The 144179-nt window shown below is 44.1% G+C and overlaps 2 protein-coding genes and 1 long non-coding RNA gene across 3 annotated transcripts in view; 1 reads left to right on the top strand and 2 right to left on the bottom strand.

The window, feature by feature from the left end:
• LOC122938516 overlaps positions 1-3007 on the top strand; it is a 10525-nt gene extending 7518 nt beyond the window's left edge. Inside the window, exon 3 of the long non-coding RNA XR_006390030.1 lies at positions 2881-3007. This is a non-coding gene — a long non-coding RNA (uncharacterized LOC122938516). The remainder of the gene's footprint in view (positions 1-2880) is intronic.
• A 58652-nt stretch (positions 3008-61659) lies between these two features.
• On the bottom strand, positions 61660-107757 carry LOC122932752 (cytochrome P450 1A1-like). Its single transcript, XM_044287348.1, has 7 exons — positions 107622-107757; positions 102235-103049; positions 97469-97592; positions 84638-84727; positions 82275-82398; positions 64260-64346; positions 61660-63482 (listed from the first exon to the last, which is right to left on the bottom strand). The coding sequence occupies exons 1-7, from the start codon at positions 107629-107631 to the stop codon at positions 63200-63202; spliced, it is 1533 nt and encodes a 510-aa protein (XP_044143283.1). The 5' UTR covers positions 107632-107757; the 3' UTR covers positions 61660-63199.
• Positions 107758-109856: 2099 nt separating this feature from the next.
• Positions 109857-130394, bottom strand: LOC122927852 (cytochrome P450 1A1-like). Its single transcript, XM_044280141.1, has 6 exons — positions 129597-130394; positions 120144-120267; positions 112713-112802; positions 111877-112000; positions 111651-111737; positions 109857-110139 (listed from the first exon to the last, which is right to left on the bottom strand). The coding sequence occupies exons 1-6, from the start codon at positions 130392-130394 to the stop codon at positions 109857-109859; spliced, it is 1506 nt and encodes a 501-aa protein (XP_044136076.1).
• Positions 130395-144179: the final 13785 nt, after the last annotated feature.

Raw genomic sequence — 144179 nt, 5'->3', positions numbered from 1 at the left:
GTGCTCAGACTTAGGGGTTACAGTAAATCAGGAAGAACCCATTAGAATAATACTACCTTACAATACATAGTATAAGAAGATAGAAGCCATAATAAGAAAACATTGGCACCAGAGACAAGATGGTAGGCCCTCTATTAACGAACGTTCCACAAATTACTTATACAAAGGCCCCTAACCTATCACTGAAGGTCGCACCAACAATAATAGAAAGAGAACATAAAGAACCAATTTTACATAAATGGCACAATCTAAAAGACTTTTGCAGATGTGGTCAATGCAGAAACTGCAAAATAACGAAATTCCCCCCAAAAACTACAAAAATTCTATCATCAAACAATACTTTCTCTTGAGGATATTAAAGATTTTCTAACATTTAATTCAAGTGTAATTTATATAATAGAATGTCCGTGCAAGAAACAGTATATAGGCAGGACAAAGAGAACAGTAAAAAAACGAATCTCTGAGCACATAGCGAACATTAAAAAAGGGTACGAAAAACATTCTTTGTCCCTCCACTTTAAACACAGACATAACAAAGACCATATGTGGATTAAATTTGCAGCTTTAGAGAAAGTTAAAACACACTGGAGGGGAGGTGACCAAATCCTTGAGATGTCCAGACAAGAGTCAAGACGTATTTATGAATTCAACACTCTACAACCGGGAGGCCTTACTTCAGATTTTGAAGTATATGGATTTCTATAGATAAGTGGGAGGGTCCCGCTCTATTGGAACATTGTGTGTCAGGCTGTTTTACCAGCACCACGATATTCCCTTGGGGTGGGACCCCTCCAGTCTCTCTCCTATCAATGTATTTTGTATTTTTTATATTTTATTTTTTATCAATGTATTCTTTATCAATATATTTCCTATCAACAATGAAGATATTAATCCCTTTTTTCCTAACAATAAGTCTTCACATAGCTTATATATATACGCCATCTATATATATTTTTATAAATTTTTTATATGGACAACCTTTTATATAAGTTTTGATTATTTGATGTGCATTTTAACCGTAAACCATATATAACAACTAAAATGAGGTAAAATATCAGAAAAGCTACAAAAAACGCACAATAAGAAGAAAAAACGCATGAAAACCGCAACAAAAACACAGATGCGCTTTTTATATTTTTATCAATATTTTTTGAAATCTTATTGATCGGAAGAGAATCAACATGTGGAGGCATTAATGAACTAAACAAAAGCAAGTAAATAAGGCAAAATCATGTTGGACTATAATGGAATGGCCTGTCCCTTTAAGAGATCCATGTTGGGTTTTGGTGGGTTCCCTAAAGAAAAGGGTAAAAAAGGTGGGTAGATGTGATTCATAATATGGCCACTGAGGAAGAGGTTAGAAGACCTCGAAACGCGTCTGGTGCAGTTAAAGACCGCAACTACCCTCCATTACCCGCTCATATCGCCTATCCAATTGCGATATTTAAAAAAAGATTGCAAGACTAACTAAGAAGATCTCTCCTTACGCTTCATTCAACACCCATCCAGAACTATCATGTGACAGAAAGAGAAATACAAGCTCTGATATACAAGTCACGTGACGGAGCATCACGTGAGGCGCCAGTGTCAGCGCGGGACCGAAAGAACACGGCCGCTACACAGAAAGCCGACACATACAGATCTCACTACAATACGAGAGTGGGTGAGTGTAATTACAACACGAGGGACGCCTCTGGTGTACACGCTGAAGCAATTATTAAGTAAGTAGAGACATATTTATTTATATGCACGTATATCTACAAGAAAAGCAAGGCACTTCTATGTTAGGCTACTTTCACTCCTGCGTTAGGTGCGGATCCGTCTGGTATCTGCACAGACGGATCCGCACCTATAAATGCAAACAATGGTATCCGTTCAGAACGAATCTGTCTGCATTCTATGTAAAAAAAAAGTCTAATTGTTAGTCAGATGGATCCGTCCTGACTTTACATTGAAAGTCAATGGGGGACGGATCCGTTTGCAATTGCACCATATTGTGTCAACGTCAAACGGATCTGTCCCCATTGACTTACATTGTAAGTCAGGACGGATCCGTTTGGCTCCGCACGGCCAGGCGGACACCAGCGTTTTGGTGTCCGCCTCCAGAGCAGGATGAAGGTTGAACGGAGGCTAACTGATGCACTCGGAACGGATCCGCATCCATTCAGAATGCATTGGAGCAAAACTGATCTGTTTGGGGCCGCTTGTGAGAGCCCTGAAACTGATCTCACAGGCGGACACCGAAACGCCGGTGTGAAAGTAGCCTTGTACGCCAAGTATATGAATGGACAGATCTCTTATTACAGCACTTCATAGCACAGCAAATTCTCTATTATAAATGATGAAAGAGTGACACTATTATTATTTTACACCAGTTTATATCCAGTGGATTCAACATATGAACTATCACACTGCATCAATTGGTTTTCATATTTTTATTTATTTGTGAATGACACTTCTTAAATATATCAATTATTGCATCTTCTTGATCACTTTTTTGGGATATTTTACCTATTTATGAAAGGCAAAGACAGAGGTGGACGTTCATTGGACATTAGTTGCACATTTTAATATTGCAAATGTCGAGTACGACAACTGTATATGAAAACATTTTTTATATATTTTGTATTTTTATTTTCTGGTTTTATGTGTGAAATAAGCAGTAATTTAATCTACTTTTTATATCAAATTGGTTTTAGATGTGATTTGGATGGTGAGTGCCAGTTTATTTGTGAATTTTGCACGATTTAAAAATAAATCAAAATTAATATTTGAATGCCTACCCACCTAATTATTAATTATTTCCTCCATTATAATATGTGAGCGTAATACTAAATATGTAACTGAATAATATGTAACATATTTTATTATATTCCATAGGCCCACTGTGCAATGGGGAATATCAGAGACAGATTTCAGATGCAAGAGCTGAAAAAGCAGATGAATTTGAACACATCTCATATATACACTAAAAATACTGAAGAAAACACATATTGAGAGCTCAGAGACAAGGGATTATTAGGGATCTTGGTTTTACACCTATGGATTGTTATCTGTGTGTGACTTTACACTGTTCTGTATAAGGCCATTAAAGCAATTGTGTATGTACAGTACTAGAAAGTAGGCCATCGAGTTAGGATGTAAACCCTAGAGAAAGGAGATGGATGTCAGGTGGTGTGTTGCATATTAACACCTCTTATCCCACTCAATTTTAAGTAACAAAGGGGATACTATTCTACTATTTTGCATGTTCATTACAGACTAGCTATTTCTTTTATGTAGTAATTTTTGAAGCTGAATGTAACATATATTTCAACAAAGAACACAATGTTTAACTGGTCCTTGTCTCGTTTCATTTTTTTTGTGCACCTTGTAAGGATATGTTTTTTGTTTTTTAGAAAACTTTTCAATGTTTAGTAGATAGGATAAATCTTTATATTCTTGCTTAGGCTAGTTTCACAGTAGCGCTAGGGATCCAGGAGCCCATAATGGGGACTGGCAGAGATCCGTCCACAAATAAGCAAAACCTCTGGATGGAGACTGGACTGAGACTTTCAAGCTCCTGGCAATGCCAAAATGCTGAGAGATCCAACAGGCTGTTCCAGCTAGTGCTAGTGTGAAACTAGCCCTAGTTTACCTAATGGTTTATCTTTTTATCTTAGGAGACCTGGCCAGCAACTTTAAACCCACAAATGGTTCCACATGGCTTCAGATTATAATTTGTTTATTTTATGTTATGTCACTTTCAGTACCCGGCTGTGTGCTAATGAAGCTGGGCAGACAAGTACTACAGCTGCAGAACCTTTTTAGAGTGACCAGGACCACACCATATAGGTGTGACCCACCCTGATGGCAGGGACATGGGAATAAAGAGTTACTTTAGGGGAGAGAGTAGACCCACAGGGGATTGGTTGGTGCAGGTCAGGTATCCCATTCCCCACCTTCTCCCTCCCAGCTGATAGTGCCCTTTGGTTGATTAAGTAGAGCATAGGCCCTGTGGCCTTTCACTGCCACAAAAAACTTGCTGCCCCAAGTTCCTCAATACCACTGTTCTAGCTTTGCCTAGAACATGAGCTTACTGTTCTAGCATTGATAATTGATCACTTCTATTCTCTTTGTCAACAGGATGTGTCCCTATAAACTGATAGGGTCCAATCATTACTGACAGAGCACACTGGGTAGAGAGTCATTCTATTGACAACAGAAGAGCAACACCCAGTTGTCATTTAGACCTGGGCTACACCAAGAGTTTTTGTGGAATACAAGTACTTACTAAAACAGACATATCCGGAGAGGTGACAGCTCCTCTGTATATCCAGATACTCATAGGTTATTCACACATGAAACACCAGAGCAAACCTAAGAATGAATATAGAGCCACTAATAAATATAGACTCCACTAATAAGCACAGACTCCAGTCCTCCCAAACAAACAGTCCCAAGACTAAACCCCTAAACTAATACAAGTCCCAGAACAGATCTGTGACTAAACCAACCTAAATACAGACTCAAAACAAACCCCCTAAAAGATTCAGACTCCTGATCGCCTAACTATAGACCACATACCAGACCACATACTAGCTCATGCTCTCCTTACCTAGGCAGGTCTTTCAACAATAACAGAACCTGCTCCCATATGGGACCTTATCTGTGCACTCCTTTCGCGTGGATGTGCGGCCGCGCAGCAATTATTGTGCCTCTGCTCACAAGTTTTATAAGTCCGCTCAGCACTCACCCTGCTTCCAAAATGCCCACACACTTGCCCACACTAGTGATGAGTTCTTCCAAACTTCCATTTTCTGTGTGCGTGATAAGCGGGGCGCCACCCACATATTCCCTCACTACTGCTGCCTCCTCCTTTTTTTTCTGACAGAAGAGAAGGACTGAGCAGCAGTGCACAGGGAGAGGTAAGGCGGAGGCGGCGTTCGTGGCGGCGGCGCCATCTTAGAAGCTAGACTTCTCCTCAGACTGAGAGCTGCCTGCTACATATGTATGCTGAGGACAGTCCTGGAGGGCATGCTGCTGCAGAACACAAGAGGTAAAACTGTGAAAGTACCACTGGCAGGAACACACCATCCCATCCCAGTGATAGTCTATTACTGGGATGGTGTGTTCCTGCCAGTGGTTTCACCCCTTGTGTTCTGCAGCAGCATGCCCTCCATCTACTGTATTTACAGCCTATACCTATCTACAGCCTATACTTATACAGTCTACACCTATGTACAGCCTATACCTACGTACAGTTTATATCTACATACAGCCTATATCTATATACAGTCTATATCTATAAACAGTCTATACAGCCTATATACAGCCTATAACTATATACTGCCTTTACCAATATACAGCCTAAACCTATATACAGTCTACACCTATGTACAGTGTACACCGTGTAGACTGTATATAGGTATAGGCTGTATATTGGTGTAGACAGTATATAGGTATACGCTGTATATAGGTATAGACAATATATAGGTATAGGCTGTATATATGTGTAGACTGTATATGTATAGATACTATATACACTCACCTAAAGAATTATTAGGAACACCATACTAATACGGTGTTGGACCCCCTTTTGCCTTCAGAACTGCCTTAATTCTATGTGGCATTGATTCAACAAGGTGCTGATAGCATTCTTTAGAAATGTTGGCCCATATTGATAGGATAGCATCTTGCAGTTGATGGAGATTTGAGGGATGCACATCCAGGGCATCAAGCTCCCGTTCCACCACATCCCAAAGATGCTCTATTGGGTTGAGATCTGGTGACTGTGGGGGCCATTTTAGTACAGTGAACTCATTGTCATGTTCAAGAAACCAATTTGAAATTATTGGAGCTTTGTGACATGGTGCATTATCCTGCTGGAAGTAGCCATCAGAGGATGGGTACATTGTGGTCATGAAGGGATGGACATGGTCAGAAACAATGCTCAGGTAGCCTGTGGCATTTAAACGATGGCCAATTGGCACTAAGGGGCCTAAAGTGTGTCCAGAAAACATCCCCCACACCATTACACCACCACCACCAGCCTGCACAGTGGTAACAAGGCATGATGGATACATGTTCTCATTCTGTTTACGCCAAATTCGGACTCTACCATTTGAATGTCTCAGCAGAAATCAAGACTCATCAGACCAGGCAACATTTTTCCAGTCTTCAACAGTCTAATTTTGGTGAGCTCGTGCAAATTGTAGCCTCTTTTTCCTATTTGTAGGGGAGATGAGTTGTACCCGGTGGGGTCTTCTGCTGTTGTAGCCCATCCGCCTCAAGGTTGTGCGTGTTGTGGCTTCACAAATGCTTTGCTGCATACCTCGGTTGTAACGAGTGGTTATTTCAGTCAACGTTGCTCTTCTATCAGCTTGAATCAGTCGGCCCATTCTCCTCTGACCTCTAGCATCAACAAGACATTTTCGCCCACAGGACTGCCGCTTACTGGATGTTTTTCCCTTTTCACACCATTCTTTGTAAACCCTAGAAATAGTTGTGCGTGAAAATCCCAGTAACTGAGCAGATTGTGAAATACTCAGACTGGCCCGTCTGGCACCAACAACCATGTCACGCTCAAAATTGCTTAAATCACCTTTCTTTCCCATTCTGACATTCAGTTTGGAGTTCAGGAGATTGCCTTGACCAGGACCACAACCCTACATGCATTGAAGCAACTCCCATTTGATTGGTTGACTAGATAATCGCATTAATGAGAAATAGAGCAGGTGTTCCTAATAATTCTTTAGGTGAATGTAGATGTAGGCTGTATATAGGTATAGAATGTATATAGGTATAGGCTGTATATATGTAGCTAGGTATAGGCTGTATATAGGTATAGACTGTGTATAGGTATAGGCTGTTTATAGGTATTCTGGGGTTTTGCTCTGGTAGACAGGCTAGCGGACACAGTATAGAGGCAATCATAAAGTCTTTAACTTAAACAGTTCGGTGTTTATTCACACATAAGGAAAAACAAAATGACTGTTCACAGTCTTGGTGTTTGTTCACACCATGCAATGTCCATAGAAAAAAATCTTCACCTGGTTAGCAGTTTTCCATCCACAGTCCACAGCAGGCTTTAGAGGCCTGTTTCCCGGCATGCAGCTCTCAGTCCTTTAGCACGGCACATCTTCACAGGTCCCAAAATACAGAGACTCCCCAGCTTCTCTGTCAGATGGAGGAAAAACCACACCCAACTGAGACTGCTGGCTGTTTTTTTTATAGGCCAAAAAAGACCCGGCCTGGGGCGTGGGGAGCAGTCACCCACCCAGCGCTTTGGTTACTCCTAGTAAGAGTCGTCCCGGATCAGATTTACAGCCATACTAACAACAAAACAGTGTCAGTCAGCACTAGCTGCCGCTGACACTTCAAACTACCGGCTCTTACCTCACCGAGGCTGTCACAGGGCGCCGGCGCCGCGATCTTCCTGCGCTGCACCACCGGCGTCCTGCCTCTCCCAGGTAACAGGGGGCAGAGCGGACCCGACCACGCTCCTGCTGTCTGTGCGGTCGGCATCCCCTGTTCCCCTGGCAACAGAATCAGGCTGAGCACTGAGCTGGCCACTCGGTGCTCTGCTTCTGTGTCTGAGCTGGTCATGTGACGCTGGCCACGTCACATGACCTTAGCCTTTCACTATTTATACAGGTAGCCTGCTGGCCACAGGTTGCCTGCAATTTTGGTCCTGTGCCTAACTGCTACTACTCAGTGCTTCTGCTACTCTGGATTTTGACCCTTGGCTTTTGGTCCTGACTTGACCTTGCCTGCCCTTGTGTACTGACGTGACCTCCAGGTTTGACCCGCGGCTTGTACTCTGACCCGTCCTTGCTATTTCTTGTGTACATACATACATAATTCCTCTGGGTAGCCATCTTATATGCTTCTGGCATATGTAAAAAAAAAAAAACTGTGAACTCTCATCTTCCCGAAGCCTGGGTCACCTATGATATAGATGGACACTTTTATTACCACTACTCTTTGAGGCCGGCTATAAAAGGTCATAAAAGCTATACCAGGCCCAGCTCATCCTGTTCTTTAAGATAAGATCAGCTCGCTGTCAAGCCTGGCTGGAGCATGACGTCATTAATTTCCAGGTCTGGTTTGAGGAGAGCTAATAGCCCTTAATTAGCTCTGGGCATAAAACCAGTCCACTTTCATATTTCATTTATGAATCAACTTATGCCCTTTCTGACACCAGATCCAGGCTCTATAGAGTATTGTGGTTAATTGGGTATCAAATATGACTAGAGGATGTGATTCCGTAGCTGACCTATGGGTGGTAGAAGAACTACAGGTCCCAGCATTACCGTGTGTGGTCTCATTCTGTAGGTAAATAAATAAGGATCGCAAATATGTATTCCGTATAAAAATATGCCGATGTATCAAGGAGATACGAGCTTAAGTATAATCCTCATTGTAGGAACTGAACTTTGATGGGGAAAAGGGGTTTGCAAGGATTCAAAAAGGACATATGAACGACCATCTGAAACCCTCCAGAGAAACTAAGTATTCTTTCATCTTTTTTAGGGATGAGCGAACTCGAACTGTATAGTTCGGGTTCGTACCGAATTTTGGGGTGTCCGTGACACGGACCCGAACCCGGACATTTTCGTAAAAGTCCGGGTTCGGGTTCGGTGTTCGTCGCTTTCTTCGCGCTTTTGTGACGCTTTCTTGGCGCTTTTTGAAAGGCTGCAAAGCAGCCAATCAACAAGCGTCATACTACTTGCCCCAAGAGGCCATCACAGCCATGCCTACTATTGGCATGGCTGTGATTGGCCAGAGCACCATGTGACCCAGCCTCTATTTAAGCTGGAGTCACATAGCGCCGCCCGTCACTCTGCTCTGATTAGCGTAGGGAGAGGTTGCGGCTGCGACAGTAGGGCGAGATTAGGCAGATTAACTCCTCCAAAGGACTTGATTAACTGATCGATCTGCAGCTGTGGATCATTGAGCTGCTGATCCTCAATTGCTCACTGTTTTTAGGCTGCACAGACCGTTTGTCAGTCTCATTTTTCTGGGGTGATCGGCGGCCATTTTGTGTCTTGTGGTGCGCCAGCACAAGCTGCGACCAAGTGCATTTAACCCTCAATGGTGTGGTTGTTTTTTGGCTAAAGCCTACATCAGGGTGAAGCTGTCACACCAAGTGCATTTAACCAGCAATAGTCTGTTCATTTTTTGGCCATATACAAAATCAGGGGCAAGCTGCGCCTGTCACCAAGTGCATTTAACCCTCAATGGTGTGGTTGTTTTTTGGCTAAAGCCTACATCAGGGTGAAGCTGTCACACCAAGTGCATTTAACCAGCAATAGTCTGTTCATTTTTTGGCCATATACAAAATCAGGGGCAAGCTGCGCCTGTCACCAAGTGCATTTAACCCTCAATGGTGTGGTTGTTTTTTGGCTAAAGCCTACATCAGGGTGAAGCTGTCACACCAAGTGCATTTAACCAGCAATAGTCTGTTCATTTTTTGGCCATATACAAAATCAGGGGCAAGCTGCGCCTGTCACCAAGTGCATTTAACCCTCAATGGTGTGGTTGTTTTTTGGCTAAAGCCTACATCAGGGTGAAGCTGTCACACCAAGTGCATTTAACCAGCAATAGTCTGTTCATTTTTTGGCCATATCCCAGTCTAATTCTGTCACTAAATCCATACCGGTCACCCAGCGCCTAAATACTAGGCCTCAAATTTATATCCAGCTAAATCTGTCCCTAGTGCTGTAGCTGGGCGAGTTATTTAGTGTCCGTTCAAGCACATTTCTTGTTCTGGGTTGAAATACAATTCCCAATTTAGCAATTTCATAATTTAGTGGTTCCTGCTATATCAGAGCTCTTTGAAATCTATCCCAAAAAGGGTATATAATATTGAAGGTGCACATAGGGTCATTCAGAGTAACTTCACACACACCCGCTACTGTGTATTTCCAAGTCTAATTCTGTCACTAAATCCATACCGGTGACCCAGCGCCTAAATACTAGGCCTCAAATTTAATTCCCTCTAAATCTCTCGTTACCCACCGCTGTACTGTTGTTGCTGGGCAAGATATTTAGTGTCCGTCAAAGCACATTTTTTGTTCTGGGTTGAAGTACAATTCCCAATTTAGCAATTTCATAATTTAGTGGTTTCTGCTATATCAGAGCTATTTGAAATCTATCCCAAAAAGGGTATATAATATTGAAGGTGCACATAGGGTCATTCAGAATAACTTCACACACACCCGCTACTGTGTATTTCCAAGTCTAATTCTGTCACTAAATCCATACCGGTGCACCCAGCGCCTAAATACTAGGCCTCAAATTTAAATCCCTCTAAATCTCTCGTTACCGTTGTCCTGTTGTAGCTGGGAAAGTTATTTAGTGCCCGTCAAAGCACATTTTTTGTTCTGGGTTGAAGTACAATTCCCAATTTAGCAATTTCATAATTTAGTGGTTCCTGCTATATCAGAGCTATTTGAAATCTATCCCAAAAAGGGTATATAATATTGAAGGTGCACATAGGGTCATTCAGAATAACTTCACACACACCCGCTACTGTGTATTTCCAAGTCTAATTCTGTCACTAAATCCATACCGGTGACCCAGCGCCTAAATACTAGGCCTCAAATTTAATTCCCTCTAAATCTCTCGTTACCCACCGCTGTACTGTTGTTGCTGGGCAAGATATTTAGTGTCCGTCAAAGCACATTTTTTGTTCTGGGTTGAAGTACAATTCCCAATTTAGCAATTTCATAATTTAGTGGTTTCTGCTATATCAGAGCTATTTGAAATCTATCCCTAAAAGGGTATATAATATTGAAGGTGCACATAGGGTCATTCAGAATAACTTCACACACACCCGCTACTGTGTATTTCCAAGTCTAATTCTGTCACTAAACCCATACCTGTCACCCAGCGCCTAAATACTAGGCCTCAAATTTATATCCAGCTAAATCTGTCCCTAGTGCTGTAGCTGGGCGAGTTATTTAGTGTCCGTTCAAGCACATTTCTTGTTCTGGGTTGAAATACAATTCCCAATTTAGCAATTTCATAATTTAGTGGTTCCTGCTATATCAGAGCTCTTTGAAATCTATCCCAAAAAGGGTATATAATATTGAAGGTGCACATAGGGTCATTCAGAGTAACTTCACACACACCCGCTACTGTGTATTTCCAAGTCTAATTCTGTCACTAAATCCATACCGGTGACCCAGCGCCTAAATACTAGGCCTCAAATTTAATTCCCTCTAAATCTCTCGTTACCCACCGCTGTACTGTTGTTGCTGGGCAAGATATTTAGTGTCCGTCAAAGCACATTTTTTGTTCTGGGTTGAAGTACAATTCCCAATTTAGCAATTTCATAATTTAGTGGTTTCTGCTATATCAGAGCTATTTGAAATCTATCCCAAAAAGGGTATATAATATTGAAGGTGCACATAGGGTCATTCAGAATAACTTCACACACACCCGCTACTGTGTATTTCCAAGTCTAATTCTGTCACTAAACCCATACCTGTCACCCAGCGCCTAAATACTAGGCCTCAAATTTAAATCCCTCTAAATCTCTCGTTACCGTTGTCCTGTTGTAGCTGGGAAAGTTATTTAGTGCCCGTCAAAGCACATTTTTTGTTCTGGGTTGAAGTACAATTCCCAATTTAGCAATTTCATAATTTAGTGGTTCCTGCTATATCAGAGCTATTTGAAATCTATCCCAAAAAGGGTATATAATATTGAAGGTGCACATAGGGTCATTCAGAATAACTTCACACACACCCGCTACTGTGTATTTCCAAGTCTAATTCTGTCACTAAATCCATACCGGTGACCCAGCGCCTAAATACTAGGCCTCAAATTTAATTCCCTCTAAATCTCTCGTTACCCACCGCTGTACTGTTGTTGCTGGGCAAGATATTTAGTGTCCGTCAAAGCACATTTTTTGTTCTGGGTTGAAGTACAATTCCCAATTTAGCAATTTCATAATTTAGTGGTTTCTGCTATATCAGAGCTATTTGAAATCTATCCCTAAAAGGGTATATAATATTGAAGGTGCACATAGGGTCATTCAGAATAACTTCACACACACCCGCTACTGTGTATTTCCAAGTCTAATTCTGTCACTAAACCCATACCTGTCACCCAGCGCCTAAATACTAGGCCTCAAATTTAAATCCCTCTAAATCTCTCGTTACCGTTGTCCTGTTGTAGCTGGGAAAGTTATTTAGTGCCCGTCAAAGCACATTTTTTGTTCTGGGTTGAAGTACAATTCCCAATTTAGCAATTTCATAATTTAGTGGTTCCTGCTATATCAGAGCTATTTGAAATCTATCCCAAAAAGGGTATATAATATTGAAGGTGCACATAGGGTCATTCAGAATAACTTCACACACACCCGCTACTGTGTATTTCCAAGTCTAATTCTGTCACTAAATCCATACCGGTGACCCAGCGCCTAAATACTAGGCCTCAAATTTAATTCCCTCTAAATCTCTCGTTACCCACCGGTGTACTGTTGTTGCTGGGCAAGATATTTAGTGTCCGTCAAAGCACATTTTTTGTTCTGGGTTGAAGTACAATTCCCAATTTAGCAATTTCATAATTTAGTGGTTTCTGCTATATCAGAGCTATTTGAAATCTATCCCTAAAAGGGTATATAATATTGAAGGTGCACATAGGGTCATTCAGAATAACTTCACACACACCCGCTACTGTGTATTTCCAAGTCTAATTCTGTCACTAAACCCATACCTGTCACCCAGCGCCTAAATACTAGGCCTCAAATTTAAATCCCTCTAAATCTCTCGTTACCGTTGTCCTGTTGTAGCTGGGAAAGTTATTTAGTGCCCGTCAAAGCACATTTTTTGTTCTGGGTTGAAGTACAATTCCCAATTTAGCAATTTCATAATTTAGTGGTTCCTGCTATATCAGAGCTATTTGAAATCTATCCCAAAAAGGGTATATAATATTGAAGGTGCACATAGGGTCATTCAGAATAACTTCACACACACGCTTCTGTGCATTTCCAAGTCTAATTCTGTCACTAAATCCATACCGGTGACCCAGCGCCTAAATACTAGGCCTCAAATTTAATTCCCTCTAAATCTCTCGTTACCCACCGCTGTACTGTTGTTGCTGGGCAAGATATTTAGTGTCCGTCAAAGCACATTTTTTGTTCTGGGTTGAAGTACAATTCCCAATTTAGCAATTTCATAATTTAGTGGTTTCTGCTATATCAGAGCTATTTGAAATCTATCCCTAAAAGGGTATATAATATTGAAGGTGCACATAGGGTCATTCAGAATAACTTCACACACACCCGCTACTGTGTATTTCCAAGTCTAATTCTGTCACTAAACCCATACCTGTCACCCAGCGCCTAAATACTAGGCCTCAAATTTAAATCCCTCTAAATCTCTCGTTACCGTTGTCCTGTTGTAGCTGGGAAAGTTATTTAGTGCCCGTCAAAGCACATTTTTTGTTCTGGGTTGAAGTACAATTCCCAATTTAGCAATTTCATAATTTAGTGGTTCCTGCTATATCAGAGCTATTTGAAATCTATCCCAAAAAGGGTATATAATATTGAAGGTGCACATTGGGTCATTCAGAATAACTTCACACACACGCTTCTGTGCATTTCCAAGTCTAATTCTGTCACTAAATCCATACCGGTGACCCAGCGCCTAAATACTAGGCCTCAAATTTAATTCCCTCTAAATCTCTCGTTACCCACCGCTGTACTGTTGTTGCTGGGCAAGATATTTAGTGTCCGTCAAAGCACATTTTTTGTTCTGGGTTGAAGTACAATTCCCAATTTAGCAATTTCATAATTTAGTGGTTTCTGCTATATCAGAGCTATTTGAAATCTATCCCTAAAAGGGTATATAATATTGAAGGTGCACATAGGGTCATTCAGAATAACTTCACACACACCCGCTACTGTGTATTTCCAAGTCTAATTCTGTCACTAAATCCATACCGGTGACCCAGCGCCTAAATACTAGGCCTCAAATTTAATTCCCTCTAAATCTCTCGTTACCCACCGCTGTACTGTTGTTGCTGGGCAAGATATTTAGTGTCCGTCAAAGCACATTTTTTGTTCTGGGTTGAAGTACAATTCCCAATTTAGCAATTTCATAATTTAGTGGTTTCTGCTATATCAGAGCTATTTGAAATCTATCCCTAAAAGGGTATATAATATTCAAGGTGCACATTGGGTCATTCAGAATAACTTCACACACACACGCTTCTGTGCATTTCCAAGTCTAATTCTGTCACTAAATCCATACCGGTCACCCAGCGCCTAAATACTAGGCCTCAAATTTATATCCCGCTGAATTTGAATACAATACATTGGGCCAAATAATATATTTGTTGTTGTGGTGAACCATAACAATGAGAAAAACATCTAGTAAGGGACGCGGACGTGGACATGGTCGTGGTGGTGTTAGTGGACCCTCTGGTGCTGGGAGAGGACGTGGCCGTTCTGCCACATCCACACGTCCTAGTGTACCAACTACCTCAGGTCCCAGTAGCCGCCAGAATTTACAGCGATATATGGTGGGGCCCAATGCCGTTCTAAGGATGGTAAGGCCTGAGCAGGTACAGGCATTAGTCAATTGGGTGGCCGACAGTGGATCCAGCACGTTCACATTATCTCCCACCCAGTCTTCTGCAGAAAGCGCACAGATGGCGCCTGAAAACCAACCCCATCAGTCTGTCACATCACCCCCATGCATACCAGGGAAACTGTCTCAGCCTCAAGTTATGCAGCAGTCTCTTATGCTGTTTGAAGACTCCGCTGGCAGGGTTTCCCAAGGGCATCCACCTAGCCCTTCCCCAGCGGTGAAAGACATAGAATGCACTGACGCACAACCACTTATGTTTCCTGATGATGAGGACATGGGAATACCACCTCAGCATGTCTCTGATGATGACGAAACACAGGTGCCAACTGCTGCGTCTTTCTGCAGTGTGCAGACTGAACAGGAGGTCAGGGATCAAGACTGGGTGGAAGACGATGCAGGGGACGATGAGGTCCTAGACCCCACATGGAATGAAGGTCGTGCCACTGACTTTCACAGTTCGGAGGAAGAGGCAGTGGTGAGACCGAGCCAACAGCGTAGCAAAAGAGGGAGCAGTGGGCAAAAGCAGAACACCCGCCGCCAAGAGACTCCGCCTGCTACTGACCGCCGCCATCTGGGACCGAGCACCCCAAAGGCAGCTTCAAGGAGTTCCCTGGCATGGCACTTCTTCAAACAATGTGCTGACGACAAGACCCGAGTGGTTTGCACGCTGTGCCATCAGAGCCTGAAGCGAGGCATTAACGTTCTGAACCTGAGCACAACCTGCATGACCAGGCACCTGCATGCAAAGCATGAACTGCAGTGGAGTAAACACCTTAAAACCAAGGAAGTCACTCAGGCTCCCCCTGCTACCTCTTCTGCTGCTGCCGCCTCGGCCTATTCTGCTGCTGCCGCCTCGGCCTCTTCCTCCGCCTCTGGAGGAACGTTGGCACCTGCCGCCCAGCAAACAGGGGATGTACCACCAACACCACCACCACCACCACCTCCGTCACCAAGCGTCTCAACCATGTCACACGCCAGCGTTCAGCTCTCCATCTCACAAACATTTGATAGAAAGCGTAAATTCCCACCTAGCCACCCTCGATCCCTGGCCCTGAATGCCAGCATTTCTAAACTACTGGCCTATGAAATGCTGTCATTTAGGCTGGTGGACACAGACAGCTTCAAACAGCTCATGTCGCTTGCTGTCCCACAGTATGTTGTTCCCAGCCGGCACTACTTCTCCAAGAGAGCCGTGCCTTCCCTGCACAACCAAGTATCCGATAAAATCAAGTGTGCACTGCGCAACGCCATCTGTAGCAAGGTCCACCTAACCACAGATACGTGGACCAGTAAGCACGGCCAGGGACGCTATATCTCCCTAACTGCACACTGGGTAAATGTAGTGGCAGCTGGGCCCCAGGCGGAGAGCTGTTTGGCGCACGTCCTTCCGCCGCCAAGGATCGCAGGGCAACATTCTTTGCCTCCTGTTGCCACCTCCTCCTTCTCGGCTTCCTCCTCCTCTTCTTCCACCTGCTCATCCAGTCAGCCACACACCTTCACCACCAACTTCAGCACAGCCCGGGGTAAACGTCAGCAGGCCATTCTGAAACTCATATGTTTGGGGGACAGGCCCCACACCGCACAGGAGTTGTGGCGGGGTATAGAACAACAGACCGACGAGTGGTTGCTGCCGGTGAGCCTCAAGCCCGGCCTGGTGGTGTGTGATAATGGGCGAAATCTCGTTGCAGCTCTGGGACTAGCCAATTTGACGCACATCCCTTGCTTGGCGCATGTGCTGAATTTGGTGGTGCAGAAGTTCATTCACAACTACCCCGACATGTCAGAGCTGCTGCATAAAGTGCGGGCCGTCTGTTCGCGCTTCCGGCGTTCACATCCTGCTGCTGCTCGCCTGTCTGCGCTACAGCGTAACTTCGGCCTTCCCGCTCACCGCCTCATATGCGACGTGCCCACCAGGTGGAACTCCACCTTGCACATGCTGGACAGACTGTGCGAGCAGCAGCAGGCCATAGTGGAGTTTCAGCTGCAGCACGCACGGGTCAGTCGCACTACAGAACAGCACCACTTCACCACCAATGACTGGGCCTCCATGCGAGACCTGTGTGCCCTGTTGCGCTGTTTCGAGTACTCCACCAACATGGCCAGTGGCGATGACACCGTTATCAGCGTTACAATACCACTTCTATGTCTCCTTGAGAAAACACTTAGGGCGATGATGGAAGAGGAGGTGGCCCAGGAGGAGGAGGAGGAGGAGGAGGAGGAAGAGGGGTCATTTTTAGCACTTTCAGGCCAGTCTCTTCGAAGTGACTCAGAGGGAGGTTTTTGGCAACAGCAGAGGCCAGGTACAAATGTGGCCAGCCAGGGCCCACTACTGGAGGACGAGGAGGACGAGGATGAGGAGGAGGTGGAGGAGGATGAGGATGAAGCATGGTCACAGCGGGGTGGCACCCAACGCAGCTCGGGTCCATCACTGGTGCGTGGCTGGGGGGAAAGGCAGGACGATGACGATACGCCTCCCACAGAGGACAGCTTGTCCTTATCCCTGGGCAGCCTGGCACACATGAGCGACTACATGCTGCAGTGCCTGCGCAACGACAGCAGAGTTGCCCACATTTTAACCTGTGCGGACTACTGGGTTGCCACCCTGCTGGATCCACGCTACAAAGACAATGTGCCCACCTTACTTCCTGCACTGGAGCGTGATAGGAAGATGCGCGAGTACAAGCGCACGTTGGTAGACACGCTACTGAGAGCATTCCCAAATGTCACAGGGGAACAAGTGGAAGCCCAAGGCCAAGGCAGAGGAGGAGCAAGAGGTCGCCAAGGCAGCTGTGTCACGGCCAGCTCCTCTGAGGGCAGGGTTAGCATGGCAGAGATGTGGAAAACTTTTGTCAACACGCCACAGCTAACTGCACCACCACCTGATACGCAACGTGTTAGCAGGAGGCAACATTTCACTAACATGGTGGAACAGTACGTGTGCACACCCCTCCACGTACTGACTGATGGTTCGGCCCCATTCAACTTCTGGGTCTCTAAATTGTCCACGTGGCCAGAGCTAGCCTTTTATGCCTTGGAGGTGCTGGCCTGCCCGGCAGCCAGCGTTTTGTCTGAACGTGTATTCAGCACGGCAGGGGGCGTCATTACAGACAAACGCAGCCGCCTGTCTACAGCCAATGTGGACAAGCTGACGTTCATAAAAATGAACCAGGCATGGATCCCACAGGACCTGTCCGTCCCTTGTCCAGATTAGACATTAACTACCTCCCCATAACCATATATTATTGGACTCCAGGGCACTTCCTCATTCAATCCTATTTTTATTTTCATTTTACCATTATATTGCGAGGCTACCCAAAGTTGAATGAACCTCTCCTCTGCCTGTGTGCTAGGCCTAAATATATGCCAATGGACTGTTGCAGTGGTGGGTGACGTGAAGCCTCATTCTCTGCTATGACATGCAGACTGATTCTCTGCTGACATGAAGCCAGATCCTCTGTTACGGGAGCTCTCTCCTCTGCCTGGGTGCTGGGCCTAAATTTATGACAATTGACTGTTGCAGTGGTGGGTGACGTGAAGCCTGATTCTCTGCTATGATATGAAGACTGATTCTCTGCTGACATGAAGCCAGATTGTCTGTTACGGGACCTTTCTCCTCTGCCTGGGTTCTGGGCCTAAATTTATGAAAATTGACTGTTGCAGTGGTGGGTGACGTGAAGCCTGATTCTCTGCTATGATATGAAGACTGATTCTCTGCTGACATGAAGCCAGATTGTCTGTTACGGGACCTTTCTCCTCTGCCTGGGTTCTGGGCCTAAATTTATGAAAATTGACTCTTACAGTGGTGGGTGACGTGAAGCCTGATTCTCTGCTATGATATGAAGACTGATTCTCTGCTGACATGAAGCCAGATTGTCTGTTACGGGACCTCTCTCCTCTGCCTGGGTGCTGGGCCTAAATTTATGACAATGGACTGTTGCAGTGGTGGCTGACGTGAAGCCTGATTCTCTGCTATGACATGCAGACTGATTCTCTGCTGTCATGAAGCCAGATTGTCTGTTACGGGACCTCTCTGCTCTGCCTGTGTGCTAGGCCTAAATATATGCCAATGGACTGTTGCAGTGGTGGCTGACGTGAAGCCTCATTCTCTGCTATGACATGCAGACTAATTCTCTGCTGACATGAAGCCAGATTGTCTGTTACGGGACCTCTCTCCTCTGCCTGGGTGCTGGGCCTAAATTTATGACAATGGACTGTTGCAGTGGTGGCTGACGTGAAGCCTGATTCTCTGCTATGACATGCAGACTAATTCTCTGCTGACATGAAGCCAGATTGTCTGTTACGGGACCTCTCTCCTCTGCCTGGGTGCTGGGCCTAAATATATGCCAATGGACTGTTGCAGTGGTGGCTGACGTGAAGCCTCATTCTCTGCTATGACATGCAGACTAATTCTCTGCTGTCATGAAGCCAGATTGTCTGTTACGGGACCTCTCTGCTCTGCCTGTGTGCTAGGCCTAAATATATGCCAATGGACTGTTGCAGTGGTGGGTGACGTGAAGCCTCATTCTCTGCTATGACATGCAGACTGATTCTCTGCTGACATGAAGCCAGATTGTCTGTTACGGGACCTCTCTGCTCTGCCTGTGTGCTAGGCCTAAATATATGCCAATGGACTGTTGCAGTGGTGGGTGACGTGAAGCCTCATTCTCTGCTATGACATGCAGACTGATTCTCTGCTGACATGAAGCCAGATTGTCTGTTACGGGACCTCTCTGCTCTGCCTGTGTGCTAGGCCTAAATATATGCCAATGGACTGTTGCAGTGGTGGGTGACGTGAAGCCTCATTCTCTGCTATGACATGCAGACTAATTCTCTGCTGACATGAAGCCAGATTGTCTGTTACGGGACCTCTCTCCTCTGCCTGGGTGCTGGGCCTAAATTTATGACAATGGACTGTTGCAGTGGTGGCTGACGTGAAGCCTGATTCTCTGCTATGACATGCAGACTAATTCTCTGCTGACATGAAGCCAGATTGTCTGTTACGGGACCTCTCTCCTCTGCCTGGGTGCTGGGCCTAAATATATGCCAATGGACTGTTGCAGTGGTGGCTGACGTGAAGCCTCATTCTCTGCTATGACATGCAGACTAATTCTCTGCTGTCATGAAGCCAGATTGTCTGTTACGGGACCTCTCTGCTCTGCCTGTGTGCTAGGCCTAAATATATGCCAATGGACTGTTGCAGTGGTGGGTGACGTGAAGCCTCATTCTCTGCTATGACATGCAGACTGATTCTCTGCTGACATGAAGCCAGATTGTCTGTTACGGGACCTCTCTGCTCTGCCTGTGTGCTAGGCCTAAATATATGCCAATGGACTGTTGCAGTGGTGGGTGACGTGAAGCCTCATTCTCTGCTATGACATGCAGACTGATTCTCTGCTGACATGAAGCCAGATCCTCTGTTACGGGAGCTCTCTCCTCTGCCTGGGTGCTGGGCCTAAATTTATGACAATTGACTGTTGCAGTGGTGGGTGACGTGAAGCCTGATTCTCTGCTATGATATGAAGACTGATTCTCTGCTGACATGAAGCCAGATTGTCTGTTACGGGACCTTTCTCCTCTGCCTGGGTTCTGGGCCTAAATTTATGAAAATTGACTCTTACAGTGGTGGGTGACGTGAAGCCTGATTCTCTGCTATGATATGAAGACTGATTCTCTGCTGACATGAAGCCAGATTCTCTGTTACAGGACCTCTCTCCTCTGCCTGGGTGCTGGGTAGTGTTGAGCGCGAATATTCGAAAAGCAAATTTTTTTCGCGAATATCGCAACTTCGCGATTTCGCGAATATTTCGAATATAGTGCTATATATTCGTAAAAACGAATATTCGTTTTTTGTTTCCCCCCCCCCCCCACAAAATTACAGTACACATATAATTGATTGTTTCCCAAAGGTCCAACAGCTCAGATCTTACTCACATTGCCTAGAAAGTGATTGAGGCGCGAATCTTCGTAAGGCGATTTTATTAGCGCACATGCGAATATCGGCACGTCCCAGAACAGAGGCAAAGGGCTTTGCATTCATACATTAGTGAATTGAGTTGCGAATCTTCGTAAGGCGATTTTATTAGCGCACATGCGAATATCTACACTTGTCCCAGAACAGAGGCAAAGGGCTTTGCATTCATACATTAGTGATTGAATTGAGCTGCGAATCTTCGTAAGGCGATTTTATTAACGCAAATGCAAATATCTACACTTGTCCCCAGAACAGAGAGGCAAAGGCCTGTGCATTCATATAGTATAGCACCATATTCGCGAATACGTAGAACTTCGTAAAATTCGATTTACGAATATTCGTATTTTTTATTTTACTTTCCACCTTACAGATTACATTGATCTGTACTCTGTCAACTACTGTCATCACCCCCCACTGTATCTCGATTGATTCCCAAAAGTCTCACATTCCCTAGAAAGTGATTGAGGTGCGAATCTTCGTAAGGCGATTTTATTAGCGCACATGCGAATATCTACACTTGTCCCAGAACAGAGGCAAAGGGCATTGCATTCATACATTAGTGATTGAATTGAGTTGCGAATCTTCGTAAGGCGATTTCATTAGCGCACATGTGAATTTTGCATAGCATATGTATTATGCGATAATTCGAATTATCGCATATGCGAAATAATAACGAATTTGAATAATCGCGAATATTTTACGAATATTCTTTCGAATATTCACAAAATTTCGCGAATTCGAATATGGGACATGCCGCTCAACACTAGTGCTGGGCCTAAATTTATGACAATGGACTGTTGCAGTGGTGGGTGACGTGAAGCCTGATTCTCTGCTATGACATGCAGACTGATTCTCTGCTGACATGAAGCCAGATTGTCTGTTACGGGACCTCTCTCCTCTGCCTGGGTGCTGGGCCTAAATATATGCCAATGGACTGTTGCAGTGGTGGCTGACGTGAAGCCTCATTCTCTGCTATGACATGCAGACTAATTCTCTGCTGACATGAAGACAGATTCTCTGTTACGGGACCTCTCTCCTCTGCCTGGGTGCCGGGGCCTAAATATCTGAGAATGGACTGTTCCAGTGGTGGCTGACGTGAAGCCTCATTCTCTGCTATGACATGCAGACTAATTCTCTGCTGACATGAAGACAGATTCTCTGTTACGGGACCTCCCTCCTCTGCCTGGGTGCTGGGCCTAAATATATGCCAATGGACTGTTGCAGTGGTGGCTGACGTGAAGCCTCATTCTCTGCTATGACATGCAGACTAATTCTCTGCTGACATGAAGACAGATTCTCTGTTACGGGACCTCCCTCCTCTGCCTGGGTGCTGGGCCTAAATATATGCCAATGGACTGTTGCAGTGGTGGCTGACGTGAAGCCTCATTCTCTGCTATGACATGCAGACTGATTCTCTGCTGACATGAAGCCAGATTCTCTGTTACGGGACCTCTCTCCTCTGCCTGTGTGTGTGCTGGGCCTAAATATATGCCAATGGACTGTTGCAGTGGTGGCTGACGTGAAGCCTCATTCTCTGCTATGACATGCAGACTGATTCTCTGCTGACATGAAGCCAGATTCTCTGTTACGGGACCTCTCTCCTCTGCCTGTGTGTGTGCTGGGCCTAAATATATGCCAATGGACTGTTGCAGTGGTGGCTGACGTGAAGCCTCATTCTCTGCTATGACATGCAGACTAATTCTCTGCTGACATGAAGACAGATTCTCTGTTACGGGACCTCCCTCCTCTGCCTGGGTGCTGGGCCTAAATATATGCCAATGGACTGTTGCAGTGGTGGCTGACGTGAAGCCTCATTCTCTGCTATGACATGCAGACTGATTCTCTGCTGACATGAAGCCAGATTCTCTGTTACGGGACCTCTCTCCTCTGCCTGTGTGTGTGCTGGGCCTAAATATATGCCAATGGACTGTTGCAGTGGTGGCTGACGTGAAGCCTCATTCTCTGCTATGACATGCAGACTAATTCTCTGCTGACATGAAGACAGATTCTCTGTTACGGGACCTCTCTCCTCTGCCTGGGTGCCGGGGCCTAAATATCTGAGAATGGACTGTTCCAGTGGTGGGTGACGGGAAGCCAGATTCTCTGCTATGGAACCTCTCTCCAATTGATTTTGGTTAATTTTTATTTATTTAATTTTTATTTTAATTAATTTCCCTATCCACATTTGTTTGCAGGGGATTTACCTACATGTTGCTGCCTTTTGCAGCCCTCTAGCCCTTTCCTGGGCTGTTTTACAGCCGTTTTAGTGCCGAAAAGTTCGGGTCCCCATTGACTTCAATGGGGTTCGGGTTCGGGACGAAGTTCGGATCGGGTTCGGATCCCGAACCCGAACATTTCCGGGATGTTCGGCCGAACTTCTCGAACCCGAACATCCAGGTGTTCGCTCAACTCTAATCCTCAGGATAGGTCACCAATATCAGATCGGCAGAGTTCAGAATCCTGGCACCCTCATAATCAGCTGTTCAAAGGGGTCACGGTGGTACGAGTGTTGCATCATCTTCAAAGTTTAACTGCACACCTTCTTATGCTGTGTGGTGTGGAGTATCCTTGTAGTTTTCAAATGAATTAAAGCGGGTATCCAATATCAATAACTCCCCCCCATGTGCCGGGCCCCCCACATTGAATATACTTACCTGGTTACCTGCGCCGCCCCTGGTCCCCGCACCACCGATGCTGCTTCTCCCCTTGTGAGTATGAAAACATCTGGTGTCGGGTGGGAGCAGTCAATGGCAGGTGGGGACTGGGACGATGTTTTCATCCGTGCACAGGAAGAAACAGCAGCGGCGGTGCGGGGACCCAGGTAAGTATATTCCTAGTAAGGGGCCCAGCACATGGGGGGGCAGTTATTGATATCGGATAACCCTTTTAAAATGAACAGTTGCAGTTAAACTACACTGCTGCTGCAAGGGAGAAGGTGGGCAGTTAAACTTTGAAGAGGACGCAGCACTGGCATGAGTACTGTGACCCCTTAAAACAGCTGATCGGCTGGCGTGCCAGGAGTTGGACCTCTGCCCATATAATATTTATGACCTATCCTGAGGATAGGTCATAAATATCATACCACTGCACAACCCCTTTAATGCTTCTACATACCAAGACATTTTGAATAATAGTATGCTTCCAACTTTGTCGGAACAGTTAGAGGGAGGCCCTTTTCTGTTCCAGTGTGACTTTTCCCCAGGGCACAAAGCAAGGTCCATAAAAGCATGGTTGGGTGAGTTTGGTGTGGAAGAACTTGACTGGTCTGCACAGAGTACTTGCGAGGATACCACTGTACAACTCCTTTAAGTGTTCTCTTCATTGGAACCAAATGTCCTAGGCCAGTGATGGCTAACCTCTGGCACTCCAGTTGTGGTGAAACTACGACTCTCAGCATGCTCCATTCATTTGTATGGAGGAGAACAGGAAAGCAAGTTACATCTTGGGAGTTGCACTTTTACCACAGCTGGAGTGCCAGAGGTTAGCCATCACAGTCCTAGGCTAACACCTGAAAAACAACCCTAGGATAGAGATCAGCAACCTCCTGTACTCCAGCTGTTCTGAAATTACAACTTGTAAGATTTGCGTGCAGTTGCTTGGCCATGGAAACCCATGCCATGAAACACCCGGTGTAGTTTTTGTGCTGATGTTAATGCTAGAGGAGGTTTGCAACTTTTATACACTACACGCCCCAGCACCCGGTGAACCACACTCGGTGAACCAGTTCTGCAACTGTTATGTGATCTTCAACTTATTGTCTGAGTTGCAGTGGCTCCTAAATGTTTCCACTTTACAACAATACCACTCACAGTTGATGGTGGAATATCTAGGAGGAAAGACAGTTCATAAACTGACTTGCTACAAGAGCTACATCCTATTACAGTACCATGCTAGAATTTGGTGAGCTCTTTAGATCGACCGAGTCTTTCACAAATGCTTGTAAAGGTAGACTGCATGGTTAGGTGCTGGATTTTTATACACCTGTGGCATGGGACTGAGAGAAATACTCGAATTCAATGATTAAGAGGTTTCTCTAAATACTTTTACTCATGTAGCGAGTACTGAAGAATGTAATTACCTAAATAAAGCATTAGGTGGCACTAGTGACACACTGCAAGCTTTCCACCAGGATCTCTGCCATGTGCAGTATACCATTGGCACAACTCTGGAGTCTTTCCCATTTTTTCTGAGACATTTGTATCTGTAGTGTATGAGAAAGCTAAATATACATCTGCTCCACTATTCTGAGAAGCACTGCCTTAGCCTGCATTCATTCATGCATGTATGGTATGGTATCTTGTTTTAGGCAAACCAAGAGTTGATAATAAAGTGAAGAAACTCCAGTTATTTCTCTGCTCTTTTTGTACCCACTCCTGGTTTTAGGTAAAAAAACATTCATAATGAAATGGTCTGCAATTTGCATCAGAAACTGCATGTGTGACTCCAGCCTGAGAGCTCATGCACACGAACGTATTTTCTTTCCGTGTCCGGTCCGTTTTGTTTGCGGACCGTATGCGGAACCATTCACTTCAATGGGTCCGCAAAAAAAACTGAAGTTACTCCATGAGCATTCCATTTCCGTATGTCCGTATATCAGCTCCGCAAAAAAAAAATAGAACATGTTCTATTATTGTCCGCATTACGGACGAGGATAGCACTGTTCTATTAAGGGCCAGAATGTCCACGGATGTCATCCATATTTTTTGCCAATCCGTTTTTTGCGGACCGCAAAATAGATACGGTTGTGTGCATGAGGGAGAAAAAAATCCCCAATAAAAAGGTTCACAGTTAAATGATATAACTAAAAGAACCAATGATAAATAGAAGTGGGGCACTCTCTTAAGTATAGGGATCTTTATTACAACAATACATGTAAAATACAATAAAATTGATATAGTAAGTGAAATGCAATAGAATTAATAATCAATGAAGTAGATAAACAATAAAATCGGCAGCAGATAAAACAGAATTTTGATTCTAAAAATGGTATTAAAATTATATTAAATGGCTAACATACACATTGATCCCAGAATAAATAAGTAAATTATTTCATTATTTCTCCACTCTGGTAAAAGTTCATTCATATAATAGTTCTGTTAATGTCTTTTATTTATTTAAATATCAGGATTTCCAAACTTGACCAGTCTTTATTTGTGAAGCTTCAGTATTTAACTGAATGGAGAATTCTCCTATTGAGGAATATTAGACTCCACTTCAGTGAGTCTGCAACATTGTGTGCATATGTTAAAGCGTTCAAAGCAATGTAGCTGTTTCGCTGATTGCAACAGTGTTAGAAGAGCTACTAGTAAGTACAGCGGCGTCCCGCTGTATATTCGGCAAGCGATCGCTGTGAAGGCAATGTTATCTTACCCGGCGGTCTTTTAGCTGGACGATACACCCTCGACTCGGCTTGTATAACTTCTGAAGTCCCGGTCTCAAGGGTAGCTGCTTTAGGTTTGAATCTTGGCGCCACTTGGATTTGTTTGGTCCACGTGTCTCTGGCGTCTCTGATGTCGTAGTGGATAAGTTTAAATAGATCCTTTTTGTGCTGCAGTGTCCAGATCGCCGGAATTGTATGCCTTGCCTTCCTTAAGGGGGGAATGTGTACCAGACGCGTTTCGGGGATTTATAATGTTGACCCCTTCATCAGTGGTTGACATCCCCTTTCTTTTCTCCTATTTTTATAGCGGTTAAAGCAAGTATGAAAGACTGGTCTGGAATATTGGTTTTCCAGGATTGGGATCCAAGGTGTATTGCTTTTCAGCTTGGAATCAAACATATCATTAAATAACATATTTACAGATAATGTAGCATAAAATACCTATATATAATTGGTCTCCATGTATCCTGGAATCGACCAATAGAAAAAACGCATCAATACCGCATGCGGTTTCGGTGCGTTTTTGATGCGTTTTTTCCAAAAATTCAATTTTCATAGGCATTTCATCAATACAATTCATTACATACCTTCTATAATCATTTAAAAAGGAAAATATTTAAAATATTAAAAAAATTTCAAATTTTTAAAAACTTCAGGTGGGCATTATTTCTAAAATCGTAATAATAGTAATGATGGGGACTCTACAGACATATTAAAAGCTGATTTGTTCATTCCTTCCTCTTTCTAAATCATAGTAGAGTAACAGTAAAAAGACCGCCGGGTAAGATAACATTGCCTTCACAGCGATCGCTTGCCGAATATACAGCGGGACGCCGCTGTACTTACTAGTAGCTCTTCTAACACTGTTGCAATCAGCGAAACAGCTACATTGCTTTGAACGCTTTAACATATGCACACAATGTTGCAGACTCACTGAAGTAGAGTCTAATATTCCTCAATAGGAGAATTCTCCATTCAGTTAAATACTGAAGCTTCACAAATAAAGACTGGTCAAGTTTGGAAATCCTGATATTTAAATAAATAAAAGACATTAACAGAACTATTATATGAATGAACTTTTACCAGAGTGGAGAAATAATGAAATAATTTACTTATTTATTCTGGGATCAATGTGTATGTTAGCCATTTAATATAATTTTAATACCATTTTTAGAATCAAAATTCTGTTTTATCTGCTGCCGATTTTATTGTTTATCTACTTCATTGATTATTAATTCTATTGCATTTCACTTACTATATCAATTTTATTGTATTTTACATGTATTGTTGTAATAAAGATCCCTATACTTAAAAGAGTGCCCCACTTCTATTTATCATTTATTCCACTTTTTCAGACTGGGTGTCGTCTGTTAGTGGGAGCACCTCTGGCAGTCCCCCCCTCTTTCTAGTGCGACATTACTTTATATTTTATTCTAGTAATTGTATTCACCCAAAATGTCTGCACAGAACGAGGAGGTGACCAAAAGTATTTGGGATCACGTTGAAAATAAGAAACAAATGGTAGAGAATTTCTCTTTTGTAACCTTTGAATCCAAAACTAATAATTCTAATGTATCTATGAGAGACACCTTTAGGGAGCTAGAAACACTCCTGGTTAGACAGCTGAAACAAAGGTGGGAAATTAAGACTCTAACCAGACACATAGAGTGCAATAGTATCCCTAAAGGTCTCACATTAACAAAAAATCCAGCACAGGACCTATGCAACCAATCCTTTACTAAGGAATGGGATGAAATATTACACCAACACTCCCTTTCTCTTGTTAAGTTAATTATTAAAAGACGATTGGAAATTCTGACAGATACAACTAATAAAATAAATGAACTACGTCCGGTGGTTGACAAACTGCCACAAAATACAGAGTTCTTGTCCTTTCAGTCCAGACTATGTCTCAATCTGGACAGAATAGAACAAGAAATCATAGAGAAAAAAACAAAAAAGATGAATTACGATAGTAGAAATAGTAAAAGAAAGGTGGACAGTGGAGAAATACAACGAGATACACCCATTAGACCCACTACATCGAACTCTACACAAAATAATGACACATACAATGGGGACAAATTTGATAATGGCTTCCCTATACCACTCCAAAATAGATTTGATATTTTGGAAGAGCGAGAGCATTTTTTAGACAGAACTCCACCACACCACAGGACACGGATGCGACACGAATCACAGGGAACACGAATACAGAATCAAGAATCATTAATAGATCACCAGTACAATTTAAGACACAAACCACAAATCACATACGAATCACACAGACCCTACCATTACAGGAAAGAAAGAATACAGACACAGGAACACTACAACAACCAGGAACATCGAATGAGAACAAGGAATCACGGAGAAAGGGAACGATACGAAGAGGAGGGAGAAAAAAGAGGGAAAAGACACAGATAATTGACACCAATATCACAAATGATACCATTATTAATTTAAGCACAAAAATTTTAACAAACGCACAAGCCACTTTATTAAATAAGGGTCTAAAATTCGCTCCAACCAATAAACTAAATAAATTTGAGACATTTATAGGTGTAGAAAAATTTATGAGACGTCTCTGTCTGAAAAAATATTTCATTAAGAACCCTATTAATCGGGAAATGTTGAATAATGAATTCAAACATACTGATCTTAAAAAACCATCAAAAAAATATCCCAGAAATGAGACTAGTGAAGAGATGTCCAGTTTCAAGAAATGTGTTGAATATGATATACGGAAATTAAAAGAGAAAACTAGGTTTAAGCGTAATAACCTAACCAATGCGGAAGTGAAAGCATTAAAAGAATTACAAAAAGAAGAGAATATCGTTATTCGCCCCGCTGATAAGGGGGGCGCAATAGTGATACAGGATTTAGAAAAATACAATTCTGAATGCCTACGTCAACTCTCAGACAGTAGCACATACAGAAAACTTCAGAATGATCCGACAGAACTTTTTTTAGCGGAATTGAAGGAATTTTGTAGTAGAGGTAAAGATATCGGCATTTTAAATGAAGATGAATTTAATTTTTTAACAAATATATCCCCACGTATTCCTGTTTTTATTGTTTGCCAAAGGTGCACAAAGATAAAACGAATCCACCTGGCCGCCCAATTATATCTGGGATTGGCTCTTTGACATCTAATCTATTTAAATATGTAGATATGATACTACAATCGAGAGTTAAACAAGTCCCCTCGTACGTCAAGGACACAACTCAAATTATAAGAACTATAGAGTTGTTGGATTTTAAAGACAATTGGATTATGGGTACCCTTGACGTACAATCATTATATACTGTAATTAGACATGAACAGGGCAAGAAATCTGTTACATCACAATTGACATTAGAAGGCACCTTGAACCAAAAACAAATACAGTACGTGGTGGATGCTATAGACTTCATTTTAACACATAATTATTTTAATTTTTTAGAAGATTTTTATATACAAATGCAGGGCACAGCCATGGGCACCAGATTCGCCCCCAGCTATGCAAATTTATTTATGGCACAGTGGGAATGTGAAAATATCCAACCCAAGCTGGGGACGAATCTGGTGCTCTGGCAACGATACATCGACAATGTATTTTTTATATGGCAAGAAGAAGGAGACTCTTTAAACCAATTTTTAAACGATATTAACAATAATGAGTGGAATTTGTCTTTTACAGGAAAAACTAGCAAAACATCATTAGAATTTTTAGATTTAAAAATCTCCAATAAAGATGGCAGACTACAATGTACAACTTTCGTTAAACCCACAGCCTGTAACAGTTATATTTTATTTAATAGTTGCCATCTACCCAATTGGTTAATCAATATCCCACAGGGACAATTGAGAAGAGCAAAACGTAATTGCACACAGGATGAGGATTTTAAAAAAGAAGCTAAGACCATGACTGATCAATTTTTGGACAAAAAATACCCCAAAAATATCTTAGATGTGGCCCTCAACAAAGTAATAGAGATGGACAGGCAAGAATTTTTTGGGGAAAGAAAAGTTGTGAAAATTGAAACTACAGATTCTAGTCTACGCCTGATTTTACCTTTTAATGGAGAGTTTGGGAAAGTACGATCTATTATCCACAAACATTGGCATTTGCTGAAAAGAGACAAAATTCTAAATACTATAATACCATCTAAACCGAAAATTGTATTTACGAAAGCCCCTAATTTAAATATCAAAATAGCCCCTACTATTCAGAAAAAGACTACATGTACTACTACGGTCCAATCTTGGGCAAATATCCAAGGATTTTTCCGTTGCGGAAGATGCAATAATTGTAAAATTACTTCGTTTCCTAAAAAAACAATTGCAGTGACATCAAAAACAAACAACTATAGCCATAAAATTGATGAATTTCTCACTTGTAGCACGGAAAACGTGATATATGTCATCGAATGCCCATGTGGACTCCAATACGTAGGGAGAACTAAAAGGACACTTAAAAAACGTATTGCAGAGCACATTAGCAATATAAAGAAGGGATTTGAAACTCACTCATTATCGTTTCATTTTAAAACAGCACACAACCAAGACCCTTCAGGATTGAGATTTACAGCCATCGATAGGGTACAGAGGGATTGGAGAGGTGGAAACCATTTAGAAAAAATGTCACGGTTAGAAACAAAACGAATTTACGAACTTAACACCTTACAACCGTTGGGACTGAATGCGGATTTCGAACTATTTGGTTTCCTATAGGGTGGACACCATCTGTCGATGATTAACTGGACTATATTATAAATTGGTCCAGTTTCTCCTCTACACTTGGTCTCCACCTTGTTATTCTACTGTTACTCTACTATGATTTAGAAAGAGGAAGGAATGAACAAATCAGCTTTTAATATGTCTGTAGAGTCCCCATCATTACTATTATTACGATTTTAGAAATAATGCCCACCTGAAGTTTTTAAAAATTTGAATTTTTTTTAATATTTAAAATATTTTCCTTTTTAAATGATTATAGAAGGTATGTAATGAATTGTATTGATGAAATGCCTATGAAAATTGAATTTTTGGAAAAAACGCATCAAAAACGCACCGAAACCGCATGCGGTATTGATGCGTTTTTTCTATTGGTCGATTCCAGGATACATGGAGACCAATTATATATAGGTATTTTATGCTACATTATCTGTAAATATGTTATTTAATGATATGTTTGATTCCAAGCTGAAAAGCAATACACCTTGGATCCCAATCCTGGAAAACCAATATTCCAGACCAGTCTTTCATACTTGCTTTAACCGCTATAAAAATAGGAGAAAAGAAAGGGGATGTCAACCACTGATGAAGGGGTCAACATTATAAATCCCCGAAACGCGTCTGGTACACATTCCCCCCTTAAGGAAGGCAAGGCATACAATTCCGGCGATCTGGACACTGCAGCACAAAAAGGATCTATTTAAACTTATCCACTACGACATCAGAGACGCCAGAGACACGTGGACCAAACAAATCCAAGTGGCGCCAAGATTCAAACCTAAAGCAGCTACCCTTGAGACCGGGACTTCAGAAGTTATACAAGCCGAGTCGAGGGTGTATCGTCCAGCTAAAAGACCGCCGGGTAAGATAACATTGCCTTCACAGCGATCGCTTGCCGAATATACAGCGGGACGCCGCTGTACTTACTAGTAGCTCTTCTAACACTGTTGCAATCAGCGAAACAGCTACATTGCTACATTGCTTTGAACGCTTTACCATATGCACACAATGTTGCAGACTCACTGAAGTGGAGTCTAATATTCCTCAATAGGAGAATTCTCCATTCAGTTAAATACTGAAGCTTCACAAATAAAGACTGGTCAAGTTTGGAAATCCTGATATTTAAATAAATAAAAGACATTAACAGAACTATTATATGAATGAACTTTTACCAGAGTGGAGAAATAATGAAATAATTTACTTATTTATTCTGGGATCAATGTGTATGTTAGCCATTTAATATAATTTTAATACCATTTTTAGAATCAAAATTCTGTTTTATCTGCTGCCGATTTTATTGTTTATCTACTTCATTGATTATTAATTCTATTGCATTTCACTTACTATATCAATTTTATTGTATTTTACATGTATTGTTGTAATAAAGATCCCTATACTTAAGAGAGTGCCCCACTTCTATTTATCATTTATTCCACTTTTTCAGACTGGGTGTCGTCTGTTAGTGGGAGCACCTCTGGCAGTCCCCCCCTCTTTCTAGTGCGACATTACTTTATATTTTAAACTAAAAGAACCTGTAGATGGAGACTTTCTATTAGGTGAAATGCATGGTGCCATAAGTTTTATTAAGAGGTCATGTCTCCTGTTTGTGTCATACAAACTGTCCACAATACCTTTGCAATATGCTCATGGTGCTCCAGTAGTGACTTTTGTTCCCTTTTTTGCAAATCTGCAGAAATTCGGTCAATTATATTGTGGTCACTATTACCTAGTATTTCTCAAACAGTAACATTACCAACAAGCTCTGCATCATTAGAAATTACCAGATCCAACAGAGCATCGCCCCTAGTGGGAGCTTCTACAAACTGGCCCATAAAGTGGTCCTGCAGCAAGTTTAGAAATGTTCTTCCCTTTGCAGTTGTGGCAGAATCATGACCCCAGTCAATGTCTGGAAAGTTAAAATCTCCCATTATGACCACTGTACCAGCCTGTGCAGCCCGCTCTATTTGGTTATACAGTTGCGTTTCTATCTCTTCTGTGATGTTAGGGGGTCTAGAGATTGCACCAAGTATTATTTTTTCAGTGTTTATATCCCTTTTAAAATTCCACCCATAAGATTTACACTAGAGATAGCCTTGCGGTTCGCCCGGCAGTCGTTTTGCAGCGAACTTTGCTCGTTTGCGATTCGCCGAACATGCAAACATATGGCAATTTTCGCACACGCCATTTTTTCTTTAATAGCGCCGAACTTTGACCCATGACACATCCATCAGGTGGGACAGGACAGCCAATTGAGACGTTTCAGCACATGGACATACCCCCTACCCTATAAATAAACCCGATCTGGCCACCATTTTACATTGAGTCTTTTGCCAGTGTATGAAAAGGTTGCTGTGTGGAGCAGGGACAGACTGTTAGAGTGTATAGAGACACCAAACAGAGGGACAAAGTCTATTGGAATAACTAATTGCAACTTTTGTGATACACCAGTTACCCCCCAAAAAATCTGATTAAGGCAGGGGTGTAATATGCCTATAATATAATTTCTATATAGTACATTTGTATTGTGCAGCATTTGTGTGTGGTTCTGCTGAGATACCGTAGCTATGCAGAGGGACAAACTTTATTGGAACAACTAATTGCAACTGGTGTGATGCACCAATTGCCCCCCAAAAAATCTGATTGCGGCAGGGGTGCGATATACCTATAATATAATTTCTATATAGTGCATTTGTATTGTGCAGCATTTGTGTGCGATTCTGCTGAGATAACGCAGCTATACAGAGGGACAAATGTCAAATAATTGCAACTGATGTGATATACCAGTTTCCCCCCCAAAAAACTGATTAAGGGGTTCTATATACCTGCATTCCACAAACACTGCTCTTCTATAGGGACTTTGTCACAGGGTATTTAGAAAATCACAGGCAGAGGAAGAGGCAGGCCATTCCACAGGGGTGGTATGGGTCGGGCAGGTGCACCAGGCCGGAGTCTAAGTGGGAAGATGGAGAAGGTGCGTGCGATTGCGTCAAACAATGCACCAGAGTTGGTTGAGTGGCTCACTCAGCGTTCCGCTTCTGCACCCTCCTCATCCTTTGTATGTGCACCCTCCTCACTCTCTGCTGCGTGCACCCCCAAAGACACCAGCGCCACCACCACCATAGCCCCTCCACTCGAGTCAGAGGAATTATTTTCCCATAAATTCCCAGATCTTACCGATGCGCAGCCATTCTTGGCATTAGATGAGGTAGCTAGTGAATTCTCGAAGTGCCGATATTTGCGATAAAAATTTGCTTTTCGAATATTCGCGTTTAGCACTACTCGGCACATGGCTCCGCAGTGTGGGCTTTTTTTTACTTGTCAGTTGCTGATAATAGTGTTGCCATCTGCAGCCTGTGCTGTCTATACGTAAGTCACGCTCAATATCCAGCAATTATGGATAAATTTATTAATAAATGGGTCAACGAAACAGTATAAAATCCAGCTAGAGAATTAACCCTTATATATAGTAGTTACTTAAATATATTATTTTATTTCATATCTCAATACACATACTGAATGTCCATAGTAGGTACCAATACACATATGGCTAGGTAAGTTTAGTTTTGAGTGGGGACGGTATCCCTATATTAAACCCTAATCTAGACCCTATGCCCAGGGACGGCCCCTGATGGTGGGGACTCCCTGTCCTCGAGCCTAATGCTAACAGCTCCTATATAACCCTCGTTGTTAGGGAGCGCCTATATAGTAAAGGACCTACCTGGACAGCTACACAAAACAAACATTAAATAAGTGCGCCATGTATACAGCCCTAGTGATAAATGACTATCAGAAGGTACATGCCGCACCGGACTAACTAGTTAAAAAAAAAAAAAAAAAACACCCTATTATAAGGATGTTTATGGTCACTCAGGTATATGGACCAAAACGATACACTTAGAACCCCATACGTAAGTCACGGTAAGCCCAACACTCACCTAGGGACGACTGCCTTAAGAAGGCACCTGGCCTTCCATCACCGAGCCCAGTGGGATTAACGCTGTCAGAACCCACAAAGCCACACTCCCAGCGCTCAACGTCCTGCCTCTTCTCCTTCTCCTCTCTCCTTCCATTTGTCCTCCACTCCACCTTCCACCGTGCCGTTGTCGGGTTCATCTGGCACAAGGCAGACTTTCATGGCCAAAATGTTTGAGCGTAAATAAATGATGACCCTGGATAATCCTCTTGCCCAACAGCTGACCGCTGGCTTTTAAGAACTACTAGGCCCCCAACTACTGCCAGATAAATTGGTGGACTCGGAGGCCTTTTGAAAATTTGTGGCCATTGGCACACCGCAATGGAAGGTCCCCGGAAGGAAATATTTTTCCCAGAAGGGCATCCCAGAGCTATATGGCCACGTTCAGCTGCAAGTGGATATATCCCTACACACAGTGTCGGTGTCAAGATTAGAGTTGAGCGAACACCTGGATGTTCGGGTTCGAGAAGTTCGGCCGAACATCCCGGAAATGTTCGGGTTCGGGATCCGAACCCGATCCGAACTTCGTCCCGAACCCGAACCCCATTGAAGTCAATGGGGACCCGAACTTTTCGGCACTAAAACGGCTGTAAAACAGCCCAGGAAAGGGCTAGAGGGCTGCAAAAGGCAGCAACATGTAGGTAAATCCCCTGCAAACAAATGTGGATAGGGAAATTAATTAAAATAAAAATTAAATAAATAAAAATTAACCAAAATCAATTGGAGAGAGGTTCCATAGCAGAGAATCTGGCTTCCCGTCACCCACCACTGGAACAGTCCATTCTCAGATATTTAGGCCCCGGCACCCAGGCAGAGGAGAGAGGTCCCGTAACAGACAATCTGGCTTCATGTCAGCAGAGAATCAGTCTTCATGTCATAGCAGAGAATCAGGCTTCACGTCACCCACCACTGTAAGAGTCCATTTTCATAAATTTAGGCCCAGCACCCAGGCAGAGGAGAGAGGTTCCGTAACAGACAATCTGGCTTCATGTCAGCAGAGAATCAGTCTTCATATCATAGCAGAGAATCAGGCTTCACGTCACCCACCACTGTAACAGTCCATTTTCATAAATTTAGGCCCAGCACCCAGGCAGAGGAGAGAGGTCCCGTAACAGAGGATCTGGCTTCATGTCAGCAGAGAATCAGTCTGCATGTCATAGCAGAGAATCAGGCTTCACGTCAGCCACCACTGCAACAGTCCATTGTCATAAATTTAGGCCCAGCACCCAGGCAGAGGAGAGAGGTCCCGTAACAGACAATCTGGCTTCATGTCAGCAGAGAATTAGTCTGCATGTCATAGCAGAGAATCAGGCTTCACGTCAGCCACCACTGCAACAATCCATTGGCATATATTTAGGCCTAGCACACAGGCAGAGGAGAGAGGTCCCGTAACAGACAATCTGGCTTCATGTCAGCAGAGAATCAGTCTTCATATCATAGCAGAGAATCAGGCTTCACGTCAGCCACCAATGCAACAGTCCATTGTCAGATATTTAGGCCCAGCACCCAGGCAGAGGAGAGAGGTCCCGTAACAGACAATCTGGCTTCATGTCAGCAGAGAATCAGTCTGCATGTCATAGCAGAGAATGAGGCTTCACGTCACCCACCACTGCAACAGTCCATTTTCATAAATTTAGGCCCAGCACCCAGGCAGAGGAGAGAGGTCCCGCAACAGAGGATCTGGCTTCATGTCAGCAGAGAATCAGTCTGCATGTCATAGCAGAGAATCAGGCTTCACGTCAGCCACCACTGCAACAGTCCATTGTCATAAATTCAGGCCCAGCACCCAGGCAGAGGAGAGAGGTCCCGTAACAGACAATCTGGCTTCATGTCACCAGAGAATCAGTCTGCATGTCATAGCAGAGAATGAGGCTTCACGTCAGCCACCACTGCAACAATCCATTGGCATATATTTAGGCCTAGCACACAGGCAGAGGAGAGGTTCATTCAACTTTGGGTAGCCTTGCAATATAATGGTAAAATGAAAATAAAAATAGGATTGAATGAGGAAGTGCCCTGGAGTCCAATAATATATGGTTATGGGGAGGTAGTTAATGTCTAATCTGGACAAGGGACGGACAGGTCCTGTGGGATCCATGCCTGGTTCATTTTTATGAACGTCAGCTTGTCCACATTGGCTGTAGACAGGCGGCTGCGTTTGTCTGTAATGACGCCCCCTGCCGTGCTGAATACACGTTCAGACAAAACGCTGGCTGCCGGGCAGGCCAGCACCTCCAAGGCATAAAAGGCTAGCTCTGGCCACGTGGACAATTTAGAGACCCAGAAGTTGAATGGGGCCGAACCATCAGTCAGTACGTGGAGGGGTGTGCACACGTACTGTTCCACCATGTTAGTGAAATGTTGCCTCCTGCTAACACGTTGCGTATCAGGTGGTGGTGCAGTTAGCTGTGGCGTGTTGACAAAAGTTTTCCACATCTCTGCCATGCTAACCCTGCCCTCAGAGGAGCTGGCCGTGACACAGCTGCCTTGGCGACCTCTTGCTCCTCCTCTGCCTTGGCCTTGGGCTTCCACTTGTTCCCCTGTGACATTTGGGAATGCTCTCAGTAGCGCGTCTACCAACGTGCGCTTGTACTCGCGCATCTTCCTATCACGCTCCAGTGCAGGAAGTAAGGTGGGCACATTGTCTTTGTAGCGTGGATCCAGCAGGGTGGCAACCCAGTAGTCCGCACAGGTTAAAATGTGGGCAACTCTGCTGTCGTTGCGCAGGCACTGCAGCATGTAGTCGCTCATGTGTGCCAGGCTGCCCAGGGGTAAGGACAAGCTGTCCTCTGTGGGAGGCGTATCGTCATCGTCCTGCCTTTCCCCCCAGCCACGCACCAGTGATGGACCCGAGCTGCGTTGGGTGCCACCCCGCTGTGACCATGCTTCATCCTCATCCTCCTCCACCTCCTCCTCGTCCTCCTCGTCCTCCAGTAGTGGGCCCTGGCTGGCCACATTTGTACCTGGCCTCTGCTGTTGCCAAAAACCTCCCTCTGAGTCACTTCGAAGAGACTGGCCTGAAAGTGCTAAAAATGACCCCTCTTCCTCCTCCTCCTCCTCCTCCTCCTCCTGGGCCACCTCCTCTTCCATCATCGCCCTAAGTGTTTTCTCAAGGAGACATAGAAGTGGTATTGTAACGCTGATAACGGTGTCATCGCCACTGGCCATGTTGGTGGAGTACTCGAAACAGCGCAACAGGGCACACAGGTCTCGCATGGAGGCCCAGTCATTGGTGGTGAAGTGGTGCTGTTCTGTAGTGCGACTGACCCGTGCGTGCTGCAGCTGAAACTCCACTATGGCCTGCTGCTGCTCGCACAGTCTGTCCAGCATGTGCAAGGTGGAGTTCCACCTGGTGGGCACGTCGCATATGAGGCGGTGAGCGGGAAGGCCGAAGTTACGCTGTAGCGCAGACAGGCGAGCAGCGGCAGGATGTGAACGCCGGAAGCGCGAACAGACGGCCCGCACTTTATGCAGCAGCTCTGACATGTCGGGGTAGTTGTGAATGAACTTCTGCACCACCAAATTCAGCACATGCGCCAAGCAAGGGATGTGCGTCAAATTGGCTAGTCCCAGAGCTGCAACGAGATTTCGCCCATTATCACACACCACCAGGCCGGGCTTGAGGCTCACCGGCAGCAACCACTCGTCGGTCTGTTGTTCAATACCCCGCCACAACTCCTGTGCGGTGTGGGGCCTGTCCCCCAAACATATGAGTTTCAGAATGGCCTGCTGACGTTTACCCCGGGCTGTGCTGAAGTTGGTGGTGAAGGTGTGTGGCTGACTGGATGAGCAGGTGGAAGAAGAGGAGGAGGAAGCCGAGAAGGAGGAGGTGGCAACAGGAGGCAAAGAATGTTGCCCTGCGATCCTTGGCGGCGGAAGGACGTGCGCCAAACAGCTCTCCGCCTGGGGCCCAGCTGCCACTACATTTACCCAGTGTGCAGTTAGGGAGATATAGCGTCCCTGGCCGTGCTTACTGGTCCACGTATCTGTGGTTAGGTGGACCTTGCTACAGATGGCGTTGCGCAGTGCACACTTGATTTTATCGGATACTTGGTTGTGCAGGGAAGGCACGGCTCTCTTGGAGAAGTAGTGCCGGCTGGGAACAACATACTGTGGGACAGCAAGCGACATGAGCTGTTTGAAGCTGTCTGTGTCCACCAGCCTAAATGACAGCATTTCATAGGCCAGTAGTTTAGAAATGCTGGCATTCAGGGCCAGGGATCGAGGGTGGCTAGGTGGGAATTTACGCTTTCTATCAAATGTTTGTGAGATGGAGAGCTGAACGCTGGCGTGTGACATGGTTGAGACGCTTGGTGACGGAGGTGGTGGTGGTGGTGTTGGTGGTACATCCCCTGTTTGCTGGGCGGCAGGTGCCAACGTTCCTCCAGAGGCGGAGGAAGAGGCCGAGGCGGCAGCAGCAGAATAGGCCGAGGCGGCAGCAGCAGAAGAGGTAGCAGGGGGAGCCTGAGTGACTTCCTTGGTTTTAAGGTGTTTACTCCACTGCAGTTCATGCTTTGCATGCAGGTGCCTGGTCATGCAGGTTGTGCTCAGGTTCAGAACGTTAATGCCTCGCTTCAGGCTCTGATGGCACAGCGTGCAAACCACTCGGGTCTTGTCGTCAGCACATTGTTTGAAGAAGTGCCATGCCAGGGAACTCCTTGAAGCTGCCTTTGGGGTGCTCGGTCCCAGATGGCGGCGGTCAGTAGCAGGCGGAGTCTCTTGGCGGCGGGTGTTCTGCTTTTGCCCACTGCTCCCTCTTTTGCTACGCTGTTGGCTCGGTCTCACCACTGCCTCTTCCTCCGAACTGTGAAAGTCAGTGGCACGACCTTCATTCCATGTGGGGTCTAGGACCTCATCGTCCCCTGCATCGTCTTCCACCCAGTCTTGATCCCTGACCTCCTGTTCAGTCTGCACACTGCAGAAAGACGCAGCAGTTGGCACCTGTGTTTCGTCATCATCAGAGACATGCTGAGGTGGTATTCCCATGTCCTCATCATCAGGAAACATAAGTGGTTGTGCGTCAGTGCATTCTATGTCTTTCACCGCTGGGGAAGGGCTAGGTGGATGCCCTTGGGAAACCCTGCCAGCGGAGTCTTCAAACAGCATAAGAGACTGCTGCATAACTTGAGGCTGAGACAGTTTCCCTGGTATGCATGGGGGTGATGTGACAGACTGATGGGGTTGGTTTTCAGGCGCCATCTGTGCGCTTTCTGCAGAAGACTGGGTGGGAGATAATGTGAACGTGCTGGATCCACTGTCGGCCACCCAATTGACTAATGCCTGTACCTGCTCAGGCCTTACCATCCTTAGAACGGCATTGGGCCCCACCATATATCGCTGTAAATTCTGGCGGCTACTGGGACCTGAGGTAGTTGGTACACTAGGACGTGTGGATGTGGCAGAACGGCCACGTCCTCTCCCAGCACCAGAGGGTCCACTAACACCACCACGACCATGTCCACGTCCGCGTCCCTTACTAGATGTTTTTCTCATTGTTATGGTTCACCACAACAACAAATATATTATTTGGCCCAATGTATTGTATTCAAATTCAGCGGGATATAAATTTGAGGCCTAGTATTTAGGCGCTGGGTGACCGGTATGGATTTAGTGACAGAATTAGACTTGGAAATGCACAGAAGCGTGTGTGTGAAGTTATTCTGAATGACCCTATGTGCACCTTGAATATTATATACCCTTTTTGGGATAGATTTCAAATAGCTCTGATATAGCAGGAACCACTAAATTATGAAATTGCTAAATTGGGAATTGTATTTCAACCCAGAACAAAAAATGTGCTTTGACGGACACTAAATATCTTGCCCAGCAACAACAGTACAGCGGTAACGAGAGATTTAGCAGGATATAAATTTGAGGCCTAGTATTTAGGCGCTGGGTGACAGGTATGGGTTTAGTGACAGAATTAGACTTGGAAATACACAGTAGCGGGTGTGTGTGAAGTTATTCTGAATGACCCAATGTGCACCTTGAATATTATATACCCTTTTAGGGATAGATTTCAAATAGCTCTGATATAGCAGAAACCACTAAATTATGAAATTGCTAAATTGGGAATTGTATTTCAACCCAGAACAAAAAATGTGCTTTGACGGACACTAAATATCTTGCCCAGCAACAACAGTACAGCGGTAACGAGAGATTTAGCAGGATATAAATTTGAGGCCTAGTATTTAGGCGCTGGGTGACAGGTATGGGTTTAGTGACAGAATTAGACTTGGAAATACACAGTAGCGGGTGTGTGTGAAGTTATTCTGAATGACCCAATGTGCACCTTGAATATTATATACCCTTTTAGGGATAGATTTCAAATAGCTCTGATATAGCAGAAACCACTAAATTATGAAATTGCTAAATTGGGAATTGTACTTCAACCCAGAACAAAAAATGTGCTTTGACGGACACTAAATAACTTTCCCAGCTACAACAGGACAGCGGTAACGAGAGATTTAGCGGGATATAAATTTGAGGCCTAGTATTTAGGCGCTGGGTGACAGGTATGGGTTTAGTGACAGAATTAGACTTGGAAATACACAGTAGCGGGTGTGTGTGAAGTTATTCTGAATGACCCTATGTGCACCTTCAATATGATCTACCCTTTTAGGGATAGATTTCAAATAGCTCTGATATAGCAGAAACCACTAAATTATGAAATTGCTAAATTGGGAATTGTATTTCAACCCAGAAGAAAAAATGTGCTTTGACGGACACTAAATAACTTTCCCAGCTACAACAGGACAGCGGTAACGAGAGATTTAGCAGGATATAAATTTGAGGCCTAGTATTTAGGCGCTGGGTGACAGGTATGGGTTTAGTGACAGAATTAGACTTGAAAATACACAGTAGCGGGTGTGTGTGAAGTTATTCTGAATGACCCAATGTGCACCTTGAATATTATATACCCTTTTAGGGATAGATTTCAAATAGCTCTGATATAGCAGAAACCACTAAATTATGAAATTGCTAAATTGGGAATTGTACTTCAACCCAGAACAAAAAATGTGCTTTGACGGACACTAAATATCTTTCCAAGCAACAACAGTACAGCGGTAACGAGAGATTTAGCAGGATATAAATTTGAGGCCTAGTATTTAGGCGCTGGGTGACAGGTATGGGTTTAGTGACAGAATTAGACTTGGAAATACACAGTAGCGGGTGTGTGTGAAGTTATTCTGAATGACCCAATGTGCACCTTGAATATTATATACCCTTTTAGGGATAGATTTCAAAAAGCTCTGATATAGCAGAAACCACTAAATTATGAAATTGCTAAATTGGGAATTGTACTTCAACCCAGAACAAAAAATGTGCTTTGACGGACACTAAATAACTTTCCCAGCTACAACAGGACAGCGGTAACGAGAGATTTAGCGGGATATAAATTTGAGGCCTAGTATTTAGGCGCTGGGTGACAGGTATGGGTTTAGTGACAGAATTAGACTTGGAAATACACAGTAGCGGGTGTGTGTGAAGTTATTCTGAATGACCCTATGTGCACCTTCAATATGATCTACCCTTTTAGGGATAGATTTCAAATAGCTCTGATATAGCAGAAACCACTAAATTATGAAATTGCTAAATTGGGAATTGTATTTCAACCCAGAACAAAAAATGTGCTTTGACGGACACTAAATAACTTTCCCAGCTACAACAGGACAGCGGTAACGAGAGATTTAGCAGGATATAAATTTGAGGCCTAGTATTTAGGCGCTGGGTGACAGGTATGGGTTTAGTGACAGAATTAGACTTGAAAATACACAGTAGCGGGTGTGTGTGAAGTTATTCTGAATGACCCAATGTGCACCTTGAATATTATATACCCTTTTAGGGATAGATTTCAAATAGCTCTGATATAGCAGAAACCACTAAATTATGAAATTGCTAAATTGGGAATTGTACTTCAACCCAGAACAAAAAATGTGCTTTGACGGACACTAAATAACTTTCCCAGCTACAACAGGACAGCGGTAACGAGAGATTTAGCAGGATATAAATTTGAGGCCTAGTATTTAGGCGCTGGGTGACAGGTATGGGTTTAGTGACAGAATTAGACTTGAAAATACACAGTAGCGGGTGTGTGTGAAGTTATTCTGAATGACCCAATGTGCACCTTGAATATTATATACCCTTTTAGGGATAGATTTCAAATAGCTCTGATATAGCAGAAACCACTAAATTATGAAATTGCTAAATTGGGAATTGTACTTCAACCCAGAACAAAAAATGTGCTTTGACGGACACTAAATAACTTTCCCAGCTACAACAGGACAGCGGTAACGAGAGATTTAGCGGGATATAAATTTGAGGCCTAGTATTTAGGCGCTGGGTGACCGGTATGGATTTAGTGACAGAATTAGACTGGGATATGGCCAAAAAATAACCACACTATTGCTGGTTAAATGCACTTGGTGACGGGCGCAGCTTGCCCCTGATGTAGTATATGGCCAAAAAATGAACAGACTATTGCTGGTTAAATGCACTTGGTGTCACAGCTTGACCAACCACACTACTGAGGGTTAAATGCACTTGGTGACGGGCGCAGCTTGCCCCTGATGTAGTATATGGCCAAAAAATAAACAGACTATTGCTGGTTAAATGCACTTGGTGTGACAGCTTCACCCTGATGTAGGCTTTAGCCAGAAAACAACCACACCATTGAGGGTTAAATGCACTTGGTGACAGGCGCAGCTTGCCCCTGATTTTGTATATGGCCAAAAAATGAACAGACTATTGCTGGTTAAATGCACTTGGTGTGACAGCTTCACCCTGATGTAGGCTTTAGCCAAAAAACAACCACACCATTGAGGGTTAAATGCACTTGGTGACAGGCGCAGCTTGCCCCTGATTTTGTATATGGCCAAAAAATGAACAGACTATTGCTGGTTAAATGCACTTGGTGTGACAGCTTCACCCTGATGTAGGCTTTAGCCAAAAAACAACCACACCATTGAGGGTTAAATGCACTTGGTGACAGGCGCAGCTTGCCCCTGATTTTGTATATGGCCAAAAAATGAACAGACTATTGCTGGTTAAATGCACTTGGTGTGACAGCTTCACCCTGATGTAGGCTTTAGCCAAAAAACAACCACACCATTGAGGGTTAAATGCACTTGGTGACAGGCGCAGCTTGCCCCTGATTTTGTATATGGCCAAAAAATGAACAGACTATTGCTGGTTAAATGCACTTGGTGTGACAGCTTCACCCTGATGTAGGCTTTAGCCAAAAAACAACCACACCATTGAGGGTTAAATGCACTTGGTCGCAGCTTGTGCTGGCGCACCACAAGACACAAAATGGCCGCCGATCACCCCAGAAAAATGTGACTGACAAACGGTCTGGGCAGCCTAAAAACAGTGAGCAATTGAGGATCAGCAGCTCAATGATCCACAGCTGCAGATCGATCAGTTAATCAAGTCCTTTGGAGGAGTTAATCTGCCTAATCTCGCCCTACTGTCGCAGCCGCAACCTCTCCCTACGCTAATCAGAGCAGAGTGACGGGCGGCGCTATGTGACTCCAGCTTAAATAGAGGCTGGGTCACATGGTGCTCTGGCCAATCACAGCCATGCCAATAGTAGGCATGGCTGTGATGGCCTCTTGGGGCAAGTAGTATGACGCTTGTTGATTGGCTGCTTTGCAGCCTTTCAAAAAGCGCCAAGAAAGCGTCACAAAAGCGCCAAGAAAGCGACGAACACCGAACCCGAACCCGGACTTTTACGAAAATGTCCGGGTTCGGGTCCGTGTCACGGACACCCCAAAATTCGGTACGAACCCGAACTATACAGTTCGAGTTCGCTCATCCCTAGTCAAGATACATCTGACCACAAACACGTGGTCTAGCAAACACGGGCAGGAAAGGTACAGATACATAACTTTTACTGCCCACTGAGTGAACCTTCTGATGGGCGTCAAGTATGTAACCCGTGGCACCTGTGTGGATTTAGTGTTACCGCCACGAATTGCATGCAGGCCTGCCTCTTCTTCTCCTCCTCCTACTCCATCCTCCGTCTCCTCCTCGGCTGACTCCTCCTTTTCCACTGCTACCGCCTCTTCCACTGCACCCCCCCAGCACCCCAGAACCTATTCAACGTGCCAGGTGAGACGTTGCCATGCTGTGCTGCGGCTGTTGTGCCTGGAAGCCAAGAGCCACACCGGTCCTGCACTGCTTTCAGCTCTGCGGTCACAGGCTGATCAGTGGCTAACCCCGCTCAATTTAACAGTTGCTAAAGTGGTGTGCGACAACGGTGCCAATCTGCTGAGTGCGCTGAAACAGGGCAAAATGACACATGTGCCATGCATGGCACACGTCTTGAACTTAGTCGTGCAACGATTCGTTGCCAAATACCCCGGGGTCTAGGATGTCTTGCGGCAGGCCAGGAAAATCTCTGGCCATTTTAGAAGATCTTACACAGCCATGGCTCGCCTTCCTGATGTTCAGCGGCGACACCACTTGCCTGTCAGACGTCTGATTTGTGACAGCCCGATGCGCTGGAACTCCACCTTGTATATGCTTAATAGGCTTCTGCAGCAGAAACATGCCGTTAACGACTACCTGTACAAACTCTGCGGAAGGACAGGTTCTGGGAGCTTGTTTTTTTTTCACCGTGCCACTGCTCATAACCAACGCATGCAGACTTCTGCGGCCATTTGATGAGATCACCAAACTGGTCAGTCGCAGCCAGGACACCATCAGTGAAATCGTACCTTACACCTTCTTTCTGGAGCGTGCATTGCGTCGTGTAATTGATTAAGCCGTCGAGGAGCAGGAGCAGGAAGATGAGAAAGTCACAATGCTGAATTAATTCTCAGGGGGGCTACTCCATCTAAGGCAAGTCAGCAGGAGTCTGAAGAGGAGTCAGAGGAGGATGGTGCTTTGGGGGGAGGAGGAGCAAGAAGGGCAGGCTTTAAATTTTTCTGCGATACCTGGTGTTGTCCGTGGATGGGAGAAGGAGACAGAGGACAACATTCTCCTGGGCGATGAGCAGGAGCCAGGCCGCTCCACCGTTTCCAATTTAGTGCAAATGGGGGCCTTCATGCTCCAGTGTTTGAAGAGGGACCCCTGTATAAAAAGCATAAAGAGAAAAGACCAGTACCGGGAAGCAACATACTTAAAAACACAAATATCGGACATGTTAGGCTCCTTTCACACCTGCGTTCAGGTGTCCGCTCGTGAGCTCCGTTTGAAGGGGCTCACGAGCGGCCCTGAACGCAGCCGTCTGGCCCTAATGCATTTTCAGTGGAGGCGGATCCACTGAGAATGCATCCGCCTGCCAGCGCTCAGCAGGCAAGCAGCGTTCGGGTGTCCGCCTGGCCGTGCGGAGGCGAGTGGATCCGTTCCGACTTACAATGTAAGTCAATGGGGACGGATCCGCTTGAAGATGACACCATATGGCTCAATCTTCAAGCGGATCCGTCCCCCATTGACTTTCAATGTAAAGTCGGAATGGATCCGCTCAGGCTACTTTCACACTTAGAAAAATTTTCTAAGTTCTAATGCAGACGGATCCGTTCTGAACGGAGCCACCGTCTGCATTAATATGAGCGGATCCGTTCAGAACGGATCAGATCGAACGCAGGTGTGAAAGTAGCCTTACCAGCATCACAGAGGGTTGTTAGAATGCAGCATTTTCAGGCCTTGCTGCGAGAGATGCTGCATTCTGCTGTTGCGGGCGCTGGCAGAGGAATTTCCACCCACAGAGAAACAATTGCGAGTACCAATCCTACAGCGCATGCAAGAAGAAGGCGGTTTGAAGATGCGTTGGTCACTTCGGATATGAGATCATTCTTGCAGCCGACCCATCGACAGCCGCCCTTTGGATCCAGCCTCAGGGAACGCCCAGACTGCATAACAGGTAGTATTTAGTGTTAGGACCCATCTTACAGAGATTGCCTTGACGTTTGGCAGACAGGCTCAGATGGTTTTGTACAAGATGCATAAGCATCTCACTTTAAAAATAAGCTTAGCATCAGCACTATAATATTTTTTGTTACTATGGCATTATTTTACTTTATCTGGTTTGCAGGGTGCTGCTGCATTGTCTTTTTTTTCTAGGGTTTTAGCCATGGCAGTGTACACCTGCGCATTGGGAAGTGCTGACTAACCCCTTTTCTTTGCAGATTTACAGTGCTGGAGAGATGTGGCAATCCAGCAAGTCGTGCACTCCTGATTAGCCTGTCTGTCCCATAGGCTGATTTTAATTAGTTTCAGTATAAAGCTGTGGCCTGCTCTCACCACATTCATTAGAAGCCGCCTGGCACAAGGAAAGGTATGGAGTGGGCTCGGCATGCATGTTGGTACTTGCATCCCTAGGAAGTAATGGAGGCCATTTTGGCACCAAAAATGGCAAAAGGCAGAGTGGACCCAGCATGCATGTGGATCCAACACTTCCTGAACTTTATGGCGGCCATTATGGTGCATAACAGGTAGTATTTAGTGTTAGGACCTGTCTTACAGAGATCGCCTTGACATTCGGCAGACGGGCTCAGATGATTTTGTACAAAATGCATTTGCCAAGCATCTCACGTTATAAATAAGCGTAGCATTAGCACTATAATATTTTTGGGGACTATGGCATTATTGTACTTTATCTGGTTTGCAGGGTGCTGTTGCATTGTCTTTTTTTCTAGGTTTTTAGCCATGGCAGCGTGCACCTGCGCATTGGGAAGTGCTGACTAACCCCCTTTTCTTTGCAGTCCTCTGGATCCAGCCTCAGGGAACGTCTAGACTGACAGGTGTCCGACTACATTGGGTTAACAGCCGATGTGGACATTCTGAGAAGCGAGGAACCCCTGGACTACTGGGTGTGCAGGCTTGACCTGTGGCCAGAGCTGGCACAATTTGCCATGGAACTCTTGGCTTGCCCCTCGTCAAGTGTCGGTCCGAAAGGACGTTCAGTACAACAGGGGGGATTGTGACTAGGGATGAGCGAACTCGAACTGTATAGTTCGGGTTCGTACCGAATTTTGGGGTGTCCGTGACACGGACCCGAACCCGGACATTTTCGTAAAAGTCCGGGTTCGGGTTCGGTGTTCGTCGCTTTCTTGGCGCTTTTGTGACGCTTTCTTGGCGCTTTTTGAAAGGCTGCAAAGCAGCCAATCAACAAGCGTCATACTACTTGCCCCAAGAGGCCATCACAGCCATGCCTACTATTGGCATGGCTGTGATTGGCCAGAGCACCATGTGACCCAGCCTCTATTTAAGCTGGAGTCACATAGCGCCGCCCGTCACTCTGCTCTGATTAGCGTAGGGAGAGGTTGCGGCTGCGACAGTAGGGCGAGATTAGGCAGATTAACTCCTCCAAAGGACTTGATTAACTGATCGATCTGCAGCTGTGGATCATTGAGCTGCTGATCCTCAATTGCTCACTGTTTTTAGGCTGCACAGACCGTTTGTCAGTCTCATTTTTCTGGGGTGATCGGCGGCCATTTTGTGTCTTGTGGTGCGCCAGCACAAGCTGCGACCAAGTGCATTTAACCCTCAATGGTGTGGTTGTTTTTTGGCTAAAGCCTACATCAGGGTGAAGCTGTCACACCAAGTGCATTTAACCAGCAATAGTCTGTTCATTTTTTGGCCATATACAAAATCAGGGGCAAGCTGCGCCTGTCACCAAGTGCATTTAACCCTCAATGGTGTGGTTGTTTTTTGGCTAAAGCCTACATCAGGGTGAAGCTGTGACACCAAGTGCATTTAACCAGCAATAGTCTGTTCATTTTTTGGCCATATACAAAATCAGGGGCAAGCTGCGCCTGTCACCAAGTGCATTTAACCCTCAATGGTGTGGTTGTTTTTTGGCTAAAGCCTACATCAGGGTGAAGCTGTCACACCAAGTGCATTTAACCAGCAATAGTCTGTTCATTTTTTGGCCATATACAAAATCAGGGGCAAGCTGCGCCTGTCACCAAGTGCATTTAACCCTCAATGGTGTGGTTGTTTTTTGGCTAAAGCCTACATCAGGGTGAAGCTGTCACACCAAGTGCATTTAACCAGCAATAGTCTGTTTATTTTTTGGCCATATCCCAGTCTAATTCTGTCACTAAATCCATACCGGTCACCCAGCGCCTAAATACTAGGCCTCAAATTTATATCCAGCTAAATCTGTCCCTAGTGCTGTAGCTGGGCGAGTTATTTAGTGTCCGTTCAAGCACATTTCTTGTTCTGGGTTGAAATACAATTCCCAATTTAGCAATTTCATAATTTAGTGGTTCCTGCTATATCAGAGCTATTTGAAATCTATCCCAAAAAGGGTATATAATATTGAAGGTGCACATTGGGTCATTCAGAATAACTTCACACACACCCGCTACTGTGTATTTCCAAGTCTAATTCTGTCACTAAACCCATACCTGTCACCCAGCGCCTAAATACTAGGCCTCAAATTTAAATCCCTCTAAATCTCTCGTTACCGCTGTACTGTTGTTGCTGGGCAAGATATTTAGTGTCCGTCAAAGCACATTTTTTGTTCTGGGTTGAAGTACAATTCCCAATTTAGCAATTTCATAATTTAGTGGTTCCTGCTATATCAGAGCTATTTGGAATCTATCCCTAAAAGGGTATATAATATTGAAGGTGCACATTGGGTCATTCAGAATAACTTCACACACACCCGCTACTGTGTATTTCCAAGTCTAATTCTGTCACTAAACCCATACCTGTCACCCAGCGCCTAAATACTAGGCCTCAAATTTAAATCCCTCTAAATCTCTCGTTACCGCTGTACTGTTGTTGCTGGGCAAGATATTTAGTGTCCGTCAAAGCACATTTTTTGTTCTGGGTTGAAGTACAATTCCCAATTTAGCAATTTCATAATTTAGTGGTTTCTGCTATATCAGAGCTATTTGAAATCTATCCCTAAAAGGGTATATAATATTGAAGGTGCACATAGGGTCATTCAGAATAACTTCACACACACGCTTCTGTGCATTTCCAAGTCTAATTCTGTCACTAAATCCATACCGGTGACCCAGCGCCTAAATACTAGGCCTCAAATTTAAATCCCTCTAAATCTCTCGTTACCCACCGCTGTACTGTTGTTGCTGGGCAAGATATTTAGTGTCCGTCAAAGCACATTTTTTGTTCTGGGTTGAAGTACAATTCCCAATTTAGCAATTTCATAATTTAGTGGTTTCTGCTATATCAGAGCTATTTGAAATCTATCCCTAAAAGGGTATATAATATTGAAGGTGCACATAGGGTCATTCAGAATAACTTCACACACACGCTTCTGTGCATTTCCAAGTCTAATTCTGTCACTAAATCCATACCGGTGACCCAGCGCCTAAATACTAGGCCTCAAATTTAAATCCCTCTAAATCTCTCGTTACCCACCGCTGTACTGTTGTTGCTGGGCAAGATATTTAGTGTCCGTCAAAGCACATTTTTTGTTCTGGGTTGAAGTACAATTCCCAATTTAGCAATTTCATAATTTAGTGGTTTCTGCTATATCAGAGCTATTTGAAATCTATCCCTAAAAGGGTATATAATATTGAAGGTGCACATAGGGTCATTCAGAATAACTTCACACACACGCTTCTGTGCATTTCCAAGTCTAATTCTGTCACTAAATCCATACCGGTGACCCAGCGCCTAAATACTAGGCCTCAAATTTAAATCCCTCTAAATCTCTCGTTACCCACCGCTGTACTGTTGTTGCTGGGCAAGATATTTAGTGTCCGTCAAAGCACATTTTTTGTTCTGGGTTGAAGTACAATTCCCAATTTAGCAATTTCATAATTTAGTGGTTTCTGCTATATCAGAGCTATTTGAAATCTATCCCTAAAAGGGTATATAATATTGAAGGTGCACATAGGGTCATTCAGAATAACTTCACACACACGCTTCTGTGCATTTCCAAGTCTAATTCTGTCACTAAATCCATACCGGTGACCCAGCGCCTAAATACTAGGCCTCAAATTTAAATCCCTCTAAATCTCTCGTTACCCACCGCTGTACTGTTGTTGCTGGGCAAGATATTTAGTGTCCGTCAAAGCACATTTTTTGTTCTGGGTTGAAGTACAATTCCCAATTTAGCAATTTCATAATTTAGTGGTTTCTGCTATATCAGAGCTATTTGAAATCTATCCCTAAAAGGGTATATAATATTGAAGGTGCACATAGGGTCATTCAGAATAACTTCACACACACGCTTCTGTGCATTTCCAAGTCTAATTCTGTCACTAAATCCATACCGGTGACCCAGCGCCTAAATACTAGGCCTCAAATTTAAATCCCTCTAAATCTCTCGTTACCCACCGCTGTACTGTTGTTGCTGGGCAAGATATTTAGTGTCCGTCAAAGCACATTTTTTGTTCTGGGTTGAAGTACAATTCCCAATTTAGCAATTTCATAATTTAGTGGTTTCTGCTATATCAGAGCTATTTGAAATCTATCCCTAAAAGGGTATATAATATTGAAGGTGCACATAGGGTCATTCAGAATAACTTCACACACACGCTTCTGTGCATTTCCAAGTCTAATTCTGTCACTAAATCCATACCGGTGACCCAGCGCCTAAATACTAGGCCTCAAATTTAAATCCCTCTAAATCTCTCGTTACCCACCGCTGTACTGTTGTTGCTGGGCAAGATATTTAGTGTCCGTCAAAGCACATTTTTTGTTCTGGGTTGAAGTACAATTCCCAATTTAGCAATTTCATAATTTAGTGGTTTCTGCTATATCAGAGCTATTTGAAATCTATCCCTAAAAGGGTATATAATATTGAAGGTGCACATAGGGTCATTCAGAATAACTTCACACACACGCTTCTGTGCATTTCCAAGTCTAATTCTGTCACTAAATCCATACCGGTGACCCAGCGCCTAAATACTAGGCCTCAAATTTAAATCCCTCTAAATCTCTCGTTACCCACCGCTGTACTGTTGTTGCTGGGCAAGATATTTAGTGTCCGTCAAAGCACATTTTTTGTTCTGGGTTGAAGTACAATTCCCAATTTAGCAATTTCATAATTTAGTGGTTTCTGCTATATCAGAGCTATTTGAAATCTATCCCTAAAAGGGTATATAATATTGAAGGTGCACATAGGGTCATTCAGAATAACTTCACACACACGCTTCTGTGCATTTCCAAGTCTAATTCTGTCACTAAACCCATACCTGTCACCCAGCGCCTAAATACTAGGCCTCAAATTTAAATCCCTCTAAATCTCTCGTTACCCACCGCTGTACTGTTGTTGCTGGGCAAGATATTTAGTGTCCGTCAAAGCACATTTTTTGTTCTGGGTTGAAGTACAATTCCCAATTTAGCAATTTCATAATTTAGTGGTTTCTGCTATATCAGAGCTATTTGAAATCTATCCCTAAAAGGGTATATAATATTGAAGGTGCACATAGGGTCATTCAGAATAACTTCACACACACGCTTCTGTGCATTTCCAAGTCTAATTCTGTCACTAAATCCATACCGGTGACCCAGCGCCTAAATACTAGGCCTCAAATTTAAATCCCTCTAAATCTCTCGTTACCGCTGTCCTGTTGTAGCTGGGAAAGTTATTTAGTGCCCGTCAAAGCACATTTTTTGTTCTGGGTTGAAGTACAATTCCCAATTTAGCAATTTCATAATTTAGTGGTTCCTGCTATATCAGAGCTATTTGAAATCTATCCCAAAAAGGGTATATAATATTCAAGGTGCACATTGGGTCATTCAGAATAACTTCACACACACGCTTCTGTGCATTTCCAAGTCTAATTCTGTCACTAAATCCATACCGGTCACCCAGCGCCTAAATACTAGGCCTCAAATTTATATCCCGCTGAATTTGAATACAATACATTGGGCCAAATAATATATTTGTTGTTGTGGTGAACCATAACAATGAGAAAAACATCTAGTAAGGGACGCGGACGTGGACATGGTCGTGGTGGTGTTAGTGGACCCTCTGGTGCTGGGAGAGGACGTGGCCGTTCTGCCACATCCACACGTCCTAGTGTACCAACTACCTCAGGTCCCAGTAGCCGCCAGAATTTACAGTGATATATGGTGGGGCCCAATGCCGTTCTAAGGATGGTAAGGCCTGAGCAGGTACAGGCATTAGTCAATTGGGTGGCCGACAGTGGATCCAGCACGTTCACATTATCTCCCACCCAGTCTTCTGCAGAAAGCGCACAGATGGCGCCTGAAAACCAACCCCATCAGTCTGTCACATCACCCCCATGCATACCAGGGAAACTGTCTCAGCCTCAAGTTATGCAGCAGTCTCTTATGCTGTTTGAAGACTCCGCTGGCAGGGTTTCCCAAGGGCATCCACCTAGCCCTTCCCCAGCGGTGAAAGACATAGAATGCACTGACGCACAACCACTTATGTTTCCTGATGATGAGGACATGGGAATACCACCTCAGCATGTCTCTGATGATGACGAAACACAGGTGCCAACTGCTGCGTCTTTCTGCAGTGTGCAGACTGAACAGGAGGTCAGGGATCAAGACTGGGTGGAAGACGATGCAGGGGACGATGAGGTCCTAGACCCCACATGGAATGAAGGTCGTGCCACTGACTTTCACAGTTCGGAGGAAGAGGCAGTGGTGAGACCGAGCCAACAGCGTAGCAAAAGAGGGAGCAGTGGGCAAAAGCAGAACACCCGCCGCCAAGAGACTCCGCCTGCTACTGACCGCCGCCATCTGGGACCGAGCACCCCAAAGGCAGCTTCAAGGAGTTCCCTGGCATGGCACTTCTTCAAACAATGTGCTGACGACAAGACCCGAGTGGTTTGCACGCTGTGCCATCAGAGCCTGAAGCGAGGCATTAACGTTCTGAACCTGAGCACAACCTGCATGACCAGGCACCTGCATGCAAAGCATGAACTGCAGTGGAGTAAACACCTTAAAACCAAGGAAGTCACTCAGGCTCCCCCTGCTACCTCTTCTGCTGCTGCCGCCTCGGCCTATTCTGCTGCTGCCGCCTCGGCCTCTTCCTCCGCCTCTGGAGGAACGTTGGCACCTGCCGCCCAGCAAACAGGGGATGTACCACCAACACCACCACCACCACCTCCGTCACCAAGCGTCTCAACCATGTCACACGCCAGCGTTCAGCTCTCCATCTCACAAACATTTGATAGAAAGCGTAAATTCCCACCTAGCCACCCTCGATCCCTGGCCCTGAATGCCAGCATTTCTAAACTACTGGCCTATGAAATGCTGTCATTTAGGCTGGTGGACACAGACAGCTTCAAACAGCTCATGTCGCTTGCTGTCCCACAGTATGTTGTTCCCAGCCGGCACTACTTCTCCAAGAGAGCCGTGCCTTCCCTGCACAACCAAGTATCCGATAAAATCAAGTGTGCACTGCGCAACGCCATCTGTAGCAAGGTCCACCTAACCACAGATACGTGGACCAGTAAGCACGGCCAGGGACGCTATATCTCCCTAACTGCACACTGGGTAAATGTAGTGGCAGCTGGGCCCCAGGCGGAGAGCTGTTTGGCGCACGTCCTGCCGCCGCCAAGGATCGCAGGGCAACATTCTTTGCCTCCTGTTGCCACCTCCTCCTTCTCGGCTTCCTCCTCCTCTTCTTCCACCTGCTCATCCAGTCAGCCACACACCTTCACCACCAACTTCAGCACAGCCCGGGGTAAACGTCAGCAGGCCATTCTGAAACTCATATGTTTGGGGGACAGGCCCCACACCGCACAGGAGTTGTGGCGGGGTATTGAACAACAGACCGACGAGTGGTTGCTGCCGGTGAGCCTCAAGCCCGGCCTGGTGGTGTGTGATAATGGGCGAAATCTCGTTGCAGCTCTGGGACTAGCCAATTTGACGCACATCCCTTGCTTGGCGCATGTGCTGAATTTGGTGGTGCAGAAGTTCATTCACAACTACCCCGACATGTCAGAGCTGCTGCATAAAGTGCGGGCCGTCTGTTCGCGCTTCCGGCGTTCACATCCTGCCGCTGCTCGCCTGTCTGCGCTACAGCGTAACTTCGGCCTTCCCGCTCACCGCCTCATATGCGACGTGCCCACCAGGTGGAACTCCACCTTGCACATGCTGGACAGACTGTGCGAGCAGCAGCAGGCCATAGTGGAGTTTCAGCTGCAGCACGCACGGGTCAGTCGCACTACAGAACAGCACCACTTCACCACCAATGACTGGGCCTCCATGCGAGACCTGTGTGCCCTGTTGCGCTGTTTCGAGTACTCCACCAACATGGCCAGTGGCGATGACACCGTTATCAGCGTTACAATACCACTTCTATGTCTCCTTGAGAAAACACTTAGGGCGATGATGGAACAGGAGGTGGCCCAGGAGGAGGAGGAGGAGGATGAGGAAGAGGGGTCATTTTTAGCACTTTCAGGCCAGTCTCTTCGAAGTGACTCAGAGGGAGGTTTTTTGCAACAGCAGAGGCCAGGTACAAATGTGGCCAGCCAGGGCCCACTACTGGAGGACGAGGAGGACGAGGATGAGGAGGAGGTGGAGGAGGATGAGGATGAAGCATGGTCACAGCGGGGTGGCACCCAACGCAGCTCGGGTCCATCACTGGTGCGTGGCTGGGGGGAAAGGCAGGACGATGACGATACGCCTCCCACAGAGGACAGCTTGTCCTTACCCCTGGGCAGCCTGGCACACATGAGCGACTACATGCTGCAGTGCCTGCGCAACGACAGCAGAGTTGCCCACATTTTAACCTGTGCGGACTACTGGGTTGCCACCCTGCTGGATCCACGCTACAAAGACAATGTGCCCACCTTACTTCCTGCACTGGAGCGTGATAGGAAGATGCGCGAGTACAAGCGCACGTTGGTAGACGCGCTACTGAGAGCATTCCCAAATGTCACAGGGGAACAAGTGGAAGCCCAAGGCCAAGGCAGAGGAGGAGCAAGAGGTCGCCAAGGCAGCTGTGTCACGGCCAGCTCCTCTGAGGGCAGGGTTAGCATGGCAGAGATGTGGAAAACTTTTGTCAACACGCCACAGCTAACTGCACCACCACCTGATACGCAACGTGTTAGCAGGAGGCAACATTTCACTAACATGGTGGAACAGTACGTGTGCACACCCCTCCACGTACTGACTGATGGTTCGGCCCCATTCAACTTCTGGGTCTCTAAATTGTCCACGTGGCCAGAGCTAGCCTTTTATGCCTTGGAGGTGCTGGCCTGCCCGGCAGCCAGCGTTTTGTCTGAACGTGTATTCAGCACGGCAGGGGGCGTCATTACAGACAAACGCAGCCGCCTGTCTACAGCCAATGTGGACAAGCTGACGTTCATAAAAATGAACCAGGCATGGATCCCACAGGACCTGTCCGTCCCTTGTCCAGATTAGACATTAACTACCTCCCCATAACCATATATTATTGGACTCCAGGGCACTTCCTCATTCAATCCTATTTTTATTTTCATTTTACCATTATATTGCGATGCTACCCAAAGTTGAATGAACCTCTCCTCTGCCTGTGTGCTAGGCCTAAATATATGCCAATGGACTGTTGCAGTGGTGGCTGACATGAAGCCTGATTCTCTGCTATGACATGCAGACTAATTCTCTGCTGACATGAAGCCAGATTGTCTGTTACGGGACCTCTCTCCTCTGCCTGGGTGCTGGGCCTAAATTTATGACAATGGACTGTTGCAGTGGTGGCTGACGTGAAGCCTGATTCTCTGCTATGACATGCAGACTGATTCTCTGCTGACATGAAGCCAGATCCTCTGTTACGGGACCTCTCTCCTCTGCCTGGGTGCTGGGCCTAAATTTATGACAATGGACTGTTGCAGTGGTGGCTGACGTGAAGCCTGATTCTCTGCTATGACATGCAGACTGATTCTCTGCTGACATGAAGCCAGATCCTCTGTTACGGGACCTCTCTCCTCTGCCTGGGTGCTGGGCCTGAATATATGCCAATGGACTGTTGCAGTGGTGGGTGACGTGAAGCCTCATTCTCTGCTATGACATGCAGACTAATTCTCTGCTGACATGAAGCCAGATTGTCTGTTACGGGACCTCTCTCCTCTGCCTGTGTGTGTGCTGGGCCTAAATATATGCCAATGGACTTTTGCAGTGGTGGCTGACGTGAAGCCTCATTCTCTGCTATGACATGCAGACTGATTCTCTGCTGACATGAAGCCAGATCCTCTGTTACGGGACCTCTCTCCTCTGCCTGGGTGCTGGGCCTAAATTTATGACAATGGACTGTTGCAGTGGTGGCTGACGTGAAGCCTGATTCTCTGCTATGACATGCAGACTGATTCTCTGCTGTCATGAAGCCAGATTGTCTGTTACGGGACCTTTCTCCTCTACCTGGGTTCTGGGCCTAAATTTATGAAAATTGACTCTTACAGTGGTGGGTGACGTGAAGCCTGATTCTCTGCTATGATATGAAGACTGATTCTCTGCTGACATGAAGCCAGATTGTCTGTTACGGGACCTTTCTCCTCTGCCTGGGTTCTGGGCCTAAATTTATGAAAATTGACTCTTACAGTGGTGGGTGACGTGAAGCCTGATTCTCTGCTATGATATGAAGACTGATTCTCTGCTGACATGAAGCCAGATTGTCTGTTACGGGACCTTTCTCCTCTGCCTGGGTTCTGGGCCTAAATTTATGAAAATTGACTCTTACAGTGGTGGGTGACGTGAAGCCTGATTCTCTGCTATGATATGAAGACTGATTCTCTGCTGACATGAAGCCAGATTGTCTGTTACGGGACCTTTCTCCTCTGCCTGGGTTCTGGGCCTAAATTTATGAAAATTGACTCTTACAGTGGTGGGTGACGTGAAGCCTGATTCTCTGCTATGATATGAAGACTGATTCTCTGCTGACATGAAGCCAGATTGTCTGTTACGGGACCTTTCTCCTCTGCCTGGGTTCTGGGCCTAAATTTATGAAAATTGACTCTTACAGTGGTGGGTGACGTGAAGCCTGATTCTCTGCTATGATATGAAGACTGATTCTCTGCTGACATGAAGCCAGATTCTCTGTTACGGGACCTCTCTCCTCTGCCTGGGTGCTGGGCCTAAATTTATGACAATGGACTGTTGCAGTGGTGGCTGACGTGAAGCCTGATTCTCTGCTATGACATGCAGACTGATTCTCTGCTGACATGAAGCCAGATTCTCTGTTACGGGACCTCTCTCCTCTGCCTGTGTGTGTGCTGGGCCTAAATATATGCCAATGGACTGTTGCAGTGGTGGCTGACGTGAAGCCTCATTCTCTGCTATGACATGCAGACTAATTCTCTGCTGACATGAAGACAGATTCTCTGTTACGGGACCTCTCTCCTCTGCCTGGGTGCCGGGGCCTAAATATCTGAGAATGGACTGTTCCAGTGGTGGGTGACGGGAAGCCAGATTCTCTGCTATGGAACCTCTCTCCAATTGATTTTGGTTAATTTTTATTTATTTAATTTTTATTTTAATTCATTTCCCTATCCACATTTGTTTGCAGGGGATTTACCTACATGTTGCTGCCTTTTGCAGCCCTCTAGCTCTTTCCTGGGCTGTTTTACAGCCTTTTTAGTGCCGAAAAGTTCGGGTCCCCATTGACTTCAATGGGGTTCGGGTTCGGGACGAAGTTCGGATCGGGTTCGGATGAGGCATGGATCTCAGAGGAATTCAACACCTGTGACGACCATGTTTAATTGAATTTCCTCATGACAGCCCACAAATATCCGCCACCACCCAGAACAAATAATGGTCCCTGTCTTAGGTAAATACAGCAGCATAAAAGGCCTTTTCTGTCCGGTGAATGCCTAATGTTTGGGACCTGGGACGAATTCAACACCTGTGATGACCACGTGTTATCGAATTTCAACTATTATCATTTGGGTTTTCTTCAAGAGGGGGTTTTCGTTAGCAATGTTTTTAAGTACAATTTTATATTTTTTGTTCTTTTAAACATATGTATTTAACATCTATTTGTACTGGCCTGCAGTAAAATTGATATCCAATGACCGTCTAGTATAGCTCCAGCCACATAATCACTTGATGTTTTCTGTCAGGTGAATGCCTAATTTTTGGGGCATGTACTCCCGTAGCCTAAAATAAAACTTTTCTAGGCTCCAGAAGGCCACATTTGTTTCCCTGTAAGACGCATAAAAATGGCCCCTGATTAAAATGCATATTTTTTGTGGGAATATTTGCCATTGATCCCCCTCTGATATGTCACTGTCCATGCTGTGGGTCGATTTGTGCACTTCTTGTAAGTATTTGGTGGTTGCAATAATGACCTGAAGGTTTTTCAGGTTCCCCTGCCACTAAAGTGAATGGGGCCGGCCGCAAACTTGCGGATCGCGAACATTTGATCGCATTCGCGAATCGTCCCGGCCGATGTTTGTCCATCACTAGTTTACACATCCTCACCATACTCACCCACAATTGCCTCTTTCACACTTGCCTTCAGATCACTCCTTACATACAGGCACACACCACCACCTTTTCTATTGACCCTGTCTTTCCTAAATACTGTAAAACCCTCAATATTTACAGCCCAGTCATGCGAAGAATTCAACCATGTCTCAGCCACACCAACTACATCTATGTTTTCTTCTAGTACCATAGCCTCCAGCTCCCCCATTTTGCTAGCTAGACTTCTGGCATTTGTGAAGATACATTTTAAATTACTATTACCTCTAAAGTGATTATCCGGGATTTTTGGGTTACCTTGGTTGATGTTTGTATGTAACAGGTTCTTGTTACCAGCAGTTCTATTTTTCATTGGTGTATTGCTCTGCCCAGTCTTCTCCCTACTTTCCTCACTAACCCCAGCCCCCACTAATTCCCCACTGTCCCCTCCTATATCCCACTCTCTACACTATCTACCCCCTTATTAGTATGATCCCTCCCCACAGATCCTAGTTTAAAAGCTACTCCAGCCATCTAACCATTTTTTCCACCAGAGCAGTTGCACCCTCCCCATTAAAGTGTAGCCCATCCCTACTATAGAGCTTGTAACCGACAGAGAAGTGATCCCAGTTCTCCATGAACCCAAACCCTTCCTTCCTGCACCAGCTTCTCAGCCACTTATTTAACTCCCTAAGCTCCCGTTGTCTCTGTGGTGACGCTCGTGGCACTGGTAGTATTTCTGAAAACACTACATTTGAGGTCCTGGACTTGAGCTTCTCACCTAGTTCCCTAAAATAATTTTTAAGGACCTTTCATCTCCCACTGACTTTGTCATTGGTGCCAATGTGTACCATGACTGCCGGGTCTTCCCCAGCCCCACCCAGCAATCTGTCAATCTGATCCGCAATATGCCAAACCCGAGCACCCCGAAGACAACACACTGTTCAGCATTCACGGTCTTGGCGACAGATGACCCTGTCTGTCCTACTAATAATAGAGTCCCCTACCACCAGCATCTGTCTGACCTTTGCGGCACTCCTTTTCCCATCCTTCCTGCAGCGGTCCTCCTCCTGGTTGCTAGGAGAAACGCCCTGCTACAGTGTTTTTCCTACATTAACCCAACTGCTGACCTGGTAGTCCTGATCTTGCCCTCCTCCTCCCACCTCCATTTCACTGACCCCAGTCGCTGCCTGCACAGTGAGGTCTAAGCCTCTCTCCAGGTCTGTAATGCCCCTAAGTATTTCAAGCTGCTTATTTAGATCCAAGATCGGGGCTTCCAAATATGCAACGTGATTGCATCTAGTGCAAATGTATTCACCCTCAAATGGCTCTTCAAGGCACGCATACATTGCACAGGACACACACTTAGTGGTATTGTTCATGGAGCACATGTTTAGATGGGGATGAACAGTAAAGAAGAAAAACTGTAAATAAGAGTTAGAATTAGATCCTGTCTGTTGGAGTTGGAGGACTGGTTCAAACCTTAGTTTCTTGCTCCTTGTCTTAAACTCCAGTTCTTTAAACTCCACTTATTCAGAAGCCCACTTAGCACAGCAAGTCCAGGTAGAGCCTGTGACGGACAGCTGCATTATCACTGTTCCCTGTCACTGCACCCACTACTTAGAAATATTTTTTTTTCCAATACTTTGCTCATCTTTAACAAGTACTTTATGATCTTCCATCACAATATTAGGTACAGTAAGCCTATGCAGTGCAGACTTAAGTTACATTTACTAAAAAATACTTACAGACCATGCATACTTCACTTGATCTTAGTCAAAAGGCCAAGAAGCGATCCAGCCATGCATACTTGATAACTTAGGTTTATTTCTAGTTTCCACTTTCTTCAGATAGCTGAATGGAAGGGAGTGGTTTGTGTCTCTAAAGCAGGGATGCTCAACCTGTGGCACACCAGCTGTTGTAAAACTACAACTCTTACCATGCCCTGCTGTAGGATAATAGCTGTAGGCTGTCCTAACATGCTGGGAGATGTAGTTTTGCAACAGCTGGAGGGCTTCAGGTTGGGCATCCCTGCTCTAAAGTTTTTTTTTATAGATACTAATTATTGGCTGAAAAAAACTGGTGCTGATCGTTGCTGACTCTAGTTTGTGGATCTTTTATGCTGGCATAAAACATATTGTTTGTCAGCAGCACATCACCCTGTCGTGTTCAGTGAGGAAAGGAGGTAAATTCCCTGGTGTCCAGGTGTCCTTAAGGGGCTTTCTAGGACTTTGATGGCCTATCTTTAGGAGCCAGAAGTTGGACACCCAACTATCAACTGCTTATAAGAACTACTGTGCTCCAGAACCAGGCACCTGGTTACTTCAGACCTTTTACCAAGTGAATGCTAGCAGTGCTGCAGTTACCAGGCATGGCCACTACACTGTAGATGAAACTGAGCTGTTCCGGTGCCTGGTTCTGACGCACAACATTTGCTGCAAATAGCCAATCTGTGGGAGTTGTTCCTTCGCTGGTCTGACATTAGTGACCTAAGCATAGATCCTCAGTATTGATCTCCCAAAAATACATTTTAAGTTGGCAATCAACTAAATTCCAAGTATAACTATGCTTGTATCGTGTTTTAGATGCCAACTTCTTGTATTCTACACCACCATAAAATACATCTGGAGTTCTTGCAATTATCTTTGCAATTACGCAAGCATTCATAATATCACAATAGATATGACATATGTTATTATTCATATTTTGTTTGTTTTATTCTGTGGAATGCATCTTAGACAAGATGATGCGGATACATTAACATCATTAAGAGTACTAAATGCCCTAGGTATTTCCTCTGGAGTCATTTACTCTGAAGCCCTCAATGTGCTTTTCTATTATGAATGGAAATTATACACTATATATATCAGTAAATGAAGCTTCCAACGTCATTTATTTTTATCTTTTAGATAACACAACTGTTCTCCTTAATGTTTGAAATTCCTGTAGAATTTTTTACAAAGAAGGAGAAAATTACAATCATGGACATAGAAAAGTAGGCAAAAATGGCATTCTGTGTAGAAGAAAATCCAAGCACTTCTCCATTTAAAGTGTAAGTCATAAAAATTAAAATTAAATAAAAACTTTGACATGTCAGAAGTAGGGATAGGCAAATTGACTTTGGATGAAATATCCAAAGTCGATTCGCATAAAACTTTATTTGAATACTTGCGTACAGTATTAGTATGTATTGGCTCCTATGAGACGACGTTATTACTTCATAAATCAATTTCCACTTGGAACTGAACCCAAGTTCGGGAAATGTTTTTTTACAGTAGAAATTGATTTATGAAGTTTTTTATGCGAAGTCTCGGGAGACTTCGAGAAATAATAACTTGGCCTCATAGGAGCCAATACATTGTAATACTGTACAGAGCGCTCGCTCCGTACAGTATTCAAGCAAAGTATTATGAGAATCGACTTTGGATGTTCCATCCAAAGTCGATTCTCTAATCCCTAGTCAGAAGTTTAGATTTTTGAGATCCGGGTGATGAGACCCCCACTGATCACTAAACAGAGACAGAAGATGCAATCAGCTGACTGCTCTCTCTCGTCTCCAGATAGTCCATCTAAAAGTGAATCTATCACCACATCTTGGACTATTATCTGCAGTAATACATGAATAGTCCAGATTACTATTTTATATTTCCCTTCTGCCTCCTTTTTCTCCTGCTGTAAGGGTTTAAAATTGCGCTAATATACATTGTTTGGCCTGGGGTGTATGTGTACATTTTGTTAGCACAGCAGTCCTGAGTGTGTATTTCAGGCAGTGTGAGTGCTGACAGTGAGGGAACCGGAGGCAGTAGGAAAAAACAAAATGGCTGCTACATTACTGCTCATGTATAACTGCAGATAACAGTCCAGAATTGTGATAGACTCCCTTAGGCTAGTAAAGCAAGACAGCATGATAATACATAAGACAGGCTGATGTCTATTTTTTTTTTACTTTGCGTATAAAGGTCAGTACAAAGATTATCAGTTGTATCATACCTTTTCAGAAATTAAGCATGTAATATACATTTTACCATCTCACATAAACTTGGGTCAATTTCATAGAAACTCAATTAACCTATCAGTATGTTTATGAAGTGTGGCGGAAAAAAATTGAGGAAGCCAATGAAGATACGGAGACTCACAGCGCAACATACTTCATTAATAAATCAAGGGCACCCCATTCTTTGAAACAACTACTCATTCCTTCCATAATACATTTCTGCACTGAAAAGCAGCAGCCATTTTACTGACTGGGAAAGAATACCAGGGATTCCTAGATAAACCACTATAGCCTGTTTTCAGTTCTGAGAGTATAAGGTTTTGGTTTCATAGTGAGCCCAAAAACTGGAGTCAGATCCACATGATGTTCAGGTTCCTTCACTAATGTAAGATGCTGCAATATGGACGCGAGAAAAATAAACATTTCATTTCGAGCGACGTCTTCTCCTAAACATTTTCTAACTCCCATGCCAAAGATGAACACCTTTTCAATCAAACTTTTATCAACACGTCCACTTTCATCAAGAAACCTTTCTGGGATGAACAGGTCGGCATCTCTCCACACAGTCCTATAGATGAAGCATCATAGAGAATGTCAAAATGGAAAAGATAATACACGGAGGATAACACGAATACGCATGCTGCTATGAAAACAGGAGCTCACTGTATTATGAATTCATACAGGTTCCATTGCTCAATAGCCATAATAAAGCTGCATGTAATAAGCTCCTGAGCTTTCCATAGTGGTGGCTGCAGGGAAGAGGAATTGCATCATATATGAAGGAAGTGTGTTGTTGGGACTTTAGAATCAGAAAACTTCAATAAAAATATATTATGAAATTTATAAGCGCAGAATTTTGGAGCAAATAAATGAAATGTTAATCAAGAGTAGACATTCCCTGTAAGCACATGGATATCAAAAGCATGTATCCCTTGCACTTGCATATATTACACTTCTATATATTACACATTGGTGAGTATTCCTGTGTAAGGCAGTGTAAAGTGTAGTGAGGTTTCGCCCCCTCACCACCCCTAGGAAGCTCTGCAAGTAGAGGCAACTTGACCTGCTCACATTTAAGGCTACATGCACAGGACCGTTGTCAGCAGCACATCACCCTGTCATGTTCAGTGAGGAAAGGAGGTAAATTTCCTGGTGTCCAGGTGTCCTTAAGGGGCTTTCTAGGACTTTGATGGCCTATCTTTAGGAGACAGAAGTTGGACCCTCAACTATCAACTGCTTATAACAACTACTGTGGTACAACTTACTTTGTCACATATAATCAGTTTACTAGAAACTTATCATGCATGGTTCACTCAAATAACTTTAGTAATCAGATTGCACTTACTGGTCATGATTTACTTGGTACATGTTTATAAAGACAGATGTGTCTTTTGGTATGAAGTATCCATTCAGATTGGTATCCGTAATAGTACTAAACAATGAGAGAATGTTAGTAAAGGCCTTAACGTGAAAGAATATATGAGTAGATTTTTACAATCATAACATGCAATAAACTATAATGATTACATGAATGTCAATGATGTAAATGTACAGAAACAGCTCAGACAATATTGATACCAAGTGGTACAGAGTCTGTCAGTATGGAAGACTAATGCCATAATGCTAGCTATAGTATGTACAGTACATAATACCTGAACGCACATAATACCAGCTTTATTTCCAACAATTATATTGCCCACAGAATATCAACCGCTGTGTTCATTACCTGTCACCGCCAGTTCTGTGAAAAGGTCTGGCAGACGTTCTTCTCTACGTCTTGTATGACGTTCTTTGTTTTGGTTTCACTTTGTCATCTCCTTTCCTTCTGCCCAGTGTCACTTATTTAGCCTAATCATCTTCCTTTATATTCCCTCCCACACTGCCTCACTTTGCGGTTTATACTACTTTTGGATGAAGTGTTCACTGCTGGAGGCTGCTGCTTCTGCTGTTTGCTCAAGATAAGTCTTTTCCTTTATTGTGTACCCTTGCTGGCTTGATTCTAGGTGACCCTGACTCCGTCCGTATTAAGTGCAGGGAGCCGGTGGTCATGTCCCCTCACTATTACAGGGTTTTCAGGTGTCACACAGTCTTAGGTATGTGGGCATGCAATAGTCTACCATTGAGAACCATGTGCATAGCAGTCAGGGAGAGCTCTTAGGGTTTTATAGGGCTTACCTATATGCTCCTTAGTTTGGGATCAAGCCAGTTGGTCGTTTATTTATAAGTTACAGCTATCTGCAACTTCATCCGTGACATTACCATAGTGCTGATATTATGCCACAGTGCTCACTATAGTGATATTATATTATTATATGATTTTATTATATTATTATAGTGATATATTATTATTATACCACAGTGCTCATTATAGTGCTCACAGATAACAGATGTGTTCACCTTTAAAGGAGTTGTCTGAGTTTTATAAAAACTAGGACAAACCCTGTAAATGGTCAAAAATTACTTCTGAATGGATACTGTTTTCTCTGCTGTTTCCTCGGGCACTCCTCCCGCTGCTGACGTCATCTCCTTGGCTGCAGCAGTGATGTTTCATGCACAAAGCACCACTGCAGCCAATCGCTGGACCCAGCTGTGTATAGGGCATCTGTGCTGAGGACAGCTATTAGCTTCAGCAGTGACCTGTGTCATAGTAACATAGTAACATAGTACATAAGGCCAAAAAAAGACATTTGTCCATCCAGTTCGGCCTGCCATCCTGCAAGTTGATCCAGAGGAAGGTAAAAAACCCCTGTGAGGTAGAAGCCAATTTTCCTCACTTTAGGGGAATAAAAATTCCTTCCCAACTCCAATCAGGCAATCAGAATAAATCCCTGGATCAACGATCTCTCTCTGTCCACAGAATGTCACCGCTGCAGCCAATAAAACACATAGCAGCGATAAGGACCAGAGCGCACTGCTGGAAAAAGCTGAGGATAAAACAGGTGAGAATCCATTAATTTGTTATTTTAGGCGATTTACAGGGGTTGCCTGAGATTTTATATAACTTACAATACCTTTTAACTTCTGTGAATTTTGTGAAGTCACTATATAAATTGACTAAATTATCACAACAGGCCAGCCAAACCCTCGACAAGCTGCACTTCACATCACAACCACCGGGTGGCCACACATAGACAAATACAGGAAGTGCAGAATTATTAGGCAAATGAGTATTTTGACCACATCATCCTCTTTATGCATGTTGTCTTACTCCAAGCTGTATAGGCTCGAAAGCCTACTACTAATTAAGCATATTAGGTGATGTGCATCTCTGTAATGAGAAGGAGTGTGGTCTAATGACATCAACACCCTATATAAGGTGTGCATAATTATTAGGCAACTTCCTTTCCTTTGGCAAAATGGGTCAAAAGAAGGACTTGACAGGCTCAGAAAAGTCAAAAATAGTGAGATATCTTGCAGAGGGATGCAGCACTCTTAAAATTGCAAAGCTTCTGAAGCGTGATCATTGAACAATCAAGCGTTTCATTCAAAATAGTCAACAGGGTCGCAAGAAGCGTGTGGAAAAACCAAGGCGCAAAATAACTGCCCATGAACTGAGAAAAGTCAAGCGTGCAGCTGCCAAGATGCTACTTGCCACCAGTTTGGCCATATTTCAGAGCTGCAACATCACTGGAGTGCCCAAAAGCACAAGGTGTGCAATACTCAGAGACATGGCCAAGGTAAGAAAGGCTGAAAGACGACCACCACTGAACAAGACACACAAGCTGAAACGTCAAGACTGGGCCAAGAAATATCTCAAGACTGATTTTTCTAAGGTTTTATGGACTGATGAAATGAGAGTGAGTCTTGATGGGCCAGATGGATGTGCCCGTGGCTGGATTGGTAAAGGGCAGAGAGCTCCAGTCCGACTCAGATGCCAGCAAGGTGGAGGTGGAGTACTGGTTTGGGCTGGTATCGTCAAAGATGATCTTGTGGGGCCTTTTCGGGTTTGAGGATGGAGTCAAGCTCAACTCCCAGTCTTACTGCCAGTTTCTGGAAGACACCTTCTTCAAGCAGTGGTACAGGAAGAAGTCTGCATCCTTCAAGAAAAACATGATTTTCATGCAGGACAATGCTCCATCACACGCGTCCAATTACTCCACAGCGTGGCTGGCAAGAAAGGGTATAAAAGAAGAAAAACTAATGACATGGCCTCCTTGTTCACCTGAATTGAACCCCATTGAGAACCTGTGGTCCATCATCAAATGTGAGATTTACAAGGAGGGAAAACAGTACACCTCTCTGAACAGTGTCTGGGAGGCTGTGGTTGCTGCTGCACGCAATGTTGATGGCACGCAAAACACTGACAGAATCCATGGATGGCAGGCTTTTGAGTGTCCTTGCAAAGAAAGGTGGCTATATTGGTCACTGATTTGTTTTTGTTTCATTTTTGAATGTCAGAAATGTATATTTGTGAATGTTGAGATGTTATATTGGTTTCACTGGTAAAAATAAATAATTGAAATGGGTATATATTTGTTTTTTGTTAAGTTGCCTAATAATTATGCACAGTAATAGTCACCTGCACACACAGATATCCCCCTAAAATAGCTAAAACTAAAAACAAACTAAAAACTACTTCCAAAAATATTCAGCTTTGATATTAATGAGTTTTTTGGGTTCATTGAGAACATGGTTGTTGTTCAATAATAAAATTAATCCTCAAAAATACAACTTGCCTAATAATTCTGCACTCCCTGTATAGCATATACATCTCCCAATATAGCAGAGTGAAATCACGTTCTTTTCAGAGCTGGTAGTCTTGCACTACACATCTGAAGATTTGTCTAGCCAAGACGAAAGGCAAGAAAGGACATATGTGCGCCAGCTTTTTTTAAACCACTTACCTGCTCCACGCTCCTCTTCTCCACTGATATCAACCACTTGTGAGGAGCCAATTAGCAGCTTCTCATGTGTGGTTGTCTATTTTTTTCCAAAACTGCTTTCAGGTTTGGATGGAGAATAATATACTTGACATTTTAGACTACTTTGACACTAGCGGCAGCCTTCTCCAGCAGGCTGTTCCGGTGGGTGAACAGCCTGCCGGATCTGTGCTGTCGCTCGTGCACACGTGCCGCAGGAGGTCCGCTCCGGCCCCATTGGCTATAATGGGGGCAGGCCGGAGTTCCGGCGGCAGCACGGCAAACATCCTGAGAGGCAGCCGGAATTAAACTACGACATGTCGTAGTTTTATACCAGCCGCCTCTCAGCCTGTTTGCCTTGCTGCCGCCGGAACTCCAGCCCGCCCCCATTATAGTCATTGGGGCTGAAGCAGACCTCCGGTGGCACGAGTGCATTAGCAGCGGCTCGGATCCAGCAGGCTGTTCACCCACCAGAACAGCTTGCCAGAGAAGGCTGCCGCTAGTGTGAAAGTAACCTTAAGAACTTTGTACTATAACCATTAGAAAGCTGCTTAAGAGCTCTTACGGTACGGCCACATGGTCAGGTTTCTGCATGAAGTTTTGGAAGCCAAAACCAGGAGGGAATTCAAAAAAGAGAAGCTGTATCTGTCCTTTATACTTTCCCTTTATACTGATGCTAAGATGGACCAGTGTTAAAAAAGAGTGCAGCCATCATTTGCAGAGAGGTCATTAGTGTTGAGCGAATCAAAGTTCACAAAGTGGACTTTGATTCAAATTTCAGGGAAAATTCAATTTCCTGCTAAGCCGAATTTTCTCGTGCTTCGTGGTAAGAAATAGATTTTCCCTGAAATAGCAAAAAAAAAGAATCATACTTATCTTACCCATTTGAGCGCAAAGAGGCCGCCGCAGCAATCCTGCCTGAAGATCCCACGCCGTCCAATGTGATGAGTGACGTCATCACGTGCCGCGCGAGATTTCACGCTGGAACTTCAAGCAAGATGGCTATGGCAGCCTGTTCACAATCATATGGATGAGGTAAGTACAATTTAATTTTTTTATTTGAAAACACTAAAATGCTTAAATATAGATTTTGGATGCCACGATTAGTGATGAATGCGACATCTGAGGGGTTCAAAGACAGGAGTGGCGCAATCGCCATTCCCTAACATTGCACCCGCTATTTACAAAGAAATGTACTTTGTGACAAAGTAATTCGTTATAAAGCAAATTTTTGGGTAAAATTTGGAAAAGCAGTCAATTTTAAAGTGTAACTGCTGTTTCATTTTTTATACCCTAATGGTATAGTACACCCTGCTGTGTAAATGCTTTTGTGCTTTTTCAGTTTTAACTGATAATAACTCCCAGAAATGTGTGTTACTTCCCTACCCTGCAGCCTCTTCTTACAGCATTGTCATGTGCAGCCATCTCCTCTCTGATATAAACAGGAGGGAAGTGCACTGGAAGAAGAAGCACAGCCCTGAGTGCCTGGGCAGAAAGTAGAGGGGGGAGATGATGCTTTCTCCTGAATGGTAGCAGCTAGAAACATGCAACTGGTCTTGTTTGAAAGCTGACATTCCATGAATGACAAGCTAAAGTCCATGCAACATAGGAGGAATCACTGTTAGAAATCCAGTCGGGAATAATCGCAAGTAAAATCTGCTTTTACTTTCACTTTAAGCTGCATTCACTGCATCCCGATTTCTATCAGTGCTATCTTCCCCTGTACTGAACATTCTGGTATTGTCTGAAAGCTTGGAATTTCATATTTTAGACAACACAAAGCCCATATTGCTGGTACCAAACCTGAGATATGAGCAGTTAATGCAGTGTGGAGGAGAATGAGGGAGCAGCTGCAGAGCTGACAGGTGACTATAAAGAGGCTAAAACGAATGCTTACTGATTTCATGCAATTGCAGGGCTTGTCTCTGGTTAGCTGTATGTGAGAGAATACACACTGCTCTGGAATAGTGTGTGTGTGTGTGTGTGGGGGGGGGGGTATCTGCATTCTGATTGGTCCTGCTGATAGGGTTGCTAAGGGCTGAATACAGACATCAGAAAGGCAAAATTAACTGAAAAATAAGCTTCATAAATATCTTTTAGCATCACATATGTTAGGAATTAATTTTTGGTAGTGAAATGGCAGTTGCACTTTAAAGAACCTAATAGATTTCAGTTTGTTTTTCAATTGAGTTGTACAGTTTATAGGTCACATTAAAGGTGGAAAAAGTTCTGAAATAATTTATCTTTGTTTAAATTTTTTACATCACAGAAACCTGATATTTTAACAGGGGTGGGTAGACTTTTTATATCCACTGTAAATAAATTGCTATATTGCATAGTAATCCTGAGAGCGCTGAACTGCTACCCCATGCTGCGTGAGGTTTCGGGGGTTACGCCCCCTTCTACATTTTTCTCTTTTTGTTATTTCTTCTTTATGTGGTGAAAAAGAAACAAAGCAATGTTGCTTTATTTCTCTGCTTCTGACTGTTGGCTGGTTTCTGATTCTGTCTGCGCCTTATAGTTTTTTCTTTGCTGATTATCCTTTTTCCCTGTTTGAGGTGTTTTTCTCCCAGAGCGCAGCTTCATATGTCCGCTATCAGACTGGCTTTCATCTTGTGCACTAAAATCACTTGAGGTGCAAATTTTTCCAGCTATAGTTTGTCGCATGCGTCTTTGCTGGCGTCTTTCATCGGCCCATGTATAGACTCTGTTATGTAGATAGTCTCGATTATCTCTTATATTTTTTCTTTTAAGATAGAGGATCGGAGCTTGTTTAGACTGTCATTTAGCTCAGTGTGGATTTTTCACATTCCTCCATTGTTTTATTAGTTTTTATTTCCTGTTCAAGATTAAAATTTAAAATTTAAAAATGTATGTTTGGGTGGCTTGGGGGGGGGGGGGGCGGAGCTAGCGCCTGAGCTGTATGGCTGTGCGTCTCTGAGCTCTGATCCATAAGCTCATCATAATCCCAGCTAACGCCAGCTTACCTGGCCAAAAATGGTTAAAATCGGGAATTCCAAACCGGTGATTCCTCCCACCAGCATAGATCGCTCCAAAGTAGTGGAGAAATGGATACATTTATCAAAAACGCTGCCAATGCAGGCATGGCCAAAGAATCAAAGATGGCGCCCGCGGCCACAAGTGATGCCGGAGAGGAAGGGACGGATACATGGGAGAGAGACAGCAAAGCAGAAGAGGCTGGTAACAAACAAAGCTTGCCAATCTCCAGAAAGTTTCTTAAGATGGCCCTAACAAAAGCGATAGAACCGGTTCTTAATGAACTCTCCTCCCTCCGCCAAGACATCAGGCAACTAGGGTCCAGAGTAGAGGCCCTGGAGTCGACTCAATTGGCCATAGTCAATTTCCAGCACGCTACCTCCTCCAAATTGCACAAGTGCCAAACATACCTGAATGAAATCCACACCGCCCTGGAAGACCAGGAGAACCGCGGGCGGAGAAACAACTTGAGGTTCCGGGGGATCCCGGGGTCAGTCCCCACCTCCGAAATATATGTGGTAATACAAAATATATGCGGGGACTTACTAGGCCCGGACTATCCCTTGCCGGTAACCTTAGAAAGAGCCCAACATGCTCTCCGTCCCAGGCCAAAACCGGCAGAACCACCCAGGGACATCATCTGTAGATTTCTCAATTTCCAGGAGAAAGAAGCAGTGCTCTCTAGAGCTTGAGAGATCTCTGAGGTGCTTTTTGCTAACAACAAGATTTTCATATACCAAGATCTTACTCCCGCGACCCTGAGAAAACGCAAGTTGGTCAAACCCCTAACAGAGTGGCTCAGGTCTCACAACGTACTTTACCACTGGACCTTTCCATTTAGGCTCTCTTTCTTCCACAATGGTCGTCTTTTCACCATCAGATCACACTCTGACCTACAGGTCCTTCTAAAAAAATTAGCATATTGTGATAAAGTTCATTATTTTCTGTAATGTACTGATAAACATTAGACCTTCATATATTTTAGATTCATTACACACAACTGAAGTAGTTCAAGCCTTTTCTTGTTTTAATATTGATGATTTTGGCATACAGCTCATGAAAACCCAAAATTCCTATCTAAAAAAATTAGCATATTTCATCCGACCAATAAAAGAAAAGTGTTTTTAATACAAAAAAAGTCAACCTTCAAATAATTATGTTCATTTATGCACTCAATACTTGGTCGGGAATCCTTTTGCAGAAATGACTGCTTCAATGCGGCGTGGCATTGAGGCAATCAGCCTGTGGCACTGCTGAGGTGTTATGGAGGCCCAGGATGCTTCGATGGCGGCCTTAAGCTCATCCAGAGTGTTGGGTCTTGCATCTCTCAACTTTCTCTTCCCAATATCCCACAGATTCTCTATGGGGTTCAGGTCAGGAGAGTTGGCAGGCCAATTGAGCACAGTAATACCATGGTCAGTAAACCATTTACCAGTGGCTTTGGCACTGTGAGCAGGTGCCAGGTCGTGCTGAAAAATGAAATCTTCATCTCCATAAAGCTTTTCAGCAGATGGAAGCATGAAGTGCTCCAAAATCTCCTGATAGCTAGCTGCATTGACCCTGCCCTTGATAAAACACAGTGGACCAACACCAGCAGCTGACATGGCACCCCAGACCATCACTGACTGTGAGTACTTGACACTGAACTTCAGGCATTTGGGCATTTCCCTCTCCCCAGTCTTCCTCCAGACTCTGGCACCTTGATTTCCGAATGACATGTAAAATTTGCTTTCATCCGAAAAAAGTACTTTGGACCACTGAGCAACAGTCCAGTGCTGCTTCTCTGTAGCCCAGGTCAGGCGCTTCTGCCGCAATTTCTGGTTCAAAAGTGTCTTGACCTGGGGAATGCGGCACCTGTAGCCCATTTCCTGCACACGCCTGTACACGGTGGCTCTGGTTGTTTCTACTCCAGACTCAGTCCACTGCTTCCGCAGGTCCCCCAAGGTCTGGAATCGGTCCTTCTCCACAATCTTCCTCAGGGTCCGGTCACCTCTTCTCGTTGTGCAGCGTTTTCTGCCACACTTTTTCCTTCCCACAGACTTCCCACTGAGGTGCCTTGACACAGCACTCTGGGAACAGCCTATTCGTTCAGAAATTTCTGTTTCTTACCCTCTTGCTTAAGGGTGTCAATGATGGCCTTCTGGACAGCAGCCAGGTTGGCAGTCTTACCCATGATTGCGGTTTTGAGTAATGAACCAGGCTGGGAGTTTTTAAAAGCCTCAGGAATCTTTTGCAGGTGTTTAGAGTTAATTAGTTGATTCAGATGATTAGGTTAATAGCTCGTTTAGAGAACCTTTTCATGATATGCTAATTTTTTTAGATAGGAATTTTGGGTTTTCATGAGCTGTATGCCAAAATCATCAATATTAAAACAATAAAAGGCTTGAACTACTTCAGTTGTGTGTAATGAATCTAAAATATATGAAGGTCTAATGTTTATCAGTACATTACAGAAAATAATGAACTTTATCACAATATGCAAAATTTTTTAGAAGGACCTGTAGATCAAGTTTATGACCATTTGGAGATCTCACCATTGGAAATCAAAAACTGGGCTCTCATCCAGGATCTGAACTCCCTTCCGGATATCCCGAGAATTACCCCCTTTGAGTCTTTCCTAACTCCAAATTCCCAGCGACAAAAGAAGAAAAACACTCCATTAGCCCTGAGACGTCTTGCCTCAGATACCTCAGAACTTTCCATGCTCCTTCCTAAACCAGAGGACTTCTCCTTTCAAGTCCCATGATGCACAGAATAAAAGTTCCTGAAGACACTCTCAACCATATATATATTATTGGGACAGACATCTTTTTGATGCAATACTGTTTTCTCTGTGCAAAATCCCTTTAATTTTACTCACTAGTCTCAATGTCTTAAAGACCCTTCAGGATATCACACTTGTGACCCTCAACAAATAGCCAAACACTTTAGAAGCTTCTATGAATCACTTTATAACATAGACTCAAAAAACCCAAACTCCACTATGGATAAACCCACAGTCTCCCTCTCAGAATATCTCAACAAACTAAATCTCCCTAGCGTATCAGAAATTGATAAACAAAACTTAGCTACTCCCTTCACGCCTAAAGAATGTTCAGAAGCTATCCAACAATCCCCTAAAGGAAAATGCTCAGGACCCGACGGTCTCCCGATCCTCTACTATTCCACATTTTTAGACACTCTAAGCCCCCACCTGGTCAAAGTCTTCAATTCCCCGTTAGAAGGCAATTCTCTCTCGGGAGACATGACCAAAGCCCATATCACTCTCATCCCTAAGGAGGGTAAGGACCACACCTTATGCCAAAATTATAGGCCTATCTCACTTCTAAATTTGGACCTCAAACTTCTAGTGAAATTAATGGCCAATAGACTAGCTAAGCTTCTACCCCTCTTGATACATAGGGATCAAGTAGGTTTTGTAAAAGGTAGAGAAGGGAAAGACAATACAACCAGAGTCCTAAACATCCTCTAGTATGCAAAGCGCAAAAAAACATCCCTCTAATCCTTCTCAGCGCTGATGCTGAGAAGGCCTTTGACAGAGTGAAATGGTCCTTCGTGAAACAGGTGTTATCCAACCAAAACTTTTCAACCGCCTTCCTATCCGCAATAAACGCAATGTATACCAATGCCTCAGCTTCCTTCATGGTAAATAACCAAATCTCAGACCCTTTTCTAATAAAAAACAGAACTAGACAGGGGTGCCCTCTTTCCCCTCTCTTGTTCGTCTTAACGCTAGAACCGCTCCTCCAGACAATAAGACTGGACAAAGAGATTAAAGGTTTATGTTTGGGAGATCAGGACCACAAAACTGCTGCTTTCGCAGACAATCTACTTGTCATAATAAGTAATCCAAATAGAGCCCTTCCTAGAATTTACCACCATCTAGAGATTTATAGTTCCCTCTCTAACTTTAGAGTTAACCATAGCAAATCTTTTATCATTAGCCTAGGTACTCACCCCCCCCCCCCCCAAGGAACAAAGCTCTCCGTTCAATTAGTCCTCGCCCTATTTAACATATTTAGGAGTGAAAATTAGCACCGACCCAAACCAACTCTTAACTACACACCCCTTTTAAAAAATATTAGGGAGGTTTTAAACAGACTTGTTCTCCCCATCCTATCATGGTTTGGTAGGAAAAATATCCTAACATCCCTAGTTCTTCCAAAATTAACATACCTTCAACAGGTCCTGCCCATCCCTGTCCCTAAATCCTTCTAAACGTCACTTAGATCCATCTTCAGATCCTTTATATGGAACAAGAAGAAAGCCCGACTCTCATACGACACCTTAAGCCGGCCCAAAAACCTAGGTGGAATCGCGCTACCAGACCCCGAACGTTACGGCAAAGCAATCCTCCTGGCTAGAGTAGTTGATTGGCTGAGAGCTCCACTAAACAAATCCTGGGTAAACATGGAACAACACATGTTAGGCACTTCATTCAGAGCTATACTCCTGGGTTTCAAGACTACCCACTTGGCCCTTACTCAAGCTACTCTATTAGTGAAAGCCACCTTCTCTGCTTGGGACTGGTTTCAAAAATCACAGTACTCAATCCCCCTCCCTTCCCCGCTTCTACAAAATAGAGATGTTCTAAATTTGGCACCTAAAGCTTTATACGATAGCCTCCCCCTTAAAACTAGACGTTCCCCCATAAAGATCCAGGAAATCCTCTTAGATTCACAAACTCTTACACTGGACTATCTAGGACAAAAAACAGGGATTCACTATCCCTACACTTCTTAAAAGCATACCTCTCCCAAAATGTAAATATCAATGATCTATACAGACCTCAGGTCTGGTTTGAGAGCCTAATTAGCTGCCCTCAGAGCCCTCTGAAGCTTATATCACAAATTTACAAAAAACTCAGAATCCCTCCCACCAAAGTTACTCCAGCTTTTATCAGACTTTGGGAAAAAGATCTTGACACCACTTTTACTTCTGACCCATCTGTTGGAGGTGCATGAAAGACAGGGGCACTTTCCTCCATATCTGGTGGACATGCCCAAGCATCAAAAAATGGTGGGAGTAGATCTTCCAAATAGGCCAGACCCCAAGTTTTTGGTTCCTAGGTATTGGCTCTCTGAGGAGCTTCCATCAATTGAGCAATGGCCTCTTAAAGTTGACCAGCTTTACAGAATGTGAGAGATATCTGCTTGGGAAAGAGCTCAATCCATAGGTTTAACAATATTTGGCGCAAATGGAAGGTCTTCAGAGAATATTCAGTCTCTTAGAACCTGGACTTTTAATAGACCTATATATCTATTTACTTAGCCACTCTTTGGCCCTGCGCAGTTCCTGCTCCAGATCATCACGCTTTAGATTATTCACTACTAGATCATCCTGCATCAGATCATTCTTCCCCAGTTCTTCCTCCATTAGCTTAACTCTCTAGAGATAACCTTTCATGACCCTTTAGCCCATGCTCAGGTAGTTGCTCTCGTTCACTATGGTGATTCTTCCTAGACTAAGCTACACTAAGAACCACAACAGAGATCCAAGATTACTTGTACCTTTCTGTTAATATGTTTATCACATGTTACTTTCAGGAGGAACTTGATCCTCCAAATTGTGTATTGACTTTTTACTCAATAAATATTTTAAAACATAAAAAAATAAAAAAAACCTTTTGAATAAGGCCTCTTGCACATGACCCGATGACTTTTTCAGTATTTTGCGATCTGTTGTTTGCGGATCGCAAACAGAAACATTACATTTTTAATCATTAATGTAATGTACAGTAATGTGTTTCAACAGTATACACATGGGCAAAGTGGGCATCGATCTGCAAAAAACGGATGACATACGGATGTGTTCCGTATGCATTTGTTTTTTTTGCGGACCCATTGACTTGAATAGAGCCACAGATCATTATTTGCGGGCAATAATAGGACAAGTTCTATCAGCGGAACGGAAATACGGAAACGGAATGCATACGGAGTATATTCCGTTTTTTTGGCGGAACCATTGAAATTAATGGTTCCACATACGGACCACAAACAGAATCCACAAAAACCTAACGGAAACGTAAAAAATAAATTTGTGTGCAAGAGGCCTAAGACTAATATGACTGAGTGGATTATGTGGATATAAAGAAATCTGTACCTTTAATTAATAATGCCACAAGTTAGCTTTACAGTCACCTAATGCTTGTCACAGCATAATGTGCCTTTATTTGCATTGCAACACAATGCAACTTCTTAGCTGCCAAATCAACCAAGTATTTTTTTTAGTTTGTGTTTAATGTTGAGCCAAATATAAATCCAGAAGAAAGAATATTCAGAATATTCAGCACTGCAGCATCCGTTAAAAAATTTAGTTTAATTTCATCCATTAAAATGCTATGATCTGAAATAAAACCATATTTATTTTGATTGATGCCATAGGGCTGGATATTACTTTTTTCTGCTTTGTGTCACCTGTCGTGCCACGTGGCTTCAGTCTTCTTTACTGTCAGAGCCTCGTTGCTCTGATTAGGAGGAATGAACAGGCCGCGTGACAGGGACCTTCCTGCATGGAGCCCCTGTCCTGTTCTGCACCCAAAATATTTCAACCAAAAGAAGTTGATTATTAGTATTCCTAATGCTTTAGACACATGAGCATTTATTTGCTATCCGTTTGCATGAATGACAGACTACCCATTTGTTTTTTTTATGGGCCAATAGTCGGACAATAACATTTTCTATTTATGGGAGGGGGAAAAATGGAAAGCAGATGGAAACGGTTTTTATGGATTTTGTTTGCAGAACAAAAACCAGTATAGTAAGGAACAGAAGTATTTGAACACCCTGCGATTTTGCAAGTAACTTAGAAATCATGGAGGGGTCAGAAATTGTATGATTTTAAATAATTTGTCTTGCTCTGCTGAACATAATTGTTTGAACACCTTAGAAAATCAGTGTTAACCCCTTCCCGACCAGCGTCGTAATAGTATGGTGCAGCGGGACGTGACTTGCCGCCCAGCGCAGTACTGTTACGGCGTGCCGATCGGGCGGGTGCAGGAGCTGCGCCAGCCCGAGCAGCTGCAGGGGACCGGCTGTTCCCGTTAGCTGGACCCCTGTTGTATGCGCCGACATCAGTGAAAACACTGATGCCGGCGCATTAACCCCATCTATGCCGCGGTCTACGCTGACCGCGACATAGAACGGGCTTGCTGCATGTGAGGGAGCCATTCGGGTCCCCCACTGATGTGGCGGGAACTCGATGGATGAGAAGGCAGCCCGATTCCATGCAGAGGCTGCCTAATGCCTTGCACCGCATGGGGACCTGCCTTTTATGGGTGCCCGATGTATAGTAATGCATTGCAGAGGGGATCAGACCCCCAAAAGTTAAAGTCAGAAATAAAGTAAAAAAATTAAGTAAAAACTGTGTTTTTACAAAAAAAAGTTTTAAGTGAAAAAGAAAAACGCCCCTTTTTCCCTGATTTTATAATAAAAAAAGAAAAAAGAAAAAGAAAAAACACATATTAGGTATCGCCGCGTCCATAATGACTGGCTCTATAAATATATCACATGATCCACTCCGACCGATAAACACCATAAAAAAGGGTCATTTTTGTCACCTTACATCACAAAAAGTGCAACACCAAGCGATCAAAAAGGTGTATGTCCCACAAAATGATACCAATATAACCATCACCTCATCCTGCAAAAAAAGAGCCCCTACATAAGAAAATTGCTCAAAAAATAGACACATGAGACACTAAAACATCATTTTTTTGTGTCAAATATGCTATTATTGTGTTAAAGAGAAATAAATAGAAAAAGTATACATATCAGGTATTGCCACATCCGTAACAACCTGCTCTATAAAAATAGCACACGATCTAGCCTGTCAGATGAATGTTGTAAAAAATAAAAACTGTGCCAAAACAGCCATATTTTGGTTACCTTGCCTCACAAAAAACATAATATAGAGCAATTAAAAATCATATGTACCCCAAAATAGTACCAATAAAACTGGCAACTTTTTGGGAGTTTCTACTGTAAGGGTACATTAGGAAGGCTTAAAATGGGACATGGCATCTAAAAACCAGTCCAGCAAAATCTGCCTTCCAAAAACCAAGTTTTGTTTGACTGTTAACCCTCGATGTTTTAAAGAAAAAAATTAATTAAAATTGAAAATCTGCCCAAAAAAGTAAAATTTAAAAATATCATCTCTATTTTGCTTTAATTCTTGCGAAACACCTAAAGGTTTAACGAAGTTTGTAAAATCTATTTTGAGTAGCTTTAGGGGTGTAGTTTATACACTTTGGTCATTTATGGGGGGTGTTCACTATGTAAGCCCAACAAAGTGACTTCAGACCTCAACTGGTCCTTAAAAAGTGGGTTTTGGAAATGTTCTTAATTACTATTATCTGTTATAATGCAACCAGCAGCACTAAATACACCCTCAGACAAAACGCTGGCGGCAGGGCAGGCCAGCACCTCCAAGGCGTAGAGCGCAAGTTCATGCCACGTGTCCATCTTGGACGCACAGTAGTTTTAAGGCACTGAGGGATCATTGAGGACGCTGACACGGTCTGCTGTATTCCTTCACCATCTTCCAAAACTTTTCCCTCCTTGTACCACTAGGCCGCACTTCAGGGTGAGGTTGCTAGCGGGGTGTCATGAAAGTGTCCCATGCCTTGCAGAGTGTTGCCTGCCTTTGTTGGAACTGCTGTGTGTTCCCCTTGTCTCCCTTCCTCGGTTGCCTAAGGAAATACAGACTGTGCCACAAACGTTGTCAGATGGAAAGTTTTACTCGTCCAATCCACCACAGGAATTAGAGATGAGAAGTTCTCTTTGTAGCGGGGGTCGAGAAGGGTGAACACCCAGTAATCCGTGTTATCTAAAATGCGTATAACGTGAGGGTCGTGGAAAAGGCAGCCTAACATGAAGTCAGCCATGTGTGCCAGAGTACCAACAGGCAAGACATCGATGTCGACATCAGAATGACTCTCCATCTCCTCATCCTCCTCCTTCTCTTCTGCCCATCCACAGAATTAAATTAAAGTTCCATGGGTACCACCCTCTGTAGCAGAGGTAACTGTCTCCAGCTCCTCCTTCTCTTCATGGTCCAATTCGCACAGAGAAGATGAACTGAGAGTTGGCTGACTATCACCCTGTGTAATGTCTTCCACTATTTCCTTGTCTGCCACATTCAGAGCGTCGTCCTTAATTGTGAGCAGCGATCGTTTGAGTAGACATAGCAGTGGGATGGTTACGCTGATAATAGCGTTATCGCCACTAACCATCTGTGTGGATTCATCAAAGTTTTTTAAAACCTCAAAGAGGTCTGACATCAATGCCCACTCCTAGCTTGTGAATAGTGGCAGTTGACTCAAAAAGCGACGACCATGTTGCAGCTGGTATTCCACAACTGCCCTCTCCTGCTTTCAAAGCCTGGCCAACATGTGGAACATAGAGTTCCAGTGCATGCTCATGTCGCACAACAGTCGGTGAGCTGGGGAGCTCCTTCCAAGTTTGTGGCCCAGAGAGGTGGAATCTCATACATTTGTATGAGATTCCACAAACATTTGTATGAGATTCCACCTCTCTGGGCCACAAACTTAGAAGGAACTTAAGGTCACGGTGATACAGCCTTATAGTGACATACATTGTATGAGACTTTTTTCCTTTGAGTCACAAACTTTGAAATTCATTTGGCATAATTGATTCAGTGTTACTCATCCATTTTTAATCCTGATTAAAATTGCTGTTTTTAAAGTATATAGTTTTATGCGACATGTTGTTTGTATTATATGTGTGATATATATATAAAATTATTCTGATACAATCCACCTGGACATATGTTTGCCTGATATTTGAGTGACGCCCAACCCAATCACTTTCTTTTTCACTACATCAGCAATAGGGAGTGCTGCAGGGCAGTGCACCTCTTCAAAAGTGGAACAGTGAGTGAGCCACCATTTTTTCTATATTCGTAACTGACCAACTGTTCGCACTGGTCCAACTTGGACAGTGTTGTCCTGCGCCGCCCAGCTAAGTTGGACATGAAGCTGGGTACGGTGGATGTTTTTTTTTTGTCTGGTGCACTGGCAGCAGGTACAGCTTCATTGCGCCCAGGGCCACGGTCTCTGCGTGCACCATCAGTATCACACCCACTTCCCCGTGCCTTAGTGCTCGCCTTCTTCATATTAATGGTTTTGTCACTAGATGTGGCGCAAATTGTTTTACAGTCCACTAAAGACACTGTTTTCGGATGCAGGACAGTATATGTCAGATTAGTTAAATTTGCCCTAAAGAAACAGTTTTCTGATGGCGTACTGTATTTATCACAGAAAACAACACACTATGGGCACTAGATTACGCCCCTGATTATTTAAATTTACGTTAAAGAAACAATTTTCGGATGGAGTAATGTATATTTTACGGATGTGTATTACACGCACACACTACAGAGACAGTAGATGAGGGCTGGCCCCTGATTATTTAAATTTACGCTAAAGAAACTGTTTTCGGATGGCGTACTGTATATGTCACGGATGTGTATTAAATCTGCCCCTTCCTCAGCACGGATGTCCCTGAGACTGATCAATTTAGCGCAGGTAAAAATGTATTGCTGCTCTAAAACACACACACACAGTAGCTTTTCTTAGAATAAGAACTGTAAATTTCGCTCCCTACGCTGCCTTTCCCTTCCTACGCTCTGTTCTTCCTGACTATGACTGATCCGAGCATGTGTCATCGGGTGCTATATAGCACCCGATGACACGTTCTGGCCAGCCAATCACTGTAATGCCAGCACCCAACATGGCTACTGGCATTACAGTGAGGGAAGAACTTACCTGCACATTTATTGGCTGCTTAGCAGCCTCGAAACGTGCGGGAAGGAGACTCGAGCATGGCGCTCGACCACATGTGGTACTTGGCCGAGTACCGCCATGTGCCAAGCATAGCGATGCTCGAGCCGAACAGGTATTCGGCCGAGCATGCTCGCTCAACACTACAAATCATACAATGGGATTTCCTGAATTGTATTTTTTAATTCTGTCTCTCAGAGTGGGAATGCACCTACCATGTGATTTTCAGACCCCTCCATGATTTCTAAGTGGGAGAACTTGCGAAATCGCAGGGTGTTCAACTACTTCTGTTCCTCACTGTAGTTGAGGCCTAACTGTACCTTGTGGCCAACTACTTCTGTTCCTCACTGTAGTTGAGGCCTAACTGTACCTTGTGGCCAACTACTTCTGTTCCTCACTGTAGTTGAGGCCTAACTGTACCTTGTGGCTTTGATTTTCACTAAAATCTAATCTAATTGCCAAGGCCTTCATCTCAGTGCATGCTTTATAGATCAGTGTCCAGCTTGCTCTGAGGAAAGTATAAACTGTGCAAAACTCACACTAGTCAGTGGATCTGGCGTCATATTAACGAGTTATGAACGGTATAATTGATCCATAGTGTACATCGTTTTACCTCTAACGTGAACATGAAAATTATGGAAACCACTTGGTTACTTTAAGATGGAAAATCCCTTTGACATACGGCATCACTGTCTATACATACCAGTGGGGAATTGTGAGTGGTACAAAAGATGAATGTCTTAGAACTTCATTGATAAACGCCTCGGTGTAATGCAAATCTTTTCTATCATCAAACCTGGGCGATCTGCTTGTTCCAATAATCTCATCTGAGGAGACAATAATTCAGTTTACAACACAATTTAATCCATAAATGCAATTATTTTACCAAAAAATATCACTGTACCTCATGTAATTTTAATCATGTCACATGCATTTTCAGCTCTTTCTGCCCTTGACCACCATTTCTCTAAAAGGTAGGGTTTACAGGACCCCATTATGAGGGGTACCAGACATGGGAGCCCACCAAGCAGACAATTTTAGTTCTATGAATATTCCATAAATGACACTCTTTAAAAGTTAGATTGAATTATCATACAAATGTCTATAATTGCTCCTCTAAAGACCAATTCATTAAAGAATGTCTTCACAGATAAATCTTTACTAAAGCAGACATATCAGGAGAGGTGGCCAGTTTTGATTGTATATCTAGTGGAAAAAATGTCCCTCTGCTCTGGAGCCTCATGTACAGTACCAGAATAAAGCAAATTAAGCTGATCTGGGGCACTTATTTTTATTAGATAATGAATTTGGCTGCATATCCTAAGCATTTAGAAATATGCTTTACTGCAGCCACATGGACCATAGGCACAATAGACAGGAAATATCCATTGACTACTATAGGAGAGTGCTCTTGTGACCTGTGCAGAGGACATTGTACAAGGTGGTGGAGGAGATTAGCTGTGACCATCACCTATTGTGGTGTGATCCTATGGTATCTATTTACAGGTGTTATCTGTCATTGTAATCCTGCCTGTGATGATAATAAGATGACTGCTGAAAAGTGATCTCTACAAAACAGGAAGTCTCAACATATTATTAGACTTAGTGACTAGTATAAAAATGAAAGTATAAACTAGGGACTAGTATAAAAGTCTGAAAAGGGTTTTATGAAAAACCTGATTTAAATAATAGGTAAAGTTCTGGGAAAGAGAAAAAGCAATTGCTTTTGTTGTTACAAAAGCTGTGAACAAATTCTCGTCTTTAGACAGTAGCAGTACGACATGGAATCTGACGGACAAGGCAGAGAAAGTGTGGCTGTGGAGGGGTAGTATATAGTGGCAGCAGGGCATAAGTAACTACAGCAATAGCAGTACAGTATAAAACCTAATAAACAAGGCGAGATACGGGTGGCTGTGTAGGGGCAGTAGTGGTGGCAACAGGGACAGTGATAGCTGCAGCAGCACAGTATGGGATATGATGAAAAGGCATACAGTGGCAATAGTATAATTGGGCTGGCAATAAAGAGCCAGTCCTCACTGTCAGAAATGGCAGATGTATTTATTGACATCAAGCAGATGTCTGTGAAAATCCTCACAGATCCATACCATTCTGACAGTACACTGGAGGCTGGATAAGACAGTACACGCATGGCAAACTCACCCAGGTCCTGCCACTAGTCCAATCTGCTGGCCTAGAAGTCCATGGGTCAGAAGAGAAAAGTCACAGTCCAGATATGACTGAACTTGACTGTTCAGGCAGTCCGTATCCATGTGATAAATGGAATTTTTGTACTACAATTTAAACACCTTTTTTTTTATAAAAAAAAAGAAACTTTGCAATATGTTTAAATATATGTCAATTGAATGGAGTCTAGTGCAACTATGAAACAGAAATACATGTCAGTCAGTATACCATCATCAGCAGGATTAATATTGTAGAAGATTTTTGTCTGTGATTGTATTTAAAGTAAATTGGACTGATTGGCAGCTAACAGACATTAAGAAGAAAATGAGTACTGTAACTTTAAATATTGATGTGCAGTACAAGCACTTGATGGAAATAGCTGCACCACAGTGACACCCAATGCACTACACTGTCCTTTCCCTCTGTAAAATCTCTCGCTGTCTAGCAATTCATTCAGCTAACTAATATCTTTATTAAAGCTGTCCCCATTCGACCCTAAACTAGCTGTACTGTGTGTTTAAAGATAAGCTTTATTTGCACTCTGTCTTCCAGACATCCTGTCACATCAGTGTAAAAGCTTAAAATACACCTGGTTTTCCTGGTTATGATCTTATATAGTGTCTATTGCACATTCAATATCATTCCTCCTGATTGGCTGAGGCGGACTGCAAGGCATTAGTGTATCGGCAAGCCTGCAGCTAGGGCATCACCCAGGGAGCCATTATCTTCCTTCGCTACCCTGCTGTGCTGTCTTCTAATCTGTAAAATGGCGGACACCGTTATGAGCCATTAGCTGGAATTCCAAAGTTTTGGGAAATTTAAGATATTATTTTACATAATGTAAAAGCCTGAATCAGAACAACAATTATGTAAATGCCTTACCAATTTCCTTCTGGACTTTCTCTTGCATTTCTGGATACTTTAACAAGTACAACATACACCATAGTAATGCAGAGGAGATGGTGTCAAAGCCTATATAAGAAAATAACATTTTGGTCATACAAGGAAACAAACATTGTACTGAATTTAGACAGCACAGAAAATGTTCTCTTAGGCTCCATTCACACGTCCGCAATGTGTTTTGCGGATACACAGAGCCACGGATACGCAAAACACGGAAAGCGGCAATGTGCGTTCCGCATTTTGCGGACCGCACATTGCCGGCACTAATAGAATATGCCTGTTCTTGTCCGCAATTGCGGACAAGAATAGGACATGTTCTATTTTTTGCGGAAACGGAAGCACGGATGCGGAAGTGCGGATCCGCAAATGTGGATGCGGACAGCACATTCCGGCCCTATTGAAAATGAATGGGTCTGCACCCGTTCCGCAAAATTGCGGAACGGATGCGGATCCATTTTGCGGACGTGTGAATGGACCCTAATGGTGTTTTTATTTTAGCGATGCCAACTTGGTTTCCAACTCATCTCTGAAAGTTTGGCTTCAGAAAACCTCAAGAAACAGCTAATATTGGTATGAGAAGAGACAACTAGTCATACATTTATAATTAGGGATGAGCGAACTCGAACTGTATAGTTCGGGTTCGTACCGAATTTTGGGGTGTCCGTGACACGGACCCGAACCCGGACATTTTCGTAAAAGTCCGGGTTCGGGTTCGGTGTTCGTCGCTTTCTTCGCGCTTTTGTGACGCTTTCTTGGCGCTTTTTGAAAGGCTGCAAAGCAGCCAATCAACAAGCGTCATACTACTTGCCCCAAGAGGCCATCACAGCCATGCCTACTATTGGCATGGCTGTGATTGGCCAGAGCACCATGTGACCCAGCCTCTATTTAAGCTGGAGTCACATAGCGCCGCCCGTCACTCTGCTCTGATTAGCGTAGGGAGAGGTTGCGGCTGCGACAGTAGGGCGAGATTAGGCAGATTAACTCCTCCAAAGGACTTGATTAACTGATCGATCTGCAGCTGTGGATCATTGAGCTGCTGATCCTCAATTGCTCACTGTTTTTAGGCTGCACAGACCGTTTGTCAGTCACATTTTTCTGGGGTGATCGGCGGCCATTTTGTGTCTTGTGGTGCGCCAGCACAAGCTGCGACCAAGTGCATTTAACCCTCAATGGTGTGGTTGTTTTTTGGCTAAAGCCTACATCAGGGTGAAGCTGTCACACCAAGTGCATTTAACCAGCAATAGTCTGTTCATTTTTTGGCCATATACAAAATCAGGGGCAAGCTGCGCCTGTCACCAAGTGCATTTAACCCTCAATGGTGTGGTTGTTTTTTGGCTAAAGCCTACATCAGGGTGAAGCTGTCACACCAAGTGCATTTAACCAGCAATAGTCTGTTCATTTTTTGGCCATATACTAAATCAGGGGCAAGCTGCGCCTGTCACCAAGTGCATTTAACCCTCAATGGTGTGGTTGTTTTTTGGCTAAAGCCTACATCAGGGTGAAGCTGTCACACCAAGTGCATTTAACCAGCAATAGTCTGTTCATTTTTTGGCCATATACAAAATCAGGGGCAAGCTGCGCCTGTCACCAAGTGCATTTAACCCTCAATGGTGTGGTTGTTTTTTGGCTAAAGCCTACATCAGGGTGAAGCTGTCACACCAAGTGCATTTAACCAGCAATAGTCTGTTCATTTTTTGGCCACATACTAAATCAGGGGCAAGCTGCGCCTGTCACCAAGTGCATTTAACCCTCAATGGTGTGGTTGTTTTTTGGCTAAAGCCTACATCAGGGTGAAGCTGTCACACCAAGTGCATTTAACCAGCAATAGTCTGTTTATTTTTTGGCCATATCCCAGTCTAATTCTGTCACTAAATCCATACCGGTCACCCAGCGCCTAAATACTAGGCCTCAAATTTATATCCAGCTAAATCTGTCCCTAGTGCTGTAGCTGGGCGAGTTATTTAGTGTCCGTTCAAGCACATTTCTTGTTCTGGGTTGAAATACAATTCCCAATTTAGCAATTTCATAATTTAGTGGTTTCTGCTATATCAGAGCTATTTGAAATCTATCCCTAAAAGGGTATATAATATTCAAGGTGCACATTGGGTCATTCAGAATAACTTCACACACACCCGCTACTGTGTATTTCCAAGTCTAATTCTGTCACTAAACCCATACCTGTCACGCAGCGCCTAAATACTAGGCCTCAAATTTATATCCAGCTAAATCTGTCCCTAGTGCTGTAGCTGGGCGAGTTATTTAGTGTCCGTTCAAGCACATTTCTTGTTCTGGGTTGAAATACAATTCCCAATTTAGCAATTTCATAATTTAGTGGTTTCTGCTATATCAGAGCTATTTGAAATCTATCCCTAAAAGGGTATATAATATTCAAGGTGCACATTGGGTCATTCAGAATAACTTCACACACACCCGCTACTGTGTATTTCCAAGTCTAATTCTGGCACTAAACCCATACCTGTCACCCAGCGCCTAAATACTAGGCCTCAAATTTATATCCCGCTAAATCTGTCCCTAGTGCTGTAGCTGGGCGAGTTATTTAGTGTCCGTTCAAGCACATTTCTTGTTCTGGGTTGAAATACAATTCCCAATTTAGCAATTTCATAATTTAGTGGTTTCTGCTATATCAGAGCTATTTGAAATCTATCCCTAAAAGGGTATATAATATTCAAGGTGCACATTGGGTCATTCAGAATAACTTCACACACACCCGCTACTGTGTATTTCCAAGTCTAATTCTGGCACTAAACCCATACCTGTCACCCAGCGCCTAAATACTAGGCCTCAAATTTATATCCCGCTAAATCTGTCCTTAGTGCTGTAGCTGGGCGAGTTATTTAGTGTCCGTTCAAGCACATTTCTTGTTCTGGGTTGAAATACAATTCCCAATTTAGCAATTTCATAATTTAGTGGTTTCTGCTATATCAGAGCTATTTGAAATCTATCCCTAAAAGGGTATATAATATTCAAGGTGCACATTGGGTCATTCAGAATAACTTCACACACACCCGCTACTGTGTATTTCCAAGTCTAATTCTGGCACTAAACCCATACCTGTCACCCAGCGCCTAAATACTAGGCCTCAAATTTATATCCCGCTAAATCTGTCCTTAGTGCTGTAGCTGGGCGAGTTATTTAGTGTCCGTTCAAGCACATTTCTTGTTCTGGGTTGAAATACAATTCCCAATTTAGCAATTTCATAATTTAGTGGTTTCTGCTATATCAGAGCTATTTGAAATCTATCCCTAAAAGGGTATATAATATTCAAGGTGCACATTGGGTCATTCAGAATAACTTCACACACACCCGCTACTGTGTATTTCCAAGTCTAATTCTGGCACTAAACCCATACCTGTCACCCAGCGCCTAAATACTAGGCCTCAAATTTATATCCCGCTAAATCTGTCCTTAGTGCTGTAGCTGGGCGAGTTATTTAGTGTCCGTTCAAGCACATTTCTTGTTCTGGGTTGAAATACAATTCCCAATTTAGCAATTTCATAATTTAGTGGTTTCTACTATATCAGAGCTATTTGAAATCTATCCCTAAAAGGGTATATAATATTCAAGGTGCACATTGGGTCATTCAGAATAACTTCACACACACCCGCTACTGTGTATTTCCAAGTCTAATTCTGGCACTAAACCCATACCTGTCACCCAGCGCCTAAATACTAGGCCTCAAATTTATATCCCGCTAAATCTGTCCTTAGTGCTGTAGCTGGGCGAGTTATTTAGTGTCCGTTCAAGCACATTTCTTGTTCTGGGTTGAAATACAATTCCCAATTTAGCAATTTCATAATTTAGTGGTTTCTGCTATATCAGAGCTATTTGAAATCTATCCCTAAAAGGGTATATAATATTCAAGGTGCACATTGGGTCATTCAGAATAACTTCACACACACCCGCTACTGTGTATTTCCAAGTCTAATTCTGGCACTAAACCCATACCTGTCACCCAGCGCCTAAATACTAGGCCTCAAATTTATATCCCGCTAAATCTGTCCTTAGTGCTGTAGCTGGGCGAGTTATTTAGTGTCCGTTCAAGCACATTTCTTGTTCTGGGTTGAAATACAATTCCCAATTTAGCAATTTCATAATTTAGTGGTTTCTGCTATATCAGAGCTATTTGAAATCTATCCCTAAAAGGGTATATAATATTCAAGGTGCACATAGGGTCATTCAGAATAACTTCACACACCCGCTACTGTGCATTTCCAAATCTAATTCTGTCACTAAACCCATACCTGTCACCCAGCGCCTAAATACTAGGCCTCAAATTTATATCCCGCTAAATCTCTCGTTACCGCTGTCCTGTTGTGGCTGGGAAAGTTATTTAGTGTCCGTCAAAGCACATTTTTTGTTCTGGGTTGAAATACAATTCCCAATTTAGCAATTTCATAATTTAGTCGTTTCTGCTATATCAGAGCTATTTGAAATCTATCCCTAAAAGGGTAGATCATATTGAAGGTGCACATAGGGTCATTCAGAATAACTTCACACACACGCTTCTGTGCATTTCCAAGTCTAATTCTGTCACTAAATCCATACCGGTCACCCAGCGCCTAAATACTAGGCCTCAAATTTATATCCCGCTGAATTTGAATACAATACATTGGGCCAAATAATATATTTGTTGTTGTGGTGAACCATAACAATGAGAAAAACATCTAGTAAGGGACGCGGACGTGGACATGGTCGTGGTGGTGTTAGTGGACCCTCTGGTGCTGGGAGAGGACGTGGCCGTTCTGCCACATCCACACGTCCTAGTGTACCAACTACCTCAGGTCCCAGTAGCCGCCAGAATTTACAGCGATATATGGTGGGGCCCAATGCCGTTCTAAGGATGGTAAGGCCTGAGCAGGTACAGGCATTAGTCAATTGGGTGGCCGACAGTGGATCCAGCACGTTCACATTATCTCCCACCCAGTCTTCTGCAGAAAGCGCACAGATGGCGCCTGAAAACCAACCCCATCAGTCTGTCACATCACCCCCATGCATACCAGGGAAACTGTCTCAGCCTCAAGTTATGCAGCAGTCTCTTATGCTGTTTGAAGACTCCGCTGGCAGGGTTTCCCAAGGGCATCCACCTAGCCCTTCCCCAGCGGTGAAAGACATAGAATGCACTGACGCACAACCACTTATGTTTCCTGATGATGAGGACATGGGAATACCACCTCAGCATGTCTCTGATGATGACGAAACACAGGTGCCAACTGCTGCGTCTTTCTGCAGTGTGCAGACTGAACAGGAGGTCAGGGATCAAGACTGGGTGGAAGACGATGCAGGGGACGATGAGGTCCTAGACCCCACATGGAATGAAGGTCGTGCCACTGACTTTCACAGTTCGGAGGAAGAGGCAGTGGTGAGACCGAGCCAACAGCGTAGCAAAAGAGGGAGCAGTGGGCAAAAGCAGAACACCCGCCGCCAAGAGACTCCGCCTGCTACTGACCGCCGCCATCTGGGACCGAGCACCCCAAAGGCAGCTTCAAGGAGTTCCCTGGCATGGCACTTCTTCAAACAATGTGCTGACGACAAGACCCGAGTGGTTTGCACGCTGTGCCATCAGAGCCTGAAGCGAGGCATTAACGTTCTGAACCTGAGCACAACCTGCATGACCAGGCACCTGCATGCAAAGCATGAACTGCAGTGGAGTAAACACCTTAAAACCAAGGAAGTCACTCAGGCTCCCCCTGCTACCTCTTCTGCTGCTGCCGCCTCGGCCTATTCTGCTGCTGCCGCCTCGGCCTCTTCCTCCGCCTCTGGAGGAACGTTGGCACCTGCCGCCCAGCAAACAGGGGATGTACCACCAACACCACCACCACCACCTCCGTCACCAAGCGTCTCAACCATGTCACACGCCAGCGTTCAGCTCTCCATCTCACAAACATTTGATAGAAAGCGTAAATTCCCACCTAGCCACCCTCGATCCCTGGCCCTGAATGCCAGCATTTCTAAACTACTGGCCTATGAAATGCTGTCATTTAGGCTGGTGGACACAGACAGCTTCAAACAGCTCATGTCGCTTGCTGTCCCACAGTATGTTGTTCCCAGCCGGCACTACTTCTCCAAGAGAGCCGTGCCTTCCCTGCACAACCAAGTATCCGATAAAATCAAGTGTGCACTGCGCAACGCCATCTGTGGCAAGGTCCACCTAACCACAGATACGTGGACCAGTAAGCACGGCCAGGGACGCTATATCTCCCTAACTGCACACTGGGTAAATGTAGTGGCAGCTGGGCCCCAGGCGGAGAGCTGTTTGGCGCACGTCCTTCCGCCGCCAAGGATCGCAGGGCAACATTCTTTGCCTCCTGTTGCCACCTCCTCCTTCTCGGCTTCCTCCTCCTCTTCTTCCACCTGCTCATCCAGTCAGCCACACACCTTCACCACCAACTTCAGCACAGCCCGGGGTAAACGTCAGCAGGCCATTCTGAAACTCATATGTTTGGGGGACAGGCCCCACACCGCACAGGAGTTGTGGCGGGGTATAGAACAACAGACCGACGAGTGGTTGCTGCCGGTGAGCCTCAAGCCCGGCCTGGTGGTGTGTGATAATGGGCGAAATCTCGTTGCAGCTCTGGGACTAGCCAATTTGACGCACATCCCTTGCTTGGCGCATGTGCTGAATTTGGTGGTGCAGAAGTTCATTCACAACTACCCCGACATGTCAGAGCTGCTGCATAAAGTGCGGGCCGTCTGTTCGCGCTTCCGGCGTTCACATCCTGCTGCTGCTCGCCTGTCTGCGCTACAGCGTAACTTCGGCCTTCCCGCTCACCGCCTCATATGCGACGTGCCCACCAGGTGGAACTCCACCTTGCACATGCTGGACAGACTGTGCGAGCAGCAGCAGGCCATAGTGGAGTTTCAGCTGCAGCACGCACGGGTCAGTCGCACTACAGAACAGCACCACTTCACCACCAATGACTGGGCCTCCATGCGAGACCTGTGTGCCCTGTTGCGCTGTTTCGAGTACTCCACCAACATGGCCAGTGGCGATGACACCGTTATCAGCGTTACAATACCACTTCTATGTCTCCTTGAGAAAACACTTAGGGCGATGATGGAAGAGGAGGTGGCCCAGGAGGAGGAGGAGGAGGAGGAGGAAGAGGGGTCATTTTTAGCACTTTCAGGCCAGTCTCTTCGAAGTGACTCAGAGGGAGGTTTTTGGCAACAGCAGAGGCCAGGTACAAATGTGGCCAGCCAGGGCCCACTACTGGAGGACGAGGAGGACGAGGATGAGGAGGAGGTGGAGGAGGTGGAGGAGGATGAGGATGAAGCATGGTCACAGCGGGGTGGCACCCAACGCAGCTCGGGTCCATCACTGGTGCGTGGCTGGGGGGAAAGGCAGGACGATGACGATACGCCTCCCACAGAGGACAGCTTGTCCTTATCCCTGGGCAGCCTGGCACACATGAGCGACTACATGCTGCAGTGCCTGCGCAACGACAGCAGAGTTGCCCACATTTTAACCTGTGCGGACTACTGGGTTGCCACCCTGCTGGATCCACGCTACAAAGACAATGTGCCCACCTTACTTCCTGCACTGGAGCGTGATAGGAAGATGCGCGAGTACAAGCGCACGTTGGTAGACGCGCTACTGAGAGCATTCCCAAATGTCACAGGGGAACAAGTGGAAGCCCAAGGCCAAGGCAGAGGAGGAGCAAGAGGTCGCCAAGGCAGCTGTGTCACGGCCAGCTCCTCTGAGGGCAGGGTTAGCATGGCAGAGATGTGGAAAACTTTTGTCAACACGCCACAGCTAACTGCACCACCACCTGATACGCAACGTGTTAGCAGGAGGCAACATTTCACTAACATGGTGGAACAGTACGTGTGCACACCCCTCCACGTACTGACTGATGGTTCGGCCCCATTCAACTTCTGGGTCTCTAAATTGTCCACGTGGCCAGAGCTAGCCTTTTATGCCTTGGAGGTGCTGGCCTGCCCGGCAGCCAGCGTTTTGTCTGAACGTGTATTCAGCACGGCAGGGGGCGTCATTACAGACAAACGCAGCCGCCTGTCTACAGCCAATGTGGACAAGCTGACGTTCATAAAAATGAACCAGGCATGGATCCCACAGGACCTGTCCGTCCCTTGTCCAGATTAGACATTAACTACCTCCCCATAACCATATATTATTGGACTCCAGGGCACTTCCTCATTCAATCCTATTTTTATTTTCATTTTACCATTATATTGCGATGCTACCCAAAGTTGAATGAACCTCTCCTCTGCCTGTGTGCTAGGCCTAAATATATGCCAATGGACTGTTGCAGTGGTGGCTGACATGAAGCCTGATTCTCTGCTATGACATGCAGACTAATTCTCTGCTGACATGAAGCCAGATTGTCTGTTACGGGACCTCTCTCCTCTGCCTGGGTGCTGGGCCTAAATTTATGACAATGGACTGTTGCAGTGGTGGCTGACGTGAAGCCTCATTCTCTGCTATGACATGCAGACTGATTCTCTGCTGACATGAAGCCAGATTGTCTGTTACGGGACCTCTCTCCTCTGCCTGTGTGCTAGGCCTAAATATATGCCAATGGACTGTTGCAGTGGTGGCTGACGTGAAGCCTGATTCTCTGCTATGACATGCAGACTGATTCTCTGCTGACATGAAGCCAGATTGTCTGTTACGGGACCTTTCTCCTCTGCCTGGGTTCTGGGCCTAAATTTATGAAAATTGACTCTTACAGTGGTGGGTGACGTGAAGCCTGATTCTCTGCTATGATATGAAGACTGATTCTCTGCTGACATGAAGCCAGATTCTCTGTTACGGGACCTCTCTCCTCTGCCTGGGTGCTGGGCCTAAATTTATGACAATGTACTGTTGCAGTGGTGGCTGACGTGAAGCCTGATTCTCTGCTATGACATGCAGACTGATTCTCTGCTGACATGAAGCCAGATCCTCTGTTACGGGACCTCTCTCCTCTGCCTGTGTGTGTGCTGGGCCTAAATATATGCCAATGGACTGTTGCAGTGGTGGCTGACGTGAAGCCTCATTCTCTGCTATGACATGCAGACTAATTCTCTGCTGACATGAAGACAGATTCTCTGTTACGGGACCTCCCTCCTCTGCCTGGGTGCTGGGCCTAAATATATGCCAATGGACTGTTGCAGTGGTGGGTGACGTGAAGCCTCATTCTCTGCTATGACATGCAGACTAATTCTCTGCTGACATGAAGCCAGATTGTCTGTTACGGGACCTCTCTCCTCTGCCTGTGTGTGTGCTGGGCCTAAATATATGCCAATGGACTGTTGCAGTGGTGGCTGACGTGAAGCCTCATTCTCTGCTATGACATGCAGACTAATTCTCTGCTGACATGAAGACAGATTCTCTGTTACGGGACCTCTCTCCTCTGCCTGTGTGTGTGCTGGGCCTAAATATATGCCAATGGACTGTTGCAGTGGTGGCTGACGTGAAGCCTCATTCTCTGCTATGACATGCAGACTAATTCTCTGCTGACATGAAGACAGATTCTCTGTTACGGGACCTCCCTCCTCTGCCTGGGTGCTGGGCCTAAATATATGCCAATGGACTGTTGCAGTGGTGGGTGACGTGAAGCCTGATTCTCTGCTATGACATGCAGACTAATTCTCTGCTGACATGAAGACAGATTCTCTGTTACGGGACCTCTCTCCTCTGCCTGTGTGTGTGCTGGGCCTAAATATATGCCAATGGACTGTTGCAGTGGTGGCTGACGTGAAGCCTCATTCTCTGCTATGACATGCAGACTAATTCTCTGCTGACATGAAGACAGATTCTCTGTTACGGGACCTCCCTCCTCTGCCTGGGTGCTGGGCCTAAATATATGCCAATGGACTGTTGCAGTGGTGGCTGACGTGAAGCCTCATTCTCTGCTATGACATGCAGACTGATTCTCTGCTGACATGAAGCCAGATCGTCTGTTACGGGACCTCTCTGCTCTGCCTGTGTGCTAGGCCTAAATATATGCCAATGGACTGTTGCAGTGGTGGGTGACGTGAAGCCTCATTCTCTGCTATGACATGCAGACTGATTCTCTGCTGTCATGAAGCCAGATTGTCTGTTACGGGACCTCTCTGCTCTGCCTGTGTGCTAGGCCTAAATATATGCCAATGGACTGTTGCAGTGGTGGGTGACGTGAAGCCTCATTCTCTGCTATGACATGCAGACTGATTCTCTGCTGTCATGAAGCCAGATTGTCTGTTACGGGACCTCTCTGCTCTGCCTGTGTGCTAGGCCTAAATATATGCCAATGGACTGTTGCAGTGGTGGGTGACGTGAAGCCTCATTCTCTGCTATGACATGCAGACTGATTCTCTGCTGACATGAAGCCAGATTGTCTGTTACGGGACCTCTCTCCTCTGCCTGTGTGCTAGGCCTAAATATATGCCAATGGACTGTTGCAGTGGTGGCTGACGTGAAGCCTCATTCTCTGCTATGACATGCAGACTAATTCTCTGCTGACATGAAGCCAGATTGTCTGTTACGGGACCTCTCTCCTCTGCCTGGGTGCTGGGCCTAAATTTATGACAATGGACTGTTGCAGTGGTGGCTGACGTGAAGCCTGATTCTCTGCTATGACATGCAGACTGATTCTCTGCTGACATGAAGCCAGATCCTCTGTTACGGGACCTCTCTCCTCTGCCTGTGTGTGTGCTGGGCCTAAATATATGCCAATGGACTGTTGCAGTGGTGGCTGACGTGAAGCCTCATTCTCTGCTATGACATGCAGACTGATTCTCTGCTGACATGAAGCCAGATTCTCTGTTACGGGACCTCTCTCCTCTGCCTGTGTGTGTGCTGGGCCTAAATATATGCCAATAGACTGTTGCAGTGGTGGCTGACGTGAAGCCTCATTCTCTGCTATGACATGCAGACTAGTTCTCTGCTGACATGAAGACAGATTCTCTGTTACGGGACCTCCCTCCTCTGCCTGGGTGCTGGGCCTAAATATATGCCAATGGACTGTTGCAGTGGTGGCTGACGTGAAGCCTCATTCTCTGCTATGACATGCAGACTAATTCTCTGCTGACATGAAGACAGATTCTCTGTTACGGGACCTCTCTCCTCTGCCTGGGTGCCGGGGCCTAAATATCTGAGAATGGACTGTTCCAGTGGTGGGTGACGGGAAGCCAGATTCTCTGCTATGGAACCTCTCTCCAATTGATTTTGGTTAATTTTTATTTATTTAATTTTTATTTTAATTCATTTCCCTATCCACATTTGTTTGCAGGGGATTTACCTACATGTTGCTGCCTTTTGCAGCCCTCTAGCTCTTTCCTGGGCTGTTTTACAGCCTTTTTAGTGCCGAAAAGTTCGGGTCCCCATTGACTTCAATGGGGTTCGGGTTCGGGACGAAGTTCGGATCGGGTTCGGATCCCGAACCCGAACATTTCCGGGATGTTCGGCCGAACTTCTCGAACCCGAACATCCAGGTGTTCGCTCAACTCTATTTATAATATTACAAGGTTAAGTGGTGACACCAAAAAGAGATATCTTGTGAATGAACAGTGCAACAGAGGCCTTGTTTCTGACCTGTGAGGTGTGTGCTGTTGATCACCTCATTTATGTCTCTCAAAAGTGTCTCACTAGTCTGCTAATCTGCCAGGAATTGGGACATAGAGAGGAATGACCATAGACATATAACTATGTCAACATTAGTTTTTTTTTTTTTAGCAGTGACGCCTACCCTGAAAGTTCCACACAAAGCTACATATGCTGTGCATATGTAATTTTTTACACTCCACTCTGGCAATGTACCCAAAGGGGACCATGTAAGACATGTCCCAGATGAGATGCCCCACTCTGATGCTGAGATGTCCCAGATGAGATGCCCCACTCTTACATGGTTGCAGTGGTCACTTGCGGTACATGGACACTTCACCCCTGAAGACATATAAACAGTGGAAGGATTTTAACTAGTGAGTATACATAATTTTGTTCTTTTAACAACTTTTCTGACTTTTTACAGTTTTTTAAGGGCTCATGTACACGAACGTATTTTCTTTCCGTGTCCTTTCCATTTTTTTTGTGGACCTTATGAAAAAAAAACTGAAGTTACTCCGTGTGCATTCCGTTTTCGTATGTCTTTATTTCCTGCATGTCTGATTATTGTCCACATCATGGACAAGAAAAGTGCTGTTCTATGAAGGGCCAGCTATTCTGTTCCGCAAAATATGGAATGCACACGAATGTCATCCGTATTTTTTGCAGATCAGTTTTTTTGCGGACCGCAAAATACATACGGTCGTGTGCATGAGCCCTAACGCAGACAAACACTTTAAGAATGACAAATAACAGTGATGAGCGGCAGGGGCAATATTCAAACTTGTGATATTTCGTCATATATTCACAAATTCGTGATCGTCATGTAATTATTTTCTTGATTGCGAAAATCGGCAATTGGAGAATTCGCTATAGAAAATTTGCGATAAAAATTAGCAATATGAAAATTCACGATCAACACTACTCCTAAAGTCAAAGATATTGCAGCCTTCTCATTGGCTCACAAGCAAGAATCAGTGAGGGATCATGGGTAGTGATGAAAAAAATCTTGAATATTTGCTATTACGATATTAAGATATAGCACTATATTCTAGATATTCTCAAATTCTCGAAGTGCCAATATTCGCGATAAAAATTTGAATATTCGCGATCAACACTAAGAAATAATAGCCTGGTGGTGTATTTTATAGTCTGAGTTAAATTTGACTAAGTTAGGGAACGTCTTTATAATGGAATAATATCAAGATGTGCTAAAAATGTATAATGTACATTTCCAAAAGTTATGAGGAAAAAAAATGAGACTGTACCTGCACCAAAGATATCATTCACTGTAGATATAATCTGTTCATTGCTTAATTTGTAATTTTTATCATATTTATTTCTGTCATTGCACAATTTTATGAGGGCATCTGTTATGTCTCTGATGTTGTTCTACAAATGGTATAAAAATAAAATAAATATAAAAAAACTTAAAAATGAAATATTTTGTTAATATGGTGTATACTTCATATTGCCGTGAAGCAACAAATTATATGGTAAAATACAATATATATTAGACATGACCAACGCATAACTCCCCTCTAGAAAGAGACATGCAAACCAATCCTACTTCCAAAAGGAAGGATAACTAAGGCTACTTTCACACTTGCGTTCGGGGCTCCGCTTGTGAGTTCCGTTTGAAGGCTCTCACAAGCGGCCCCGAACTGATCCGTACAGCCCCAATGCATTCTGAGTGGACGCGGATCCGCTCAGAATGCATCAGTCTGGCACCGTTTGGCCTCCGCTCCGCTCAGCAGGCGGACACCTGAACACTGCTTGCAGCGTTCGGGTGTCCGCCTGGCCGTGCGGAGGCAAACGGATCCGTCCAGACTTACAATGGAAATCAATGGGGGCGGATCCGTTTGAATTTGACACAATATGGCTCAATTTTCAAACGGATCCGTCCCCCATTGACTTTCAATGTAAAGTCTAAACGGATCCGTTCAGGCTACTTTCACACTTAGAATTTATTTCACAATATAATACAGACAGATCCGTTCTGAACGGATCCATCATCTGCATTATATAAGCGGATCCGTCTCAGACGGATCCGCTCTGAACGCAAGTGTGAAAGTAGCCTAAGGGGGTCATTTATTAAGACCGGCGTTTTAGACGCCATTCTTAATAACCCCTACACTTAATAACCCCAAGGCCTCTATATAACTTTGTCACATCCACTGGCAGTCTAAATCTACGCCAGCTTCCTTGTTGGCGTAGATTTAGAACATTTTCTCTGACTAAAACAGGCTTAGAAAATAATAAATAAGATGGCCTGCTTATCCGCCCCTTCCCCGACCATGCCATGCCCCCCTTTTTTAGACCTGGCGTGAGCAGGGAAAAGTTGCAGATTGTGGCACAAATTACCTTTGTGCCACAATCTGCCACAGATATATTCCAGAAAACTGTTGTATATCTGATAGTAAATCACCCCCTAAATGTTTTCACGTAACACTCCTCTGCAAAAACTCATGCAAACCAGTGCTCCTTACTAGTGTTGGTCGAGCACCAAAGTTCTCAGGGGCTCGTGTAGAACACCTCGAGATGCTCTGGTGCTCTACCGAGCACCCAAGCCCAATGAAAGTCAATGGGAGAACCCGAGCATTAAACCAGGCATCCCCTGCTCTGAAGAGGGGAGGGTGTCTGGTTCACAGGAAAAGGTCAGAAATTGATGGAAACACCACTGAAATGGTTTGGGAACAGCATGGGGAGGATGTCTGGATGCATCATGTACTCGCAGGTCGCTGCTGGGAACGATGTTGTCCGAGTAGTACGCCACTTTTACAGACTGACAATAATACACACAAAACCGAAGATAAAATCGATATTAGAGGAACCCAATTGTTAGGAAACATTCTTTCCTGTATATTTACTTGTATATAAATTGCAAGTGCTGCCAAATATTACAAGTAAGAGGCACTCCGATACAACCTGTATATCACATAATGGAGGGCCTCATTCACATTGTGGTACAATTGTTCAGGTAGTGGGACTCCTACACTCATAAAGCCTATGCACTAAGAGAAAGGGCTGCCAAAAATTACCAGTCACCCCCCAAAAAAACTGATTGAAGCAGGGGTGTTATATACCAATAATATACTTTCTATATAGTGCAGTTGGGTAGTGTAGTAATTGTTTGTGGTTTAACTGCGTTACCTCAGCTATACAGAGAGAAAAACGCCATTGGAACAAATAATTTCTACTGGTGTGATATACCAGTTGCGCCCCCCCCCCCCCCCACCCCAAAAAAAAAAAAAAAGTGTACCTTGAGCCACATAATCACAATTTCTTTTATGTCAGGTGAATGCCTAATTTTTAAGGCCCATACTCTTGTGCATGGGCGTCCGCAGAAATTTTTCCGGGGGGGGGCATAATTTTATTGACATCCGTGCTCTGCTTGTTTCTGAGAATGTAATGAAGGGAAGGGGCATATTCATTATCACAGAGTATAATAACACATGAGCTGTGCAACGTGATGGAAAAGCTTAAATGTATATTATAAGTGCCAGGAATACAAAGTTGTATCCCTGGTTCTATAGCTCCCTCTGCCTCCCCTCTCCCTCCTCGCCCCCTCATATATAATAAAATGGTACTTGTATTCCAGTCTGCAGTCACAGTGTGCAGCACTGCCCTAGGAAGTACATCTAGCTGCCATATGAGAAGTGGTCAGTGGATGTATTCCTAGGCAGTAATGTAAACACTGGATTTTCTCTGAAAACACAGGGTTTACTGCGAAAAGCTTGAAGGGGCTGATTATACTCACCAGAACTAATATAATAAGCTGTAGCTGTTCTGGACCTGGTGACTATAGTGTGCCTTTAAAGGGCTTCTGTCACCCCACTAAACGCATTTTTTTTTGTGTACTTATAATCCCTATCCTGCCATATAGCTATACCTTATGTTATCAATAATTTTCGTTCAGTAGATTTAGCCAAAAACATACTTTTATGATATGCTAATTACCTTTCTACCAGCAAGTAGGGCGTCTACTTGCTGGTAGCAGCCGCAGAAAACCGCCCCCTCCTCTTGTTGATTGACAGGGCCAGCCGCGATCTCCTCCTCCGGCCGGCCCTGTCAGCATTTCAAAAATCACGCGCCTGTGTTGATTCGGTGCAGGCGCTCTGAGAGAAAGAGGCTCGCCTCCTCAGCACCCCCTCAGTGCGCCTGCCATTAAAGAGAATGGGGCCCGCCGTCCTAGCCAATGTTCGTCCATCACTACTGTCGCTGGCACCAGCATTGAATAAATTAGACTGAATGTCACTGATATTTATGATGCGCAAGCGTTATATAGGAGATGTAGTGCAGGTAATGTCGCTGCCACCAGCAGCGAAAACATTTTACTTAATGTCACTGATATTTAAAATGCGCAAACGTTTTACATGAGATGTAGTGCAGATAATGTAACTGTCCACAGTGGACACAGTCTATAGAAACAGTAAACTGGATGTCACAGATATTTTACCTATGCGCATACGTTAAACAGGAGATGCAGTACAGATAATGTCACTGTCTGCAGCGTCTATGGAAAAAGTCCACTGGATGTCACAGATATTTTACCTATGTGCACACGTTACACAGGAGATGTAGCGCAGATAATGTCGCTGTCTCTTGCGGCCAAACAATTGCAAACTATTTAGCACAGGTTGCGCTAAAAATATATATTGCTGCCAGACACAACAATAGTCCTTAAAAGGACTTTTGGGTCTCTAACAACAACCCTGCCTAACCAAAAATTTAAATTCAATTCCCGCTATCTGTCCCTTCTACAGCACAGCTCTCCCTGACTAAGACTGGGTGAACCATGTGTCATCGGGTGCTATATAGCACCCGATGACGGGTTCTGGCCAGCCAATCACTGTAATGCCAGTAAGTTCCAACATGGCTACGGCATTACAGTGAGTGGCAGCACTCACCTGCACGTTTATTGACTGCGTCGCAGCCAAAAAACGTGCGGGGAGGAGACTTGAGCATGCCGCTCGAGCACACGCGGTATTCGGCCAAGCAGCTATTTAGGGATATACAGTAGTTCAACTCCGGTCAGTCGCCCCTGAGTAGTTGCATATATGTTTTAATATGTTTGGCAGTACCACTTCAAACAGCACTGCACATCACATCAGTTGAAAACAAAACAATACAGTAGTTTGGGTTTATTTCGAACAGTTATTTTTGTTATTATTGCAATTGCATTTTACTAATTTAGGCTAAAAATCATTTCAGCCATATTCTAGTTATAGTGTTTGAAAGTTTATGAGCTATTAGAAGTTCAGAGATAAATACTACACATCCAACAGTCAAGGCAGCTCTCTGACGGATTCAGAGTAAGGCCTCTTTCACACGAACGTGTGCGCTCCGTGGCCGTATTGTGAACCACATTTGCGGATCCACAATACATGGGCGCCGTTCTGTGGGCATTCCGCATCACGGATGCAGACCCATTCACTTGAAGATGCCGGAGATGCCGAATGGTGCGGAACGGAAGCACAGAACGGAACCCTACGGAAGCACTACAAAGTGCTTCCGTGGGGTTTCATCCCGTACTTCCGTTCTGCAAAAAGATATAACAATAATTAAAGTGAATGGGTCTGCAATCCGCTGCGGCTGCCCCATGGTTGGTGTTCGTGCATGCGGCCGCATGCACATCGCAGACCCATTCGCTTGAATGGGGTCCGCGATCTGTCCGTTCTGCAAAAAGATAGAACAAGTTCTATCTTTTTCCGTAATGAAAGCACGGAATGGAACAGCACAGAAGCACTTCGTAGTGCTTCCGACGGGTTCCGGTCTGTGCTTTCATTCTGTTCCGAAACCGCATCTCTGGTGACCTGTGTATTGCGGAACCGCCGTTTGCGGCCCGCAGCACGGGCACGGAGCCCTTACGTTTGTGTGAACTAGCCCTTAAACAGAAAGCAATAAATAAATGCCAATTGAAAAAATCATTTTTGGCCGAAAACAAGTAAAATGGAATTTAAAAAAATGCCCCCAAAAGCTGTTCATAGCCTTTAAGATATTAGTTTGACGTATGTATTTGTTATCTGCTTACCTCATCATGAGATCCATAATGCTCTTGTACAGATTTAGCAATAAAATCATTAAAAGCCCGTATAAATTTTTTCAGCTCATTTAAACCTGATGATGGGAAAAACTTGAAAAGTGGAATGAAATCAGCCAGAAGTCCTGCCCCTGATATTTTTTGGACATCATTATTAATCTCAATGATGCGGAGAAACTCTTTGTCATGATGGTTATACCTCTTACCAAAGCACAGGGCACATACCACATTAGCAACGGTCAAAGTTATTAAAGGGGATGGGTTAAAGCCTCCATGATCTTTTGACAGTTGTTGCATTGTATTAACTAAATCTGATGCTTCTGCACAAACATATTCTTCAAGGCGACAGGAGCAGTTCAGGGAATTTACTTCTGACTTGGACAGGGTCCTCAAAGCGTTCTTCATAACCTTCTTATGAATTTTCCAAGTTTCACCATACTTTTCTGAAAATGTCATACTTTTTCCATCAGCCAGCAGTGAAAATGAATACATGTTGGGTCTGTTGGCAAAATGTTCTCCTTGTTTACCAAGAACTTTTTTTACTGTCTCAAAACCACTGACAACCACAACTGGCATCAAGCCTAATTTTATCAGGAAAATATCTCCATATGTTTTCCTCATTTCCGTAAGGGATATATGGACTTGGTCTCCAATTTGAAAAAAGTTTCCAAATACAGGCAGTGCCCATGGGCCTGGCATGGACATTCTCTGTTTTCTTTGCAATCCCAAAACAAGCAAAAGAGTGGAGGCAATTAGAAGAGCAGCCATTTGAAAAGAAAGCAGGTCACCCAGGAACTTATAGACAACTGTAAAGAAATGCAATCATAATATTAATATTATGCTATTTATGAAAAATAAAATATTGGCTGGGTTGGGGTTAAAATAATTGTTGTTTGATATCAGCTAAAAATAACATAAATTCCTTAAAGGGGTTCTTCAGGAATCAGGACAGAAAATAAAATAAAAATGCTGAAAAACACACGTCTTTATAATGGCTCATTTTGTCTAGGGGACAGTGGAGGAGTTAAAATGGCTGCAGTCAGATTCCTGGGCAGGGCGGTTTGTGTGAGAATGCAGAGGACAAGCTTCATGCTTGTGGCCAATGAGTAATTGGCCCACAACCAACTTAAAGGTGTTGTCCAAGTTATATTTATTGATGACCTATCTTCAGGATAGGTCATCAATATCAGATTGGCGGGGTTCCTACACCTGGCCGATCAGCTGTTTGAAGAGAAGGCGCGCTCCATGCCAGCACTGCCTCCTCTTCATTGTTTACCTGCTCGCCATTGCATCTGCAGCGGTGAGCAGGTGTAATTACACCCAAGCCGTCCCATTCATTTCAGTGGTACAGATCGCTTTTATACACTTGTATATGAGCAAACAGGTGACCCTCGCTGACCTGATATTAATAACCTATCATGAGGATAGGTCATCAATAAATATAACTTGGACAACCCCTTTAAGCAGGTAGAAATCATGGCTTCAGATTGAAAAAAATGACGAATATTCTAAAAAACGAATATATAGCACTATAGTGCTATATATTAGAATTTTAGAATATTCGTCATTTTTTTCCATGTGAAGTAAACACTGAACACTGTTTACTTCGGATGGAAATAAATAATGAATATTCTAAAAAACGAGTATATAGCACTACCGTTTGTCATTATTTCTATATATATTCGTTTTTGACCTACGCCTGTATTGATTGCGTAATATTCGCATATTACGCAATAATTACCTTTGTGATTTTCGAGTAGAAAATAAGAATGTAGAATATAACAAATATTCGAATCTGTGAATATTCAACGAATATTCTACAAAATATTCGCAAAATATCACAAATTTGAATATGACCCCTGCCGCTCATCACTAATCACAGCTGAGACAAGCACTTGTCTGTCTGCCTGAGAAGAGAGCTAAAGTCACCTCACATCGAACACACAAGCTGTTTTCTAATGGACACCGTCCTCACAGCAGCATGTGTCCTCGTTCTTCAGCTTGTGAGTACGAGCACACAGACGCAGCTGAGCACTTATCTCTGCTGTCTTCTGCACATGGGATGGTGTTTCACAGGGCTGATGCAGGCAGAGATTACACAGGGCTCTTGCTCTGTGCTCTGCATTCTCACACAGGATTCCATGTCCAGGAGCAGCCATTTTAACTCTTTCACTGATTGTACCCTAGAAAAAATGAGCCATTATCAATAATTACAGGCATTCATGAGTTTATATATAATAACAACATGTTTTTTCTGCATTTTCATTTTTACCTTTACCGGAGAACGTCTTTAACGAATAGCTTTTTTAAGGCCTTTAGGACCAAGTTATTCTTTTTTTTTCATTTTTCATCAGTGCATTTCAAAAGCTTACTGTATATATACTTTGCTTTCCATTGAGAATGGTATGTGAGGATTGGCAGATTTTGCATGTATTCAGTGGTGGCCACTGCCGTGGTTTCTTGAATGGCAGGGACCTGCACTCAGTTTAACTATATCTCTACTGACCTTTGATATATTTATACATAGTTATTACGTCTCCTCTCAGCCATCTTTCTTCTAAACTAAATAACCTTAATTTTTATCATCTTTATTTATATAGTCATCCACCCATTCCAGTTATTACTTTATTTGCCCACCTTTGAACTCACTTAAGCTCTGCAATGTCTTTCTTGTGCATGGGTGCAAAAAATTGTCCACAATACTCCTTGTGTGGTCTGACCAGCAATTAGTGGTAGAACTATGTTCTCGTCACGTATATAGATACCACTTTTGATGTACTCGTGATCTTATTCTCGTCTCTTTTATTACCATAAGGTATGTACATCTCACAATGAAAATGTAAGACTTTTTGAAAAATATGCCACATACAGTAGTATAATTTTCAGGACACTGTCCCAGTTAAGGAGTTAAGGGTCTCCATAAGCTAATAAAATTGTGCCTTCCTGAAGATCAGTGTTTTTTTTACTTCCCCGAAAAGATAGTCTGTTGATTGACGATTGGAAAAGTATTATACTAGGGTCACTATTTCCCATGTGCCCCCCAAGCCTTCACCTCTGTTGTTCTGTCATTTGTATTCATTAATATTAAGTCCAGCAGGGTCGTCCCTCAAGTTGGATCCTGCCAACGTGGCAAACTTGTAGGTTACCAGGGTGAAGGACTGCCAACTGCCTAGTGAAGTCTTAGCAGAGAAGAGTCACAGTCAAACCTAGATGTTCAAGCTCCTGCAAACTACTGCAGAGTCCAGAGAACCTTTATCTTTGAGACTACAGCTTCCAGAGAAGATACTTTATCATCAGAGTACCACTGAAGAAAATAAAAGAAATCAACTATGTTAGAAGGTCTAGACCCATCAGGCCATACAGGATAACATCAGTAAAGTACCGCTTGAGATATTTCTGCTGTGGAAAGGGTTAATTGCCTCCAGCACCCATCATACTTTGAGATGGACTGGCCATCTGCATATAAATTTTGCACCTGTCAGCCTGGGAATTGCAGAAGGAGTTACCAAGTACAGAATAGCACGCTTGTGGTTATATTGAAAAAGTTGCAAAGTGTATTTAGAGTGGGACTCAGAAACTACTACTACCATCTTTGATGCTGCCCCTACACAGCTATTGGGTATAAGGTTTCTCTGTCATATACCTCAGGAACGTACCAGTTGATTAGGCTTGTACTGCAACTCTCATTATTGTTTTAGTAAAGAAAGACTTTATTTATTGCAACCAAGAGGCCTGGTTATTGACGCCATCATCCATCAGCTAGCCCCGCATCCATACTCCTGCCTTGCACCCTGCCAACTACCTAACATCAAGGGCACCCCAACTACAATCAGACAAGAGCCAGCAAGTCAGGAAGTTCCCCAAGGGAAGAAAGGTTACACTCACCATTCATTGCGCATAGTCCATGGGATGCCAGGGTGAAGATTGCCACCGCAAACTAGCCACTAGCATTCCGCCTATCCTGACCTGTCCTCTGGATCATTGCAATTACCTTCTAAAGTCTGTGAATCTAAAGTCAGGTAATCTCAAGCTATACACTTATCAAAATACCCTCTAAAGCTTTTTCAGTTTGCTTATAAAGCTAAACACTGCAAAACACTCTGAAGAAGGTTCCTCTGCATTCAAAGTATATTATAAACTTTCTTCTAAAGGTATGGGTCCCTTTTAAATTACCTGCCTAATATTGTGTACTGTGGTTCCCTATTGTGCTGCCAAAACAGGCATGTTCTCCACTCTCCACAAGGCCTTTGAAAGTACACTGTGGTATCTGGCACCAAGACGTTGGCAGCACATATTTAAGTCTTATAAGCTAGAGCCTTCATGAATCGGCCTTGACACTTTCACCTGTTTGTCATATTTCTTAATTCACATTTTTTGCAGTGTGGCAGGTTCCAGTATCCTGATAGAAAAGAGGCCACATCCATTAGGAAATACCATTGCTATAACAGCGTACACCTGGATCAAACATGAATGGTTAGCCTTCACCCTCCATGCCCAGTAAGGAGCCTTAGGCACACTGTAAACTGATGGCAAAGTGATTTTAGGAATAAAAGTAATAAATAATTTAGTAGAATATGGTTTCTAATTGTTAACTGTATATAAATATAGAGGGGGTCATTCACTATCAGATATATACCAGTTTGCTGGCATATATCTGTAGCAGATTGCAGAACAAAAGTTTTGCACTGCAATATGTGACTTTTCCCAGCTCACGCCAAGTTTAAAAAAGTGGCCGTGGTGTGTGTGGGGGATAAGGGGACAGGTCGACAGGCCCGTCTCATTCATCATTTTCCACGTCTGTTTTAGGAGTAGAAAATAGTCTAAATTTAAGCCAGCAAGGACGCTGGCTTACATTTAGACCGGCGATGGATGCGCCGAAGTTATGCTGGCGCCTCTTCACGACTTCGGCGGATCCACCGCCAGTATGCAGTGTTATTAAGACCGGCATCTAAAACAACTGTCTTAATAAATGACCCCTAGAATTTTTATATTTATTGGAATTCTATGTAGAATAACTTACTATTTATTCTAAGGTTATTACCGTATTTATTTATATTGTCTATGTAAAAATACTACTGTAATTTATACTTTATTAACATCTATCATTGAATACAAAGTTTCTATATTTTGTGTGTCATTTGTGATCTTGAATATAATTCTATTTTACCATCTGAGAAGTCCTGTTGTAGTCAGACTTTGTTCTCATGTATCGCACAATCATCAGTGCCTGGCGAACCCCATTGACTAAGCTAGTGTAGACTACAGAATCGCACTACACGTGCTGTTCCCCCTCTTATTATGCACAAGTAGCTTTGGGAAGTAGCTCAAAAGCCTTTGAAAAAACATGGTTCTCAAAAGCAAAGTAATATTTTTTTTACCTGATGCCATGGTAATGCAGTTTAATTTCCTAGCAAACCAGCAGACCAGTGAGCAGAAATGAAAGAAGATCTTTATGCCCGCAGTCGTTATTCAGCCTGACAAGTTTGTCTTGTTTCTACTGTTTCACTTGTTCCGCTAGCAATACATAGTTGTATGTCATGTTAAGACTTGCTGCGTGACAAAGTACTCATGCCCAGCCCATTCTGTGCAAGAGTTATCTTGTGCTTGCACCTTATGACTCCGACCTTTGACTCCGTACTGTGTGTGCAGCAAAGTCATACAGAACAACCGCTTACACCATGCACAGCTAAGCAACTTGAAATATTATTTATTTGCAATTCTGAAATAGAACTTAAACCAACTTTTTGATAATAAAATTGGGTTGATATTAAAAAGCAATACATGTTCTAACTGGGAGATCAGAAAAATCATTGGTCTGCTTAGGAGCTGGCAGGTCCATTTTTTTTTTTTTTTTGCTTTTATTTATTTTATGCATTTATATAGTGCTGGCATACTCTGCATTACTTTACAGACATTATCATTACTTGCTGTTCCCAATGGGGCTCACAATCTAAGGTCCCTATCAGTATGTCTTTGTTGTGTGGGAGGAAACCGGAGAACCTGGAGGAAATCGACGCAAACACAGGGAGAACATACAAACTCCATGCAGATATTTTGTACTAAATAACCACTTTTTTTTTTATTTTTTGCAGACATTTTTAAATGAAATGTTAAATTAATTCAACTAACATTATAATTTTACATTTTTTATTTTAAAGTTATACTAAAAAGATTTACACTCAGTGCCACTATGGCAAAGGCTGCAGTTGGGAAAACACTTAGCCGACAGCCTGATGAGATGGCCCCGTTTACTTTCTAGATCCCCAAAGCTGACTGCAGTCTCCGATTACATCAATGGGAAATCTGGTGACCTGGTCGAGAGGTGGATTACCCTTTCATCATGCCACAGAGCATGACAATTATAGGCCAGGATCAAGAGTTACAGATTTCAAAGCCTAATTTTAGGTGTATTTAGGCAAGTTGCACTTTTTCAGACTAGAACTCATAAGGTCCCATATAAAAATCTGAGATTGGAACCATTCCATCTAAAGTAGTTAACTGTAAAGTGAATTGCAACAACATTGCAAATGGAGGAATAAGTATTTTTACTAGGTGATGTACAGCAATGTCAAATAGCTCATCTTCAGCAAGGAGAACCCTCATAGTGGTCCTAAAGAGTAGAAAGCAACAACTGGCTTTTCCCAATAACAAAGAATATTATTTTTGCTCTGGTGTGGGACCTACAATATGGATGGTGAAGGTGCAGCCCTAACAACAACTGACATAAATGTGATAAGGCTAGAGCTTGAAGATGAAGAGCTTGAAAGTGTTTGCATACCAGTCCTAGGAGACTCGAAAGTGTCATACGTGACTTTTCAGGGCAATCTGAGCACCTTCAATTCGGCTAGAATTTATTTGTACCTGAATCCAATCTGCCCCAAAACAAATTTCAAAAAATCTGATCATTTCTAAATAAGACATCTTGTTTTGAGTGTGTAGCATTATTTGTGCAGCATAAAGTACCCTCTTAAAAATAAGAAATTCCATCATACAAACTGTGAATCACATAAAATATACAAAATACAGCATGATAAAATTGAATTGCTCAAGCTCAAAAATTTCAGTAAAAATTAACATGAATTTTACAATTACATACAGTTAAGCTGATTGAAAGTATTAATGTATGGCAAATATGTCCATATACAGTATATGTTGAGAGATGAGCGAATTTCAAATTTTTCAATTCGTTCACGCTTCGTTTACTAGTAAAAGGTGAATTGCGTTATGGATTCTGTTTCCATGGACCATAACGCAACTCTATGACAGAATGCATAAGCATTCTGTTATTCATTCCTTCATAATAGAAGTCTATGGGCTGCAAAACGGATCCGTTCCGTTTCCATTAACCAGGGGAGTCCTCTTCTGCATAACGGAAATGGGACGGATCAGTTTTGCAGCCCATAGACTTCTATTATGACGGAATGAATAAAAGAATGCCTCTCAAGGCATTCCATTATGCATCCCGTCATAGAATTGCGTTATGGTCCATTGTAACGGAATCCATAACGCAATCCGCCTTTTACCAGTAAACGAAGTGTGAACGAATTTCATAACCTGTAATTCGCTCATCTCTATGCATGTTCTAAAGTGTATTAACATTAGACAGTGTAATACTAATAACGTGCTAAAGCTTTCAACACATATTTTTTTGGCTTCAGAGACATCCCATTAATTGCTGTCTCTGTTAACTCATCCGATGGCCTCTTTTCCAATCTTAGTCTTTGCAAAATAATTGTTAGCATCAAAAACAATTCATTTCGGGATACTTCCTCCCCCAAACATTTACGGATTCCCATTCCAAAAATAATGACATTTTGAGCAATGTGCTTGTCCACTTTTCCTTCCTTATCCAGAAAACGTTCCGGTTTAAAACAGTCTGGATCCTCCCAAAGAGCTCTAGAACACATTGAAAATGCACACAACTTATTAGTCCGTTCTCATTAAGGTTACAGCTACACGGAGACTTGTCCACAACATTTTTGGTCGCATGACCAAAATAACCGTGTAGCCCAGCCTGTATAGCAAGTAATGTAAGTGAATGGGGAAGAGCTGAGCAGATTGATACAAAGGTTTATGGGAAAAGATCCAGTATATCTCATCATTTAGGAACTTAAATGTGTGCTCTTTCTAGCCTTAGGAGTCATGTGGGTAGTCTTAGTCACTGAATAAGGGCTCATGCACACAAACGTGTTCACCCGGGGCCCGTGCTGCGGAACGCAAATAGTGTGCCCTTCATTTGCGGATGCGGACCCATTCACTTGGTATCCATTCAACATGTTCTATTTTTTTGCCCTGCACAACTCTGTATCTTGCAGATTGCAGACTCATTCAAGTGAATGAGTCCACATCCGTGATACGGAGCGCACAAAGCTGTTTGCGGGCTGAAATACAGCATGGGTCACACACGTTTGTGTGCATGAGCCCTTAGGGTGTATTCGTGTACTGTATGTACTTTGCACTCCGCAAAACAAGGATCCACAAAAAATACAGATGACATGCATGTGACGTCCGTGTTGCATTTTTTTTTTTTTGCTAACCCATTGTAACAATGCCTGTTCTTGTCCACACAACTGACATACGGATGCAGACACAACTGTCCCTCTTTTTTGTAGACTCATAGAAAATAACGAGTCAGTGTGTGATCCACAAATGTGGAACGGATGCAGAGCAAAAATACTATGTAAAGGGACCTTAACTCTTTCCTGGTTAAACTTAAATATTAAAGGGCATCTGTCAGCAGACTTGTACCCATGACACTGGCTGACCTGTTACATGTGCTCTTGGCAACTGAAGGCATCTGTGTTGGCCCCATGTTCATATGTGTCCACATTACTGAGGAAAATTATGTTTTATATATATGTAAATGAGCCTCTAGGAGCAATGGCGGCGTTGCTGTTACACCTAGATGCTCTACTCTCTCCGCAACTGCCGCGTCCTCTGCACTTTGATTGACAGGGCCAGGCAGTAAAAACATAAGTACAGTAAAAATAATCCCCATTTGTTAGATTGGGTTGTGCTTCAGATGTGCTCCGTTTGCATCATTTTCATCAGATTTCATTTATTTTTGAAGGGAGGAAAAGTGCTATCTTCTGCGCTTCTTTTTGTGACAAAAAAATAACAAAAACATGACAGCGTTTTAACACTGAAGTTAGTGAATGACAGATAGAAAGAGAAAGTGTTGAGTTCAGTTTGTATCTGCCATTCATCATCTGATGAAAGAGAAGTATGGAAAACACAACGCTGATGTGAACGCTGAAGGCAAATGTTGATGCAAAGATTTTGCCACACAATGAGTATCTACTATCAGAAGTAATTTTAAAATGGATATGAGAAAATGGGTGTCCATTCTAAGCACAACATAGAGGCTAATACTTTCCATATTGTAATGAAGCTTATGGTTTACTCACGGATCATGATGCACTTGATACAAGTTCACAAGGATGCAGGTATTTTTTGGTATAAAGTAGCCATTCAAAACAGCGTCAGTGGTGGTGCTGCAATGACAAATGAGTCGACACATAAATACTTCTCCGTGGCTATGTTACATGCGAACACATCTCTTCTTTTATGTCGTGAAATACCATGTTTACATTACTGGAGGTGAACAATCTACAGATGTTATGTAAAACTTACCAATGAGGTATCGTGAATGGAGAAAATGAGGAATGCCTGAAGACCTCATGTATAAAGGCCTCTGTAAAATGCAGGTTGTGTCGGTCATCGAATCTCGGAAATCTGCCGGCTCCAATTAGAGTATCTGTAGTTATAATTGATAATTAATCAACAGACCTATCATTTCAGTGCACTGTAGGTGAAAACACAATCTTGCACATATATGCTATTTGCAGGATCCCCAAGAGTCAGACTCCACAATCATACACTGACGGCGATTAAAACCCCAAGGTCGTTGCAATGTGCTGATGGAGACTCGTCATGCTGATGGGGATACATAATGCATAATAAAGTGGCTTTAATGGGAATCTTCTGGACTGAAATATTAATAGCTTTTACTAGGGCATTATCAATATCTGATCATTATGACTCTTGGAACAACTGCCAATGAGTTGAATGAAGGACTTTTGCCACTCGAGTGAGCACCTCATACCCTACCATACTTTATCTAAGCCCCGCGCTGTGCATTTGGTTGGGGCATTTCCCAGTACTGCTGTAAGCCACAGTGTCAGGCACAGCCTCAACTAGTTACACAGGGCTATGCTTGGGTAGATAATGAAAAGGAAATTGGCACTTTCTGGTCATTTTAGTCAGTGAATTGATACTGGAAGTCAGACTCCTGCTGATAAGATATTAATGGTCTGTCCAGATTTGGAAATACTCTTTAAGTGGCAGTTGTATTCTGACAGGGTGTTTAGGATCCAATTTTCTGTTTTACCACCCAAAACCCACTTGCAAACATGATCAAATCACGTAACAAATATATACTGCAGAGAAAAATAAATAGTGATATTCACCTATCTCTTTATGAATTTTTTCTTGAACCTCTGGATATTTAATCAAATATAAGAATGACCATTGTACAGCAGAAGATATAGTGTCATAACCTACAAATGAAAGAAATACAAATATGGTAAGAAGAAGATAATGTTGTTTGAGGGACGTGGATATGGCACACATATGAAAATGTAGCATGGGGGAACTGGAGAAGGTTGGTTCCATGAGCAGAGCCATAAGGCTTCATCTCAGTAATGCCCCTCATGATGGGAGATTTTCCAACAGCACAGAGAAAATAGATTTTCCCACTCACACAGGGACAATGAAGGTGTACCTGGCTGTTACACTGTCTCCTAATTAATGTTAAAGTGTTGTGCATTTGCAATACATGGTGTTACTCATGTATTACTGCAGGTAATAGTCCAGATCTGTGGGAACAGATTCCCTTTGAAGAGAAATGTGCACCAGAAAACCTGGACAGAGGAGATCATCTATATAGCCCACAAAAAAGGAGCTGCCTAACCTAACTAAAATATACTGAAATATGATAATTCACCCTTTTCACTCACTTTAATTGAGTATATATATATATATATATATATATTTTTTTTTTGTGAAAGAATAGCAAAGTACTGCATTTAGATGCGATGTCCAGTTATTGGGTATATGAAAGTAATATAGTAGGTTCCCAGAGGGTTTCTAGACACACTCATCACTCCATATCTTCAAAGAAACTGAGAACTTGCCCAATAGGGAACTAGGATATGCCACCAATGACAGATAGGTGTGGGTCCCACCTTTGGGACCCATGTCTATCTCCAGAACATGACCCCATAAATGAGCATAGAGCAGTGGCCCTCCATTCATTTCTACGGGACTGCTGAAAATAGCCAAGTGCTGGCTGAGCTATCTCTCGCTGTCCTATAGAAGTGAATGGAGTGGTGGCCAGCCTTGCATGGTGTGTTCTCCATTCATTTCTTTGGGACTTTGGATAATATTCATGCACACTTGTTCAGCTATTTTTGGAACTACTATACATTTAAGCTATGGTAAACACTGATCTACAGAAATTTAGGGTCTGTAAATCATATGCCACATAGGTACATTCAAAGCTACAGCACCTACAACTACATACTGTACACCAGCAATCAAAACAAGTAATATTTATTGATAAACAATGTGATAAAATATACAAAATATCAAAACAGAGACAGATAAAGATACCCCTCCCAAGCATGTAAGGTCAAAAGTATATCATACAAATAAAAGTAATACTGACCAAGATGGGAGGGGAGTCACACCCCAACATATAGTGCCTTGAAAATTAATTTATACCCCTTAAATTTTCCTAATTTTTTCATGTTAAACTCACTTACTGTAAATGTATTTTTTATGTATTTTATGTGATAGACCAACAAAAGTAGCAAGTACCTGTAAAGTAAAAAGAAAATGATACATGATTTTCAACATTTTTAAGAAAAAAAAATCTGGAAAATGCATGCATTTGTATTCAACCCCTTGAATTCAGATACCCCTAAATAAAATCCAGTGTGACCAATTACCAAAATCCAGTGTGACCAACTAGGGTCCACCTGTGTGTAAATTATTATCAGTATAAGTACAGCTGTTCTGTGAAGGCCTCAGAGGATTAGTGACCAAACAGCATCTTGAAAACCAAAGAACACACCAGACAGGTCAGGAACAAAGTTGTGGAGAAGTGTAAAACGAATATCATAAGCTCTAAACATCTCACGGAGTACTGTTTAATCCATCATCTGAAAATAGAGGTAGTATGGCACAAATCTAAAAAAGACATGGCTGTCCACCTAAACTGACAGCCCAGCCAAGGAGAGCACAAATTAGAGAAGCAGTCAAGAGACCCACAGTCACTCTGGAGGGGAGAGAGTCTATCCATAGGACAACTATTAGTCGTGTACTCCAGAAATCTAGCCTTTATGGAAGAGTGGCAAAAAGAGAGCCATTTTTGAAAGCCATAACAAGTCCTGGTTGCAGCTTGCCTCAAGCCATGTAGGGGACACAGCAAACGTGTGGAGAAGGTGCTCTGGTCAGATGAGATCAAAATTAAACTTTTTGGCCTAAATGCAAAATGCTATGTATGGCGGAAAACTAACACTGCACATCACCCTGAACACGCCACTGTAAAACATGGGGGTGGCAGCATTATGCTGTGGGGATGCTTTCCTTCATTATGAACAGGGAATCTGGTCAGAGTTGATGGGAAGATGGCAGGAGCTAAATACAGGGCAATCCTGGAGGAAAACCTGTAGAAGCTGCAAAAGACTTGAGACTGGGACAGAGGTTCACCTTCAAGCAGGAGAACAACCCTAAACACACAACCAGAACTACAATGGAATGGTTTAGATCAAAGCATATTCATGTATTAGAATGAAACAAAGTCCAGACCTAAATCCTATTGAGAATTTGTGGCAAGACTTGAAAATTGCTGTTCACAGACGCTTTCCATCCAATCTGACTGAGCCTGAGCTATTTTGCAAAAAAGAATGGGCACAAATTTCGGGTCTAGATGTGCAACGCCGGTAGAGACATATCGCAAAAGAATTGCAGCTGTAATTGCAGCGAAAGGTAGTCTGACAAAGTATTCACTCAGGGGGCTGAATACAAATGTACGCCACACTTTCCAGATTTTTATTCATAAAAAATTTGAAAAACCATGTATCATTTTATTTTCACTTCACACATACTTGCTACTTTGTGTCGGTTTATCACATTAAATCCCAGTAAAAATACATTTAAGTTTGGGGGTGTAATGTGAAAAAATTTGGAAAAGTTCAATGCGTATGAACACTTTTTAAAGGCACTGGACAGTTCTCAGAGAACTCCAGAAGAAGCTAAGGCAAAACGTATGTTGGGGTTTGACTCCTCATTTCGTCTTGGTCAGTATTAATTTTATGCCATCAAAGTCTGACATGACACAAGCCCTAAAGGTTGTAAAAGACTGAAAGGGCTTAATGACTACATACATTTTAGGGATTCTGCACATACATTGATTTACTGGCTACTAAAATATTTATTGCAGCATTTTTTAATGAAAAATAGGTCTGTTTACTGGTATGTTTTTTAGTGAAATATTTTTTGTTATTTGTTTTATTTTATTTGGGGTAATACAGTACAGTTGACAGGGCAGCTATGACAGAAGTCTAGGTTGTCATGTGTTTTTTTGCCTGTATTTGTATTTTATGTTTTCTTTTGTGTTCTTTTTTACTCATGTGTGCATATTTTTGGTACATACTATGTCCTCCAACAGATCAAAAAAGACCTCTGAGGGACATTTAAACTTTGTCCATCTTTGTAAAAAAAAAAAAATTATCCATAGGTGCCTGCTGATCAGACACATCTGCTATCTTGTGGATAAGGAATAAGTGTTATGCGACAACCCCTTTAATACAGTGATGCCAAAAGACATCAGGACTCTTGCTGTCAAAAGACAGTGGGCAAGGGGATAATTAGAAGAATTTTCAGATTGGTCCTCTCTGGTTACTCTTCTGCCTTTGGTCTTGTGACAGTCAACATTATATTACAGATTTTTTTTTTGTTTACTGGAAAAATATTTGTCAGATTATTTCATTGCATTATTTTCTACATTATGTTCAGAAATGTTTAAATATTTGGCCACTGATACAATGGTACTGCATTTAGATGAGCCCCCATATGATCATGATTTCCTAAAAGAATTATTGCACCTTCAGTAAGCCTGGAAGAGAAATCCATGAGAATACCTGGATGTTGGGAGGTATGTACTGTAATTTACATAGTAATATATTTGGTATATTGTAGGAAGGCGCAAGGGTCCGTCATTGACGGAAGGTATGTGTCACCGAGGTTCCTGGCATTGGGGAAGTAAGAGTCAGTATTTTCAGGTGTCAGCGGCAGCTAATGCTGATTGACACTTTACTATTTTAGTATGGCTGTATAGCTGATCTGGGGCGGCTCTTACTGGGAGTAGGCAAAGTGCTGGTTGGATGACTACTCCCCACATTCCAGGCCGGGTCTTGGTTTTGGGCTATAAAACACAGGCAGCACTGTCAGGTGGGGGGGATTACTCCTCTCTGACAGTGGAGCTCTGTCAGTCTCTGTGTTGGGACCTGGGAGTTTGGGCCTGGATTAAGGCCTGCTACCTTGTTGGTGTGGATTCTGCTTTGTCCAAGGACTTCTTCTTTTCTGCATGATGTGAACGAACACCAGAATCACAAGGTGACTGTTTTCCTTGAAACTGACTTTTTCTTTTGTCACTTACTTAGGCTTCTTGCATACGGCCGTATGTGTTTTGCGGTCCACAATTTGCGGATCCGTAAGAAAAACGGATGACATCCGTTAGTCATCGGGTTTTTCTTTGCGGTCCATTGTAACAATGCCTAAAACAGATGCGGACCCATTCATTTCAATGGGTCCGCAAATCTGGAGATGCGGAATGGAATCATGGAATGGAACACTACGGAAGCACTACGGAGACTTTGTTGTTGCCTCTATACTGCGTCCGCTAACCTGCCTATCAGAGCAAACCCCTACAATATACCATATATGGAATAATACTCTTTGTGTGCTTAGAATTGGACTTTCTTTTTAATAGTGAAAAGTTTATGCACATTTGTGTGCTAAAATTATGTAGACATATCAGATTAAGGCCTCATGCACACGACCGTTGTGTGCATCCGTGGCCGTTGTGCCGCTTTCCGTTTTTCTTCGCGGACCCATTGACTTTCAATGGGTCCGTGGAAAAATCGGAAAATGCACCGTTTTGCAGCCGAGGCCGTGATCCGTGTATCCTGTCCGTCAAAAAAATATGACCTGTCCTATTTTTTTGACGGACAACGGTTCACGGACCCATTCAAGTCAATGGGTCCGTGAAAGAACACGGATGCACACAAGATTGGCATCCGTGTCCGTGATCCGTGGCCATAGGTTGCTTTCATACAGACGGATCCGAAGATCCGTCTGCATAAAAGCTTTTTCAGATCTAAGTTTTCACTTCGTGAAAACTCATATCCGACAGTATATTCTAACACAGAGGCGTTACCATGGTGATGGGGACGCTTCTAGTTAGAATACACTACAAACTTTGTACAAGACTGCCCCCTGCTGCCTGGCAGCACCCGATCTCTTACAGGGGGATATGATAGCACAATTAACCCCGTCAGGTGCGGCACCTGAAGGGGTTTATTGTACTATCATATCCCCCTGTAAGAGATCAGGGCTGCCAGGCAGCAGGGGGCAGACCCCCCCCCTCCCCAGTTTGAATATCGTTGGTGGCACAGTGTGCGCCCCCCATCGGGCCTCCTTCCTCCCTCTAGTGTAATAAATCGTTGGTGGCACAGTGTGCGCCCCCCATCGGGCCCCCCCTTCCTCCCTCTATTGTTATAAATCGTTGGTGGCACAGTGTGCGCCCCCCATCGGGCCCCCCCTTCCTCCCTCTATTGTTATAAATCGTTGGTGGCACAGTGTGCGCCCCCCATCGGGCCCCCCCTTCCTCCCTCTATTGTTATAAATCGTTGGTGGCACAGTGTGCGCCCCCCATCGGCCCCCCTCCCTCTATAGCAGTAACAACATTGGTGGCAGTGTGCGGCCTCCCATTTCCCCCCCCCATCATTGGTGGCAGCGGAGTTCCGATCGGAGTCCCAGTTTAATCGCTGGGGCTCCGATCGGTAACCATAGCAACCAGGAAGCTACTGCAGCCCTGGTTGCCATGGTTACTTAGCAATAGTACAACAGTAGAAGATTCATACTTACCTGCTTGCTGCTGCGATGTCTGTGACCGGCCGGGAGCTCCTCCTACTGGTAAGTGACAGTTCTTTAGCAATGCGCCGCACAGACCTTTCACTTACCAGTAGGTGGAGCTCCCGGCCGGACACAGACATCGCAGCAGCAAGCAGGTAACTATGAGTCTTCTACTATTGTACTATTGCTAAGTAACCATGGCAACCAGGACTGCAGTAGCGTCCTGGTTGCCATGGTTACCGATCGGAGCCCCAGCGATTAAACTGGGACTCCGATCGGAACTCCGCTGCCACCAATGATCAGGGGGGGGGGGGGGAGATGGGAGGCCGCACACTGCCACCAATGTTGTTACTGCTATAGAGGGAGGGGGGGCGATGGGGGGTGCACACTGTGCCACTAACAATTTATAACAATAGAGGGAGGAAGGGGGGGCCCGATGGGGGGCGCACACTGTGCCACCAACGATTTATTACACTAGAGGGAGGAAGGGGGGTCCGATGGGGGGCGCACACTGTGCCACCAACGATTTATTACACTAGAGGGTGGACGGGGGGCCTGATGGGGGGCGCACACTGTGCCACCAACGATATTCAAACTGGGGAGGGGGGAGGGTCTGCCCCCTGCTGCCTGGCAGCCCTGATCTCTTACAGGGGGATATGAGGAGTTAATTGTGCTGATCACGGCCCCCTGTAAGAGATCGGGTGCTGCCAGGCAGCAGGGGGCAGTCTTGTACAAAGTTTGTAGTGTATTCTAACTAGAAGCGTCCCCATCACCATGGGAACGCCTCTGTGTTAGAATATACTGTCGGATCTGAGTTTCACGAAGTAGCTCATATCCGACAGTATATTCTAACATAGAGGCGTTCCCATGGTGATGGGGATGCTTCAAGTTAAAATATACCATCGGATTGGAGAAAAGTCCAATCCGATGGTATAAAAGAACTCCAGACTTTACATTGAAAGTCAATGGGGACGGATCCGTTTGAAATGGCACCATATTGTGTCAACATCAAACGGATCCGTCCCCATTGACTTGCATTGTAATTCAGGAAGGATCCGTTTGGCTCCGCACGGCCAGGCGGACACCAAAACGACTTTTTTTTCATGTCCGTGGATCCTCCAAAAATCAAGGAAGACCCACGGACGAAAAAACGGTCACGGACCTACGGACCCCGTTTTTGCGGACCGTGAAAATAAACTGTCGTGTGCATGAGGCCTAAGAGTTGCATTTGATATCAATCAGTTAATCTTGTTTGAAGAAAATTTTAGGGACTGTTCATTAACTTATAGCACTGGATTAGGGCTCATTCACACGACCGTACCTATTATAGAAATGCCTATTCTTGTCTGCAAAAGAATAGGCCACGGAACAGAGCAACGGATGCGGACAGCACACAGAGTGCTGTCCGCATCTTTTGCGGACCCATTGAAATGAATGGTTCCGTATACGGACTGTATGCAGAACACAGAAAACGGCCCATATATGGAACACAAAATACGCTTGCGTGAACGAGCCCTTATAAGCAGGGAGAAAGCACAATTCCTCTGGGAGCACTTTACCTAGGGTCTCATCTTTCTAATTCCCATTTTCTTCCCAGATAAGTCATTGGCTCACAATCACTGATGGAAATAGCTGATCAAATAACTGAAGTGTGAACTCTGCCTGAACGAGCCAAGAGCTGAGTTTCAATTCTTTACCTGCTCCAAACAGATCGTTCACTGTAGAAACTATCTGAGCTTCTGACAAAGCAAATAATTTATCTTCGACTTTTTTCCGGTTACAGAGGTATATTAATGCATCAGTGATATCTCGTATGTGACCCTGTAGCAAGTTAAAAATAAAAATAAAAGCGTTAGCAACAAATTAAATTAAAGCTGTCATTTCATTGGTCTAGCAACGTTTAAAAAATGCAAACTAGATTGGTTGCCATGTACTGTACAACTCTTCATTTGTTTTTGTCTTCCATTAGTTTTCATACATGGGTTCTTTTGTCTTTGCTAATGCTACTATCTATTGAGACTAGAAAAAGGTCGCAATGGCATTTAAATGTCACAAAACTGGGCTTTGCAGCTTTTTAATGCCAGAAAACTGGCGTAGGGGAAATAAGTTTTACTACCATTGCAAAATAAAAAAAGATCTTTTGCTGCCTCTCTCCATTCCAAGACCCATGACTTTTTCCTTTTTCCTTTAACAAAACCATGTGAGGTGTAATCACAGCCTGATGAACGTTAAAAGAAAAAAAACTAAAACTTTATTAAAGTCTGTTTAAAAGGAGGGAAAAAGGCCTATATGTCACAGTCTGTGACCACCAGGCAACCGGACCTGAAGCGTGCAGAAAGGGACTATACAATAACCCTCTGCACTGTTGCAGGTCTGGACTAGACACCTGACTTGCTACCAAGTAGCTGCTAATCAACTGCAAGCAGGATAACAGGACACGGTCCACACAATGAATGGACACTGGTGTGTTACAAGTGAACCTTATGGATGTTCTGACCAGTGTGGCTAAAACAGCTGGTTACTGGCCAGATGGGGCTATATTCAGTTTGCCGCACTGACTGTACTGGGCTTTACACGTGTGGTCTAGGATTCAGACCAGCGCGCCACACTCATATACGCTATACCGCTATGTCTGGAGCGACTACTCTGTAGCCTCACTAATCCAGATGGCCCTGCAGCGTGTAGCGTTAGTAGAGTCTATGTGGACACATACACGCCCTCATACAGTTCAGTGTTCAGGCCAGCCTCTCAAACATCCACTCACTTGCGGCCAGTATATTTTGGCTACAAGGTGTAAAGTCGCATCTAGTGCACACCCTGCCTGAAGAGCTGTGTCCTGAAGTTTAACATCAGCTCTACGCGTTTCCACGTGACATGTGTTCGTCACGTATCTTCAGGAGCTTACTAAAGCGATGCCTATGTCAAGACAACGTGCCCCGCACTGTTGTGTGCTAGGGCTCCGGCGCTATGATGGCCGTACACGGCCGAAAAAACGCTGACTTCATATGGCTGAAGCCCCGCCTATCGGGAGGGGTGTGCCGGTTACCGCACCAATCAGAAGTAAGGGCGTGTTCCAAATCACGCCCTCTGACCGGCAATTACTGCAATGATCCTTACCCTTCCCGGCGAGTGTGCGCATGCGCAGTTTATGGGGGAATCCAAGTGGCGGCCCGTGTACCATCATCAGATTTAGAACAAGTCTGCTGGCCGGGACCCACAGGGGGTGGTCCTCTGAGGGAGCAGGTACAGATCCCCATCTTGGTAATACACCACTGACGGGGAGTGGCAACCCCATTACATACAACCATTAAAATATTACTGCAGGTCGCGGCTAGACGCAAATCAGAGGGTACTCAATATACAATTATGTATGTATGCATGAAAATATCAGTACACACAGGACCACTTGACAGAAAAAGAAGTTGTGGCGAAACCAACCTCGCCACGGTGTTTTGGAGGGGGCTGTTTACCAGCCTCCTGCCCTGGGATTATGGCCCCATAAGTAATTGGGTCTTAAGGCACTTGGGACGGAGCCCTCTGTCCCTGGATTGCATCATTTGCCTTACTTGCTTGGATGAAGCACATGGTGAGAACAATAGATAGCGGCCATTTTACCTCACAGACACTGTTCTGACTTTCCACACGGTGCTATCTTGCCTGTATTTGGTGCACAGAGACATCATTCAGTAGTTTGAAACTACCAAACAGGGGACACATTTATTAGTGACTATTTTTGGTATAACTTGTATATTTTCAGTGTAACTGTATCTTCCAAACTACTGAACGGATGTGGGTGAATTTTGGACATGTGGTTCACCCAGATCCCCCGGTTCCGAGGATATATTGGTTATGGGGTTATTGCATGTTTTGGGGTTCCTGTGATATGTTTTATAAAATTGTATGTTATGTGAGGGCACCCAGATAGCTAATATTATTGTATTCGTGTATTCTGAGTGCCATTCACCTAATGATATGCACTCAGACTTGAGCTATCTGGGGATATGTTAAATGTCTGTGTTTGCTGTGGGGGTGTGCCATTGTGTGTTTAAATGGTGATGTCTGTGCTGTTGTCTCCACATGTGTATTGGCGATCTCCCCTTTGTCCTGAGAGATAATTGGATTGTCTTCGGTCGTCTCCCGGACAGAGGGGAGGAAACCATGATGCATTGTGGGGATATGTTGTATCTGTTCTGTATTTGCAAAACTGTAATAAAAACCAGGCTGGGTGTGCCAGCACATCAGAGCACTGCTGACCCTCAACACGGAGCCTTGTCTCGTTATTGGGGGGATTCCCTGTATGCTGTTGGAGACTGATTGCCAGGAGTGTAAGCTGACGGATACGCTTTTCCTGTTCGTCTGACTGACAGCTATTTGCGAGGTTCCAGTTTGGAGTGCTATTTTGTATCCAGTTCGGGAGGTTGGTGTTCTGCAGTAGCTGTGCCTGTCTCTCGGAAAGGGGCATATCGCCTAAACGGATCTTAACCCCTTGTCTGCTGAAACGGTGCCGTTACATTGGTGGCAAGCAGCGGGATCGTTCCTACAGCCAGAAGGACAGCTACAGGAGACACCATTTCTTTGGATTCTACAATTTAAGGGCAACGCATGTCCCAGTACAGCGACCCTAAAAGCACCAGGATGGAACCAGCAGTGTTATACGAGGAGGAGGACCTGGATGGCCGGGATGCATTAAGGAAAGGCATCTGGTACCAGGCCCTGGATAATGTACAATACCAGCGAGGTGAGAGTCTCCCCAGTGAAGAGCAGCGGTTGCAGAAGCAAGTGGCCCTGCGGATGTCCTTCCTGGGAGAGCAGCCCCTGGAGGAATGGGTGATAGAACTACAGCACCGGGTATGGCAGGAGCTATGGCTGGAGGATGCCTACCAGGCGCTTTGGTGGTATGTGGCACAGTTTATACCCTGGACAGCTGAGCATGACAAGCCAGAGGGAGAGGAGTTTGATGGTCCTGGCTTGTTATGGGTGTCCTTTGCAGAGCCTGACTTTGGGAGCCCTGCAGAGTCCAGACTTCAGGACATTTTCTATGAGAGGGAGGCTAGGCATGAGTGGGATGACCCCCATGAAGTAGAGAAAGACCTGGCTCACCTAGCAACCCTGGAGTGGGAACTGGAGCAGGACTACCGAGATCTCTTCCACTCCATTGAGAAGGCTCAGCAGGACGGTAAGGTGACAGACCCAGATCCAGACCCATTCAGCTGGGCAGATATTGTAGAGTGTTACTGGGAAGGACCCCAGGTGGCCGGTAGAGATGGGACCGAGGTCTCTCCGCCGGTCCTGCAGGGAATTGGGAGCCCAGTCTTCATTCCCCAGCGGCAGTGTGAAGTGCAGGGAGGGGAGAGCAGCGGCCTCCCTCCCCAGCGGCAGGCTGAGTTACAGGGGGCAGAGGTAGTTGTTCCTGCCCCCCAGCAGCAGAGTGATATGCCGGGAAGGCAGTGTGAAGTGCAGGGAGAGGAGAGCAACGTCCTCCCTCCCCTGCGGCAGGCTGAGTTACAGGGGGCAGAGGTAGTTGTTCCGGCCCCCCAGCAGCAGCATGATTTTTTGGGAATTGGGAGCCGAGTCTCCATTCCCCAGCGGCAGACGGAGTTACAGGGGGCAGAGACAGTCGGTCCTGTCCCCCAGCGGCAGAGTGTCCTACAGGGGATAGAGAGCCCAGTCTCCTTTCCCCAGCAGCAGGACACTGTATTGGGAGCGGAGGCGGTCGGTCACCCTCCCCAGCGGCTGGAAGTATGTATGGGAGAGGAGCATGTTACCCCCTCTCCCCAGCGGCAGCTTAACGCACCAGGGGGAGACAGTAAGCCCCACAACTGTGCAGATGGGACCGTGGTCTCTGCACTTACAGCACAGGGGGTAGGGACAGTTGTTCCTGTCCCCCAGCAACAGGGCAGTTTAGCCAAAGGGGAGACAGTCGGTTTCCCCCTCCAACAACCAGACTCCAACCAGGCTTCTTCCGTGGTAACGCTGGCACCAGGGCAGAGTACCGCTGATCCCTGCCCACAAAGCAACCTCCACTCCAATCCAGGGAGCAACTCAGAGACCGGGAGTACCAGCTACCAATATAACCTTGGTGGATTCACTGGACAGAGACAGGCTACTAAATTCAGCAGGTCCAGTATTGGGTTGTGGGTGGGCTGCCAGACTAACTCAGGTACCGACCGGCGTGAGGTCAGGTATCTGGTTAGTCTTCCCTGGGGGGGGGAGATGTGTGGCGAAACCAACCTCGCCACGGTGTTTTGGAGGGGGCTGTTTACCAGCCTCCTGCCCTGGGATTATGGCCCCATAAGTAATTGGGTCTTAAGGCACTTGGGACGGAGCCCTCTGTCCCTGGATTGCATCATTTGCCTTACTTGCTTGGATGAAGCACATGGTGAGAACAATAGATAGCGGCCATTTTACCTCACAGACACTGTTTTGACTTTCCACACGGTGCTATCTTGCCTGTATTTGGTGCACAGAGACATCATTCAGTAGTTTGAAACTACCAAACAGGGGACACATTTATTAGTGACTATTTTTGGTATAACTTGTATATTTTCAGTGTAACTGTATCTTCCAAACTACTGAACGGATGTGGGTGAATTTTGGACATGTGGTTCACCCAGATCCCCCGGTTCCGAGGATATATTGGTTATGGGGTTATTGCATGTTTTGGGGTTCCTGTGATATGTTTTATAAAATTGTATGTTATGTGAGGGCACCCAGATAGCTAATATTATTGTATTCGTGTATTCTGAGTGCCATTCACCTAATGATATGCACTCAGACTTGAGCTATCTGGGGATATGTTAAATGTCTGTGTTTGCTGTGGGGGTGTGCCATTGTGTGTTTAAATGGTGATGTCTGTGCTGTTGTCTCCACATGTGTATTGGCGATCTCCCCTTTGTCCTGAGAGATAATTGGATTGTCTTCGGTCGTCTCCGGGACAGAGGGGAGGAAACCATGATGCATTGTGGGGATATGTTGTATCTGTTCTGTATTTGCAAAACTGTAATAAAAACCAGGCTGGGTGTGCCAGCACATCAGAGCACTGCTGACCCTCAACACGGAGCCTTGTCTCGTTATTGGGGGGATTCCCTGTATGCTGTTGGAGACTGATTGCCAGGAGTGTAAGCTGACGGATACGCTTTTCCTGTTCGTCTGACTGACAGCTATTTGCGAGGTTCCAGTTTGGAGTGCTATTTTGTATCCAGTTCGGGAGGTTGGTGTTCTGCAGTAGCTGTGCCTGTCTCTCGGAAAGGGGCATATCGCCTAAACGGATCTTAACCCCTTGTCTGCTGAAACGGTCCGTTACAGAAGTAATATGACCACATATGCTAAGGAGCAGGACATCAAATGTGTTATACTGTGTAGGATGACGCGCAATGCTATATGGAATGGGCTGATACATCAAATAAAGCTGGCATATGAGATAGCCTCATTTAACCCTTTCGGTTGAATTGTCTGCAACTTGAAAGTCCACATTGCTTCTTTGCGGAGTAGGGGTATGTCAATATCACCTCCACGGATTGACATCTTGACTTGTTCAATCCCCTGTACTCTCAGCACATCAGGGTCACTGTCGCGCATATCACACACATGACGTGCCACAGATGTGTCCCGCTGGTTGCGAATATCAGACAGATGTTCCCCAAATCTTCGTCTCAGTTCACGTCTGGTTTTGCCGACGCATTGTGACCCACATCGACAACTAATCAGGTATACAATACCTATAGAAGTACATCTAATAAACGAGCGTATAGTATATCTCTTCCCTTCAAGTTGCAGACAATTCAACCGAAAGGGTTAAATGAGGCTATCTCATATGCCAGCTTTATTTGATGTATCAGCCCATTCCATATAGCATTACACGTCATCCTACACAGTATAACACATTTGATGTCCTGCTCCTTAGCATATGTGGTCATATTACTTCTTTTTCTGTCAAGTAGTCCTGTGTGTACTGATATTTTCATGCATACATGCATAATTGTATATTGAGTACACTCTGATTTGCGACTAGCCGCGACCTGCAGTAATATTTTAATGGTTGTATGTAATGGGGTTGCCATTCCCCGTCAAGATGGGGATCTGTACCTGCTCCCTCGGAGGACCACCCCTGTGGGTCCCGGCCAGCAGACTTGTTCTTAATCTGATGATGGTACACGGGCCGAGACTTGGATTGCCCCATAAACTGCGCATGCGCACACTCGCCGGAAGGGTAAGGATCATTGCGGTACTTGCCGGTCAGAGGGCGTGATTTGGAACACTCCCTTACTTCTGATTGGTGCGGTAACCGGCACACCCCTCCCGATAGGCAGGGCTTCAGCCATATGTAGTCAGCGTTTTTTTGGCCACGTACGGCCATCATAGCGCCGGAGCCCTAGCACACAACAGAGCGGGGCACGTTGTCTTGACATAGGCATCGCTTTAGTAAGCTCCTGAAGATACGCGACGAACACATGTCACGTGGAAAAGCGTAGAGCTGATGTTAAACTTCAGGACACGGCTCTTCAGGCAGGGTGTGCACTAGATGCGACTTTACACCTTGTAGTCAAAATATACTGGCCGCAAGTGAGTGGATGTTTGAGAGGCTGGCCTGAACACTGAACTGTATGAGGGCGTGTATGTGTCCACATATACTCTACTAACGCTACACGCTGCAGGGCCATCTGGATTAGTGAGGCTACAGAGTAGTCGCTCCAGACATAGCGGTATAGCGTATATGAGTGTGGCGCACTGGTCTGAATCCTAGACCACACGTGTAAAGCCCAGTACAGTCAGTGCGGCTAACTGAATATAGCCCCATCTGTCCAGTAACCAGCTGTTTTAGCCACACTGGTCAGAACACATTCACTTGTAACACACCAGTGTCCATTCATTGTGTGGACCGTGTCCTGTTATCCTGCTTGCAGTTGATTAGCAGCTACTTGCTAGCAAGTCAGGTGTCTAGTCCAGACCTGCAACAGTGCAGAGGGTTATTGTATAGTCCCTTTCTGCACCTTTCAGGTCCGGTTGCCTGGTGGTCACAGACTGTGACATATAGGCCTTTTGCCCTCCTTTTAAACAGACTTTAATAAAGTTTTTATTTTTTTCCTTTTAACGTTCATCAGGCTGTGATTACATAAGTGTTTATTTATTTTTTGGGTATTTTTTATGGCATTCGCCATGCTGGATAAATAATTTCTGCTATGTGTATAGTTCAGGTTATTATATATTTGACAAAATGAATTATGTATTACAGTTTTTCCATTTTTGGAAATGTTATAAAACATTTTTTTTTCTAGGTAAAAATGTGGATTTTTAAAAATAAAAATGTATGCGGACAGGGCATTTATTAAGAATGGTGTTTTCCACCCTGGTCTTAAGTCCCTCTGTGCTGCTGGCAGAAGCACCAAAGTTTTGTGGAGGCGCACACCTGTACACAACTTTGGCGCTTCCTCCAGCATGCTGTGCGACAAACTTAAATGTACACCAGCCCCCTTTTCTTTGCACTTCAGAAAAGTGGCATGAGCGGGGAAAAGTCGCAAATTTAGCCACATAAATGGCATGTGACAAAATATGCGACTTTAGTACTATTGTGGTGTATATTTGTTAATAAATGTCCCCCTTAATTCTAATTTATGCCATGTATTAGTCCCACAAGGGGACTAATTATGTAATGCGGCGTATTATGTGGTCTGTGAAAAACTGGCAATATGTTAGGCTACCATGTAAAGGTATTGGAACTGCCTGATTGCATTTGTGGGGGTGCTGAATTGGTGACAGAGGAAGCAGCCTTTCTCAGAAACCACTTAAATTTATATTGACTGTGACACCTAATTGGTTAAACAGTAAAGACTGGAGGTTTCATAAGGCTGGGGCTGCACGATGTTCTTGAACCTGACAGATGTTGTGCAGGGTCACCAATGATTGCACCGTAGTAGTGCAGCCATAGAAATGAATGGGGTCTCAGCTAGACTCACAGGTTTGCTGCAACTGCAACCCCAGAATAACAAGAAATCTAGCAGGGTTGGATTTTTTGTGATTCTGGGGTCACAGGTGCAGCAAACTTGCAAGTTGCGCTGCAACCCTATTCATTTCTATGGCTACACTGCTATACTATGATCCTTGATGTCATGACAGCTATCACTCCCAAGATCACTATGTGTCCCCAGCCTTAAACAGCCAGGCAACCGCTTTAATCGGTACAGAAAGCTTGTGCTTTCTGTGCCTGTGCTGGGCTAAGCCTGCTGTCACAGGAATCCGGCGGCGCGCTCTTCCTTCGCAGCGCCGCCAGCATTCCGCACATATAACGGAGCTAAGATGCGGTCAGCACCCTTGTCTCCATGGTGACCAGGGGCAGGTAGGATCTGGCCACGCTCGCCTCCTCAGCCTTCCCCTAGACAACGAGCAGCAGGGGATCTGAGCGCCAATAATAATGAATCAATGCTCAGCTGTATTATGCGTAATACGAGTCACGTGACGCTGGCCACGTCACGTGACTCACCTGTAGGGGTTATTTAAACAGGCTGCCTGCTGGCCACAGGTTGCCTGTGATTGGTCTTGCTACCCTCACCAGCATATTGTTATATTGTGTACTCTGTGTGTTTTGACCTTGGCTCTGTTTTCGACTTCGACCTTGTGTCCTCCTTGGATTTGACGTTACCTCTTGGCTTCTGACTTTGGATTGTATTGACCTTGTTGTTGTTTTTTTCCCTGTGTACCTGCGTAACCTCCTGGCTTTGACTTTTGCTTCCCTGACTCTGTTCACGGTTTTTCCTCTTATCATCTTTAGGCCCCTGCACGTATGTAAGCTAGGGACTGCCGCCAAGTTATACGCTGTCAGTTAGGACGGGTCGTGCAAGTAGGTAGGGATAGAGGTGCGGGTGGATTTCAGGGCTGCACTCTTCCCTCCCTTTTGTGACACCTGCAGTACCAAAATAGATATATGTACAGGTTTAAGACCCCATAATGACCACCATAGTCAATAAGGGGTTATCCAGCACTGCAGCCCCTTCATTCTGAAAAATAGTTGGGGTCCCAGTAGTTAGACCTCCACAGATCAGTAAGTGATAGTATATTCTAGTGATCTGCCATCCCTAAGTTTAAGTAGCAAACTACTTTTAATTTATTTTTTTCTCAATATATCTGGACCTTTAAGAATGATTGTAATATCAAACCTTTTCATAGGACTCAAAATGTTCTTCCACATGCTTTTTAGTGAAGTTGTTAAATTTGTCAATTGCTCGCAGTAGTGTTCGTACTCCAGACAAAGGGAAAAAACGTAAGATGGGAAAGAAGTCTGCAGGTGCAGCAGAACCTGATTCCTTCTGGGCAACCTCGGTTAGCTTTATGATTCCAAGAAACTCTTTATCATCATGACTATAGTGCTTTCCATAACATAAAGCACAGATAACACTGGCTGCAGTGTATGTGATATCTTGTGATGGATCAAAATAGCCCTTTTCAGAATTCTTTAGCAATGTTTCCACAAGAGCTTCAGACTGGGAAGAAATAAACTCTTCAAAAATGCTAAAGGATGATGAGGACCTTGATGATTTGGAAAATTCTTTCAATGACATTTTTGCTATCTTTTTATGGAGTTTCCAAGCATCCCCAAACTGTGCTGAGAATGACAGACTTGTTCCATCGTTAATCAAGCTGAAAGTGTAAAGTTTTGGCCGACTTGCAAATTGTTCTCCTTGCTTCAGTAACACCTTCTTGATGGTCTCCAGGCCACTCACTACCACCACTGGCACTATTCCTAGCTTCAGACGAAACACGTCCCCATATTTCTCCTTCATTTTCAGAAATGTCAAGTGAGGAAGTTCTCCTATCTGTAATATGTTTCCCAAAATTGGCATTCCCCATGGACCAGGAGGAAGTTTTCCTCTTCTCCAGATTTTCTTTGTTATTAAAAGGACAATAAAAAATGTCACTAATGACAAAATGATCTCTGCATTAGTGAAAAACAACATGATGAATGATATTCCTAAAAAAACAAAAATAAAAATTGTGTAAAAGTTGAATTTTTTGGGAGTAACTATATTTACATCACATTTAATAAACAGATCAATAATGTAACCAAGAGCTTCTTAAAAAATATAACACGCATATGAACAGTTACAATATGATTGCTGGCAAAATGGATACAATTTTAACCATTTTCATCCACACTCTGCAAAATAAAGTGCAGTGCACCGTAAATTTGCCTGCTGTGTGGATTTGAAATCTGCAGCATATAAATGTATGCTGCCGATTTCCAACATGGAGTCTGGACACTAGAATGTATTTAATGCAGATTTCCTGTGGGGATTTGCATTTAGATTTCACTGCATTTCTACAACAAATCCGCATCAGAATCAGTATGTGTTAGGTCCCTTTCACACGAGCGAGTTTTGAATCCTGACCCATTCATTTCAATGGGTCTGTGTACATGAGCGTTTTTTTTACGCATCAGTTCTGCTTTGCATGTAAAACGCAGCATGTTCTATATCACTGCGTTTTTCACGCAGCCCTGGTCCCATAGAAGTGAATGGGGCTTCAGTGAAAAGCGTTTTTCATTGATGGTTGCTAGGAGATGTTGTTTGTAAACCTTCAGTTTTTTTATCACTCACGTGAAAAACGCATCAAAACGCATTGTACCCGTGCAGAAAAAAAACTGAACAAACCCTAAACGCATCCAGAGCCAATCCGTCACGCTCATGTGAAAGAGGCCTTACATGTGGATTTTGTAGCAGATATTGTCGCAGACTGGCCCTAGATTTTTTAGTTTACATTGCAAAGGGTGAAATCCACAATGAAAATCTGAACAAAGTTGACAAGCTGTGGATTAAAAAAATTGCACAGCGCCTCAATTTACATACAGAAAATGTCTGCATTGCCCTGCTTTAGGCCCCCCTGCACATGAATGCAAGCCGCAATGCACAAACACAGTCCGTGGGGCAGCCGCAGCGGATCGCGGACCCATTCACTTTAATGGGTCAGCGATCCGGCCATTCGGCAAAAAGATAGGACATGTTCTATCTTTTTGCAGAATGGAAGTAAGGGACGAAACCCCACAGAAGCACTCCGTAGTGCTTCCGTAGGGTTCTGTTCCGTGCTTCCGATCCGCTCTATTCCACAGCCAGGGCGCCATCCTGGGCGATGAGCAGGAGCCAGGGTGCTCCACCACTTCCAATTTAGTGCAAATGGGGGCCTTCATGCTCCAGTGTTTGAAGAGGGACCCCCGTATAAAATGCATAAAGGGCAAGGACTGGGTTGCAACGTACTTAGATCCCCGGTACAAACACAAAATGGCGGACATGTTACCAGCATCACAGAGGACTGGAAGAGTGCAGCATTTCTAGGCCTTACTGCAAGAGATGCTTTTATTGGTACCATTTTTGGGTACATAGGATTTATTGATCATTCATTATTACACTTTATGGGGCAAGGTGAGTTTTGGAACAGTTTTAATTTATTTATTTTTACAGTGTTTATCTGAGGAGTTAGGTCATGTGATAGTTTTATAGAGCAGATCGTTACGGATGTGGCAATACCTAATATGTATGCTTTTTCTTATTTAAGTTTCACATAATAATAGCATTTCTGAAACCCAAAAAATGATGTTTTAGTGTCTCCATAGTCTGAGAGCCATAGCTTTTTTTTTTTTTTTGGGCGATTGTCTTAACCACCTCCGGACCGCCTAACTCGCCGATGCGTCCGGAAGGTGGTTGCTTTTCTCCTCCTGGACGCATCGGCGCGTCATCTCGCGAGACGCGAGATTTCGCCGCAGCCGGCCCGCACATGCGCATCGCGGGCCGGCATTTCTTCGAGAAGCATTTCGTCAGGACCTGCCAGCCAGCGATCATTGGCTGGCAGGTTGCTGATTTTCAAAAAAGCCAATCACAGAGCAGTATAGCAGATCATATTAGTAAATATGATCTGTTATATGGCTGCCTGCTCCTCTGCTGGTTCTTTTCGTCGGTTGGATCCAGCAGAGGAGCAGGCTTCACAGTGAGTACACCAACAGTACATACTTAGCCCCAGATCACCCCCCTGAACCCCTATTAACCCTTTGATCACCCCTTCTAGCCCCTGTCAATCACTAGTGAAAGGAAAAAAAGTGATCAGTGCAAACTGTCACTTTTTTTTTTCACTGGTATTGACCGTTAGGTTTTAGGTATAGTTTAGGTCCCTTGGTTAGGTAGTTAGGGATCAGTTAGCGCCCAGCCCACCGCACCGCAGTCCGTTATTCGCTGATTAGCGTATCGCTAATCAGCATTTGTACTTTTATAGTATCTGGAAGTGATCAAAACTGATCACGGTCAGATCTATAACTGTATTAGTGTCACTTTAGGTTCGCCCTCCACCCAAAACGCAGTGTTTGCCCGATCAGGCCTGATCGGTCGCCCACACGTGCGTTCGCCCACACCCGCCCCACCGCAGTGACAAAAAAAATTTTTTTTTTGATCGCTGCACATCCACTTTACACGCACTGCGGCGATAAAAAAATCACTTTTGATATTTTTTATCAACCGCAGCGGCCTCCGGTACTTCGCTAGCCTCCCCTTTGTAAGACAGGCTTGCTTTTTTTACCTGGGTAGTCTCAGGGAATACCCCTAAATTTAGTTGCCCACATGTCAAACAGGGGGTATTCCTCTGAAGAGGCCTACAGGCTTCTGACCCAGTCGGATGAGGAGTGGGAACCCTCATCTGATGAATCCAGCGGGTCAGAATACGAACCTGTAGAAAGCAGCGGCTCTCTGACCCAAAGTTCGGACGAGGAGGCTGAGGTCCCTGATAGAACCAGGCGTACCCGGCCCCGTGTTGCTAGACCGCAGGTTGCGCAGGATCCGCTTCAAGAGCATCAGAGTGGGGCTGGTGCTGCCGGATTACGTGGTGAGGCATACACCAGCAGCCCAGCCCATCCTGGACCTAGTACCAGCACTGCCGTACAACCTGGTGAAGTAGCGAGCACCAGAAGGGCAGTTGAAGCTGGTACGGTGGCACGAGCAGTAGTGACCCCGTCGCAGCCACCGCAAAGACGTGCCCGTAGAGCCCCTAGAATCCCAGAGGTGCTGGCAAACCCTGATTGGCAGCCCCCAACTTCAGCCGCACCTGTAGTTCCCCCTTTCACCGCCCAGTCTGGAGTTCGGGTTGAGACGGCTCAGATCGGTTCGGCCCTGGGATTTTTTGAGCTGTTCTTGACTGCGGAGCTTTTAGACTTAGTCGTGGCAGAGACAAACCGGTATGCCACACAATTTATAACCGCTAACCCGGGAAGCTTTTATGCCCAGCCTTTCCGGTGGAAACCAGTCCAAGTTTCCGAATTTAAAACTTTTCTGGGCCTCCTCCTCAACATGGGCCTGACAAAAAAACATGAATTGCGGTCATATTGGTCCACGAACCCAATTCATCACATGCCCATGTTCTCTGGTGCAATGTCCAGGACACGATTTGAGACCATCCTGCGTTTCTTGCACTTTAGTGACAACACCGCCTCCCGTCCCAGAGGCCACCCTGCTTTTGACCGGCTCCACAAAATTCGGCCCCTCATAGACCATTTCAACCAGAAATTTGCAGATTTGTATACCCCTGAGCAAAACATCTGCGTAGACGAGTCCCTAATACATTTTACCGGGCGCCTTGGCTTCAAGCAATACATCCCAAGCAAGCGCGCCCGGTATGGGGTCAAATTGTATAAGCTCTGTGAAAGGGCCACAGGCTATACCCACAAATTTCGTGTCTATGAGGGAAAAGATCAGACCCTGGAGCCGGTCGGTTGCCCTGACTACCTGGGGAGCAGTGGGAAGATAGTTTGGGACTTGGTGTCACCCTTATTCGGCAAGGGGTACCATCTTTATGTGGACAATTTTTACACAAGTGTGGCCCTCTTTAGGCATTTGTTTCTAGAACGGATTGGCGCCTGTGGTACCGCGCGAACTAGTCGCGCGGGCTTCCCCCAACGGCTCGTTAGCACCCGTCTTGCAAGGGGGCAGAGGGCCGCACTGTGTAACGAAGAACTGCTCGCGGTGAAATGGAGAGACAAGCGTGACGTTTACATGCTCTCCTCCATTCACGCAGACACGACAATACAAATTGAGCGAGCAACCCGTGTCATTGAAAAGCCCCTCTCAGTCCACGACTATAACCTCCACATGGGAGGGGTCGACTTCAATGACCAGATGTTGTCTCCGTATTTAGTTTCCCGCAGAACCAGACGCTGGTATAAGAAGGTGTCTGTATATTTGATTCAATTGGCGCTGTATAATAGTTTTGTTCTCTACAGTAAGGCTGGGAGAACTGGATCCTTCCTCAAATTTCAGGAAGAGATCATTGAGAACCTCCTGTATCCAGAAGGTTCCGTGCCCCCATCCACCAGTGTAGTTAGCCGTCTACACGAGCGACATTTCCCCAATGTCGTTGCTGGTACCTCAACCCAACCGTCACCCCGAAAAAGATGTCGTGTCTGTAGCAGGAGTGGAATAAGGCGTGACACCCGGTATTTCTGTCCTGACTGTCCCGACCACCCTGCCCTATGCTTAGGGGATTGTTTCCGAAAGTACCACACACAGGTACACCTAGCATAGGGATCATCTCACCAGGATAGGCACACAGGGCTATTAGGGCCCATTCACTCACACAGCTGCTGCAAACGTCTCCTTTCACATGGGACAAAGTGCATAACGCACTTCGCCACATCTTTGGGCGATTTGCGCTTTGCACATTGACCCATGGGGGAGGAGAGGTTTGTTCTATAAAAGGTAAAAAAACAAAAAAAAACAAAAAAAAAAAACAGGTAAGCAAACAGGTTAATGTTTAGTTCCAAAAGTTAAAGTTAAATGTTCTGTTCCAAAGTTAATAAAATTATTGCGTTGTGGCCTGGTTTTTTCTTTTTTTTTTTTTGTCTTTTTACCTTCCAGGTGGACCAACCGATGAACTAGCTGCAGCACCGATGTGCATTCTGACAGAAGCATTGCGCTGCTGTCAGATTACACGCAAGTCGGTGTATGCGGCGCTGCAAGACGGGATTTTCTCCTCTGCAGTGACAGATACGTTTGCCGAAGCATACGAGCTGAGGAGGAGGCGGCGTTCCTATGCTTTGGCAAGCACTTTGTATGTATATATATATATATATATAAAAAAAAAAATCCCGGCAATGATTTATTCATCCACATCGATTGATGCGAATGGAGAAATCTGGTTTGCCAGGGCATACGAGCTAAGTGGGTATGGATGTAGGGCGGAGCTCCTATGTCCTGGCAGACGCCTTTCCCCTCCATTTTTTTTTTTTGGCAGAGATTTTTTCATCCACATTGATCAATGCGAATGAAGAAATCTGTGCCGTTCATTTTTTTCTTTCAGCCCAGAGGCTGAACGGAAAAAAAAATCTCATTACCTGTATGCTCAATATAAGGAGAATAGCAGAAACTCCTAATGCTGGCCATACATGTAATGATTGCGGAGACCCTCAAATGCCAGGGCAGTACAAACACCCCACAACTGACCCCATTTTGGAAAGAAGACACCCCAAGGTATTTGCTGAGGGGCATATTGAGTCCATGAAAGATTGAAATTTTTGTCCTAAGTTAGCGGAAAGTGAGACTTTGTGAGAAAAAACAAAAAAAAATCAATTTCCGCTAACTTATGCGAAAAAAAAAAATTCTATGAACTTGCCAGGCCCCTCATTGGATACCTTGGGGTGTCTTCTTTCCAAAGTGGGGTCACATGTGGGGTATTTATACTGCCCTGGCTTTTTAGGGGCCCTAAAGCGTGAGAAGAAGTCTGGGATCCAAATGTCTAAAAATGCCCTCCTAAAAGGAATTTGGGCCCCTTTGCGCATCTAGGCAGCAAAAAAGTGTGACACATCTGGTATCGCCGTACTCAGGAGAAGTTGGGGAATGTGTTTTGGGGTGTCATTTTACATATACCCATGCTGGGTGAGAAAAATATCTTGGTCAAATGCCAACTTTGTATAAAAAAATGGGAAAAGTTGTCGTTTGCCAAGATATTTTTCTCACCCAGCATGGGTATATGTAAAATGACACCCCAAAACACATTCCCCAACTTCTCCTGAGTACGGCGATACCAGATGTGTCACACTTTTTTGCTGCCAAGGTGGGCAAAGGGGCACATATTCCAAAGTGCACCTTTCGGATTTTGCAGGGCATTTTTTACACATTTTGATTGCAAGGTACTTCTCACACATTTGGGCCCCTAAATTGCCAGGGCAGTATAACTACGCCACAAGTGACCCCATTTTGGAAAGAAGACACCCCAAGGTATTCCGTGAGGGGCACGGCGAGTTCCTAGAATTTTTTATTTTTTGTCACAAGTTAGCGGAAAATGATGATTTTTTTTTTTTTCTCTTTTTTCATTACAAAGTCTCATATTCCACTAACTTGCGGCAAAAAATAAAAAATTCTAGGAACTCGCCATGCCCCTCACGGAATACCTTGGGGTGTCTTCTTTCCAAAATGGGGTCACTTGTGGCGTAGTTATACTGCCCTGGCAATTTAGGGGCCCAAATGTGTGAGAAGTACCTTGCAATCAAAATGTGTAAAAAATGCCCTGCAAAATCCGAAAGGTGCACTTTGGAATATGTGCCCCTTTGCCCACCTTGGCAGCAAAAAAGTGTGACACATCTGGTATCGCCGTACTCAGGAGAAGTTGGGGAATGTGTTTTGGGGTGTCATTTTACATATACCCATGCTGGGTGAGAAAAATATCTTGGTCAAATGCCAACTTTGTATAAAAAAATGGGAAAAGTTGTCGTTTGCCAAGATATTTCTCTCACCCAGCATGGGTATATGTAAAATGACACCCCAAAACACATTCCCCAACTTCTCCTGAGTACGGCGATACCAGATGTGTGACACTTTTTTGATGCCAAGGTGGGCAAAGGGGCGCATATTCCAAAGTGCACCTTTTGGATTTCACCGGTCATTTTTTACACATTTTGATTGCAAGGTACTTCTCACACATTTGGGCCCCTAAATTGCCAGGGCAGTATAACTACGCCACAAGTGACCCCATTTTGGAAAGAAGACACCCCAAGGTATTCCGTGAGGGGCATGGCGAGTTCCTAGAATTTTTTATTTTTTGTCGCAAGTTAGTGGAATATGAGACTTTGTAAGGAAAAAAGAGAAAAAAAAAAAAATCATCATTTTCCGCTAACTTGTGACAAAAAATAAAAAATTCTAGGAACTCGCCGTGCCCCTCACGGAATACCTTGGGGTGTCTTCTTTCCAAAATGGGGTCACTTGTGGCGTAGTTATACTGCCCTGGCAATTTAGGGGCCCAAATGTATGAGAAGTACCTTGCAATCAAAATGTGTAAAAAATGCCCTGCAAAATCCGAAAGGTGCACTTTGGAATATGTGCCCCTTTGCCCACCTTGGCAGCAAAAAAGTGTGACACATCTGGTATCGCCGTACTCAGGAGAAGCTGGGGAATGTGTTTTGGGGGGTCATTTTACATATACCCATGCTGGGTGAGAAAAATATCTTGGTCAAATGCCAACTTTGTATAAAAAAATGGGAAAAGTTGTCTTTTGCCAAGATATTTCTCTCACCCAGCATGGGTATATGTAAAATGACACCCCAAAACACATTCCCCAACTTCTCCTGAGTACGGCGATACCACATGTGTGACACTTTTTTGCTGCCAAGGTGGGCAAAGGGGCGCATATTCCAAAGTGCACCTTTCGGATTTCACCGGTCATTTTTTACACATTTTGATTGCAAAGTTCTTCTCACACATTTGGGCCCCTAAATTGCCAGGGCAGTATAACTACCCCACAAGTGACCCCATTTTGGAAAGAAGACACCCCAAGGTATTCTGTGAGGGGCATGGCGAGTTCCTAGAATTTTTTATTTTTTGTCGCAAGTTAGTGGAAAATGAGACTTTGTAAGAAAAAAAAAAAAAAAAAAAAACATCATCATTTTCCGCTAACTTGTGACAAAAAATAAAAAGTTCTATGAACTCACTATGCCCATCAGCGAATACCTTAGGGTGTCTACTTTCCGAAATGGGGTCATTTGTGGGGGTTTTCTACTGTCTGGGCATTGTAGAACCTCAGGAAACATGACAGGTGCTCAGAAAATCAGAGCCGTTTCAAAAAGCGGAAATTCACATTTTTGTACCATAGTTTGTAAATGCTATAACTTTTACCCAAACCATTTTTTTTTTTGCCCAAACATTTTTTTTTTATCAAAGACATGTAGAACTATAAATTTAGCGAAAAATTTATATATGGATGTCGTTTTTTTTGCAAAATTTCACAGCTGAAAGTGAAAAATGTCATTTTTTTGCAAAAAAATCGTTATATTTTGATTAATAACAAAAAAAGTAAAAATGTCAGCAGCAATAAAATACCACCAAATGAAAGCTCCATTAGTGAGAAGAAAAGGAGGTAAAATTCATTTGGGTGGTAAGTTGCATGACCGAGCGATAAACGGTGAAAGGAGTGTAGTGCCGAAGTGTAAAAAGTGGCCTGGTCATGAAGGGGGTTTCACCTAGCGGGGCTGAAGTGGTTAAATAGGGTATTATTTTTGACGGTTTGATTGGTACTATTTTGGGGGTCATAAGCCTTTTTGATCGCTCGCTGTAGCACTTTTTGTGATGTAAGGTGACAAAAATAGCTTTTTTGGCACTTTTTTTTAAAATTTTAATTTTATGGTGTTTATCAGACGGGGTCTACCATGTAAAATATATTTATAGAGACGGTCGTTACGGACGTGGTGACACCTAATATGTGTATTTTTTTATTATTTTTTTTATAGGAAAAGGCAATTTCTTTTTTTAATTTACATTTTTATTTATTTTTTATTTTTCATTTTTATTATTTTCACTTTCTTTTTTTATCAAGTCCCTCTTGAATCATGAAGATCCAGTGGGGCTGATAGCTGTACTATACTTTGCAATGCTTTTGTAATACTATTAGATGCCCTGTAGGTGGCAACAGCGGACGCTTTTGGGTCATCGCAGCGCGGCAGCCCCGATGATTGAGAGAGGGAGCTCCCTCCCTCTATTAACCCCATGGATGCCGCAACCGCGGCATCTATGGGGTTACAGCAGAGTGTCAGCATAGAGCTGACACTCTGCTGATGGCGGCGGCTCAGAAATGGAGCCGCCGCCATCATACACAGCAGGCGGACCGGGGGCAGCGCTGGAAAGGGGGGGGGGGGCGTGGGGGATTAAAGACCTTGTTTGACGTTTATAGACGCGATAGCTGCACGGGGCATGTGCAAATATAACGTATATAAACGTATTGCAGTCATGAAGGGGTTAAGCTATAAATACAGCCATCATTTTCTGAGGTTTTAAAAACACACTTTTTTTTGTTGCTAAAAACCACTATTTTCCTGATCTGCAAGTGTTAAATTCAAGTTTAATATATACAGCTTTCATATTCTGTTACCCAAAAAAACACTTTTTTGGCAACATACAATATCTGGATTAGTCAGTGTGCAATTTAAGCTAGAAATACAGCCATCATTTTCTGGGTTTTAAAAACACACTTTTTTGCCAAAAAACACTATTTTCAGTCCTTGCAGCATCAGCACGTGTGAAATTACAGGGTTATATACTGCTGTCAAATTCAGTTATTAAACAAACACCCATTTGGGCAAAAAAAATTTAGTTGGCAGCCTTTGCTGCAGATGTCATTGTGAGATAACGCCTTTACATACTGTCTTTCTGTTATTTGAAATAAAGCCATTTTGGGCACAATTCTTTGATAGCGTCCTAGTGTGGATCAGGGCGTGTCAGATACACCCTTTAAATACAGGGGTTCTATTCAGATATTTGAAATACCGCCATTTGGTGCACACATTTTTTATTGAAGCCTACTGTGGGTCAGGTTATGTGAGATACACCCTGTATATACAGGGCTTATATTGTTTCATTAATAAAACACCCTTTTTGGGGCAAAATACACAATATTTCAGGCCTTGCAGCATCTTGATGTTTGAAATTCCTGGGTTATATACTGCTGCCATATTCAGTTATTAAACAAACACCCATTTGGGCAAAAAAAGTATATTTGCAGCCTTTGCTGCACATGTCATTGTGAGATACACCCTTTATACATTTGGGATATATTCAGATTTTTGAAATACCGCCATTTCGTGCACAAATCTTTAATTGAGGCCTACTGTGGGTCAGGCTGTGTGAGATACACCCTGTATATACAGGGCTTATATTCTTTCATTAATAAAACACCCTTTTTGGGGCAAAATACACGATATTTCAGGCCTTGCAGAATATTGACGTTTGAAATTCCTGGGTTATATACTGCTGCCATATTCAGTTATTAAACAAACACCCATTTGGGCAAAAAAAAAGTTTATTTACCAGCCTTTTCTGCATATGTCATTGTGAGATACACCCTTTTTACATTTGGGTTATATTCAGATATTTGAAATACAGCCATTTTGGCAAACAAATCTTTAATTGAGGCCTACTGTGGTTCAGGCCGTGTGAGATACAACCTTTAAATACAGGGGTTTGATTCAGGTGTTTGAAATACAGCCATTTTGGGCAAACAAATCTTTAATTGAGGCCTACTCTGGGTCAGGCCGTGTGAGATACACCCTTTAAATACAGGGGTTTGATTCAGGTATTTGAAATACAGCTATTTTGGGCAAACAAATCTTTAATTGAGCCCTACTGTGGGTCAGGACATGTAAGATACACCCTTTAATTACAGGGGTTGGATTTAGGTATTTGAAATACAGGCATTTTGGGCAAAAAAATATTTAATTGAGGCCTACAGTGGGTCAGGCCGTGTGAAATACACTCTTTACATACTGTTGTTATATTCTACTATTAATTAAACACCCATTTAAATTAGAGAATTATGCGGAGAGCGTCAAATAATGGACGTGGCCCAGGTCGTGGTGCTGCTGGTGGAGCTCCTGTCGCAGGGAGAGGTCATGGTCGATCTGTACCAGCTATACGCACAAGTGAAAACCCTTCCTCAGGTGCAAGATCGGGCCTAATGCTGCTCTACGAATGGTAAGGCCTAAACAAGTACAGGCGATAGTAGATTGGGCTGCTGACAGTGGATCCAGTTCCTTCACATTATCTCCTACCCAGTCTTCTGCGGAAAGACCACAGTTGGCACCTGCAGCCGATGTCCATCAGTCTTTCACCTCACCCCCTTGCAAATCAGCCAAGCAGTCTGAGCCCCAAGTCATGGAGCAGTCTCTTCTGCTTTTTGATGACTCTGTTAGCAGGGTTTCCCAGGGCCATCCACCTAGCCCTGCCCCAGAAGTGGAGGAGATTGAATGCACTGATGCCCAACCACTTATCTTCCAAGATGAGTACATGGGAGAACCATTGCAGCACGTCTCGGATGATGACAAAACACAGGTGCCAACTGCTGGGGCTTTCGAAAGTGTGCAGACCGACAAGGAAGGCAGGGGTGAAGACTGGGTGGAAGATGATGTGGGGGACGATGAGGTCCTTGACCCCACATGGAATCACGGTCATCTGAATGACCGATATAGTTCGGAGGAAGAGGCGGTGGTCGCACAGAGCCACCAGCACAGCAGAAGAGGGAGCAGGGTGGAAAAAGTGGAGCTGCCGTCCTCTAGACAGTACGCCTACTACTGCCCACTGAGTTCCCTTTTTCAGACAATGTGCTGACGACAAGACACGAGTGGTTTGCACGCTGTGCAATCAGAGCCTGAATCGAGGCATAAATGTTCTCAACCTCAGCACAACCTGCATGACTAGGCATTTAAGTGCAAAGCACGAGCTGCAGTGGAGTAGACACCTCAAAAACCAAGAAAGGTCTCTGGCTCCTCCTGCTTCCTTTTGTGCTGCAGTCTCGGCCTGTTCATCCACCTCTGGAGTGACAGTGCCATCTGCCACCCTGCAAACAGAGGATCTGCCAGCAACACCAACACCTGGGTCACCAAGCATCTCTACAATGTCCCACGGAAGCGTTCAGCTCTCCATCTCCCAAATGCTGGAGAGGAAGAGGAAGTACCCCCCTACCCAGAATTGCGTTATTGTCCGTGGTAACGGAATCCATAATGCCATTCACCTTTTACCAGTAAACGAAGCATGATTGAATTTCATAACCTGAAATTCTCTCATCTCTAGTAGTAATACTACCAGTACCACAATCCACATCAGAAAGGCAGCTGGCGATTAGGGAGGTTAACAAGTGGTTCAGGAACTGGTGTAGAAAGGAGGGGTTTGGGTTCCTGGAGAACTGGGATGACTTCTCTGTCGGCTACAGGGGCTTTTGTAGGGATGGGCTGCACCTTAATGGGGAAGGTGCAGCTGTTTTGGGGAAGAAGATGGCTAGAAAGTTAGAGGAGTATTTAAACTAGGGTCAGAGGGGGGGTGTAAATATATTATAGGAGGGGAAAACAGGGCAAGGTAATGGGACTGGGGGTAGATTAGAGGGAGGGACTAGAACAGCTCATAAGGAAAGGTGTAGGGTAAAAAATATCCCAAAGCCTCTTAATTGTATGTATACTAATGCCAGAAGCCTGACTAATAAAGCTGGTGAACTGGAATTAGTAATGTCTGAGGAGGACTATGATATAGTGGGAATAACTGAGACATGGCTGGATGATACCTATGACTGGGCACTTAACATACAGGGTTACACTCTAGTTAGAAAATATCATAAAAACCGGAGAGGGGGAGGGGTTTGCCTTTATATAAAGTCCTGTCTAAAGCCCACACTCTGGGAAAATATAAGTGATGGACAAGAACATGTGAAGTCATTGTAGGTAGAAATATATATAGGCAAAAACAATAATAAAATACTGATAGGAGTTATAAACCACCTAATAAAACTGAGTCCATCTACTACTAAGGGAAATAGATGAGGTGGCAAATCATAATGAGGTTATTATGGAGGACTTCAACTTTCCAGATATAGACTGGGAAACTGAAACCTGTGGATCTAATAAAGGAAACAGGTTCTTTGCAATAACGAAAGACATTTACCTTTCCCAACTGGTTAAGAATTTGACTAGAGGGACGGCCATAGTGGATTTAGTATTAATCAATAGACCTGACAGAACAACAGACATGCAGGTTGGGGGACACCTGGGAAATAGTAACCAATCCTAAACTCTAACTGTGAGAACTACTGTATAAACCTTAAGGGAATAAAAGGGTAAGGAACAAGAAAAAAAAAACTATGTGGATAAACAGAAATGTAAAGGGAGCAACACATGACAAAAATAAAACATTTAAATCACTAAAATAGGAAGGTAGAAACGAAGCATTGAAAAACTAAATGGAAAATATAGAATATGTAAAAGGCAAATAAAAGCAGCCAAGGTGGAGATAGAGACATTCATTTCCAAAGAGAGTAAAACTAACCCTAAAATGTTTTTCAATTATATAATTGGTTAAAAGTTTAAACCTGAAAGTGTTGTCTCATTACAGAGTGATAAGGGAGTTCTAGAGAGCAACGAGGAGAAAACAAATCTATAAAATATTTTTTTCTCCACTGTATTTACTGAAGAAAATAAACTGTCAGATGAAATGCAGAGTGTAAAAGTTAATTCCCCATTAAAAGTGAACGGTCTGACCTAGGAAGATTAAAAAAGATTAAATTAGACAAATCACTGGGTCCAAATGGCATACACCCCCGAAACCTAAAAGAATTAAGTAATGTCATAGACAAATCCTAATTTCTGATATTTAAGGACTCTATATTAACAGGGAGCATTCCACAGGATTGGCGCTTAGCAAAGAGCCCGAAAACTACAAGCAGGTAAGTCTAACATATGCCGTGGGTAA

Source organism: Bufo gargarizans, chromosome 1 (assembly GCF_014858855.1).
Source record: "Bufo gargarizans isolate SCDJY-AF-19 chromosome 1, ASM1485885v1, whole genome shotgun sequence".
Classification (NCBI taxonomy): Eukaryota; Metazoa; Chordata; class Amphibia; order Anura; family Bufonidae; genus Bufo; species Bufo gargarizans.
The sequence above is the reverse complement of the archived record's forward strand: the minus strand, read 5'-3'. Positions and strand labels throughout refer to the sequence as shown.

Excerpts from the sequence above, each read along its gene's own strand:
- LOC122932752 (XM_044287348.1), bottom strand. Across the intron at positions 97,593-102,234 it reads ATTATGGATCTCATGATGAG|AACAACATCAGAGACATAAC; the intron begins GTAAGCAGATAA and ends TACCATTTGTAG. Across the intron at positions 64,347-82,274 it reads CCACTCACAATTCCCCACTG|TACTATTACGGATACCAATC; the intron begins GTATGTATAGAC and ends CTCATTGTTTAG.
- LOC122927852 (XM_044280141.1), bottom strand. The coding sequence starts at position 130,394 with ATGTTGTTTTTCACTAATGCAGAGATCATTTTGTCATTAGTGACATTT. Across the intron at positions 112,001-112,712 it reads AAAAATTCATAAAGAGATAG|ATACTCTAATTGGAGCCGGC; the intron begins GTGAATATCACT and ends TTATAACTACAG. Across the intron at positions 110,140-111,650 it reads TATCAAGTGCATCATGATCC|AGCTCTTTGGGAGGATCCAG; the intron begins GTGAGTAAACCA and ends AATGTGTTCTAG.